The following is a 144,179-nucleotide window of genomic DNA, read 5'->3' as shown; positions in this document are numbered from 1 at the left end:
TACCCCAGTAAAGACATGTTCCCATTAGAAAGGTGAGGCTTTGTTAGGCGGATATAGGTTGCGTAGTGAGCGCCAACAGCTGTCCAAATGTAGGAATAACCCTACAAACTATTGCAAGACTTATAAAGCTGAACCCCAGTAAAGACATGTTCCCATTAGAAAGGCGAGGCTTTGCTAGGCGGATATAGGTTGCGTAGTGAGCGCCAACGGCTGTCCAAATGTAGCAATAACCCTACAAACTATTTCAAGACGCATAAAGCTGAACCCCAGTAAAGACATTTTCCCATTAGAAAGGCGAGGCTTTGATAGGCGGAAATAGGTTGAGTAGTGAGCGCCAACGGCTGTCCAAATGTAGGAATAACCCTACAAACTATTTCAAGACGCATAAAGCTGTACCCCAGTAAAGACATGTTCCCATTAGAAAGGTGAGGCTTTGCTAGGCGGATATAGGTTGCGTAGTGAGCGCCAACGGCTGTCCAAATGTAGGAATAACCCTACAAACTATTTCAAGACGCATAAAGCTGAACCCCAGTAAAGACATGTTCCCATTAGAAAGGCGAGGCTTTGCTAGGCGGATATAGGTTGCGTAGTGAGCGCCAACGGCTGCCCAAATGTAGCAATAACCCTACAAACTATTTCAAGACGCATAAAGCTGAACCCCAGTAAAGACATGTTCCCATTAGAAAGGCGAGGCTTTGCTAGGTGTATATAGGTTGGGTAGTGAGCGCCAAAGGCTGTCCAAATGTAGCAATAACCCTACAAACTATTTCAAGATGCATAAAGCTGAACCCCAGTAAAGACATGTTCCCATTAGAAAGGCGAGGCTTTGCTAGGCGGATATAGGTTGCGTAGTGAGCGCCAACGGCTGTCCAAATGTAGGAATAACCCTACAAACTATTTCCAGATGCATAAAGCTGAACCCCAGTAAAGACATGTTCCCATTAGAAAGTCGAGGCTTTGCTAGGCGGATATAGGTTGCGTAGTGAGCGCCATCGGCTGTCCAAATGTAGGAATAACCCTACAAACTATTTCAAGACGCATAAAGCTGTACCCCAGTAAAGACATGTTCCCATTAGAAAGGTGAGGCTTTGTTAGGCGGATATAGGTTGCGTAGTGAGCGCCAACAGCTGTCCAAATGTAGGAATAACCCTACAAACTATTGCAAGACTTATAAAGCTGAACCCCAGTAAAGACATGTTCCCATTAGAAAGGCGAGGCTTTGCTAGGCGGATATAGGTTGCGTAGTGAGCGCCAACGGCTGTCCAAATGTAGCAATAACCCTACAAACTATTTCAAGACGCATAAAGCTGAACCCCAGTAAAGACATTTTCCCATTAGAAAGGCGAGGCTTTGATAGGCGGAAATAGGTTGAGTAGTGAGCGCCAACGGCTGTCCAAATGTAGGAATAACCCTACAAACTATTTCAAGACGCATAAAGCTGTACCCCAGTAAAGACATGTTCCCATTAGAAAGGTGAGGCTTTGCTAGGCGGATATAGGTTGCGTAGTGAGCGCCAACGGCTGTCCAAATGTAGGAATAACCCTACAAACTATTTCAAGACGCATAAAGCTGAACCCCAGTAAAGACATGTTCCCATTAGAAAGGCGAGGCTTTGCTAGGCGGATATAGGTTGCGTAGTGAGCGCCAACGGCTGCCCAAATGTAGCAATAACCCTACAAACTATTTCAAGACGCATAAAGCTGAACCCCAGTAAAGACATGTTCCCATTAGAAAGGCGAGGCTTTGCTAGGTAGATATAGGTTGCGTAGTGAGCCCCAACGGCTGCCCAAATGTAGGAATAACCCTACAAACTATTTCAAGATGCATAAAGCTGAACCCCAGTAAAGACATGTTCCCATTAGAAAGGCGAGGCTTTGCTAGGCGGATATAGGTTGCGTAGTGAGCGCCAACGGCTGTCCAAATGTAGGAATAACCCTACAAACTATTTCCAGATGCATAAAGCTGAACCCCAGTAAAGACATGTTCCCATTAGAAAGGCGAGGCTTTGCTAGGCGGATATAGGTTGCGTAGTGAGCGCCATCGGCTGTCCAAATGTAGGAATAACCCTACAAACTATTTCAAGACGCATAAAGCTGTACCCCAGTAAAGACATGTTCCCATTAGAAAGGTGAGGCTTTGCTAGGCGGATATAGGTTGCGTAGTGAGCGCCAACGGCTGTCCAAATGTAGGAATAACCCTACAAACTATTTCAAGACGCATAAAGCTGAACCCCAGTAAAGACATGTTCCCATTAGAAAGGCGAGGCTTTGCTAAGCGGATATAGGTTGCGTAGTGAGCGCCAACGGCTGTCCAAATGTAGCAATAAACCTACAAACTATTTCAAGACGCATAAAGCTGAACCCCAGTAAAGACATGTTCCCATTAGAAAGGCGAGGCTTTGCTAGGTAGATATAGGTTGCGTAGTGAGCGCCAACGGCTGCCCAAATGTAGGAATAACCCTACAAACTATTTCAAGACGCATAAAGCTGTACCCCAGTAAAGACATGTTCCCATTAGAAAGGTGAGGCTTTGCTAGTCGGATATAGGTTGCGTAGTGAGCGCCAACGGCTGTCCAAATGTAGGAATAACCCTACAAACTATTTCAAGACGCATAAAGCTGAACCCTAGTAAAGACATGTTCCCATTAGAAAGGCGAGGCTTTGCTAGGCGGATATAGGTTGCGTAGTGAGCGCCAACGGCTGTCCAAATGTAGCAATAACCCTACAAACTATTTCAAGACGCATAAAGCTGAACCCCAGTAAAGACATGTTCCCATTAGAAAGTCGAGGCTTTGCTAGGTAGATATAGGTTGCGTAGTGAGCGCCAACGGCTGCCCAAATGTAGGAATTTCCCTACAAACTATTTCAAGACGCATAAAGCTGAACCCCAGTAAAGACATGTTCCCATTAGAAAGGAGAGGCTTTGCTAGGCGGATATAGGTTGCGTAGTGAGCGCCAACGGCTGTCCAAATGTAGGAATAACCCTACAAACTATTTCAAGACGCATAAAGCTGAACCCCAGTAAAGACATGTTCCCATTAGAAAGGCGAGGCTTTGCTAGGCGGATATAGGTTGCGTAGTGAGCGCCAACGGCTGTCCAAATGTAGGAATAACCCTACAAACTATTTCAAGACGCAAAAAGCTGAACCCCAGTAAAGACATGTTCCCATTAGAAAGGCGAGGCTTTGCTAGGAGGATATAGGTTGCGAATTGAGCGCCAACGGCTGTCCAAATGTAGGAATAACCCTACAAACTATTTCAAGATGCATAAAGCTGAACCCCAGTAAACACATGTTCCCATTAGGAAGGTGATGCTTTGCTAGGCGGATATAGGTTGCGTAGTGAGTGCCAACGGCTGTCCAAATGTAAGAATAACCCTACAAACTATTTCAAGACGCATAAAGCTGTACCCCAGTAAAGACATGTTCCCATTAGAAAGGCGAGGATTTGCTAGGCGGATATATGTTGCGTAGTGAGCGCCAACGGCTGTCCAAATGTAGGAATAACCCTACAAACTATTTAAAGACGCATAAAGCTGAAACACAGTAAAGACATGTTCCCGTTAGAAAGGCGAGGCATTGCTAGGCGGATATAGGTTGCGTTGTGTGCGCCTACGGCTGTCCAAATGTAGGAATAACCCTACAAACTATTTCAAGACGCATAAAGCTGAGCCCCAGTAAAGACATGTTCCCATTAGAAAGGCGAGGCATTGCTAGGCGGATATAGGTTGCGTAGTGAGCGCCAAAGGCTGTACAAATGTAGGAATAACCCTACAAACTATTTCAAGACGCATAAAGCTGAACCCCAGTAAAGACATGTTCCCATTAGAAAGGAGAGGCTTTGCTAGGCGGATATAGGTTCCGTAGTGAGCGCCAACGGCTGACCAAATGTAGGAATAACCCTACAAACTATTTCAAGACGCATAAAGCTGAACCCCAGTAAAGACATGTTCCCATTAGAAAGGAGAGGCTTTGCTAGGCGGATATAGGTTGCGTAGTGAGCGCCAACGGCTGTCCAAATGTAGGAATAACCCTACAAACTATTTCAAGATGCATAAAGCTGAACCCCAGTAAAGACATGTTCCCATTAGAAAGGCGAGGCTTTGCTAGGCGGATATAGGTTGCGTAGTGAGCGCCAACGGCTGTCCAAATGTAGGAATAACCCTACAAACTATTTCCAGATGAATAAAGCTGAACCCCAGTAAAGACATGTTCCGATTAGAAAGGCGAGGCTTTGCTAGGCGGAGATAGGTTGCGTAGTGAGCGCCATCGGAAGTCGAAATGTAGGAATAACCCTACAAACTATTTCAAGACGCATAAAGCTGAACCCCAGTAAAGACATGTTCCCATTAGAAAGGAGAGGCTTTAACAGGCGGATATAGGTTGCGTAGTGAGCGCCAACGGATGTCCAAATGTAGGAATAACCCTACAAACTATTTCAAGATGCATAAAGCTGAACCCCAGTAAAGACATGTTCCCATTAGAAAGGAGAGGCTTTGCTAGGCGGATATAGGTTGCGTAGTGAGCGCCAACGGCTGTCCAAATGTAGGAATAACCCTACAAACTATTTCAAGACGCATAAAGCTGAACTCCAGTAAAGACATGTTCCCATTAGAAAGGAGAGGCTTTGCTAGGCGGATATAGGTTGCGTAGTGAGCGCCAACGGCTGTCCAAATGTAGAAATAACCCTACAAACTATTTCAAGACGCAAAAAGCTGAACCCCAGTAAATACATGTTCCCATTAGAAAGGAGAGGCTTTGATAGGCGGATATAGGTTGCGTAGTGAGCGCCAATGGCTGTCCAAATGTAGGAATAACCCTACAAACTATTTCAAGACGCATAAAGCTGAACCCCAGTAAAGACATGTTCCCATTAGAAAGGGAAAGCTTCGCTAGGCGGATATAGGTTGCGTAGTGAGCGCCAACGGCTGTCCAAATGTAGGAATAACCCTACAAACTATTTCCAGATGCATAAAGCTGAACCCCAGTAAAGACATGTTCCGATTAGAAAGGCGAGGCTTTGCTAGGCGGATATAGGTTGCGTAGTGAGCGCCATCGGCAGTCCAAATGTAGGAATATCCCTACAAACTATTTCAAGACGCATAAAGCTGAACCCCAGTAAAGACATGTTCCCATTAGAAAGGTGAGGCTTTGCTAGGCGGATATAGGTTGCGTAGTGAGCGCCAACGGCTGTCCAAATGTAGGAATAACCCTACAAACTATTTCAAGACGCATAAAGCTGAACCCCAGTAAAGACATGTTCCCATTAGAAAGGCGAGGCTTTGCTAGGCGGATATAGGTTGCGTAGTGAGCGCCAACGGCTGTCCAAATGTAGGAATAACCCTACAAACTATTTCAAGACGCAAAAAGCTGAACCCCAGTAAAGACATGTTCCCATTAGAAAGGCGAGGCTTTGCTAGGCGGATATAGGTTGCGTAGTGAGCGCCAACGGATGTCCAAATGTAGGAATAACCCTACAAACTATTTCAAGATGCATAAAGCTGAACCCCAGTAAAGACATGTTCCCATTAGAAAGGAGAGGCTTTGCTAGGCGGATATAGGTTGCGTAGTGAGCGCCAACGGCTGTCCAAATGTAGGAATAACCCTACAAACTATTTCAAGACGCAAAAAGCTGAACTCCAGTAAAGACATGTTCCCATTAGAAAGGAGAGGCTTTGCTAGGCGGATATAGGTTGCGTAGTGAGCGCCAACGGCTGTCCAAATGTAGAAATAACCCTACAAACTATTTCAAGACGCAAAAAGCTGAACCCCAGTAAATACATGTTCCCATTAGAAAGGAGAGGCTTTGATAGGCGGATATAGGTTGCGTAGTGAGCGCCAATGGCTGTCCAAATGTAGGAATAACCATACAAACTATTTCAAGACGCATAAAGCTGAACCCCAGTAAAGACATGTTCCCATTAGAAAGGGAAAGCTTCGCTAGGCGGATATAGGTTGCGTAGTGAGCGCCAACGGCTGTCCAAATGTAGGAATAACCCTACAAACTATTTCCAGATGCATAAAGCCGAACCCCAGTAAAGACATGTTCCGATTAGAAAGGCGAGGCTTTGCTAGGCGGATATAGGTTGCGTAGTGAGCGCCATCGGCAGTCCAAATGTAGGAATATCCCTACAAACTATTTCAAGACGCATAAAGCTGAACCCCAGTAAAGACATGTTCCCATTAGAAAGGCGAGGCTTTGCTAGGCGGATATAGGTTGCGTAGTGAGCGCCAACGGCTGTCCAAATGTAGGAATAACCCTACAAACTATTTCCAGATGAATAAAGCTGAACCCCAGTAAAGACATGTTCCGATTAGAAAGGCGAGGCTTTGCTAGGCGGAGATAGGTTGCGTAGTGAGCGCCATCGGCAGTCCAAATGTAGGAATAACCCTACAAACTATTTCAAGAAGCATAAAGCTGAACCCCAGTAAAGACATGTTCCCATTAGAAAGGTGAGGCTTTGCTAGGCGGATATAGGTTGCGTAGTGAGCGCCAACGGCTGTCCAAATGTAGGAATAACCCTACAAACTATTTCAAGACGCATAAAGCTGAACCCCAGTAAAGACATGTTCCCATTAGAAAGGCGAGGCTTTGCTAGATGGATATAGGTTGGGTAGTGAGCACCAAAGGCTGTCCAAATGTAGCAATAACCCTACAAACTATTTCAAGATGCATAAAGCTGAACCCCAGTAAAGACATATTCCCATTAGAAAGGCGAGGCTTTGCTAGGCGGATATAGGTTGCGTAGTGAGCGCCAATGGCTGTCCAAATGTAGGAATAACCCTACAAACTATTTCCAGATGCATAAAGCTGAACCCCAGTAAAGACATGTTCCCATTAGAAAGGCGAGGCTTTGCTAGGCGGATATAGGTTGCGTAGTGAGCGCCATCGGCTGTCCAAATGTAGGAATAACCCTACAAACTATTTCAAGACGCATAAAGCTGTACCCCAGTAAAGACATGTTCCCAATAGAAAGGTGAAGCTTAGCTAGGCGGATATAGGTTGCGTAGTGAGCGCCAACGGCTGTCCAAATGTAGGAATAACCCTACAAACTATTTCAAGACGCATAAAGCTGAACCCCAGTAAAGACATGTTCCCATTAGAAAGGCGAGGCTTTGATAGGTAGATATAGGTTGCGTAGTGAGCGCCAACGGCTGCCCAAATGTAGGAATTTCCCTACAAACTATTTCAAGACGCATAAAGCTGAACCCCAGTAAAGACATGTTCCCATTAGAAAGGTGAGGCTTTGCTAGGCGGATATAGGTTGCGTAGTGAGCGCCAACGGCTGTCCAAATGTAGGAATAACCCTACAAACTATTTCAAGACGCATAAAGCTGAACCCCAGTAAAGACATGTTCCCATTAGAAAGGCGAGGCTTTGCTAGATGGATATAGGTTGGGTAGTGAGCACCAAAGGCTGTCCAAATGTAGGAATAACCCTACAAACTATTTCCAGATGCATAAAGCTGAACCCCAGTAAAGACATGTTCCCATTAGAAAGGCGAGGCTTTGCTAGGCGGATATAGGTTGCGTAGTGAGCGCCAATTGCTGTCCAAATGTAGGAATAACCCTACAAACTATTTCAAGACGCATAAAGCTGAACCCCAGTAAAGACATGTTCCCATTAGAAAGGCGAGGCTTTGCTAGGCGGATATAGGTTGCGTAGTGAGCGCCATCGGCTGTCCAAATGTAGGAATAACCCTACAAACTATTTCAAGAAGCATAAAGCTGAACCCCAGTAAAGACATGTTCCCATTAGAAAGGCGAGGCTTTGATAGGTAGATATAGGTTGCGTAGTGAGCGCCAACGGCTGCCCAAATGTAGGAATTTCCCTACAAACTATTTCAAGACGCATAAAGCTGAACCCCAGTAAAGACATGTTCCCATTAGAAAGGTGAGGCTTTGCTAGGCGGATATAGGTTGCGTAGTGAGCGCCAACGGCTGTCCAAATGTAGGAATAACCCTACAAACTATTTCAAGACGCATAAAGCTGAACCCCAGTAAAGACATGTTCCCATTAGAAAGGCGAGGCTTTGCTAGGTGGATATAGGTTGGGTAGTGAGCGCCAAAGGCTGTCCAAATGTAGCAATAACCCTACAAACTATTTCAAGATGCATAAAGCTGAACCCCAGTAAAGACATGTTCCCATTAGAAAGGCGAGGCTTTGCTAGGCGGATATAGGTTGCGAAGTGAGCGCCAACGGCTGTCCAAATGTAGGAATAACCCTACAAACTATTTCCAGATGCATAAAGCTGAACCCCAGTAAAGACATGTTCCCATTAGAAAGTCGAGGCTTTGCTAGGCGGATATAGGTTGCGTAGTGAGCGCCATCGGCTGTCCAAATGTAGGAATAACCCTACAAACTATTTCAAGACGCATAAAGCTGTACCCCAGTAAAGACATGTTCCCATTAGAAAGGTGAGGCTTTGCTAGGCGGATATAGGTTGCGTAGTGAGCGCCAACGGCTGTCCAAATGTAGCAATAAACCTACAAACTATTTCAAGACGCATAAAGCTGAACCCCAGTAAAGACATTTTCCCATTAGAAAGGCGAGGCTTTGATAGGCGGAAATAGGTTGAGTAGTGAGCGCCAACGGCTGTCCAAATGTAGGAATAACCATACAAACTATTTCAAGACGCATAAAGCTGTACCCCAGTAAAGACATGTTCCCATTAGAAAGGTGAGGCTTTGCTAGGCGGATATAGGTTGCGTAGTGAGCGCCAACGGCTGTCCAAATGTAGGAATAACCCTACAAACTATTTCAAGACGCATAAAGCTGAACCCCAGTAAAGACATGTTCCCATTAGAAAGGCGAGGCTTTGCTAGGCGGATATAGGTTGCGTAGTGAGCGCCAACGGCTGCCCAAATGTAGCAATAACCCTACAAACTATTTCAAGACGCATAAAGCTGAACCCCAGTAAAGACATGTTCCCATTAGAAAGGCGAGGCTTTGCTAGGTAGATATAGGTTGCGTAGTGAGCCCCAACGGCTGCCCAAATGTAGGAATAACCCTACAAACTATTTCAAGATGCATAAAGCTGAACCCCAGTAAAGACATGTTCCCATTAGAAAGGCGAGGCTTTGCTAGGCGGATATAGGTTGCGTAGTGAGCGCCAACGGCTGTCCAAATGTAGGAATAACCCTACAAACTATTTCCAGATGCATAAAGCTGAACCCCAGTAAAGACATGTTCCCATTAGAAAGGCGAGGCTTTGCTAGGCGGATATAGGTTGCGTAGTGAGCGCCATCGGCTGTCCAAATGTAGGAATAACCCTACAAACTATTTCAAGACGCATAAAGCTGTACCCCAGTAAAGACATGTTCCCATTAGAAAGGTGAGGCTTTGCTAGGCGGATATAGGTTGCGTAGTGAGCGCCAACGGCTGTCCAAATGTAGGAATAACCCTACAAACTATTTCAAGACGCATAAAGCTGAACCCCAGTAAAGACATGTTCCCATTAGAAAGGCGAGGCTTTGCTAGGCGGATATAGGTTGCGTAGTGAGCGCCAACGGCTGTCCAAATGTAGCAATAAACCTACAAACTATTTCAAGACGCATAAAGCTGAACCCCAGTAAAGACATGTTCCCATTAGAAAGGCGAGGCTTTGCTAGGTAGATATAGGTTGCGTAGTGAGCGCCAACAGCTGCCCAAATGTAGGAATAACCCTACAAACTATTTCAAGACGCATAAAGCTGTACCCCAGTAAAGACATGTTCCCTTTAGAAAGGTGAGGCTTTGCTAGGCGGATATAGGTTGCGTAGTGAGCGCCAACGGCTGTCCAAATGTAGGAATAACCCTACAAACTATTTCAAGACGCATAAAGCTGAACCCTAGTAAAGACATGTTCCCATTAGAAAGGCGAGGCTTTGCTAGGCGGATATAGGTTGCGTAGTGAGCGCCAACGGCTGTCCAAATGTAGCAATAACCCTACAAACTATTTCAAGACGCATAAAGCTGAACCCCAGTAAAGACATGTTCCCATTAGAAAGGCGAGGCTTTGCTAGGTAGATATAGGTTGCGTAGTGAGCGCCAACGGCTGCCCAAATGTAGGAATTTCCCTACAAACTATTTCAAGACGCATAAAGCTGAACCCCAGTAAAGACATGTTCCCATTAGAAAGGAGAGGCTTTGCTAGGCGGAAATAGGTTGAGTAGTGAGCGCCAACGGCTGTCCAAATGTAGGAATTTCCCTACAAACTATTTCAAGACGCATAAAGCTGAACCCCAGTAAAGACATGTTCCCATTAGAAAGGAGAGGCTTTGCTAGGTGGATATAGGTTGGGTAGTGAGCGCCAAAGGCTGTCCAAATGTAGCAATAACCCTACAAACTATTTCAAGATGCATAAAGCTGAACCCCAGTAAAGACATGTTCCCATTAGAAAGGCGAGGCTTTGCTAGGCGGATATAGGTTGCGTAGTGAGCGCCAACGGCTGTCCAAATGTAGGAATAACCCTACAAACTATTTCCAGATGCATAAAGCTGAACCCCAGTAAAGACATGTTCCCATTAGAAAGTCGAGGCTTTGCTAGGCGGATATAGGTTGCGTAGTGAGCGCCATCGGCTGTCCAAATGTAGGAATAAACCTACAAACTATTTCAAGACGCATAAAGCTGTACCCCAGTAAAGACATGTTCCCATTAGAAAGGTGAGGCTTTGCTAGGCGGATATAGGTTGCGTAGTGAGCGCCAACAGCTGTCCAAATGTAGGAATAACCCTACAAACTATTGCAAGACTTATAAAGCTGAACCCCAGTAAAGACATGTTCCCATTAGAAAGGCGAGGCTTTGCTAGGCGGATATAGGTTGCGTAGTGAGCGCCAACGGCTGTCCAAATGTAGCAATAACCCTACAAACTATTTCAAGACGCATAAAGCTGAACCCCAGTAAAGACATGTTCCCATTAGAAAGGCGAGGCTTTGCTAGGCGGATATAGGTTGCGTAGTGAGCGCCATCGGCTGTCCAAATGTAGGAATAACCCTACAAACTATTTCAAGAAGCATAAAGCTGAACCCCAGTAAAGACATGTTCCCATTAGAAAGGCGAGGCTTTGATAGGTAGATATAGGTTGCGTAGTGAGCGCCAACGGCTGCCCAAATGTAGGAATTTCCCTACAAACTATTTCAAGACGCATAAAGCTGAACCCCAGTAAAGACATGTTCCCATTAGAAAGGTGAGGCTTTGCTAGGCGGATATAGGTTGCGTAGTGAGCGCCAACGGCTGTCCAAATGTAGGAATAACCCTACAAACTATTTCAAGACGCATAAAGCTGAACCCCAGTAAAGACATGTTCCCATTAGAAAGGCGAGGCTTTGCTAGGTGGATATAGGTTGGGTAGTGAGCGCCAAAGGCTGTCCAAATGTAGCAATAACCCTACAAACTATTTCAAGATGCATAAAGCTGAACCCCAGTAAAGACATGTTCCCATTAGAAAGGCGAGGCTTTGCTAGGCGGATATAGGTTGCGTAGTGAGCGCCAACGGCTGTCCAAATGTAGGAATAACCCTACAAACTATTTCCAGATGCATAAAGCTGAACCCCAGTAAAGACATGTTCCCATTAGAAAGGCGAGGCTTTGCTAGATGGATATAGGTTGGGTAGTGAGCACCAAAGGCTGTCCAAATGTAGCAATAACCCTACAAACTATTTCAAGATGCATAAAGCTGAACCCCAGTAAAGACATATTCCCATTAGAAAGGCGAGGCTTTGCTAGGCGGATATAGGTTGCGTAGTGAGCGCCAATGGCTGTCCAAATGTAGGAATAACCCTACAAACTATTTCCAGATGCATAAAGCTGAACCCCAGTAAAGACATGTTCCCATTAGAAAGGCGAGGCTTTGCTAGGCGGATATAGGTTGCGTAGTGAGCGCCATCGGCTGTCCAAATGTAGGAATAACCCTACAAACTATTTCAAGACGCATAAAGCTGTACCCCAGTAAAGACATGTTCCCAATAGAAAGGTGAAGCTTTGCTAGGCGGATATAGGTTGCGTAGTGAGCGCCAACGGCTGTCCAAATGTAGGAATAACCCTACAAACTATTTCAAGACGCATAAAGCTGAACCCCAGTAAAGACATGTTCCCATTAGAAAGGCGAGGCTTTGATAGGTAGATATAGGTTGCGTAGTGAGCGCCAACGGCTGCCCAAATGTAGGAATTTCCCTACAAACTATTTCAAGACGCATAAAGCTGAACCCCAGTAAAGACATGTTCCCATTAGAAAGGTGAGGCTTTGCTAGGCGGATATAGGTTGCGTAGTGAGCGCCAACGGCTGTCCAAATGTAGGAATAACCCTACAAACTATTTCAAGACGCATAAAGCTGAACCCCAGTAAAGACATGTTCCCATTAGAAAGGCGAGGCTTTGCTAGATGGATATAGGTTGGGTAGTGAGCACCAAAGGCTGTCCAAATGTAGGAATAACCCTACAAACTATTTCCAGATGCATAAAGCTGAACCCCAGTAAAGACATGTTCCCATTAGAAAGGCGAGGCTTTGCTAGGCGGATATAGGTTGCGTAGTGAGCGCCAATTGCTGTCCAAATGTAGGAATAACCCTACAAACTATTTCAAGACGCATAAAGCTGAACCCCAGTAAAGACATGTTCCCATTAGAAAGGCGAGGCTTTGCTAGGCGGATATAGGTTGGGTAGTGAGCGCCAAAGGCTGTCCAAATGTAGCAATAACCCTACAAACTATTTCAAGATGCATAAAGCTGAACCCCAGTAAAGACATGTTCCCATTAGAAAGGCGAGGCTTTGCTAGGCGGATATAGGTTGCGTAGTGAGCGCCAACGGCTGTCCAAATGTAGGAATAACCCTACAAACTATTTCCAGATGCATAAAGCTGAACCCCAGTAAAGACATGTTCCCATTAGAAAGTCGAGGCTTTGCTAGGCGGATATAGGTTGCGTAGTGAGCGCCATCGGCTGTCCAAATGTAGGAATAAACCTACAAACTATTTCAAGACGCATAAAGCTGTACCCCAGTAAAGACATGTTCCCATTAGAAAGGTGAGGCTTTGCTAGGCGGATATAGGTTGCGTAGTGAGCGCCAACAGCTGTCCAAATGTAGGAATAACCCTACAAACTATTGCAAGACTTATAAAGCTGAACCCCAGTAAAGACATGTTCCCATTAGAAAGGCGAGGCTTTGCTAGGCGGATATAGGTTGCGTAGTGAGCGCCAACGGCTGTCCAAATGTAGCAATAACCCTACAAACTATTTCAAGACGCATAAAGCTGAACCCCAGTAAAGACATGTTCCCATTAGAAAGGCGAGGCTTTGCTAGGCGGATATAGGTTGCGTAGTGAGCGCCATCGGCTGTCCAAATGTAGGAATAACCCTACAAACTATTTCAAGAAGCATAAAGCTGAACCCCAGTAAAGACATGTTCCCATTAGAAAGGCGAGGCTTTGATAGGTAGATATAGGTTGCGTAGTGAGCGCCAACGGCTGCCCAAATGTAGGAATTTCCCTACAAACTATTTCAAGACGCATAAAGCTGAACCCCAGTAAAGACATGTTCCCATTAGAAAGGTGAGGCTTTGCTAGGCGGATATAGGTTGCGTAGTGAGCGCCAACGGCTGTCCAAATGTAGGAATAACCCTACAAACTATTTCAAGACGCATAAAGCTGAACCCCAGTAAAGACATGTTCCCATTAGAAAGGCGAGGCTTTGCTAGGTGGATATAGGTTGGGTAGTGAGCGCCAAAGGCTGTCCAAATGTAGCAATAACCCTACAAACTATTTCAAGATGCATAAAGCTGAACCCCAGTAAAGACATGTTCCCATTAGAAAGGCGAGGCTTTGCTAGGCGGATATAGGTTGCGTAGTGAGCGCCAACGGCTGTCCAAATGTAGGAATAACCCTACAAACTATTTCCAGATGCATAAAGCTGAACCCCAGTAAAGACATGTTCCCATTAGAAAGGCGAGGCTTTGCTAGATGGATATAGGTTGGGTAGTGAGCACCAAAGGCTGTCCAAATGTAGCAATAACCCTACAAACTATTTCAAGATGCATAAAGCTGAACCCCAGTAAAGACATATTCCCATTAGAAAGGCGAGGCTTTGCTAGGCGGATATAGGTTGCGTAGTGAGCGCCAATGGCTGTCCAAATGTAGGAATAACCCTACAAACTATTTCCAGATGCATAAAGCTGAACCCCAGTAAAGACATGTTCCCATTAGAAAGGCGAGGCTTTGCTAGGCGGATATAGGTTGCGTAGTGAGCGCCATCGGCTGTCCAAATGTAGGAATAACCCTACAAACTATTTCAAGACGCATAAAGCTGTACCCCAGTAAAGACATGTTCCCAATAGAAAGGTGAAGCTTTGCTAGGCGGATATAGGTTGCGTAGTGAGCGCCAACGGCTGTCCAAATGTAGGAATAACCCTACAAACTATTTCAAGACGCATAAAGCTGAACCCCAGTAAAGACATGTTCCCATTAGAAAGGCGAGGCTTTGATAGGTAGATATAGGTTGCGTAGTGAGCGCCAACGGCTGCCCAAATGTAGGAATTTCCCTACAAACTATTTCAAGACGCATAAAGCTGAACCCCAGTAAAGACATGTTCCCATTAGAAAGGTGAGGCTTTGCTAGGCGGATATAGGTTGCGTAGTGAGCGCCAACGGCTGTCCAAATGTAGGAATAACCCTACAAACTATTTCAAGACGCATAAAGCTGAACCCCAGTAAAGACATGTTCCCATTAGAAAGGCGAGGCTTTGCTAGATGGATATAGGTTGGGTAGTGAGCACCAAAGGCTGTCCAAATGTAGGAATAACCCTACAAACTATTTCCAGATGCATAAAGCTGAACCCCAGTAAAGACATGTTCCCATTAGAAAGGCGAGGCTTTGCTAGGCGGATATAGGTTGCGTAGTGAGCGCCAATTGCTGTCCAAATGTAGGAATAACCCTACAAACTATTTCAAGACGCATAAAGCTGAACCCCAGTAAAGACATGTTCCCATTAGAAAGGCGAGGCTTTGCTAGGCGGATATAGGTTGCGTAGTGAGCGCCATCGGCTGTCCAAATGTAGGAATAACCCTACAAACTATTTCAAGAAGCATAAAGCTGAACCCCAGTAAAGACATGTTCCCATTAGAAAGGCGAGGCTTTGATAGGTAGATATAGGTTGCGTAGTGAGCGCCAACGGCTGCCCAAATGTAGGAATTTCCCTACAAACTATTTCAAGACGCATAAAGCTGAACCCCAGTAAAGACATGTTCCCATTAGAAAGGTGAGGCTTTGCTAGGCGGATATAGGTTGCGTAGTGAGCGCCAACGGCTGTCCAAATGTAGGAATAACCCTACAAACTATTTCAAGACGCATAAAGCTGAACCCCAGTAAAGACATGTTCCCATTAGAAAGGCGAGGCTTTGCTAGGTGGATATAGGTTGGGTAGTGAGCGCCAAAGGATGTCCAAATGTAGCAATAACCCTACAAACTATTTCAAGATGCATAAAGCTGAACCCCAGTAAAGACATGTTCCCATTAGAAAGGCGAGGCTTTGCTAGGCGGATATAGGTTGCGTAGTGAGCGCCAACGGCTGTCCAAATGTAGGAATAACCCTACAAACTATTTCCAGATGCATAAAGCTGAACCCCAGTAAAGACATGTTCCCATTAGAAAGTCGAGGCTTTGCTAGGCGGATATAGGTTGCGTAGTGAGCGCCATCGGCTGTCCAAATGTAGGAATAACCCTACAAACTATTTCAAGACGCATAAAGCTGTACCCCAGTAAAGACATGTTCCCATTAGAAAGGTGAGGCTTTGCTAGGCGGATATAGGTTGCGTAGTGAGCGCCAACGGCTGTCCAAATGTAGCAATAACCCTACAAACTATTTCAAGACGCATAAAGCTGAACCCCAGTAAAGACATTTTCCCATTAGAAAGGCGAGGCTTTGATAGGCGGAAATAGGTTGAGTAGTGAGCGCCAACGGCTGTCCAAATGTAGGAATAACCCTACAAACTATTTCAAGACGCATAAAGCTGTACCCCAGTAAAGACATGTTCCCATTAGAAAGGTGAGGCTTTGCTAGGCGGATATAGGTTGCGTAGTGAGCGCCAACGGCTGTCCAAATGTAGGAATAACCCTACAAACTATTTCAAGACGCATAAAGCTGAACCCCAGTAAAGACATGTTCCCATTAGAAAGGCGAGGCTTTGCTAGGCGGATATAGGTTGCGTAGTGAGCGCCAACGGCTGCCCAAATGTAGCAATAACCCTACAAACTATTTCAAGACGCATAAAGCTGAACCCCAGTAAAGACATGTTCCCATTAGAAAGGCGAGGCTTTGCTAGGTAGATATAGGTTGCGTAGTGAGCCCCAACGGCTGCCCAAATGTAGGAATAACCCTACAAACTATTTCAAGATGCATAAAGCTGAACCCCAGTAAAGACATGTTCCCATTAGAAAGGCGAGGCTTTGCTAGGCGGATATAGGTTGCGTAGTGAGCGCCAACGGCTGTCCAAATGTAGGAATAACCCTACAAACTATTTCCAGATGCATAAAGCTGAACCCCAGTAAAGACATGTTCCCATTAGAAAGTCGAGGCTTTGCTAGGCGGATATAGGTTGCGTAGTGAGCGCCATCGGCTGTCCAAATGTAGGAATAACCCTACAAACTATTTCAAGACGCATAAAGCTGTACCCCAGTAAAGACATGTTCCCATTAGAAAGGTGAGGCTTTGCTAGGCGGATATAGGTTGCGTAGTGAGCGCCAACGGCTGTCCAAATGTAGCAATAACCCTACAAACTATTTCAAGACGCATAAAGCTGAACCCCAGTAAAGACATTTTCCCATTAGAAAGGCGAGGCTTTGATAGGCGGAAATAGGTTGAGTAGTGAGCGTCAACGGCTGTCCAAATGTAGGAATAACCCTACAAACTATTTCAAGACGCATAAAGCTGTACCCCAGTAAAGACATGTTCCCATTAGAAAGGTGAGGCTTTGCTAGGCGGATATAGGTTGCGTAGTGAGCGCCAACGGCTGTCCAAATGTAGGAATAACCCTACAAACTATTTCAAGACGCATAAAGCTGAACCCCAGTAAAGACATGTTCCCATTAGAAAGGCGAGGCTTTGCTAGGCGGATATAGGTTGCGTAGTGAGCGCCAACGGCTGCCCAAATGTAGCAATAACCCTACAAACTATTTCAAGACGCATAAAGCTGAACCCCAGTAAAGACATGTTCCCATTAGAAAGGCGAGGCTTTGCTAGGTAGATATAGGTTGCGTAGTGAGCCCCAACGGCTGCCCAAATGTAGGAATAACCCTACAAACTATTTCAAGATGCATAAAGCTGAACCCCAGTAAAGACATGTTCCCATTAGAAAGGCGAGGCTTTGCTAGGCGGATATAGGTTGCGTAGTGAGCGCCAACGGCTGTCCAAATGTAGGAATAACCCTACAAACTATTTCCAGATGCATAAAGCTGAACCCCAGTAAAGACATGTTCCCATTAGAAAGGCGAGGCTTTGCTAGGCGGATATAGGTTGCGTAGTGAGCGCCATCGGCTGTCCAAATGTAGGAATAACCCTACAAACTATTTCAAGACGCATAAAGCTGAACCCTAGTAAAGACATGTTCCCATTAGAAAGGCGAGGCTTTGCTAGGCGGATATAGGTTGCGTAGTGAGCGCCAACGGCTGTCCAAATGTAGCAATAACCCTACAAACTATTTCAAGATGCATAAAGCTGAACCCCAGTAAAGACATGTTCCCATTAGAAAGGCGAGGCTTTGCTAGGCGGATATAGGTTGCGTAGTGAGCGCCAACGGCTGTCCAAATGTAGGAATAACCCTAGAAACTATTTCCAGATGCATAAAGCTGAACCCCAGTAAAGACATGTTCCCATTAGAAAGTCGAGGCTTTGCTAGGCGGATATAGGTTGCGTAGTGAGCGCCATCGGCTGTCCAAATGTAGGAATAAACCTACAAACTATTTCAAGACGCATAAAGCTGTACCCCAGTAAAGACATGTTCCCATTAGAAAGGTGAGGCTTTGCTAGGCGGATATAGGTTGCGTAGTGAGCGCCAACAGCTGTCCAAATGTAGGAATAACCCTACAAACTATTGCAAGACTTATAAAGCTGAACCCCAGTAAAGACATGTTCCCATTAGAAAGACGAGGCTTTGCTAGGCGGATATAGGTTGCGTAGTGAGCGCCAACGGCTGTCCAAATGTAGCAATAACCCTACAAACTATTTCAAGACGCATAAAGCTGAACCCCAGTAAAGACATGTTCCCATTAGAAAGGCGAGGCTTTGCTAGGCGGATATAGGTTGCGTAGTGAGCGCCATCGGCTGTCCAAATGTAGGAATAACCCTACAAACTATTTCAAGAAGCATAAAGCTGAACCCCAGTAAAGACATGTTCCCATTAGAAAGGCGAGGCTTTGATAGGTAGATATAGGTTGCGTAGTGAGCGCCAACGGCTGCCCAAATGTAGGAATTTCCCTACAAACTATTTCAAGACGCATAAAGCTGAACCCCAGTAAAGACATGTTCCCATTAGAAAGGTGAGGCTTTGCTAGGCGGATATAGGTTGCGTAGTGAGCGCCAACGGCTGTCCAAATGTAGGAATAACCCTACAAACTATTTCAAGACGCATAAAGCTGAACCCCAGTAAAGACATGTTCCCATTAGAAAGGCGAGGCTTTGCTAGGTGGATATAGGTTGGGTAGTGAGCGCCAAAGGCTGTCCAAATGTAGCAATAACCCTACAAACTATTTCAAGATGCATAAAGCTGAACCCCAGTAAAGACATGTTCCCATTAGAAAGGCGAGGCTTTGCTAGGCGGATATAGGTTGCGTAGTGAGCGCCAACGGCTGTCCAAATGTAGGAATAACCCTACAAACTATTTCCAGATGCATAAAGCTGAACCCCAGTAAAGACATGTTCCCATTAGAAAGTCGAGGCTTTGCTAGGCGGATATAGGTTGCGTAGTGAGCGCCATCGGCTGTCCAAATGTAGGAATAACCCTACAAACTATTTCAAGACGCATAAAGCTGTACCCCAGTAAAGACATGTTCCCATTAGAAAGGTGAGGCTTTGCTAGGCGGATATAGGTTGCGTAGTGTGCGCCAACAGCTGTCCAAATGTAGGAATAACCCTACAAACTATTGCAAGACTTATAAAGCTGAACCCCAGTAAAGACATGTTCCCATTAGAAAGGCGAGGCTTTGCTAGGCGGATATAGGTTGCGTAGTGAGCGCCAACGGCTGTCCAAATGTAGCAATAACCCTACAAACTATTTCAAGACGCATAAAGCTGAACCCCAGTAAAGACATTTTCCCATTAGAAAGGCGAGGCTTTGATAGGCGGAAATAGGTTGAGTAGTGAGCGCCAACGGCTGTCCAAATGTAGGAATAACCCTACAAACTATTTCAAGACGCATAAAGCTGTACCCCAGTAAAGACATGTTCCCATTAGAAAGGTGAGGCTTTGCTAGGCGGATATAGGTTGCGTAGTGAGCGCCAACGGCTGTCCAAATGTAGGAATAACCCTACAAACTATTTCAAGACGCATAAAGCTGAACCCCAGTAAAGACATGTTCCCATTAGAAAGGCGAGGCTTTGCTAGGCGGATATAGGTTGCGTAGTGAGCGCCAACGGCTGCCCAAATGTAGCAATAACCCTACAAACTATTTCAAGACGCATAAAGCTGAACCCCAGTAAAGACATGTTCCCATTAGAAAGGCGAGGCTTTGCTAGGTAGATATAGGTTGCGTAGTGAGCCCCAACGGCTGCCCAAATGTAGGAATAACCCTACAAACTATTTCAAGATGCATAAAGCTGAACCCCAGTAAAGACATGTTCCCATTAGAAAGGCGAGGCTTTGCTAGGCGGATATAGGTTGCGTAGTGAGCGCCAACGGCTGTCCAAATGTAGGAATAACCCTACAAACTATTTCCAGATGCATAAAGCTGAACCCCAGTAAAGACATGTTCCCATTAGAAAGGCGAGGCTTTGCTAGGCGGATATAGGTTGCGTAGTGAGCGCCATCGGCTGTCCAAATGTAGGAATAACCCTACAAACTATTTCAAGACGCATAAAGCTGTACCCCAGTAAAGACATGTTCCCATTAGAAAGGTGAGGCTTTGCTAGGCGGATATAGGTTGCGTAGTGAGCGCCAACGGCTGTCCAAATGTAGCAATAACCCTACAAACTATTTCAAGACGCATAAAGCTGAACCCCAGTAAAGACATTTTCCCATTAGAAAGGCGAGGCTTTGATAGGCGGAAATAGGTTGAGTAGTGAGCGCCAACGGCTGTCCAAATGTAGGAATAACCCTACAAACTATTTCAAGACGCATAAAGCTGTACCCCAGTAAAGACATGTTCCCATTAGAAAGGTGAGGCTTTGCTAGGCGGATATAGGTTGCGTAGTGAGCGCCAACGGCTGTCCAAATGTAGGAATAACCCTACAAACTATTTCAAGACGCATAAAGCTGAACCCCAGTAAAGACATGTTCCCATTAGAAAGGCGAGGCTTTGCTAGGCGGATATAGGTTGCGTAGTGAGCGCCAACGGCTGCCCAAATGTAGCAATAACCCTACAAACTATTTCAAGACGCATAAAGCTGAACCCCAGTAAAGACATGTTCCCATTAGAAAGGCGAGGCTTTGCTAGGTAGATATAGGTTGCGTAGTGAGCCCCAACGGCTGCCCAAATGTAGGAATAACCCTACAAACTATTTCAAGATGCATAAAGCTGAACCCCAGTAAAGACATGTTCCCATTAGAAAGGCGAGGCTTTGCTAGGCGGATATAGGTTGCGTAGTGAGCGCCAACGGCTGTCCAAATGTAGGAATAACCCTACAAACTATTTCCAGATGCATAAAGCTGAACCCCAGTAAAGACATGTTCCCATTAGAAAGGCGAGGCTTTGCTAGGCGGATATAGGTTGCGTAGTGAGCGCCATCGGCTGTCCAAATGTAGGAATAACCCTACAAACTATTTCAAGACGCATAAAGCTGAACCCTAGTAAAGACATGTTCCCATTAGAAAGGCGAGGCTTTGCTAGGCGGATATAGGTTGCGTAGTGAGCGCCAACGGCTGTCCAAATGTAGCAATAACCCTACAAACTATTTCAAGATGCATAAAGCTGAACCCCAGTAAAGACATGTTCCCATTAGAAAGGCGAGGCTTTGCTAGGCGGATATAGGTTGCGTAGTGAGCGCCAACGGCTGTCCAAATGTAGGAATAACCCTACAAACTATTTCCAGATGCATAAAGCTGAACCCCAGTAAAGACATGTTCCCATTAGAAAGTCGAGGCTTTGCTAGGCGGATATAGGTTGCGTAGTGAGCGCCATCGGCTGTCCAAATGTAGGAATAAACCTACAAACTATTTCAAGACGCATAAAGCTGTACCCCAGTAAAGACATGTTCCCATTAGAAAGGTGAGGCTTTGCTAGGCGGATATAGGTTGCGTAGTGAGCGCCAACAGCTGTCCAAATGTAGGAATAACCCTACAAACTATTGCAAGACTTATAAAGCTGAACCCCAGTAAAGACATGTTCCCATTAGAAAGACGAGGCTTTGCTAGGCGGATATAGGTTGCGTAGTGAGCGCCAACGGCTGTCCAAATGTAGCAATAACCCTACAAACTATTTCAAGACGCATAAAGCTGAACCCCAGTAAAGACATGTTCCCATTAGAAAGGCGAGGCTTTGCTAGGCGGATATAGGTTGCGTAGTGAGCGCCATCGGCTGTCCAAATGTAGGAATAACCCTACAAACTATTTCAAGAAGCATAAAGCTGAACCCCAGTAAAGACATGTTCCCATTAGAAAGGCGAGGCTTTGATAGGTAGATATAGGTTGCGTAGTGAGCGCCAACGGCTGCCCAAATGTAGGAATTTCCCTACAAACTATTTCAAGACGCATAAAGCTGAACCCCAGTAAAGACATGTTCCCATTAGAAAGGTGAGGCTTTGCTAGGCGGATATAGGTTGCGTAGTGAGCGCCAACGGCTGTCCAAATGTAGGAATAACCCTACAAACTATTTCAAGACGCATAAAGCTGAACCCCAGTAAAGACATGTTCCCATTAGAAAGGCGAGGCTTTGCTAGGTGGATATAGGTTGGGTAGTGAGCGCCAAAGGCTGTCCAAATGTAGCAATAACCCTACAAACTATTTCAAGATGCATAAAGCTGAACCCCAGTAAAGACATGTTCCCATTAGAAAGGCGAGGCTTTGCTAGGCGGATATAGGTTGCGTAGTGAGCGCCAACGGCTGTCCAAATGTAGGAATAACCCTACAAACTATTTCCAGATGCATAAAGCTGAACCCCAGTAAAGACATGTTCCCATTAGAAAGTCGAGGCTTTGCTAGGCGGATATAGGTTGCGTAGTGAGCGCCATCGGCTGTCCAAATGTAGGAATAACCCTACAAACTATTTCAAGACGCATAAAGCTGTACCCCAGTAAAGACATGTTCCCATTAGAAAGGTGAGGCTTTGCTAGGCGGATATAGGTTGCGTAGTGTGCGCCAACAGCTGTCCAAATGTAGGAATAACCCTACAAACTATTGCAAGACTTATAAAGCTGAACCCCAGTAAAGACATGTTCCCATTAGAAAGGCGAGGCTTTGCTAGGCGGATATAGGTTGCGTAGTGAGCGCCAACGGCTGTCCAAATGTAGCAATAACCCTACAAACTATTTCAAGACGCATAAAGCTGAACCCCAGTAAAGACATTTTCCCATTAGAAAGGCGAGGCTTTGATAGGCGGAAATAGGTTGAGTAGTGAGCGCCAACGGCTGTCCAAATGTAGGAATAACCCTACAAACTATTTCAAGACGCATAAAGCTGTACCCCAGTAAAGACATGTTCCCATTAGAAAGGTGAGGCTTTGCTAGGCGGATATAGGTTGCGTAGTGAGCGCCAACGGCTGTCCAAATGTAGGAATAACCCTACAAACTATTTCAAGACGCATAAAGCTGAACCCCAGTAAAGACATGTTCCCATTAGAAAGGCGAGGCTTTGCTAGGCGGATATAGGTTGCGTAGTGAGCGCCAACGGCTGCCCAAATGTAGCAATAACCCTACAAACTATTTCAAGACGCATAAAGCTGAACCCCAGTAAAGACATGTTCCCATTAGAAAGGCGAGGCTTTGCTAGGTAGATATAGGTTGCGTAGTGAGCCCCAACGGCTGCCCAAATGTAGGAATAACCCTACAAACTATTTCAAGATGCATAAAGCTGAACCCCAGTAAAGACATGTTCCCATTAGAAAGGCGAGGCTTTGCTAGGCGGATATAGGTTGCGTAGTGAGCGCCAACGGCTGTCCAAATGTAGGAATAACCCTACAAACTATTTCCAGATGCATAAAGCTGAACCCCAGTAAAGACATGTTCCCATTAGAAAGGCGAGGCTTTGCTAGGCGGATATAGGTTGCGTAGTGAGCGCCATCGGCTGTCCAAATGTAGGAATAACCCTACAAACTATTTCAAGACGCATAAAGCTGTACCCCAGTAAAGACATGTTCCCATTAGAAAGGTGAGGCTTTGCTAGGCGGATATAGGTTGCGTAGTGAGCGCCAACGGCTGTCCAAATGTAGGAATAACCCTACAAACTATTTCAAGACGCATAAAGCTGAACCCCAGTAAAGACATGTTCCCATTAGAAAGGCGAGGCTTTGCTAGGCGGATATAGGTTGCGTAGTGAGCGCCAACGGCTGTCCAAATGTAGCAATAAACCTACAAACTATTTCAAGACGCATAAAGCTGAACCCCAGTAAAGACATGTTCCCATTAGAAAGGCGAGGCTTTGCTAGGTAGATATAGGTTGCGTAGTGAGCGCCAACGGCTGCCCAAATGTAGGAATAACCCTACAAACTATTTCAAGACGCATAAAGCTGTACCCCAGTAAAGACATGTTCCCATTAGAAAGGTGAGGCTTTGCTAGGCGGATATAGGTTGCGCAGTGAGCGCCAACGGCTGTCCAAATGTAGGAATAACCCTACAAACTATTTCAAGACGCATAAAGCTGAACCCTAGTAAAGACATGTTCCCATTAGAAAGGCGAGGCTTTGCTAGGCGGATATAGGTTGCGTAGTGAGCGCCAACGGCTGTCCAAATGTAGCAATAACCCTACAAACTATTTCAAGACGCATAAAGCTGAACCCCAGTAAAGACATGTTCCCATTAGAAATGCGAGGCTTTGCTAGGTAGATATAGGTTGCGTAGTGAGCGCCAACGGCTGCCCAAATGTAGGAATTTCCCTACAAACTATTTCAAGACGCATAAAGCTGAACCCCAGTAAAGACATGTTCCCATTAGAAAGGAGAGGCTTTGCTAGGCGGAAATAGGTTGAGTAGTGAGCGCCAACGGCTGTCCAAATGTAGGAATTTCCCTACAAACTATTTCAAGACGCATAAAGCTGAACCCCAGTAAAGACATGTTCCCATTAGAAAGGAGAGGCTTTGCTAGGTGGATATAGGTTGGGTAGTGAGCGCCAAAGGCTGTCCAAATGTAGCAATAACCCTACAAACTATTTCAAGATGCATAAAGCTGAACCCCAGTAAAGACATGTTCCCATTAGAAAGGCGAGGCTTTGCTAGGCGGATATAGGTTGCGTAGTGAGCGCCAACGGCTGTCCAAATGTAGGAATAACCCTACAAACTATTTCCAGATGCATAAAGCTGAACCCCAGTAAAGACATGTTCCCATTAGAAAGTCGAGGCTTTGCTAGGCGGATATAGGTTGCGTAGTGAGCGCCATCGGCTGTCCAAATGTAGGAATAACCCTACAAACTATTTGAAGACGCATAAAGCTGTACCCCAGTAAAGACATGTTCCCATTAGAAAGGTGAGGCTTTGCTAGGCGGATATAGGTTGCGTAGTGAGCGCCAACAGCTGTCCAAATGTAGGAATAACCCTACAAACTATTGCAAGACTTATAAAGCTGAACCCCAGTAAAGACATGTTCCCATTAGAAAGGCGAGGCTTTGCTAGGCGGATATAGGTTGCGTAGTGAGCGCCAACGGCTGTCCAAATGTAGCAATAACCCTACAAACTATTTCAAGACGCATAAAGCTGAACCCCAGTAAAGACATTTTCCCATTAGAAAGGCGAGGCTTTGATAGGCGGAAATAGGTTGAGTAGTGAGCGCCAACGGCTGTCCAAATGTAGGAATAACCCTACAAACTATTTCAAGACGCATAAAGCTGTACCCCAGTAAAGACATGTTCCCATTAGAAAGGTGAGGCTTTGCTAGGCGGATATAGGTTGCGTAGTGAGCGCCAACGGCTGTCCAAATGTAGGAATAACCCTACAAACTATTTCAAGACGCATAAAGTTGAACCCCAGTAAAGACATGTTCCCATTAGAAAGGCGAGGCTTTGCTAGGCGGATATAGGTTGCGTAGTGAGCGCCAACGGCTGCCCAAATGTAGCAATAACCCTACAAACTATTTCAAGACGCATAAAGCTGAACCCCAGTAAAGACATGTTCCCATTAGAAAGGCGAGGCTTTGCTAGGTAGATATAGGTTGCGTAGTGAGCCCCAACGGCTGCCCAAATGTAGGAATAACCCTACAAACTATTTCAAGATGCATAAAGCTGAACCCCAGTAAAGACATGTTCCCATTAGAAAGGCGAGGCTTTGCTAGGCGGATATAGGTTGCGTAGTGAGCGCCAACGGCTGTCCAAATGTAGGAATAACCCTACAAACTATTTCCAGATGCATAAAGCTGAACCCCAGTAAAGACATGTTCCCATTAGAAAGGCGAGGCTTTGCTAGGCGGATATAGGTTGCGTAGTGAGCGCCATCGGCTGTCCAAATGTAGGAATAACCCTACAAACTATTTCAAGACGCATAAAGCTGTACCCCAGTAAAGACATGTTCCCATTAGAAAGGTGAGGCTTTGCTAGGCGGATATAGGTTGCGTAGTGAGCGCCAACGGCTGTCCAAATGTAGGAATAACCCTACAAACTATTTCAAGACGCATAAAGCTGAACCCCAGTAAAGACATGTTCCCATTAGAAAGGCGAGGCTTTGCTAGGCGGATATAGGTTGCGTAGTGAGCGCCAACGGCTGTCCAAATGTAGCAATAAACCTACAAACTATTTCAAGACGCATAAAGCTGAACCCCAGTAAAGACATGTTCCCATTAGAAAGGCGAGGCTTTGCTAGGTAGATATAGGTTGCGTAGTGAGCGCCAACGGCTGCCCAAATGTAGGAATAACCCTACAAACTATTTCAAGACGCATAAAGCTGTACCCCAGTAAAGACATGTTCCCATTAGAAAGGTGAGGCTTTGCTAGGCGGATATAGGTTGCGTAGTGAGCGCCAACGGCTGTCCAAATGTAGGAATAACCCTACAAACTATTTCAAGACGCATAAAGCTGAACCCTAGTAAAGACATGTTCCCATTAGAAAGGCGAGGCTTTGCTAGGTGGATATAGGTTGCGTAGTGAGCGCCAACGGCTGTCCAAATGTAGCAATAACCCTACAAACTATTTCAAGACGCATAAAGCTGAACCCCAGTAAAGACATGTTCCCATTAGAAAGGTGAGGCTTTGCTAGGCGGATATAGGTTGCGTAGTGAGCGCCAACGGCTGTCCAAATGTAGGAATAACCCTACAAACTATTTCAAGACGCATAAAGCTGAACCCCAGTAAAGACATGTTCCCATTAGAAAGGCGAGGCTTTGCTAGGCGGATATAGGTGGCGTAGTGAGCGCCAGCGGCTGTCCAAATGTAGGAATAACCCTACAAACTATTTCAAGATGCATAAAGCTGAACCCCAGTAAACACATGTTCCCATTAGGAAGGTGAGGCTTTGCTAGGCGGATATAGGTTGTGTAGTGAGTGCCAACGGCTGTCCAAATGTAGGAATAACCCTACAAAAGATTTCAAGACGCATAAAGCTGAACCCCAGTAAAGACATGTTCCCATTAGAAAGGCGAGGCATTGCTAGGCGGATATAGGTTCCGTAGTGAGTGCCAACGGCTGTCCAATTGTAGGAATAACCCTACAAACTATTTCAAAACGCATAAAGCTGAACCCCAGTAAAGACATGCTCCCATTAGAAAGGAGAGGCTTTGCTAGGCGGATATAGGTTGCGTAGAGAGCGCCAACGGCTGTCCAAATGTAGGAATAACCCTACAATCTATTTCAAGACGCATAAAGCTGAACCCCAGTAAAGACAAGTTCCCATTAGAAAGGAGAGGCTTTGCTAGGCGGATATAGGTTGCGTAATGAGCGCCAAAGGCAGTCCAAATGTAGGAATAACCGTACAAACTATTTCAAGATGCAAAAAGTTGAACCCCAGTAAAGACATGTTCCCATTAGAAAGGCGAGGCTTTGCTAGGAGGATATAGGTTGCGTAGTGAGTGCCAATGGCTGTCCAAATGTAGGAATAAGCCTACAAACTATTTCAAGATGCATAAAGCTGGGCCCCAGTAAACACATGTTCCCATTAGGAAGGAGAGGCTTTGCTAGGCGGATATAGGTTGCGTAGTGAGCGCCAACGGCTGTCCAAATGTAGGAATAACCCTACAAACTATTTCAAGACGCATAAAGCTGAACCCCAGTAAAGACATGTTCCCATTAGAAAGGTGAGGCTTTGCTAGGCGGATATAGGTTGCGTAGTGAGCGCCAACGGCTGTCCAAATGTAGGAATAAGCCTACAAACTATTTCAAGATGCATAAAGCTGAGCCTCAGTAAACACATGTTCCCATTAGGAAGGCGAGGCTTTGCTAGGCGGATATAGGTTGCGTAGTGAGCGCCAACGGCTGTCTAAATGTAGGAATAACCCTACAAACTATTTCAAGACGCATAAAGCTGAACTCCAGTAAAGACATGTTCCCATTAGAAAGGAGAGGCTTTGCTAGGAGGATATAGGTTGCGTAGTGAGCGCCAACGGCTGCCCAAATGTAGGAATTTACCTACAAACTATTTCAAGACGCATAAAGCTGAACCCCAGTAAAGACATGTTCCCATTAGAAAGGCGAGGCTTTGCTAGGCGGAAATAGGTTGCGTATTGAGCGCCAACGGCTGTCCAAATGTAGGAATGACCCTACAGACTATTTCATGATGCATAAAGCTGAACCCCAGTAAAGACATGTTCCCATTAGAAAGGCGAGGCTTTGCTATGCGGATATAGGTTGCGTAGTGAGCGCCAACGGCTGTCCAAATGTAGGAATAACCCTACAAACTATTTCCAGATGCATAAAGCTGAACCCCAGTAAAGACATGTTCCGATTAGAAAGGCGAGGCTTTGCTAGGCGGATATAGGTTGCGTAGTGAGCGCCATCGGCAGTCCAAATGTAGGAATATCCCTACAAACTATTTCAAGACGCATAAAGCTGAACCCCAGTAAAGACATGTTCCCATTAGAAAGGTGAGGCTTTGCTAGGCGGATATAGGTTGCGTAGTGAGCGCCAACGGCTGTCCAAATGTAGGAATAACCCTACAAACTATTTCAAGACGCATAAAGCTGAACCCCAGTAAAGACATGTTCCCATTAGAAAGGCGAGGCTGCTAGGCGGATATAGGTTGGGTAGTGAGCGCCAAAGGCTGTCCAAATGTAGCAATAACCCTACAAACTATGTCAAGATGCACAAAGCTGAACCCCAGTAAAGACATGTTCCCATTAGAAAGGCGAGGCTTTGCTAGGCGGATATAGGTTGCATAGTGAGCGCCAACGGCTGTCCAAATGTAGGAATAACCCTACAAACTATTTCAAGACGCATAAAGCTGAACCCCAGTAAAGACATGTTCCCATTAGAAAGGCGAGGCTTTGCTAGGCGGAAATAGGTTGCGTAGTGAGCGCCAACGGCTGTCCAAATGTAGGAATAACCCTACAAACTATTTCAAGACGCATAAAGCTGAACCCCAGTAAAGACATGTTCCCATTAGAAAGGCGAGGATTTGCTAGGCAGATATAGGTTGCGTAGTGAGCGCCAACGGCTCTCCAAATGTAGGAATAACCCTACAAACTATTTCCAGACGCATAAAGCTGAATCCCAGTAAAGACATGTTCCCATTAGAAAGGCGAGGCTTTGCTAGGCGGATAAAGGTTGCGTAGTGAGCGCCAACGGTTGTCCAAATGTAGGAATAATCCTACAAACTATTTCAAGACGCATAAAGCTAAACCCCAGTAAAGACATGTTTCCATTAGAAAGGCGAGGCTTTGCTAGGCGGATATATGTTGCGTAGTGAGCACCAACGGCTGTCCAAATGTAGGAATAACCCTACAAACTATTTCAAGACGCATAAAGCTGAAGCCCAGTAAAGACATGTTCACATTAGAAAGGCGAAGCTTTGCTAGGCGGATATAGGTTGCGTAGTGAGCGCCAACGGCTGTCCAAATGGAGGAACAACCCTACAAACTATTTCAAGATGCATAAAGCTGAACCCCAGTAAAGACATGTTCCCATTAGAAAGGCTAGGCTTTGCTAGGCGGATATTGGTTGCGTAGTGAGCGCCAACGGCTGTCCAAATGCATGAATAACCCTACAAACTATTTCCAGACGCATAAAGCTGAACCCCAGTAAAGACATGTTCCCATTAGAAAGGCAAGGCTTTGCTAGGCGGATATAGGTTGCGTAGTGAGCGACAACGGCTGTCCATATGTAGGAATAACCCTACAAACTATTTCCAGATGCATAAAGCTGAACCCCAGTAAAGACATGTTCCCATTAGAAAGGCGAGGCTTTGCTAGGCGGATATTGGTTGCGTAGTGAGCGCCAACGGCTGTCCAAATGCATGAATAACCCTACAAACTATTTCCAGACGCATAAAGCTGAACCCCAGTAAAGACATGTTCCCAATAGAAAGGCGAGGCTTTGCTAGGCGGATATAGGTTGCGTAGTGAGCGACAACGGCTGTCCATATGTAGGAATAACCCTACAAACTATTTCAAGACGCATAAAGCTGTATCCCAGTAAAGACATGTTCCCATTAGAAAGGTGAGGCTTTGCTAGGCGGATATAGGTTGCGTAGTGAGCGCCAACGGCTGTCCAAATGTAGGAAAAACCCTACAAACTATTTCAAGACGCATAAAGCTGAACCCCAGTAAAGACATGTTCCCATTAGAAAGGCGAGGCTTTGCTAGGCGGATATAGGTTGCGTAGTGAGCGCCAACGGCTGTCCAAATGTAGGAATAACCCTACAAACTATTTCCAGATGCATAAAGCTGAACCCCAGTAAAGACATATTCCGATTAGAAAGGCGAGGCTTTGCTAGGCGGATATAGGTTGCGTAGCGAGCGCCATCGGCAGTCCAAATGTAGGAATAACCCTACAAACTATTTCAAGACGCATAAAGCTGAACCCCAGTAAAGACATGTTCCCATTAGAAAGGTGAGGCTTTGCTAGGCGGATATAGGTTGCGTAGTGAGCGCCAACGGCTGTCCAAATGTAGGAATAACCCTACAAACTATTTCAAGACGCATAAAGCTGAACCCCAGTAAAGACATGTTCCCATTAGAAAGGCGAGGCTTTGCTAGGCGGATATAGGTTGGGTAGTGAGCGCCAAAGGCTGTCCAAATGTAGCAATAACCCTACAAACTATTTCAAGATGCATAAAGCTGAACCCCAGTAAAGACATGTTCCCATTAGAAAGGCGAGGCTTTGTTAGGCGGATATAGGTTGCATAGTGAGCGCCAACGGCTGTCCAAATGAAGGACTAACCCTACAAACTATTTCAAGACGCATAAAGCTGAACCCCAGTAAAGACATGTTCCCATTAGAAAGGCGAGGCTTTGCTAGGCGGATATAGGTTGCGTAGTGAGCGCCAACGGCTGTCCAAATGTAGGAATAACCCTACAAACTATTTCAAGACGCATAAAGCTGAACCCCAGTAAAGACATGTTCCCATTAGAAAGGCGAGGCTTTGCTAGGCGGATATAGGTGGCGTAGTGAGCGCCAGCGGCTGTCCAAATGTAGGAATAACCCTACAAACTATTTCAAGACGCAAAAAGCTGAACCCCAGTAAAGACATGTTCCCATTAGAAAGGCGAGGCTTTGCTAGGAGGATATAGGTTGCGTAGTGAGCGCCAACGGCTGTCCAAATGTAGGAATAACCCTACAAATTATTTCAAGATGCATAAAGCTGAACCCCAGTAAACACATGTTCCCATTAGGAAGGTGAGGCTTTGCTAGGCGGATATAGGTTGTGTAGTGAGTGCCAACGGCTGTCCAAATGTAGGAATAACCCTACAAACTATTTCAAGACGCATAAAGCTGAACCCCAGTAAAGACATGTTCCCATTAGAAAGGCGAGGAGTTGCTATGCGGATATATGTTGCGTAGTGAGCGCCAACGGCTGTCCAAATGTAGGAATAACCCTACAAATTATTTCAAGATGCACAAAGCTGAACCCCAGTAAACACATGTTCCCATTAGAAAGGCGAGGCTTTGCTAGGCGGATATAGGTTGCGTAGTGAGCGCCAACGGCTGTCCAAATGTAGGAATAACCCTACAAACTATTTCAAGACGCATAAAGCTGAACCCCAGTAAAGACATGTTCCCATTAGAAAGGCGAGGCTTTGCTAGGCGGATATAGGTGACGTAGTGAGCGCCAGCGGCTGTCCAAATGTAGGAATAACCCTACAAACTATTTCAAGACGCAAAAAGCTGAACCCCAGTAAAGACATGTTCCCATTAGAAAGGCGAGGCTTTGCTAGGAGGATATAGGTTGCGTAGTGAGCGCCAACGGCTGTCCAAATGTAGGAATAACCCTACAAATTATTTCAAGATGCATAAAGCTGAACCCCAGTAAACACATGTTCCCATTACGAAGGTGAGGCTTTGCTAGGCGGATATAGGTTGTGTAGTGAGTGCCAACGGCTGTCCAAATGTAGGAATAACCCTACAAACTATTTCAAGACGCATAAAGCTGAACCCCAGTAAAGACATGTTCCCATTAGAAAGGCGAGGAGTTGCTATGCGGATATATGTTGCGTAGTGAGCGCCAACGGCTGTCCAAATGTAGGAATAACCCTACAAACTATTTCAAGACGCATAAAGATGAACCCCAGTAAAGACATGTTCCCATTAGAAAGGCGAGGCTTTGCTAGGCGGATATAGGTTGCGTAGAGAGCGCCAACGGCTGTCCAAATGTAGGAATAACCCTACAATCTATTTCAAGACGCATAAAGCTGAACCCCAGTAAAGACAAGTTCCCATTAGAAAGGAGAGGCTTTGCTAGGCGGATATAGGTTGCGTAGTGAGCGCCAACGGAAGTCCAAATGTAGGAATAACCGTACAAACTATTTCAAGATGCAAAAAGTTGAACCCCAGTAAAGACATGTTCCCATTAGAAAGGCGAGGCTTTGCTAGGAGGATATAGGTTGCATAGTGAGCGCCAACGGCTGTCCAAATGTAGGAATAAGCCTACAAACTATTTCAAGATGCATAAAGCTGAGCCCCAGTAAACACATGTTCCCATTAGGAAGGCGAGGCTTTGCTAGGCGGATATAGGTTGCGTAGTGAGCGCCAACGGCTGTCCAAATGTAGGAATAACCCTACAAACTATTTCAAGACGCATAAAGCTGAACCCCAGTAAAGACATGTTCCCATTAGAAAGGAGAGGCTTTGCTAGGCGGATATAGGTTGCGTAGTGAGCGCCAACGGCTGTCCAAATGTAGGAATAACCCTACAAACTATTTCAAGACGCATAAAGATGAACCCCAGTAAAGACATGTTCCCATTAGAAAGGAGAGGCTTTGCTAGGCGGATATAGGTTGCGTAGTGAGCGCCAACGGCTGTCTAAATGTAGGAATAACCCTACAAACTATTTCAAGACGCATAAAGCTGAACTCCAGTAAAGACATGTTCCCATTAGAAAGGAGAGGCTTTGCTAGGAGGATATAGGTTGCGTAGTGAGCGTCAACGGCTGCCCAAATGTAGGAATAACCCTACAAACTATTTCCAGATGCATAAAGCTGAACCCCAGTAAAGACATATTCCGATTAGAAAGGCGAGGCTTTGCTAGGCGGATATAGGTTGCGTAGCGAGCGCCATCGGCAGTCCAAATGTAGGAATAACCCTACAAACTATTTCAAGACGCATAAAGCTGAACCCCAGTAAAGACATGTTCCCATTAGAAAGGTGAGGCTTTGCTAGGCGGATATAGGTTGCGTAGTGAGCGCCAACGGCTGTCCAAATGTAGGAATAACCCTACAAACTATTTCAAGACGCATAAAGCTGAACCCCAGTAAAGACATGTTCCCATTAGAAAGGCGAGGCTTTGCTAGGCGGATATAGGTTGGGTAGTGAGCGCCAAAGGCTGTCCAAATGTAGCAATAACCCTACAAACTATTTCAAGATGCATAAAGCTGAACCCCAGTAAAGACATGTTCCCATTAGAAAGGCGAGGCTTTGTTAGGCGGATATAGGTTGCATAGTGAGCGCCAACGGCTGTCCAAATGAAGGACTAACCCTACAAACTATTTCAAGACGCATAAAGCTGAACCCCAGTAAAGACATGTTCCCATTAGAAAGGCGAGGCTTTGCTAGGCGGATATAGGTTGCGTAGTGAGCGCCAACGGCTGTCCAAATGTAGGAATAACCCTACAAACTATTTCAAGACGCATAAAGCTGAACCCCAGTAAAGACATGTTCCCATTAGAAAGGCGAGGCTTTGCTAGGCGGATATAGGTGGCGTAGTGAGCGCCAGCGGCTGTCCAAATGTAGGAATAACCCTACAAACTATTTCAAGACGCAAAAAGCTGAACCCCAGTAAAGACATGTTCCCATTAGAAAGGCGAGGCTTTGCTAGGAGGATATAGGTTGCGTAGTGAGCGCCAACGGCTGTCCAAATGTAGGAATAACCCTACAAATTATTTCAAGATGCATAAAGCTGAACCCCAGTAAACACATGTTCCCATTAGGAAGGTGAGGCTTTGCTAGGCGGATATAGGTTGTGTAGTGAGTGCCAACGGCTGTCCAAATGTAGGAATAACCCTACAAACTATTTCAAGACGCATAAAGCTGAACCCCAGTAAAGACATGTTCCCATTAGAAAGGCGAGGAGTTGCTATGCGGATATATGTTGCGTAGTGAGCGCCAACGGCTGTCCAAATGTAGGAATAACCCTACAAATTATTTCAAGATGCACAAAGCTGAACCCCAGTAAACACATGTTCCCATTAGAAAGGCGAGGCTTTGCTAGGCGGATATAGGTTGCGTAGTGAGCGCCAACGGCTGTCCAAATGTAGGAATAACCCTACAAACTATTTCAAGACGCATAAAGCTGAACCCCAGTAAAGACATGTTCCCATTAGAAAGGCGAGGCTTTGCTAGGCGGATATAGGTGACGTAGTGAGCGCCAGCGGCTGTCCAAATGTAGGAATAACCCTACAAACTATTTCAAGACGCAAAAAGCTGAACCCCAGTAAAGACATGTTCCCATTAGAAAGGCGAGGCTTTGCTAGGAGGATATAGGTTGCGTAGTGAGCGCCAACGGCTGTCCAAATGTAGGAATAACCCTACAAATTATTTCAAGATGCATAAAGCTGAACCCCAGTAAACACATGTTCCCATTACGAAGGTGAGGCTTTGCTAGGCGGATATAGGTTGTGTAGTGAGTGCCAACGGCTGTCCAAATGTAGGAATAACCCTACAAACTATTTCAAGACGCATAAAGCTGAACCCCAGTAAAGACATGTTCCCATTAGAAAGGCGAGGAGTTGCTATGCGGATATATGTTGCGTAGTGAGCGCCAACGGCTGTCCAAATGTAGGAATAACCCTACAAACTATTTCAAGACGCATAAAGATGAACCCCAGTAAAGACATGTTCCCATTAGAAAGGCGAGGCTTTGCTAGGCGGATATAGGTTGCGTAGAGAGCGCCAACGGCTGTCCAAATGTAGGAATAACCCTACAATCTATTTCAAGACGCATAAAGCTGAACCCCAGTAAAGACAAGTTCCCATTAGAAAGGAGAGGCTTTGCTAGGCGGATATAGGTTGCGTAGTGAGCGCCAACGGAAGTCCAAATGTAGGAATAACCGTACAAACTATTTCAAGATGCAAAAAGTTGAACCCCAGTAAAGACATGTTCCCATTAGAAAGGCGAGGCTTTGCTAGGAGGATATAGGTTGCATAGTGAGCGCCAACGGCTGTCCAAATGTAGGAATAAGCCTACAAACTATTTCAAGATGCATAAAGCTGAGCCCCAGTAAACACATGTTCCCATTAGGAAGGCGAGGCTTTGCTAGGCGGATATAGGTTGCGTAGTGAGCGCCAACGGCTGTCCAAATGTAGGAATAACCCTACAAACTATTTCAAGACGCATAAAGCTGAACCCCAGTAAAGACATGTTCCCATTAGAAAGGAGAGGCTTTGCTAGGCGGATATAGGTTGCGTAGTGAGCGCCAACGGCTGTCCAAATGTAGGAATAACCCTACAAACTATTTCAAGACGCATAAAGATGAACCCCAGTAAAGACATGTTCCCATTAGAAAGGAGAGGCTTTGCTAGGCGGATATAGGTTGCGTAGTGAGCGCCAACGGCTGTCTAAATGTAGGAATAACCCTACAAACTATTTCAAGACGCATAAAGCTGAACTCCAGTAAAGACATGTTCCCATTAGAAAGGAGAGGCTTTGCTAGGAGGATATAGGTTGCGTAGTGAGCGTCAACGGCTGCCCAAATGTAGGAATTTCCCTACAAACTATTTCAAGACGCATAAAGCTGAACCCCAGTAAAGACATGTTCCCATTAGAAAGGCGAGGCTTTGCTAGGCGGAAATAGGTTGCGTAGTGAGCGCCAACGGCTGTCCAAATGTAGGAATAACCCTACAAACTATTTCAAGACGCATAAAGCTGAACCCCAGTAAAGACATGTTCCCATTAGAAAGGCGAGGCTTTGCTAGGCGGATATAGGTTGCGTAGTGAGCGCCAACGGCTGTCCAAATGTAGGAATAACCCTACAAACTATTTCCAGATGCATAAAGCTGAACCCCAGTAAAGACATGTTCCCATTAGAAAGGCGAGGCTTTGCTAGGCGGATATAGGTTGCGTAGCGAGCGCCATCGGCAGTCCAAATGTAGGAATAACCCTACAAACTATTTCAAGACGCATAAAGCTGAACCCCAGTAAAGACATGTTCCCATTAGAAAGGTGAGGCTTTGCTAGGCGGATATAGGTTGCGTAGTGAGCGCCAACGGCTGTCCAAAGGTAGGAATAACCCTATAAACTATTTCAAGACGCATAAAACTGAACCCCAGTAAAGACATGTTCCCATTAGAAAGGCGAGGCTTTGCTAGGCGGATATAGGTTGCATAGTGAGCGCCATCGGCTGTCCAAATGTAGGAATAACCCTACAAACTATTTCAAGACGCAAAAAGCTGAACCTCAGTAAAGACATGTTCCCATTAGAAAGGCGAGGCTTTGCTAGGAGGATATAGGTTGCGTAGTGAGCGCCAACGGCTGTCCAAATGTAGGAATAACCCTACAAACTATTTCAAGATGCATAAAGCTGAACCCCAGTAAACACATGTTCCCATTAGGAAGGTGAGGCTTTGCTAGGCGGATATAGGTTGTGTAGTGAGTGCCAACGGCTGTCCAAATGTAGGAATAACCCTACAAACTATTTCAAGACGCATAAAGCTGAACCCCAGTAAAGACATGTTCCCATTAGAAAGGCGAGGAGTTGCTATGCGGATATATGTTGCGTAGTGAGCGCCAACGGCTGTCTAAATGTAGGAATAACCCTACAAACTATTTAAAGACGCATAAAGCTGAAACCCAGTAAAGACATGTTGCGGTTAGAAAGGCGAGGCATTGCTAGGCGGATATAGGTTGCGTTGTGAGCGCCTACGGCTGTCCAAATGTAGGAATAACCCTACAAACTATTTCAAGACGCATAAAGCTGAACCCCAGTAAAGACATGTTCCCATTAGAAAGGAGAGGCTTTGCTAGGCGGATATAGGTTGCGTAGTGAGCGCCAACGGCTGTCCAAATGTAGGAATAACCCTACAAACTATTTCAAGACGCATAAAGCTGAACCCCAGTAAAGACAAGTTCCCATTAGAAAGGAGAGGCTTTGCTAGGCGGATATAGGTTGCGTCGTGAGCGCCAACGGCAGTCCAAATGTAGGAATAACCCTACAAACTATTTCAAGATGCAAAAAGCTGAACCCCAGTAAAGACATGTTCCCATTAGAAAGGCGAGGCTTTGCTAGGAGTATATAGGTTGCGTAGTGAGCGCCAACGGCTGTCCAAATGTAGGAATAAGCCTACAAACTATTTCAAGATGCATAAAGCTGAGCCCCAGTAAGCACATGTTCCCATTAGGAAGGCGAGGCTTTGCTAGGCAGATATAGGTTGCGTAGTGAGAGCCAATGGCTGTCCAAATGTAGGAATAACCCTACAAACTATTTCAAGACGCATAAAGCTGAACCCCAGTAAAGACATGTTCCCATTAGAAAGGCGAGGCTTTGGTAGGCGGAAATAGGTTGCGTAGTGAGCGCCAACGGCTGTCCAAATGTAGGAATAACCCTACAAACTATTTCAAGACGCATAAAGCTGAACCCCAGTAAAGACATGTTCCCATTAGAAAGGTGAGGCTTTGCTAGGCGGATATAGGTTGCGTAGTGAGCGCCAACGGCTGTCCAAATGTAGGAATAACCCTACAAACTATTTCAAGACGCATAAAGCTGAACCCCAGTAAAGACATGTTCCCATTAGAAAGGCGAGGCTTTGCTAGGCGGATATAGGTTGGGTAGTGAGCGCCAAAGGCTGTCCAAATGTAGCAATAACCCTACAAACTATGTCAAGATGCATAAAGCTGAACCCCAGTAAAGACATGTTCCCATTAGAAAGGCGAGGCTTTGCTAGGCGGATATAGGTTGCATAGTGAGCGCCAACGGCTGTCCAAATGTAGGAATAACCCTACAAACTATTTCAAGACGCATAAAGCTGAACCCCAGTAAAGACATGTTCCCATTAGAAAGGCGAGGCTTTGCTAGGCGGATATAGGTTGGGTAGTGAGCGCCAAAGGCTGTCCAAATGTAGCAATAACCCTACAAACTATGTCAAGATGCATAAAGCTGAACCCCAGTAAAGACATGTTCCCATTAGAAAGGCGAGGCTTTGCTAGGCGGATATAGGTTGCATAGTGAGCGCCAACGGCTGTCCAAATGTAGGAATAACCCTACAAACTATTTCAAGACGCATAAAGCTGAACCCCAGTAAAGACATGTTTCCATTAGAAAGGCGAGGCTTTGCTAGGCGGAAATAGGTTGCGTAGTGAGCGCCAACGGCTGTCCAAATGTAGGAATAACCCTACAAACTATTTCAAGACGCATAAAGCTGAACCCCAGTAAACACATGTTCCCATTAGAAAGGCGAGGATTTGCTAGGCGGATATAGGTTGCGTAGTGAGCGCCAACGGCTCTCCAAATGTAGGAATAACCCTACAAACTATTTCCAGACGCATAAAGCTGAACCCCAGTAAAGACATGTTCCCATTAGAAAGGGGAGGCTTTGCTAGGCGGATAAAGGTTGCGTAGTGAGCGCCAACGGCTGTCCAAATGTAGGAATAATCCTACAAACTATTTCAAGACGCATAAAGCTGAACCCCGGTAAAGACATGTTTCCATTAGAAAGGCGAGGCTTTGCTAGGCGGATATAGGTTGCGTAGTGAGCGCCAACGGCTGTCCAAATGTAGGAATAACCCTACAAACTATTTCAAGACCCATAAAGCTGAACCCCAGTAAACAAATGTTCCCATTAGAAAGGCGAGGCTTTGCTAGGCGGATATAGGTTGCGTAGTGCGCGTCAACGGCTGTCCAAATGTAGGAATAACCCTACAAACTATTTCAAGAAGCATAAAGCTGAACCCCAGTAAAGACATGTTCCCATTAGAAAGGCAAGGCTTTGCTAGGCGGATATAGGTTGCGTAGTGAGCACCAACGGCTGTCCAAATGTAGGAATAACCCTACAAACTATTTCAAGACGCATAAAGCTGAAGCCCAGTAAAGACATGTTCCCATTAGAAAGGCGAGGCTATGCTAGGCGGATATTGGTTGCGTAGTGAGCGCCAACGGCTGTCCAAATGCATGAATAACCCTACAAACTATTTCCAGACGCATAAAGCTGAACTCCAGTAAAGACATGTTCCCATTAGAAAGGCGAGGCTTTGCTAGGCGGATATAGGTTGCGTAGTGAGCGACAACGGCTGTCCATATGTAGGAATAACCCTACAAACTATTTCCAGATGCATAAAGCTGAACCCCAGTGAAGACATGTTCCCATTAGAAAGGCGAGGCTTTGCTAGGCGGATATTGGTTGCGTAGTGAGCGCCAACGGCTGTCCAAATGCATGAATAACCCTACAAACTATTTCCAGATGCATAAAGCTGAACCCCAGTAAAGACATGTTCCCATTAGAAAGGCGAGGCTTTGCTAGGCGGATATAGGTTGCGTAGTGAGCGACAACGGCTGTCCATATGTAGGAATAACCCTACAAACTATTTCCAGATGCATAAAGCTGAACCCCAGTAAAGACATGTTCCCATTAGAATGGCGATGCTTTGCTAGGCGGATATAGGTTGCGTACTGAGCGCCATCGGCTGTCCAAATGTAGGAATAACCCTACAAACTATTTCAAGACGCATAAAGCTGTACCCCAGTAAAGACATGTTCCCATTAGAAAGGTGAGGCTTTGCTAGGCGGATATAGGTTGCGTAGTGAGCGCCAACGGCTGTCCAAATGTAGGAATAACCCTACAAACTATTTCAAGACGCATAAAACTGAACCCCAGTAAAGACATGTTCCCATTAGAAAGGCGAGGCTTTGCTAGGCGGATATAGGTTGCGTAGTGAGCGCCAACGGCTGTCCAAATGTAGGAATAACCCTACAAACTATTTTCAGATGCATAAAGCTGAACCCCAGTAAAGACATATTCCGATTAGAAAGGCGAGGCTTTGCTAGGCGGATATAGGTTGCGTAGCGAGCGCCATCGGCAGTCCAAATGTAGGAATAACCCTACAAACCATTTCAAGACGCATAAAGCTGAACCCCAGTAAAGACATGTTCCCATTAGAAAGGTGAGGCTTTGCTAGGCGGATATAGGTTGCGTAGTGAGCGCCAACGGCTGTCCAAATGTAGGAATAACCCTACAAACTATTTCAAGACGCATAAAGCTGAATTCCAGTAAAGACATGTTCCCATTAGAAAGGCGAGGCTTTGCTAGGCGGATATAGGTTGGGTAGTGAGCGCCAAAGGCTGTCCAAATGTAGCAATAACCCTACAAACTATTTCAAGATGCATAAAGCTGAACCCCAGTAAAGACATGTTCCCATTAGAAAGGCGAGGCTTTGCTAGGCGGATGTAGGTTGCATAGTGAGCGCCAACGGCTGTCCAAATGTAGGACTAACCCTACAAACTATTTCAAGACGCATAAAGCTGAACCCCAGTAAAGACATGTTCCCATTAGAAAGGCGAGGCTTTGCTAGGCGGAAATAGGTTGCGTAGTGAGTGCCAACGGCTGTCCAAATGTAGGAATAACCCTACAAACTATTTCAAGATGCATAAAGCTGAACCCCAGTAAAGACATGTTCCCATTAGAAAGGCGAGGCTTTGCTAGGCGGATATAGGTTGCGTAGTGAGCGCCAACGGCTGTCCAAATGTAGCAATAACCCTACAAACTATTTCAAGACGCATAAAGCTGAACCCCAGTAAAGACATGTTCCCATTAGAAAGGCGAGGCTTTGCTAGGCGGATATAGGTTGCATAGTGAGCGCCAACGGCTGTCCAAATGTAGGAATAACCCTACAAACTATTTCAAGACGCATAAAGCTGAACCCCAGTAAAGACATGTTCCCATTAGAAAGGCGAGGCTTTGCTAGGCGGATAAAGTTTGCGTAGTGAGCGCCAACGGCTGTCCAAATGTAGGAATAACCCTACAAACTATTTCAAGACGCATAAAGCTGAACCCCAGTAAAGACATGTTTCCATTAGAAAGGCGAGGCTTTGCTAGGCGGATATAGGTTGCGTAGTGAGCGCCAACGGCTGTCCAAATGTAGGAATAACCCTACAAACTATTTCAAGACCCATAAAGGTGAAGCCCAGTAAAGACATGTTCCCATTAGAAAGGCAAGGCTTTGCTAGGCGGATATAGGTTGCGTAGTGAGCGCCAACGGCTGTCCAAATGTAGGAATAACCCTACAAACTATTTCAAGACGCATAAAGCTGAACCCCAGTAAAGACATGTTCCCATTAGAAAGGCGAGGCTTTGCTAGGCGGATATAGGTTGCGTAGTGAGCGCCAACGGCTGTCCAAATGCATGAATAACCCTACAAACTATTTCCAGATGCATAAAGCTGAACCCCAGTAAAGACATGTTCCCATTAGAAAGGCGAGGCTTTGCTAGGCGGATATAGGTTGCGTAGTGAGCGACAACGGCTGTCCATATGTAGGAATAACCCTACAAACTATTTCCAGATGCATAAAGCTGAACCCCAGTAAAGACATGTTCCCATTAGAAAGGCGAGGCTTTGCTAGGCGGATATAGGTTGCGTACTGAGCGCCATCGGCTGTCCAAATGTAGGAATAACCCTACAAACTATTTCAAGACGCATAAAGCTGTACCCCAGTAAAGACATGTTCCCATTAGAAAGGTGAGGCTTTGCTAGGCGGATATAGGTTGCGTAGTGAGCGCCAACGGCTGTCCAAATGTAGGAATAACCCTACAAACTATTTCAAGACGCATAAAGCTGAACCCCAGTAAAGACATGTTCCCATTAGAAAGGCGAGGCTTTGCTAGGCGGATATAGGTTGCGTAGTGAGCGCCAACGGCTGTCCAAATGTAGGAATAACCCTACAAACTATTTTCAGATGCATAAAGCTGAACCCCAGTAAAGACATATTCCGATTAGAAAGGCGAGGCTTTGCTAGGCGGATATAGGTTGCGTAGCGAGCGCCATCGGCAGTCCAAATGTAGGAATAACCCTACAAACCATTTCAAGACGCATAAAGCTGAACCCCAGTAAAGACATGTTCCCATTAGAAAGGTGAGGCTTTGCTAGGCGGATATAGGTTGCGTAGTGAGCGCCAACGGCTGTCCAAATGTAGGAATAACCCTACAAACTATTTCAAGACGCATAAAGCTGAATTCCAGTAAAGACATGTTCCCATTAGAAAGGCGAGGCTTTGCTAGGCGGATATAGGTTGGGTAGTGAGCGCCAAAGGCTGTCCAAATGTAGCAATAACCCTACAAACTATTTCAAGATGCATAAAGCTGAACCCCAGTAAAGACATGTTCCCATTAGAAAGGCGAGGCTTTGCTAGGCGGATGTAGGTTGCATAGTGAGCGCCAACGGCTGTCCAAATGTAGGACTAACCCTACAAACTATTTCAAGACGCATAAAGCTGAACCCCAGTAAAGACATGTTCCCATTAGAAAGGCGAGGCTTTGCTAGGCGGAAATAGGTTGCGTAGTGAGTGCCAACGGCTGTCCAAATGTAGGAATAACCCTACAAACTATTTCAAGATGCATAAAGCTGAACCCCAGTAAAGACATGTTCCCATTAGAAAGGCGAGGCTTTGCTAGGCGGATATAGGTTGCGTAGTGAGCGCCAACGGCTGTCCAAATGTAGCAATAACCCTACAAACTATTTCAAGACGCATAAAGCTGAACCCCAGTAAAGACATGTTCCCATTAGAAAGGCGAGGCTTTGCTAGGCGGATATAGGTTGCATAGTGAGCGCCAACGGCTGTCCAAATGTAGGAATAACCCTACAAACTATTTCAAGACGCATAAAGCTGAACCCCAGTAAAGACATGTTCCCATTAGAAAGGCGAGGCTTTGCTAGGCGGATAAAGTTTGGGTAGTGAGCGCCAACGGCTGTCCAAATGTAGGAATAACCCTACAAACTATTTCAAGATGCATAAAGCTGAACCCCAGTAAAGACATGTTTCCATTAGAAAGGCGAGGCTTTGCTAGGCGGATATAGGTTGCGTAGTGAGCGCCAACGGCTGTCCAAATGTAGGAATAACCCTACAAACTATTTCAAGACCCATAAAGCTGAACCCCAGTAAAGACATGTTCCCATTAGAAAGGCAAGGCTTTGCTAGGCGGATATAGGTTGCGTAGTGAGCGCCAACGGCTGTCCAAATGTAGGAATAACCCTACAAACTATTTCAAGACGCATAAAGCTGAACCCCAGTAAAGACATGTTCCCATTAGAAAGGCGAGGCTTTGCTAGGCGGATATAGGTTGCGTAGTGAGCTCCAACGGCTGTCCAAATGGAGGAACAACCCTACTAACTATTTCAAGATGCATAAAGCTGAACCCCAGTAAAGACACGTTCCCATTAGAAAGGCGAGGCTTTGCTAGGCGGATATTGGTTGCGTAGTGAGCGCCAACGGCTGTCCAAATGCATGAATAACCCTACAAACTATTTCCAGACGCATAAAGCTGAACCCCAGTAAAGACATGTTCCCATTAGAAAGGCGAGGCTTTGCTAGGCGGATATAGGTTGCGTAGTGAGCGCCATCGGCTGTCCAAATGTAGGAATAACCCTACAAACTATTTCAAGACGCATAAAGCTGTACCCCAGTAAAGACATGTTCCCATTAGAAAGGTGAGGCTTTGCTAGGCGGATATAGGTTGCGTAGTGAGCGCCAACGGCTGTCCAAATGTAGGAATAACCCTACAAACTATTTCAAGACGCATAAAGCTGAACCCCAGTAAAGACATGTTCCCATTAGAAAGGCGAGGCTTTGCTAGGCGGATATAGGTTGCGTAGTGAGCGCCAACGGCTGTCCAAATGTAGCAATAACCCTACAAACTATTTCAAGACGATAAAGCTGAACCCCAGTAAAGACATGTTCCCATTAGAAAGGCGAGGCTTTGCTAGGTAGATATAGGTTGCGTAGTGAGCGCCAACGGCTGCCCAAATGTAGGAATTTCCCTAGAAACTATTTCAAGACGCATAAAGCTGAACCCCAGTAAAGACATGTTCCCATTAGAAAGGCGAGGCTTTGCTAGGTGGAAATAGGTTGCGTAGTGAGCGCCAACGGCTGTCCAAATGTAGGAATAACCCTACAAACTATTTCAAGACGCATAAAGCTGAACCCCAGTAAAGACATGTTCCCATTAGAAAGGCGAGGATTTGCTAGGCGGATATAGGTTGCGTAGTGAGCGCCAACGGCTGTCCAAATGTAGGAATAACCCTACAAACTATTTCAAGACGCATAAAGCTGAACCCCAGTAAAAACATGTTCCCATTAAAAAGGCGAGGCTTTGCTAGGCGGATGTTGGTTGCGTAGTGAGCGCCAACGGCTGTCCAAATGCATGAATAACCCTACAAACTATTTCCAGATGCATAAAGCTGAACCCCAGTAAAGACATGTTCCCATTAGAAAGGCGAGGCTTTGCTAGGCGGATATAGGTTGCGTAGTGAGCGACAACGGCTGTCCATATGTAGGAATAACCCTACAAACTATTTCCAGATGCATAAAGCTGAACCCCAGTAAAGACATGTTCCCATTAGAAAGGCAAGGCTTTGCTAGGCGGATATAGGTTGCGTACTGAGCGCCATCGGCTGTCCAAATGTAGGAATAACCCTACAAACTATTTCAAGACGCATAAAGCTGTACCCCAGTAAAGACATGTTCCCATTAGAAAGGTGAGGCTTTGCTAGGCGGATATAGGTTGCGTAGTGAGCGCCAACGGCTGTCCAAATGTAGGAATAACCCTACAAACTATTTCAAGACGCATAAAGCTGAACCCCAGTAAAGACATGTTCCCATTAGAAAGGCGAGGCTTTGCTAGGCGGATATAGGTTGCGTAGTGAGCGCCAACGGCTGTCCAAATGTAGGAATAACCCTACAAACTATTTTCAGATGCATAAAGCTGAACCCCAGTAAAGACATATTCCGATTAGAAAGGCGAGGCTTTGCTAGGCGGATATAGGTTGCGTAGCGAGCGCCATCGGCAGTCCAAATGTAGGAATAACCCTACAAACCATTTCAAGACGCATAAAGCTGAACCCCAGTAAAGACATGTTCCCATTAGAAAGGTGAGGCTTTGCTAGGCGGATATAGGTTGCGTAGTGAGCGCCAACGGCTGTCCAAATGTAGGAATAACCCTACAAACTATTTCAAGACGCATAAAGCTGAATCCCAGTAAAGACATGTTCCCATTAGAAAGGCGAGGCTTTGCTAGGCGGATATAGGTTGGGTAGTGAGCGCCAAAGGCTGTCCAAATGTAGCAATAACCCTACAAACTATTTCAAGATGAATAAAGCTGAACCCAGTAAAGACATGTTCCCATTAGAAAGGCGAGGCTTTGCTAGGCGGATGTAGGTTGCATAGTGAGCGCCAACGGCTGTCCAAATGTAGGACTAACCCTACAAACTATTTCAAGACGCATAAAGCTGAACCCCAGTAAAGACATGTTCCCATTAGAAAGGCGAGGCTTTGCTAGGCGGAAATAGGTTGCGTAGTGAGTGCCAACGGCTGTCCAAATGTAGGAATAACCCTACAAACTATTTCAAGATGCATAAAGCTGAACCCCAGTAAAGACATGTTCCCATTAGAAAGGCGAGGCTTTGCTAGGCAGATATAGGTTGCGTAGTGAGCGCCAACGGCTGTCCAAATGTAGCAATAACCCTACAAACTATTTCAAGACGCATAAAGCTGAACCCCAGTAAAGACATGTTCCCATTAGAAAGGTGAGGCTTTGCTAGGCGGATATAGGTTGCATAGTGAGCGCCAACGGCTGTCCAAATGTAGGAATAACCCTACAAACTATTTCAAGACGCATAAAGCTGAACCCCAGTAAAGACATGTTCCCATTAGAAAGGCGAGGCTTTGCTAGGCGGATATAGGTTGCGTAGTGAGCGCCAACGGCTGTCCAAATGTAGGAATAACCCTACAAACTATTTCAAGACCCATAAAGCTGAACCCCAGTAAAGACATGTTCCCATTAGAAAGGCAAGGCTTTGCTAGGCGGATATAGGTTGCGTAGTGAGCGCCAACGGCTGTCCAAATGTAGGAATAACCCTACAAACTATTTCAAGACGCATAAAGCTGAACCCCAGTAAAGACATGTTCCCATTAGAAGGGCGAGGCTTTGCTAGGCGGATATAGGTTGCGTAGTGAGCTCCAACGGCTGTCCAAATGGAGGAACAACCCTACTAACTATTTCAAGATGCATAAAGCTGAACCCCAGTAAAGACATGTTCCCATTAGAAAGGCGAGGCTTTGCTAGGCGGATATTGGTTGCGTAGTGAGCGCCAACGGCTGTCCAAATGCATGAATAACCCTACAAACTATTTCCAGACGCATAAAGCTGAACCCCAGTAAAGACATGTTCCCATTAGAAAGGCGAGGCTTTGCTAGGCGGATATAGGTTGCGTAGTGAGCGCCATCGGCTGTCCAAATGTAGGAATAACCCTACAAACTATTTCAAGACGCATAAAGCTGTACCCCAGTAAAGACATGTTCCCATTAGAAAGGTGAGGCTTTGCTAGGCGGATATAGGTTGCGTAGTGAGCGCCAACGGCTGTCCAAATGTAGGAATAACCCTACAAACTATTTCAAGACGCATAAAGCTGAACCCCAGTAAAGACATGTTCCCATTAGAAAGGCGAGGCTTTGCTAGGCGGATATAGGTTGCGTAGTGAGCGCCAACGGCTGTCCAAATGTAGCAATAACCCTACAAACTATTTCAAGACGATAAAGCTGAACCCCAGTAAAGACATGTTCCCATTAGAAAGGCGAGGCTTTGCTAGGTAGATATAGGTTGCGTAGTGAGCGCCATCGGCTGCCCAAATGTAGGAATTTCCCTACAAACTATTTCAAGACGCATAAAGCTGAACCCCAGTAAAGACATGTTCCCATTAGAAAGGCGAGGCTTTGCTAGGTGGAAATAGGTTGCGTAGTGAGCGCCAACGGCTGTCCAAATGTAGGAATAACCCTACAAACTATTTCAAGACGCATAAAGCTGAACCCCAGTAAAGACATGTTCCCATTAGAAAGGCGAGGATTTGCTAGGCGGATATAGGTTGCGTAGTGAGCGCCAACGGCTGTCCAAATGTAGGAATAACCCTACAAACTATTTCAAGACGCATAAAGCTGAACCCCAGTAAAAACATGTTCCCATTAGAAAGGCGAGGCTTTGCTAGGCGGATATAGGTTGCGTAGTGAGCGACAACGGCTGTCCAAATGTAGGAATAACCCTACAAACTATTTCCAGACGCATAAAGCTGAACCCCAGTAAAGACATGTTCCCATTAGAAAGGCGAGGCTTTGCTAGGCGGATAAAGGTTGCGTAGTGAGCGCCAACGGCTGTCCAAATGTAGGAATAACCCTACAAACTATTTCAAGACGCATAAAGCTGAACCCCAGTAAAGACATGTTCCCATTAGAAAGGCGAGGATTTGCTAGGCGGATATAGGTTGCGTAGTGAGCGCCAACGGCTGTCCAAATGTAGAAATAACCCTAAAAACTATTTCCAGACGCATAAAGCTGAACCCCAGTAAAGACATGTTCCCATTAGAAAGGCGAGGCTTTGCTAGGCGGAAATAGGTTGCGTATTGAGCGCCAACGGCTGTCCAAATGTAGGAATAACCCTACAAACTATTTCAAGACGCATAAAGCTGAATCCCAGTAAAGACATGTTACCATTAGAAAGGGGAGGCTTTGCTAGGCGGATATAGGTTGCGTAGTGAGCGTCAACGGCTGTCCAAATGGAGGAATAACCCTACAAACTATTTCAAGATGCATAAAGCTGAACCCCAGTAAAGACATGTTCCCATTAGAAAGGCGAGGCTTTGCTAGGCCGATATTGGTTGCGTAGTGAGCGCCAACGGCTGTCCAAATGCATGAATAACCCTACAAACTATTTCCAGACGCATAAAGCTGAACCCCAGTAAAGACATGTGCCCACTAGAAAGGCGAGGCTTTGCTAGGCGGATATAGGTTGCGTAGTGAGCGCCAACGGCTGTCCAAATGTAGGAATAACCCTACAAACTATTTCCAAATGCATAAAGCTGAACCCCAGTAAAGACATGTTCCCATTAGAAAGGCGAGGCTTTGGTAGGCGGATATAGGTTGCGTAGTGAGCGCCATCGGCTGTCCAAATGTAGAAATAACCCTACAAACTATTTCAAGACGCATAAAGCTGTACCCCAGTAAAGACATATTCCCATTAGAAAGGTGAGGCTTTGCTAGGCGGATATAGGTTGCGTAGTGAGCGCCAACGGCTGTCCAAATGTAGGAATAACCCTACAAACTATTTCAAGACGCATAAAGCTGAACCCCAGTAAAGACATGTTCCCATTAGAAAGGTGAGGCTTTGCTAGGCGGATATAGGTTGCGTAGTGAGCGCCAACGGCTGCCCAAATGTAGGAATTTCCCTACAAACTATTTCAAGACGCATAAAGCTGAACCCCAGTAAAGACATGTTCCCATTAGAAAGGCGAGGCTTTGCTAGGCGGAAATAGGTTGCATAGAGAGCGCCAACGGCTGTCCAAATGTAGGAATAACCCTACAAACTATTTCAAGAAGCATAAAGCAGAACCCCAGTAAAGACATGTTCCCGTTAGAAAGGCGAGGATTTGCAAGGCGGATGTAGGTTGCGTAGTGAGCGCCAACGGCTTTCCAAATGTAGGAATAACCCTACAAACAATTTCCAGACGCATAAAGCTGAACCCCAGTAAAGACATGTTCCCATTAGAAAGGCGAGGCTTTGCTAGGCGGATAAAGGTTGCGTAGTGAGCGCCAACGGCTGTCCAAATGTAGGAATAACCCTACAAACTATTTCAAGACGCATAAAGCTGAACCCCAGTAAAGACACGTTCCCATTAGAAAGGCGAGGCTTTGCTAGGCGGATATTGGTTGCGTAGTGAGCGCCAACGGCTGTCCAAATGCATGAATAACCCTACAAACTATTTCCAGACGCATAAAGCTGAACCCCAGTAAAGACATGTTCCCATTAGAAAGGCGAGGCTTTGCTAGGCGGATATAGGTTGCGTAGTGAGCGCCATCGGCTGTCCAAATGTAGGAATAACCCTACAAACTATTTCAAGACGCATAAAGCTGTACCCCAGTAAAGACATGTTCCCATTAGAAAGGTGAGGCTTTGCTAGGCGGATATAGGTTGCGTAGTGAGCGCCAACGGCTGTCCAAATGTAGGAATAACCCTACAAACTATTTCAAGACGCATAAAGCTGAACCCCAGTAAAGACATGTTCCCATTAGAAAGGCGAGGCTTTGCTAGGCGGATATAGGTTGCGTAGTGAGCGCCAACGGCTGTCCAAATGTAGCAATAACCCTACAAACTATTTCAAGACGATAAAGCTGAACCCCAGTAAAGACATGTTCCCATTAGAAAGGCGAGGCTTTGCTAGGTAGATATAGGTTGCGTAGTGAGCGCCAACGGCTGCCCAAATGTAGGAATTTCCCTAGAAACTATTTCAAGACGCATAAAGCTGAACCCCAGTAAAGACATGTTCCCATTAGAAAGGCGAGGCTTTGCTAGGTGGAAATAGGTTGCGTAGTGAGCGCCAACGGCTGTCCAAATGTAGGAATAACCCTACAAACTATTTCAAGACGCATAAAGCTGAACCCCAGTAAAGACATGTTCCCATTAGAAAGGTGAGGCTTTGCTAGGCGGATATAGGTTGCGTAGTGAGCGCCAACGGCTGTCCAAATGTAGGAATAACCCTACAAACTATTTCAAGACGCATAAAGCTGAACCCCAGTAAAGACATGTTCCCATTAGAAAGGCGAGGATTTGCTAGGCGGATATAGGTTGCGTAGTGAGCGCCAACGGCTGTCCAAATGTAGAAATAACCCTAAAAACTATTTCCAGACGCATAAAGCTGAACCCCAGTAAAGACATGTTCCCATTAGAAAGGCGAGGCTTTGCTAGGCGGAAATAGGTTGCGTATTGAGCGCCAACGGCTGTCCAAATGTAGGAATAACCCTACAAACTATTTCAAGACGCATAAAGCTGAATCCCAGTAAAGACATGTTACCATTAGAAAGGGGAGGCTTTGCTAGGCGGATATAGGTTGCGTAGTGAGCGTCAACGGCTGTCCAAATGGAGGAATAACCCTACAAACTATTTCAAGATGCATAAAGCTGAACCCCAGTAAAGACATGTTCCCATTAGAAAGGCGAGGCTTTGCTAGGCCGATATTGGTTGCGTAGTGAGCGCCAACGGCTGTCCAAATGCATGAATAACCCTACAAACTATTTCCAGACGCATAAAGCTGAACCCCAGTAAAGACATGTGCCCACTAGAAAGGCGAGGCTTTGCTAGGCGGATATAGGTTGCGTAGTGAGCGCCAACGGCTGTCCAAATGTAGGAATAACCCTACAAACTATTTCCAAATGCATAAAGCTGAACCCCAGTAAAGACATGTTCCCATTAGAAAGGCGAGGCTTTGGTAGGCGGATATAGGTTGCGTAGTGAGCGCCATCGGCTGTCCAAATGTAGAAATAACCCTACAAACTATTTCAAGACGCATAAAGCTGTACCCCAGTAAAGACATATTCCCATTAGAAAGGTGAGGCTTTGCTAGGCGGATATAGGTTGCGTAGTGAGCGCCAACGGCTGTCCAAATGTAGGAATAACCCTACAAACTATTTCAAGACGCATAAAGCTGAACCCCAGTAAAGACATGTTCCCATTAGAAAGGTGAGGCTTTGCTAGGCGGATATAGGTTGCGTAGTGAGCGCCAACGGCTGCCCAAATGTAGGAATTTCCCTACAAACTATTTCAAGACGCATAAAGCTGAACCCCAGTAAAGACATGTTCCCATTAGAAAGGCGAGGCTTTGCTAGGCGGAAATAGGTTGCATAGAGAGCGCCAACGGCTGTCCAAATGTAGGAATAACCCTACAAACTATTTCAAGAAGCATAAAGCAGAACCCCAGTAAAGACATGTTCCCGTTAGAAAGGCGAGGATTTGCAAGGCGGATGTAGGTTGCGTAGTGAGCGCCAACGGCTTTCCAAATGTAGGAATAACCCTACAAACAATTTCCAGACGCATAAAGCTGAACCCCAGTAAAGACATGTTCCCATTAGAAAGGCGAGGCTTTGCTAGGCGGATAAAGGTTGCGTAGTGAGCGCCAACGGCTGTCCAAATGTAGGAATAACCCTACAAACTATTTCAAGACGCATAAAGCTGAACCCCAGTAAAGACACGTTCCCATTAGAAAGGCGAGGCTTTGCTAGGCGGATATTGGTTGCGTAGTGAGCGCCAACGGCTGTCCAAATGCATGAATAACCCTACAAACTATTTCCAGACGCATAAAGCTGAACCCCAGTAAAGACATGTTCCCATTAGAAAGGCGAGGCTTTGCTAGGCGGATATAGGTTGCGTAGTGAGCGCCATCGGCTGTCCAAATGTAGGAATAACCCTACAAACTATTTCAAGACGCATAAAGCTGTACCCCAGTAAAGACATGTTCCCATTAGAAAGGTGAGGCTTTGCTAGGCGGATATAGGTTGCGTAGTGAGCGCCAACGGCTGTCCAAATGTAGGAATAACCCTACAAACTATTTCAAGACGCATAAAGCTGAACCCCAGTAAAGACATGTTCCCATTAGAAAGGCGAGGCTTTGCTAGGCGGATATAGGTTGCGTAGTGAGCGCCAACGGCTGTCCAAATGTAGCAATAACCCTACAAACTATTTCAAGACGATAAAGCTGAACCCCAGTAAAGACATGTTCCCATTAGAAAGGCGAGGCTTTGCTAGGTAGATATAGGTTGCGTAGTGAGCGCCAACGGCTGCCCAAATGTAGGAATTTCCCTAGAAACTATTTCAAGACGCATAAAGCTGAACCCCAGTAAAGACATGTTCCCATTAGAAAGGCGAGGCTTTGCTAGGTGGAAATAGGTTGCGTAGTGAGCGCCAACGGCTGTCCAAATGTAGGAATAACCCTACAAACTATTTCAAGACGCATAAAGCTGAACCCCAGTAAAGACATGTTCCCATTAGAAAGGTGAGGCTTTGCTAGGCGGATATAGGTTGCGTAGTGAGCGCCAACGGCTGTCCAAATGTAGGAATAACCCTACAAACTATTTCAAGACGCATAAAGCTGAATCCCAGTAAAGACATGTTCCCATTAGAAAGGCGAGGCTTTGCTAGGCGGATATAGGTTGGGTAGTGAGCGCCAAAGGCTGTCCAAATGTAGCAATAACCCTACAAACTATTTCAAGATGAATAAAGCTGAACCCCAGTAAAGACATGTTCCCATTAGAAAGGCGAGGCTTTGCTAGGCGGATGTAGGTTGCATAGTGAGCGCCAACGGCTGTCCAAATGTAGGACTAACCCTACAAACTATTTCAAGACGCACAAAGCTGAACCCCAGTAAAGACATGTTCCCATTAGAAAGGCGAGGCTTTGCTAGGCGGAAATAGGTTGCGTAGTGAGTGCCAACGGCTGTCCAAATGTAGGAATAACCCTACAAACTATTTCAAGATGCATAAAGCTGAACCCCAGTAAAGACATGTTCCCATTAGAAAGGCGAGGCTTTGCTAGGCAGATATAGGTTGCGTAGTGAGCGCCAACGGCTGTCCAAATGTAGCAATAACCCTACAAACTATTTCAAGACGCATAAAGCTGAACCCCAGTAAAGACATGTTCCCATTAGAAAGGCGAGGCTTTGCTAGGCGGATATAGGTTGCATAGTGAGCGCCAACGGCTGTCCAAATGTAGGAATAACCCTACAAACTATTTCAAGACGCATAAAGCTGAACCCCAGTAAAGACATGTTCCCATTAGAAAGGCGAGGCTTTGCTAGGCGGATAAAGTTTGCGTAGTGAGCGCCAAAGGCTGTCCAAATGTAGGAATAACCCTACAAACTATTTCAAGACGCATAAAGCTGAACCCCAGTAAAGACATGTTTCCATTAGAAAGGCGAGGCTTTGCTAGGCGGATATAGGTTGCGTAGTGAGCGCCAACGGCTGTCCAAATGTAGGAATAACCCTACAAACTATTTCAAGACCCATAAAGCTGAACCCCAGTAAAGACATGTTCCCATTAGAAAGGCAAGGCTTTGCTAGGCGGATATAGGTTGCGTAGTGAGCGCCAACGGCTGTCCAAATGTAGGAATAACCCTACAAACTATTTCAAGACGCATAAAGCTGAACCCCAGTAAAGACATGTTCCCATTAGAAAGGCGAGGCTTTGCTAGGCGGATATAGGTTGCGTAGTGAGCTCCAACGGCTGTCCAAATGGAGGAACAACCCTACTAACTATTTCAAGATGCATAAAGCTGAACCCCAGTAAAGACATGTTCCCATTAGAAAGGCGAGGCTTTGCTAGGCGGATATTGGTTGCGTAGTGAGCGCCAACGGCTGTCCAAATGCATGAATAACCCTACAAACTATTTCCAGACGCATAAAGCTGAACCCCAGTAAAGACATGTTCCCATTAGAAAGGCGAGGCTTTGCTAGGCGGATATAGGTTGCGTAGTGAGCGCCATCGGCTGTCCAAATGTAGGAATAACCCTACAAACTATTTCAAGACGCATAAAGCTGTACCCCAGTAAAGACATGTTCCCATTAGAAAGGTGAGGCTTTGCTAGGCGGATATAGGTTGCGTAGTGAGCGCCAACGGCTGTCCAAATGTAGGAATAACCCTACAAACTATTTCAAGACGCATAAAGCTGAACCCCAGTAAAGACATGTTCCCATTAGAAAGGCGAGGCTTTGCTAGGCGGATATAGGTTGCGTAGTGAGCGCCAACGGCTGTCCAAATGTAGCAATAACCCTACAAACTATTTCAAGACGATAAAGCTGAACCCCAGTAAAGACATGTTCCCATTAGAAAGGCGAGGCTTTGCTAGGTAGATATAGGTTGCGTAGTGAGCGCCATCGGCTGCCCAAATGTAGGAATTTCCCTACAAACTATTTCAAGACGCATAAAGCTGAACCCCAGTAAAGACATGTTCCCATTAGAAAGGCGAGGCTTTGCTAGGTGGAAATAGGTTGCGTAGTGAGCGCCAACGGCTGTCCAAATGTAGGAATAACCCTACAAACTATTTCAAGACGCATAAAGCTGAACCCCAGTAAAGACATGTTCCCATTAGAAAGGCGAGGATTTGCTAGGCGGATATAGGTTGCGTAGTGAGCGCCAACGGCTGTCCAAATGTAGGAATAACCCTACAAACTATTTCAAGACGCATAAAGCTGAACCCCAGTAAAAACATGTTCCCATTAGAAAGGCGAGGCTTTGCTAGGCGGATATAGGTTGCGTAGTGAGCGACAACGGCTGTCCAAATGTAGGAATAACCCTACAAACTATTTCCAGACGCATAAAGCTGAACCCCAGTAAAGACATGTTCCCATTAGAAAGGCGAGGCTTTGCTAGGCGGATAAAGGTTGCGTAGTGAGCGCCAACGGCTGTCCAAATGTAGGAATAACCCTACAAACTATTTCAAGACGCATAAAGCTGAACCCCAGTAAAGACATGTTCCCATTAGAAAGGCGAGGATTTGCTAGGCGGATATAGGTTGCGTAGTGAGCGCCAACGGCTGTCCAAATGTAGAAATAACCCTAAAAACTATTTCCAGACGCATAAAGCTGAACCCCAGTAAAGACATGTTCCCATTAGAAAGGCGAGGCTTTGCTAGGCGGAAATAGGTTGCGTATTGAGCGCCAACGGCTGTCCAAATGTAGGAATAACCCTACAAACTATTTCAAGACGCATAAAGCTGAATCCCAGTAAAGACATGTTACCATTAGAAAGGGGAGGCTTTGCTAGGCGGATATAGGTTGCGTAGTGAGCGTCAACGGCTGTCCAAATGGAGGAATAACCCTACAAACTATTTCAAGATGCATAAAGCTGAACCCCAGTAAAGACATGTTCCCATTAGAAAGGCGAGGCTTTGCTAGGCCGATATTGGTTGCGTAGTGAGCGCCAACGGCTGTCCAAATGCATGAATAACCCTACAAACTATTTCCAGACGCATAAAGCTGAACCCCAGTAAAGACATGTGCCCACTAGAAAGGCGAGGCTTTGCTAGGCGGATATAGGTTGCGTAGTGAGCGCCAACGGCTGTCCAAATGTAGGAATAACCCTACAAACTATTTCCAAATGCATAAAGCTGAACCCCAGTAAAGACATGTTCCCATTAGAAAGGCGAGGCTTTGGTAGGCGGATATAGGTTGCGTAGTGAGCGCCATCGGCTGTCCAAATGTAGAAATAACCCTACAAACTATTTCAAGACGCATAAAGCTGTACCCCAGTAAAGACATATTCCCATTAGAAAGGTGAGGCTTTGCTAGGCGGATATAGGTTGCGTAGTGAGCGCCAACGGCTGTCCAAATGTAGGAATAACCCTACAAACTATTTCAAGACGCATAAAGCTGAACCCCAGTAAAGACATGTTCCCATTAGAAAGGTGAGGCTTTGCTAGGCGGATATAGGTTGCGTAGTGAGCGCCAACGGCTGCCCAAATGTAGGAATTTCCCTACAAACTATTTCAAGACGCATAAAGCTGAACCCCAGTAAAGACATGTTCCCATTAGAAAGGCGAGGCTTTGCTAGGCGGAAATAGGTTGCATAGAGAGCGCCAACGGCTGTCCAAATGTAGGAATAACCCTACAAACTATTTCAAGAAGCATAAAGCAGAACCCCAGTAAAGACATGTTCCCGTTAGAAAGGCGAGGATTTGCAAGGCGGATGTAGGTTGCGTAGTGAGCGCCAACGGCTGTCCAAATGTAGGAATAACCCTACAAACAATTTCCAGACGCATAAAGCTGAACCCCAGTAAAGACATGTTCCCATTAGAAAGGCGAGGCTTTGCTAGGCGGATAAAGGTTGCGTAGTGAGCGCCAACGGCTGTCCAAATGTAGGAATAACCCTACAAACTATTTCAAGACGCATAAAGCTGAACCCCAGTAAAGACACGTTCCCATTAGAAAGGCGAGGCTTTGCTAGGCGGATATTGGTTGCGTAGTGAGCGCCAACGGCTGTCCAAATGCATGAATAACCCTACAAACTATTTCCAGACGCATAAAGCTGAACCCCAGTAAAGACATGTTCCCATTAGAAAGGCGAGGCTTTGCTAGGCGGATATAGGTTGCGTAGTGAGCGCCATCGGCTGTCCAAATGTAGGAATAACCCTACAAACTATTTCAAGACGCATAAAGCTGTACCCCAGTAAAGACATGTTCCCATTAGAAAGGTGAGGCTTTGCTAGGCGGATATAGGTTGCGTAGTGAGCGCCAACGGCTGTCCAAATGTAGGAATAACCCTACAAACTATTTCAAGACGCATAAAGCTGAACCCCAGTAAAGACATGTTCCCATTAGAAAGGCGAGGCTTTGCTAGGCGGATATAGGTTGCGTAGTGAGCGCCAACGGCTGTCCAAATGTAGCAATAACCCTACAAACTATTTCAAGACGATAAAGCTGAACCCCAGTAAAGACATGTTCCCATTAGAAAGGCGAGGCTTTGCTAGGTAGATATAGGTTGCGTAGTGAGCGCCAACGGCTGCCCAAATGTAGGAATTTCCCTAGAAACTATTTCAAGACGCATAAAGCTGAACCCCAGTAAAGACATGTTCCCATTAGAAAGGCGAGGCTTTGCTAGGTGGAAATAGGTTGCGTAGTGAGCGCCAACGGCTGTCCAAATGTAGGAATAACCCTACAAACTATTTCAAGACGCATAAAGCTGAACCCCAGTAAAGACATGTTCCCATTAGAAAGGCGAGGATTTGCTAGGCGGATATAGGTTGCGTAGTGAGCGCCAACGGCTGTCCAAATGTAGGAATAACCCTACAAACTATTTCAAGACGCATAAAGCTGAACCCCAGTAAAAACATGTTCCCATTAAAAAGGCGAGGCTTTGCTAGGCGGATGTTGGTTGCGTAGTGAGCGCCAACGGCTGTCCAAATGCATGAATAACCCTACAAACTATTTCCAGATGCATAAAGCTGAACCCCAGTAAAGACATGTTCCCATTAGAAAGGCGAGGCTTTGCTAGGCAGATATAGGTTGCGTAGTGAGCGACAACGGCTGTCCATATGTAGGAATAACCCTACAAACTATTTCCAGATGCATAAAGCTGAACCCCAGTAAAGACATGTTCCCATTAGAAAGGCGAGGCTTTGCTAGGCGGATATAGGTTGCGTACTGAGCGCCATCGGCTGTCCAAATGTAGGAATAACCCTACAAACTATTTCAAGACGCATAAAGCTGTACCCCAGTAAAGACATGTTCCCATTAGAAAGGTGAGGCTTTGCTAGGCGGATATAGGTTGCGTAGTGAGCGCCAACGGCTGTCCAAATGTAGGAATAACCCTACAAACTATTTCAAGACGCATAAAGCTGAACCCCAGTAAAGACATGTTCCCATTAGAAAGGCGAGGCTTTGCTAGGCGGATATAGGTTGCGTAGTGAGCGCCAACGGCTGTCCAAATGTAGGAATAACCCTACAAACTATTTTCAGATGCATAAAGCTGAACCCCAGTAAAGACATATTCCGATTAGAAAGGCGAGGCTTTGCTAGGCGGATATAGGTTGCGTAGCGAGCGCCATCGGCAGTCCAAATGTAGGAATAACCCTACAAACCATTTCAAGACGCATAAAGCTGAACCCCAGTAAAGACATGTTCCCATTAGAAAGGTGAGGCTTTGCTAGGCGGATATAGGTTGCGTAGTGAGCGCCAACGGCTGTCCAAATGTAGGAATAACCCTACAAACTATTTCAAGACGCATAAAGCTGAATCCCAGTAAAGACATGTTCCCATTAGAAAGGCGAGGCTTTGCTAGGCGGATATAGGTTGGGTAGTGAGCGCCAAAGGCTGTCCAAATGTAGCAATAACCCTACAAACTATTTCAAGATGAATAAAGCTGAACCCCAGTAAAGACATGTTCCCATTAGAAAGGCGAGGCTTTGCTAGGCGGATGTAGGTTGCATAGTGAGCGCCAACGGCTGTCCAAATGTAGGACTAACCCTACAAACTATTTCAAGACGCATAAAGCTGAACCCCAGTAAAGACATGTTCCCATTAGAAAGGCGAGGCTTTGCTAGGCGGAAATAGGTTGCGTAGTGAGTGCCAACGGCTGTCCAAATGTAGGAATAACCCTACAAACTATTTCAAGATGCATAAAGCTGAACCCCAGTAAAGACATGTTCCCATTAGAAAGGCGAGGCTTTGCTAGGCGGATATAGGTTGCGTAGTGAGCGCCAACGGCTGTCCAAATGTAGCAATAACCCTACAAACTATTTCAAGACGCATAAAGCTGAACCCCAGTAAAGACATGTTCCCATTAGAAAGGCGAGGCTTTGCTAGGCGGATATAGGTTGCATAGTGAGCCCAACGGCTGTGCAAATGTAGGAATAACCCTACAAACTATTTCAAGACGCATAAAGCTGAACCCCAGTAAAGACATGTTCCCATTAGAAAGGCGAGGCTTTGCTAGGCGGATAAAGTTTGCGTAGTGAGCGCCAACGGCTGTCCAAATGTAGGAATAACCCTACAAACTATTTCAAGACGCATAAAGCTGAACCCCAGTAAAGACATGTTTCCATTAGAAAGGCGAGGCTTTGCTAGGCGGATATAGGTTGCGTAGTGAGCGCCAACGGCTGTCCAAATGTAGGAATAACCCTACAAACTATTTCAAGACCCATAAAGCTGAACCCCAGTAAAGACATGTTCCCATCAGAAAGGCAAGGCTTTGCTAGGCGGATATAGGTTGCGTAGTGAGCGCCAACGGCTGTCCAAATGTAGGAATAACCCTACAAACTATTTCAAGACGCATAAAGCTGAACCCCAGTAAAGACATGTTCCCATTAGAAAGGCGAGGCTTTGCTAGGCGGATATAGGTTGCGTAGTGAGCTCCAACGGCTGTCCAAATGGAGCAACAACCCTACTAACTATTTCAAGATGCATAAAGCTGAACCCCAGTAAAGACATGTTCCCATTAGAAAGGCGAGGCTTTGCTAGGCGGATATTGGTTGCGTAGTGAGCGCCAACGGCTGTCCAAATGCATGAATAACCCTACAAACTATTTCCAGACGCATAAAGCTGAACCCCAGTAAAGACATGTTCCCATTAGAAAGGCGAGGCTTTGCTAGGCGGATATAGGTTGCGTAGTGAGCGCCATCGGCTGTCCAAATGTAGGAATAACCCTACAAACTATTTCAAGACGCATAAAGCTGTACCCCAGTAAAGACATGTTCCCATTAGAAAGGTGAGGCTTTGCTAGGCGGATATAGGTTGCGTAGTGAGCGCCAACGGCTGTCCAAATGTAGGAATAACCCTACAAACTATTTCAAGACGCATAAAGCTGAACCCCAGTAAAGACATGTTCCCATTAGAAAGGCGAGGCTTTGCTAGGCGGATATAGGTTGCGTAGTGAGCGCCAACGGCTGTCCAAATGTAGCAATAACCCTACAAACTATTTCAAGACGATAAAGCTGAACCCCAGTAAAGACATGTTCCCATTAGAAAGGCGAGGCTTTGCTAGGTAGATATAGGTTGCGTAGTGAGCGCCATCGGCTGCCCAAATGTAGGAATTTCCCTACAAACTATTTCAAGACGCATAAAGCTGAACCCCAGTAAAGACATGTTCCCATTAGAAAGGCGAGGCTTTGCTAGGTGGAAATAGGTTGCGTAGTGAGCGCCAACGGCTGTCCAAATGTAGGAATAACCCTACAAACTATTTCAAGACGCATAAAGCTGAACCCCAGTAAAGACATGTTCCCATTAGAAAGGCGAGGATTTGCTAGGCGGATATAGGTTGCGTAGTGAGCGCCAACGGCTGTCCAAATGTAGGAATAACCCTACAAACTATTTCAAGACGCATAAAGCTGAACCCCAGTAAAAACATGTTCCCATTAGAAAGGCGAGGCTTTGCTAGGCGGATATAGGTTGCGTAGTGAGCGACAACGGCTGTCCAAATGTAGGAATAACCCTACAAACTATTTCCAGACGCATAAAGCTGAACCCCAGTAAAGACATGTTCCCATTAGAAAGGCGAGGCTTTGCTAGGCGGATAAAGGTTGCGTAGTGAGCGCCAACGGCTGTCCAAATGTAGGAATAACCCTACAAACTATTTCAAGACGCATAAAGCTGAACCCCAGTAAAGACATGTTCCCATTAGAAAGGCGAGGATTTGCTAGGCGGATATAGGTTGCGTAGTGAGCGCCAACGGCTGTCCAAATGTAGGAATAACCCTACAAACTATTTCAAGACGCATAAAGCTGAACCCCAGTAAAAACATGTTCCCATTAGAAAGGCGAGGCTTTGCTAGGCGGATATAGGTTGCGTAGTGAGCGACAACGGCTGTCCAAATGTAGGAATAACCCTACAAACTATTTCCAGACGCATAAAGCTGAACCCCAGTAAAGACATGTTCCCATTAGAAAGGCGAGGCTTTGCTAGGCGGATAAAGGTTGCGTAGTGAGCGCCAACGGCTGTCCAAATGTAGGAATAACCCTACAAACTATTTCAAGACGCATAAAGCTGAACCCCAGTAAAGACATGTTCCCATTAGAAAGGCGAGGATTTGCTAGGCGGATATAGGTTGCGTAGTGAGCGCCAACGGCTGTCCAAATGTAGAAATAACCCTAAAAACTATTTCCAGACGCATAAAGCTGAACCCCAGTAAAGACATGTTCCCATTAGAAAGGCGAGGCTTTGCTAGGCGGAAATAGGTTGCGTATTGAGCGCCAACGGCTGTCCAAATGTAGGAATAACCCTACAAACTATTTCAAGACGCATAAAGCTGAATCCCAGTAAAGACATGTTACCATTAGAAAGGGGAGGCTTTGCTAGGCGGATATAGGTTGCGTAGTGAGCGTCAACGGCTGTCCAAATGGAGGAATAACCCTACAAACTATTTCAAGATGCATAAAGCTGAACCCCAGTAAAAACATGTTCCCATTAGAAAGGCGAGGCTTTGCTAGGCCGATATTGGTTGCGTAGTGAGCGCCAACGGCTGTCCAAATGCATGAATAACCCTACAAACTATTTCCAGACGCATAAAGCTGAACCCCAGTAAAGACATGTGCCCACTAGAAAGGCGAGGCTTTGCTAGGCGGATATAGGTTGCGTAGTGAGCGCCAACGGCTGTCCAAATGTAGGAATAACCCTACAAACTATTTCCAAATGCATAAAGCTGAACCCCAGTAAAGACATGTTCCCATTAGAAAGGCGAGGTTTTGGTAGGCGGATATAGGTTGCGTAGTGAGCGCCATCGGCTGTCCAAATGTAGAAATAACCCTACAAACTATTTCAAGACGCATAAAGCTGTACCCCAGTAAAGACATATTCCCATTAGAAAGGTGAGGCTTTGCTAGGCGGATATAGGTTGCGTAGTGAGCGCCAACGGCTGTCCAAATGTAGGAATAACCCTACAAACTATTTCAAGACGCATAAAGCTGAACCCCAGTAAAGACATGTTCCCATTAGAAAGGTGAGGCTTTGCTAGGCGGATATAGGTTGCGTAGTGAGCGCCAACGGCTGCCCAAATGTAGGAATTTCCCTACAAACTATTTCAAGACGCATAAAGCTGAACCCCAGTAAAGACATGTTCCCATTAGAAAGGCGAGGCTTTGCTAGGCGGAAATAGGTTGCATAGAGAGCGCCAACGGCTGTCCAAATGTAGGAATAACCCTACAAACTATTTCAAGAAGCATAAAGCAGAACCCCAGTAAAGACATGTTCCCGTTAGAAAGGCGAGGATTTGCAAGGCGGATGTAGGTTGCGTAGTGAGCGCCAACGGCTGTCCAAATGTAGGAATAACCCTACAAACAATTTCCAGACGCATAAAGCTGAACCCCAGTAAAGACATGTTCCCATTAGAAAGGCGAGGCTTTGCTAGGCGGATATAGGTTGCGTAGTGAGCGCCAACGGCTGTCCAAATGTAGGAATAACCCTACAAACTATTTCAAGACGCATAAAGCTGAACCCCAGTAAAGACACGTTCCCATTAGAAAGGCGAGGCTTTGCTAGGCGGATATTGGTTGCGTAGTGAGCGCCAACGGCTGTCCAAATGCATGAATAACCCTACAAACTATTTCCAGACGCATAAAGCTGAACCCCAGTAAAGACATGTTCCCATTAGAAAGGCGAGGCTTTGCTAGGCGGATATAGGTTGCGTAGTGAGCGCCATCGGCTGTCCAAATGTAGGAATAACCCTACAAACTATTTCAAGACGCATAAAGCTGTACCCCAGTAAAGACATGTTCCCATTAGAAAGGTGAGGCTTTGCTAGGCGGATATAGGTTGCGTAGTGAGCGCCAACGGCTGTCCAAATGTAGGAATAACCCTACAAACTATTTCAAGACGCATAAAGCTGAACCCCAGTAAAGACATGTTCCCATTAGAAAGGCGAGGCTTTGCTAGGCGGATATAGGTTGCGTAGTGAGCGCCAACGGCTGTCCAAATGTAGCAATAACCCTACAAACTATTTCAAGACGATAAAGCTGAACCCCAGTAAAGACATGTTCCCATTAGAAAGGCGAGGCTTTGCTAGGTAGATATAGGTTGCGTAGTGAGCGCCAACGGCTGCCCAAATGTAGGAATTTCCCTAGAAACTATTTCAAGACGCATAAAGCTGAACCCCAGTAAAGACATGTTCCCATTAGAAAGGCGAGGCTTTGCTAGGTGGAAATAGGTTGCGTAGTGAGCGCCAACGGCTGTCCAAATGTAGGAATAACCCTACAAACTATTTCAAGACGCATAAAGCTGAACCCCAGTAAAGACATGTTCCCATTAGAAAGGCGAGGATTTGCTAGGCGGATATAGGTTGCGTAGTGAGCGCCAACGGCTGTCCAAATGTAGGAATAACCCTACAAACTATTTCAAGACGCATAAAGCTGAACCCCAGTAAAAACATGTTCCCATTAAAAAGGCGAGGCTTTGCTAGGCGGATGTTGGTTGCGTAGTGAGCGCCAACGGCTGTCCAAATGCATGAATAACCCTACAAACTATTTCCAGATGCATAAAGCTGAACCCCAGTAAAGACATGTTCCCATTAGAAAGGCGAGGCTTTGCTAGGCGGATATAGGTTGCGTAGTGAGCGACAACGGCTGTCCATATGTAGGAATAACCCTACAAACTATTTCCAGATGCATAAAGCTGAACCCCAGTAAAGACATGTTCCCATTAGAAAGGCGAGGCTTTGCTAGGCGGATATAGGTTGCGTACTGAGCGCCATCGGCTGTCCAAATGTAGGAATAACCCTACAAACTATTTCAAGACGCATAAAGCTGTACCCCAGTAAAGACATGTTCCCATTAGAAAGGTGAGGCTTTGCTAGGCGGATATAGGTTGCGTAGTGAGCGCCAACGGCTGTCCAAATGTAGGAATAACCCTACAAACTATTTCAAGACGCATAAAGCTGAACCCCAGTAAAGACATGTTCCCATTAGAAAGGCGAGGCTTTGCTAGGCGGATATAGGTTGCGTAGTGAGCGCCAACGGCTGTCCAAATGTAGGAATAACCCTACAAACTATTTTCAGATGCATAAAGCTGAACCCCAGTAAAGACATATTCCGATTAGAAAGGCGAGGCTTTGCTAGGCGGATATAGGTTGCGTAGCGAGCGCCATCGGCAGTCCAAATGTAGGAATAACCCTACAAACCATTTCAAGACGCATAAAGCTGAACCCCAGTAAAGACATGTTCCCATTAGAAAGGTGAGGCTTTGCTAGGCGGATATAGGTTGCGTAGTGAGCGCCAACGGCTGTCCAAATGTAGGAATAACCCTACAAACTATTTCAAGACGCATAAAGCTGAATCCCAGTAAAGACATGTTCCCATTAGAAAGGCGAGGCTTTGCTAGGCGGATATAGGTTGGGTAGTGAGCGCCAAAGGCTGTCCAAATGTAGCAATAACCCTACAAACTATTTCAAGATGAATAAAGCTGAACCCCAGTAAAGACATGTTCCCATTAGAAAGGCGAGGCTTTGCTAGGCGGATGTAGGTTGCATAGTGAGCGCCAACGGCTGTCCAAATGTAGGACTAACCCTACAAACTATTTCAAGACGCATAAAGCTGAACCCCAGTAAAGACATGTTCCCATTAGAAAGGCGAGGCTTTGCTAGGCGGAAATAGGTTGCGTAGTGAGTGCCAACGGCTGTCCAAATGTAGGAATAACCCTACAAACTATTTCAAGATGCATAAAGCTGAACCCCAGTAAAGACATGTTCCCATTAGAAAGGCGAGGCTTTGCTAGGCGGATATAGGTTGCGTAGTGAGCGCCAACGGCTGTCCAAATGTAGCAATAACCCTACAAACTATTTCAAGACGCATAAAGCTGAACCCCAGTAAAGACATGTTCCCATTAGAAAGGCGAGGCTTTGCTAGGCGGATATAGGTTGCATAGTGAGCCCAACGGCTGTGCAAATGTAGGAATAACCCTACAAACTATTTCAAGACGCATAAAGCTGAACCCCAGTAAAGACATGTTCCCATTAGAAAGGCGAGGCTTTGCTAGGCGGATAAAGTTTGCGTAGTGAGCGCCAACGGCTGTCCAAATGTAGGAATAACCCTACAAACTATTTCAAGACGCATAAAGCTGAACCCCAGTAAAGACATGTTTCCATTAGAAAGGCGAGGCTTTGCTAGGCGGATATAGGTTGCGTAGTGAGCGCCAACGGCTGTCCAAATGTAGGAATAACCCTACAAACTATTTCAAGACCCATAAAGCTGAACCCCAGTAAAGACATGTTCCCATTAGAAAGGCAAGGCTTTGCTAGGCGGATATAGGTTGCGTAGTGAGCGCCAACGGCTGTCCAAATGTAGGAATAACCCTACAAACTATTTCAAGACGCATAAAGCTGAACCCCAGTAAAGACATGTTCCCATTAGAAAGGCGAGGCTTTGCTAGGCGGATATAGGTTGCGTAGTGAGCTCCAACGGCTGTCCAAATGGAGGAACAAACCTACTAACTATTTCAAGATGCATAAAGCTGAACCCCAGTAAAGACATGTTCCCATTAGAAAGGCGAGGCTTTGCTAGGCGGATATTGGTTGCGTAGTGAGCGCCAACGGCTGTCCAAATGCATGAATAACCCTACAAACTATTTCCAGACGCATAAAGCTGAACCCCAGTAAAGACATGTTCCCATTAGAAAGGCGAGGCTTTGCTAGGCGGATATAGGTTGCGTAGTGAGCGCCATCGGCTGTCCAAATGTAGGAATAACCCTACAAACTATTTCAAGACGCATAAAGCTGTACCCCAGTAAAGACATGTTCCCATTAGAAAGGTGAGGCTTTGCTAGGCGGATATAGGTTGCGTAGTGAGCGCCAACGGCTGTCCAAATGTAGGAATAACCCTACAAACTATTTCAAGACGCATAAAGCTGAACCCCAGTAAAGACATGTTCCCATTAGAAAGGCGAGGCTTTGCTAGGCGGATATAGGTTGCGTAGTGAGCGCCAACGGCTGTCCAAATGTAGCAATAACCCTACAAACTATTTCAAGACGATAAAGCTGAACCCCAGTAAAGACATGTTCCCATTAGAAAGGCGAGGCTTTGCTAGGAAGATATAGGTTGCGTAGTGAGCGCCATCGGCTGCCCAAATGTAGGAATTTCCCTACAAACTATTTCAAGACGCATAAAGCTGAACCCCAGTAAAGACATGTTCCCATTAGAAAGGCGAGGCTTTGCTAGGTGGAAATAGGTTGCGTAGTGAGCGCCAACGGCTGTCCAAATGTAGGAATAACCCTACAAACTATTTCAAGACGCATAAAGCTGAACCCCAGTAAAGACATGTTCCCATTAGAAAGGCGAGGATTTGCTAGGCGGATATAGGTTGCGTAGTGAGCGCCAACGGCTGTCCAAATGTAGGAATAACCCTACAAACTATTTCAAGACGCATAAAGCTGAACCCCAGTAAAAACATGTTCCCATTAGAAAGGCGAGGCTTTGCTAGGCGGATATAGGTTGCGTAGTGAGCGACAACGGCTGTCCAAATGTAGGAATAACCCTACAAACTATTTCCAGACGCATAAAGCTGAACCCCAGTAAAGACATGTTCCCATTAGAAAGGCGAGGCTTTGCTAGGCGGATAAAGGTTGCGTAGTGAGCGCCAACGGCTGTCCAAATGTAGGAATAACCCTACAAACTATTTCAAGACGCATAAAGCTGAACCCCAGTAAAGACATGTTCCCATTAGAAAGGCGAGGATTTGCTAGGCGGATATAGGTTGCGTAGTGAGCGCCAACGGCTGTCCAAATGTAGAAATAACCCTAAAAACTATTTCCAGACGCATAAAGCTGAACCCCAGTAAAGACATGTTCCCATTAGAAAGGCGAGGCTTTGCTAGGCGGAAATAGGTTGCGTATTGAGCGCCAACGGCTGTCCAAATGTAGGAATAACCCTACAAACTATTTCAAGACGCATAAAGCTGAATCCCAGTAAAGACATGTTACCATTAGAAAGGGGAGGCTTTGCTAGGCGGATATAGGTTGCGTAGTGAGCGTCAACGGCTGTCCAAATGGAGGAATAACCCTACAAACTATTTCAAGATGCATAAAGCTGAACCCCAGTAAAGACATGTTCCCATTAGAAAGGCGAGGCTTTGCTAGGCCGATATTGGTTGCGTAGTGAGCGCCAACGGCTGTCCAAATGCATGAATAACCCTACAAACTATTTCCAGACGCAGAAAGCTGAACCCCAGTAAAGACATGTGCCCACTAGAAAGGCGAGGCTTTGCTAGGCGGATATAGGTTGCGTAGTGAGCGCCAACGGCTGTCCAAATGTAGGAATAACCCTACAAACTATTTCCAAATGCATAAAGCTGAACCCCAGTAAAGACATGTTCCCATTAGAAAGGCGAGGCTTTGGTAGGCGGATATAGGTTGCGTAGTGAGCGCCATCGGCTGTCCAAATGTAGAAATAACCCTACAAACTATTTCAAGACGCATAAAGCTGTACCCCAGTAAAGACATATTCCCATTAGAAAGGTGAGGCTTTGCTAGGCGGATATAGGTTGCGTAGTGAGCGCCAACGGCTGTCCAAATGTAGGAATAACCCTACAAACTATTTCAAGACGCATAAAGCTGAACCCCAGTAAAGACATGTTCCCATTAGAAAGGTGAGGCTTTGCTAGGCGGATATAGGTTGCGTAGTGAGCGCCAACGGCTGCCCAAATGTAGGAAGTTCCCTACAAACTATTTCAAGACGCATAAAGCTGAACCCCAGTAAAGACATGTTCCCATTAGAAAGGCGAGGCTTTGCTAGGCGGAAATAGGTTGCATAGAGAGCGCCAACGGCTGTCCAAATGTAGGAATAACCCTACAAACTATTTCAAGAAGCATAAAGCAGAACCCCAGAAAAGACATGTTCCCGTTAGAAAGGCGAGGATTTGCAAGGCGGATGTAGGTTGCGTAGTGAGCGCCAACGGCTGTCCAAATGTAGGAATAACCCTACAAACAATTTCCAGACGCATAAAGCTGAACCCCAGTAAAGACATGTTCCCATTAGAAAGGCGAGGCTTTGCTAGGCGGATAAAGGTTGCGTAGTGAGCGCCAACGGCTGTCCAAATGTAGGAATAACCCTACAAACTATTTCAAGACGCATAAAGCTGAACCCCAGTAAAGACACGTTCCCATTAGAAAGGCGAGGCTTTGCTAGGCGGATATTGGTTGCGTAGTGAGCGCCAACGGCTGTCCAAATGCATGAATAACCCTACAAACTATTTCCAGACGCATAAAGCTGAACCCCAGTAAAGACATGTTCCCATTAGAAAGGCGAGGCTTTGCTAGGCGGATATAGGTTGCGTAGTGAGCGCCATCGGCTGTCCAAATGTAGGAATAACCCTACAAACTATTTCAAGACGCATAAAGCTGTACCCCAGTAAAGACATGTTCCCATTAGAAAGGTGAGGCTTTGCTAGGCGGATATAGGTTGCGTAGTGAGCGCCAACGGCTGTCCAAATGTAGGAATAACCCTACAAACTATTTCAAGACGCATAAAGCTGAACCCCAGTAAAGACATGTTCCCATTAGAAAGGCGAGGCTTTGCTAGGCGGATATAGGTTGCGTAGTGAGCGCCAACGGCTGTCCAAATGTAGCAATAACCCTACAAACTATTTCAAGACGATAAAGCTGAACCCCAGTAAAGACATGTTCCCATTAGAAAGGCGAGGCTTTGCTAGGTAGATATAGGTTGCGTAGTGAGCGCCAACGGCTGCCCAAATGTAGGAATTTCCCTAGAAACTATTTCAAGACGCATAAAGCTGAACCCCAGTAAAGACATGTTCCCATTAGAAAGGCGAGGCTTTGCTAGGTGGAAATAGGTTGCGTAGTGAGCGCCAACGGCTGTCCAAATGTAGGAATAACCCTACAAACTATTTCAAGACGCATAAAGCTGAACCCCAGTAAAGACATGTTCCCATTAGAAAGGCGAGGATTTGCTAGGCGGATATAGGTTGCGTAGTGAGCGCCAACGGCTGTCCAAATGTAGGAATAACCCTACAAACTATTTCAAGACGCATAAAGCTGAACCCCAGTAAAAACATGTTCCCATTAAAAAGGCGAGGCTTTGCTAGGCGGATGTTGGTTGCGTAGTGAGCGCCAACGGCTGTCCAAATGCATGAATAACCCTACAAACTATTTCCAGATGCATAAAGCTGAACCCCAGTAAAGACATGTTCCCATTAGAAAGGCGAGGCTTTGCTAGGCGGATATAGGTTGCGTAGTGAGCGACAACGGCTGTCCATATGTAGGAATAACCCTACAAACTATTTCCAGATGCATAAAGCTGAACCCCAGTAAAGACATGTTCCTATTAGAAAGGCGAGGCTTTGCTAGGCGGATATAGGTTGCGTACTGAGCGCCATCGGCTGTCCAAATGTAGGAATAACCCTACAAACTATTTCAAGACGCATAAAGCTGTACCCCAGTAAAGACATGTTCCCATTAGAAAGGTGAGGCTTTGCTAGGCGGATATAGGTTGCGTAGTGAGCGCCAACGGCTGTCCAAATGTAGGAATAACCCTACAAACTATTTCAAGACGCATAAAGCTGAACCCCAGTAAAGACATGTTCCCATTAGAAAGGCGAGGCTTTGCTAGGCGGATATAGGTTGCGTAGTGAGCGCCAACGGCTGTCCAAATGTAGGAATAACCCTACAAACTATTTTCAGATGCATAAAGCTGAACCCCAGTAAAGACATATTCCGATTAGAAAGGCGAGGCTTTGCTAGGCGGATATAGGTTGCGTAGCGAGCGCCATCGGCAGTCCAAATGTAGGAATAACCCTACAAACCATTTCAAGACGCATAAAGCTGAACCCCAGTAAAGACATGTTCCCATTAGAAAGGTGAGGCTTTGCTAGGCGGATATAGGTTGCGTAGTGAGCGCCAACGGCTGTCCAAATGTAGGAATAACCCTACAAACTATTTCAAGACGCATAAAGCTGAATCCCAGTAAAGACATGTTCCCATTAGAAAGGCGAGGCTTTGCTAGGCGGATATAGGTTGGGTAGTGAGCGCCAAAGGCTGTCCAAATGTAGCAATAACCCTACAAACTATTTCAAGATGAATAAAGCTGAACCCCAGTAAAGACATGTTCCCATTAGAAAGGCGAGGCTTTGCTAGGCGGATGTAGGTTGCATAGTGAGCGCCAACGGCTGTCCAAATGTAGGACTAACCCTACAAACTATTTCAAGACGCATAAAGCTGAACCCCAGTAAAGACATGTTCCCATTAGAAAGGCGAGGCTTTGCTAGGCGGAAATAGGTTGCGTAGTGAGTGCCAACGGCTGTCCAAATGTAGGAATAACCCTACAAACTATTTCAAGATGCATAAAGCTGAACCCCAGTAAAGACATGTTCCCATTAGAAAGGCGAGGCTTTGCTAGGCGGATATAGGTTGCGTAGTGAGCGCCAACGGCTGTCCAAATGTAGCAATAACCCTACAAACTATTTCAAGACGCATAAAGCTGAACCCCAGTAAAGACATGTTCCCATTAGAAAGGCGAGGCTTTGCTAGGCGGATATAGGTTGCATAGTGAGCGCCAACGGCTGTCCAAATGTAGGAATAACCCTACAAACTATTTCAAGACGCATAAAGCTGAACCCCAGTAAAGACATGTTCCCATTAGAAAGGCGAGGCTTTGCTAGGCGGATAAAGTTTGCGTAGTGAGCGCCAACGGCTGTCCAAATGTAGGAATAACCCTACAAACTATTTCAAGACGCATAAAGCTGAACCCCAGTAAAGACATGTTTCCATTAGAAAGGCGAGGCTTTGCTAGGCGGATATAGGTTGCGTAGTGAGCGCCAACGGCTGTCCAAAAGTAGGAATAACCCTACAAACTATTTCAAGACCCATAAAGCTGAACCCCAGTAAAGACATGTTCCCATTAGAAAGGCAAGGCTTTGCTAGGCGGATATAGGTTGCGTAGTGAGCGCCAACGGCTGTCCAAATGTAGGAATAACCCTACAAACTATTTCAAGACGCATAAAGCTGAACCCCAGTAAAGACATGTTCCCATTAGAAAGGCGAGGCTTTGCTAGGCGGATATAGGTTGCGTAGTGAGCTCCAACGGCTGTCCAAATGGAGGAACAACCCTACTAACTATTTCAAGATGCATAAAGCTGAACCCCAGTAAAGACATGTTCCCATTAGAAAGGCGAGGCTTTGCTAGGCGGATATTGGTTGCGTAGTGAGCGCCAACGGCTGTCCAAATGCATGAATAACCCTACAAACTATTTCCAGACGCATAAAGCTGAACCCCAGTAAAGACATGTTCCCATTAGAAAGGCGAGGCTTTGCTAGGCGGATATAGGTTGCGTAGTGAGCGCCATCGGCTGTCCAAATGTAGGAATAACCCTACAAACTATTTCAAGACGCATAAAGCTGTACCCCAGTAAAGACATGTTCCCATTAGAAAGGCGAGGCTTTGCTAGGCGGATATAGGTTGGGTAGTGAGCGCCAAAGGCTGTCCAAATGTAGCAATAACCCTACAAACTATTTCAAGATGAATAAAGCTGAACCCCAGTAAAGACATGTTCCCATTAGAAAGGCGAGGCTTTGCTAGGCGGATGTAGGTTGCATAGTGAGCGCCAACGGCTGTCCAAATGTAGGACTAACCCTACAAACTATTTCAAGACGCATAAAGCTGAACCCCAGTAAAGACATGTTCCCATTAGAAAGGCGAGGCTTTGCTAGGCGGAAATAGGTTGCGTAGTGAGTGCCAACGGCTGTCCAAATGTAGGAATAACCCTACAAACTATTTCAAGATGCATAAAGCTGAACCCCAGTAAAGACATGTTCCCATTAGAAAGGCGAGGCTTTGCTAGGCGGATATAGGTTGCGTAGTGAGCGCCAACGGCTGTCCAAATGTAGCAATAACCCTACAAACTATTTCAAGACGCATAAAGCTGAACCCCAGTAAAGACATGTTCCCATTAGAAAGGCGAGGCTTTGCTAGGCGGATATAGGTTGCATAGTGAGCGCCAACGGCTGTCCAAATGTAGGAATAACCCTACAAACTATTTCAAGACGCATAAAGCTGAACCCCAGTAAAGACATGTTCCCATTAGAAAGGCGAGGCTTTGCTAGGCGGATAAAGTTTGCGTAGTGAGCGCCAACGGCTGTCCAAATGTAGGAATAACCCTACAAACTATTTCAAGACGCATAAAGCTGAACCCCAGTAAAGACATGTTTCCATTAGAAAGGCGAGGCTTTGCTAGGCGGATATAGGTTGCGTAGTGAGCGCCAACGGCTGTCCAAAAGTAGGAATAACCCTACAAACTATTTCAAGACCCATAAAGCTGAACCCCAGTAAAGACATGTTCCCATTAGAAAGGCAAGGCTTTGCTAGGCGGATATAGGTTGCGTAGTGAGCGCCAACGGCTGTCCAAATGTAGGAATAACCCTACAAACTATTTCAAGACGCATAAAGCTGAACCCCAGTAAAGACATGTTCCCATTAGAAAGGCGAGGCTTTGCTAGGCGGATATAGGTTGCGTAGTGAGCTCCAACGGCTGTCCAAATGGAGGAACAACCCTACTAACTATTTCAAGATGCATAAAGCTGAACCCCAGTAAAGACATGTTCCCATTAGAAAGGCGAGGCTTTGCTAGGCGGATATTGGTTGCGTAGTGAGCGCCAACGGCTGTCCAAATGCATGAATAACCCTACAAACTATTTCCAGACGCATAAAGCTGAACCCCAGTAAAGACATGTTCCCATTAGAAAGGCGAGGCTTTGCTAGGCGGATATAGGTTGCGTAGTGAGCGCCATCGGCTGTCCAAATGTAGGAATAACCCTACAAACTATTTCAAGACGCATAAAGCTGTACCCCAGTAAAGACATGTTCCCATTAGAAAGGTGAGGCTTTGCTAGGCGGATATAGGTTGCGTAGTGAGCGCCAACGGCTGTCCAAATGTAGGAATAACCCTACAAACTATTTCAAGACGCATAAAGCTGAACCCCAGTAAAGACATGTTCCCATTAGAAAGGCGAGGCTTTGCTAGGCGGATATAGGTTGCGTAGTGAGCGCCAACGGCTGTCCAAATGTAGCAATAACCCTACAAACTATTTCAAGACGATAAAGCTGAACCCCAGTAAAGACATGTTCCCATTAGAAAGGCGAGGCTTTGCTAGGTAGATATAGGTTGCGTAGTGAGCGCCATCGGCTGCCCAAATGTAGGAATTTCCCTACAAACTATTTCAAGACGCATAAAGCTGAACCCCAGTAAAGACATGTTCCCATTAGAAAGGCGAGGCTTTGCTAGGTGGAAATAGGTTGCGTAGTGAGCGCCAACGGCTGTCCAAATGTAGGAATAACCCTACAAACTATTTCAAGACGCATAAAGCTGAATCCCAGTAAAGACATGTTACCATTAGAAAGGGGAGGCTTTGCTAGGCGGATATAGGTTGCGTAGTGAGCGTCAACGGCTGTCCAAATGGAGGAATAACCCTACAAACTATTTCAAGATGCATAAAGCTGAACCCCAGTAAAGACATGTTCCCATTAGAAAGGCGAGGCTTTGCTAGGCCGATATTGGTTGCGTAGTGAGCGCCAACGGCTGTCCAAATGCATGAATAACCCTACAAACTATTTCCAGACGCATAAAGCTGAACCCCAGTAAAGACATGTGCCCACTAGAAAGGCGAGGCGTTGCTAGGCGGATATAGGTTGCGTAGTGAGCGCCAACGGCTGTCCAAATGTAGGAATAACCCTACAAACTATTTCCAAATGCATAAAGCTGAACCCCAGTAAAGACATGTTCCCATTAGAAAGGCGAGGCTTTGGTAGGCGGATATAGGTTGCGTAGTGAGCGCCATCGGCTGTCCAAATGTAGAAATAACCCTACAAACTATTTCAAGACGCATAAAGCTGTACCCCAGTAAAGACATATTCCCATTAGAAAGGTGAGGCTTTGCTAGGCGGATATAGGTTGCGTAGTGAGCGCCAACGGCTGTCCAAATGTAGGAATAACCCTACAAACTATTTCAAGACGCATAAAGCTGAACCCCAGTAAAGACATGTTCCCATTAGAAAGGTGAGGCTTTGCTAGGCGGATATAGGTTGCGTAGTGAGCGCCAACGGCTGCCCAAATGTAGGAATTTCCCTACAAACTATTTCAAGACGCATAAAGCTGAACCCCAGTAAAGACATGTTCCCATTAGAAAGGCGAGGCTTTGCTAGGCGGAAATAGGTTGCATAGAGTGCGCCAACGGCTGTCCAAATGTAGGAATAACCCTACAAACTATTTCAAGAAGCATAAAGCAGAACCCCAGTAAAGACATGTTCCCGTTAGAAAGGCGAGGATTTGCAAGGCGGATGTAGGTTGCGTAGTGAGCGCCAACGGCTGTCCAAATGTAGGAATAACCCTACAAACAATTTCCAGACGCATAAAGCTGAACCCCAGTAAAGACATGTTCCCATTAGAAAGGCGTGGCTTTGCTAGGCGGATAAAGGTTGCGTAGTGAGCGCCAACGGCTGTCCAAATGTAGGAATAACCCTACAAACTATTTCAAGACGCATAAAGCTGAACCCCAGTAAAGACATGTTTCCATTAGAAAGGCGAGGCTTTGCTAGGCGGATATAGGTTGCGTAGTGAGCGCCAACGGCTGTCCAAATGTAGGAATAACCCTACAAACTATTTCAAGACGCATAAAGCTGAACCCCAGTAAAGACATGTTCCCATTAGAACGGCGAGGCTTTGCTAGGCGGATATAGGTTGCGTAGTGAGCGCCAACGGCTGTCCAAATGTAGGAATAACCCTACAAACTATTTCCAGACGCAAAAAGCGGAACCCCAGTAAAGACATGTTCCCATTAGAAAGGCGAGGCTTTGCTAGGTGGATAAAGGTTGTGCAGTGAGCGCCAACGGCTGTCCAAATGTAGGAATAACCCTACAAACTATTTCAAGACGCATAAAGCTGAACCCCAGTAAAGACATGTTCCCATTAGAAAGGCGAGGCTTTGCTAGGCGGATATAGGTTGCGTAGTGAGCGCCAACGGCTGTCCAAATGTAGGAATAACCCTACAAACTATTTCAAGACGCATAAAGCTGAACCCCAGTAAACACATGTTCCCATTAGAAAGGCGAGGCTTTGCTAGGCGGATATAGGTTGCGTAGTGCGCGCCAACGGCTGTCCAAATGTAGGAATAACCCTACAAACTATTTCAAGAAGCATAAAGCTGAACCCCAGTAAAGACATGTTCCCATTAGAAAGGCAAGGCTTTGCTAGGCGGATATAGGTTGCGTAGTGAGCGCCAACGGCTGTCCAAATGTAGGATTAACCCTACAAACTATTTCACGACGCATAAAGCTGAACCCCAGTAAAGACTTGTTCCCATTAGAAAGGCGAGGCTTTGCTAGGCGGATATTGGTTGCGTAGTGAGCGCCAATGGCTGTCCAAATGCATGAATAACCCTACAAACTATTTCCAGACGCATAAAGCTAAACCCCAGTAAAGACATGTTCCCATTAGAAAGGCGAGGCTTTGCTAGGCGGATATAGGTTGCGTAGTGAGCGCCAACGGCTGTCCAAATGTAGGAATAACCCTACAAACTATTTCAAGATGCATAAAGCTGAACCCCAGTAAAGACTTGTTCCCATTAGAAAGGCGAGGCTTTGCTAGGCGGATATAGGTTGAGTCGTGAGCGGCAACGGCTGTCCAAATGTAGGAATAACCCTACAAACTATTTCAAGATGCATAAAGCTGAACCCCAGTAAAGACTTGTTCCCATTAGAAAGGCGAGGCTTTGCTATGCGGATATTGGTTGCGTAGTGAGCGCCAATGGCTGTCCAAATGCATGAATAACCCTACAAACTATTTCCAGACGCATAAAGCTAAACCCCAGTAAAGACATGTTCCCATTAGAAAGGCGAGGCTTTGCTAGGCGGATATAGGTTGCGTAGTGAGCGCCAACGGCTGTCCAAATGTAGGAATAACCCTACAAACTATTTCAAGACGCATAAAGCTGAACCCCAGTAAAGACATGTTCCCATTAGAAAGGCGAGGCTTTGCTAGGTGGATATAGGTTGCGCCGTGAGCGCCAACGGTTGTCCAAATGTAGGAATAACCCTACAAACTATTTCAAGACGCATAAAGCTGAACCCCAGTAAAGATATGTTCCCGTTAGTAAGGCGAGGCTTTGCTAGGCGGATATAGGTTGCGATGTGAGCGCCAACAGCTGTCCAAATGTAGGAATAACCCTACAAACTATTTCAAGACGCATAAAGCTGAACCCCAGTAAAGACATGTTCCCATTAGAAAGGCGAGGCTTTGCTAGGCGGATATAGGTTGCGTAGTGAGCGCCAACGGCTCTCTAAATGTAGGAATAACCCTAAAAACTATTTCAAGACGCATAAAGCTGAACCCCAGTAAAGACATGTTCCCATTAGAAAGGAGAGGCTTTGCTACGCGGATATAGGTTGCGTAGTGAGAGGCAACGGCTGTCCAAATGTAGGAATAACCCTACAAACTATTTCAAGACGCATAAAGCTGAACCCCAGTAAAAACATGTTCCCATTAGAAAGGAGAGGCTTTAACAGGCGGATATAGATTGCGTAGTGAGCGCCAACGGCTGTCCAAATGTAGGAATAACCCTACAAACTATTTCAAGACGCACAAAGATGAACCCCAGTAAAGACATGTTCCCATTAGAAAGGAGATGCTTTGCTAGGCGGATATAGGTTGCGTAGTGAGCCCCAACGGCTGTCCAAATGTAGGAATAACCCTACAAACTATTTCCAGACGCATAAAGCTCAACCCCAGTAAAGACATGTTCCCATTAGAAAGGCGAGGCTTTGCTAGGAGGATAAAGGTTGCGTAGTGAGCGCCAACGGCTGTCCAAATGTAGGAATAACCCTACAAACTATTTCAAGACGCAAAAAGCTGAACCCCAGTAAAGACATGTTCCCATTAGAAAGGCGAGGCTTTGCTAGGAGGATATAGGTTGCGTAGTGAGCGCCAACGGCTGTCCAAATGTAGGAATAACCCTACAAACTATTTCAAGACGCATAAAGCTGAACCCCAGTAAAGACATGTTCCCATTAGAAAGGAGAGGCTTTGCTAGGCAGATATAGGTTGCGTAGTGAGCGCCAACGGCTGTCCAAATGTAGAAATAATACTACAAACTATTTCAAGATGCAAAAAGCTGAACCCCAGTAAAGACATGCTCCCATTAGAAAGGAGAGGCTTTGCTAGGCGGATATAAGTTGCGTAGTGAGCGCCAACGGCTGTCCAAATGTAGGAATAACCCTACAAACTATTTCAAGACGCATAAAGCTGAACCCCAGTAAAGACATGTTCCCATTAGAAAGGAGATGCTTTGCTAGGCGGATATAGGTTGCGTAGTGAGCCCCAACGGCTGTCCAAATGTAGGAATAACCCTACAAACTATTTCCAGACGCATAAAGCTCAACCCCAGTAAAGACATGTTCCCATTAGAAAGGCGAGGCTTTGCTAGGAGGATAAAGGTTGCGTAGTGAGCGCCAACGGCTGTCCAAATGTAGGAATAACCCTACAAACTATTTCACGACGCATAAAGCTGAACCCCAGTAAAGACATGTTTCCATTAGAAAGGCGAGGCTTTGCTAGGCGGATATAGGTTGCGTAGTGAGCGCCAACGGCTTTCTAAATGTAGGAATAACCCTACAAACTATTTCAAGACGCATAAAGCTGAACCCCAGTAAAGACATGTTCCCATTAGAAAGGAGAGGCTTTGCTAGGCGGATATAGGTTGCGTAGTGAGTGCCAACGGCTGTCCAAATGTAGGAATAACCCTACAAACTATTTCAAGACGCATAAAGCTGAACCCCAGTAAAGACATGTTCCCATTAGAAAGGCGAGGCTTTGCTAGGCGGATATAGGTTGCGTAGTGAGCGCCAACGGCTGTCCAAATGTAGGAATAACCCTACAAACTATTTCAAGATGCAAAAAGCTGAACCCCAGTAAAGACATGTTCCCATTAGAAAGGCGAGGCTTTGCTAGGAGGATATAGGTTGCGTAGTGAGCGCCAACGGCTGTCCAAATGTAGGAATAACCCTACAAACTATTTCAAGATGCATAAAGCTGAACCCCAGTAAAGACATGTTCCCATTAGAAAGGCGAGGCGTTGCTAGGCGGATATATGTTGCGTAGTGAGCGCCAAAGGCTGTCCAAATGTAGGAATAACCCTACAAACTATTTCAAGACGCATAAAGCTGAACCCCAGTAAAGACATGTTCCCATTAGAAAGGAGAGGCTTTGCTAGGCGGATATAGGTTGCGTAGTGAGCGCCAACGGCTGTCCAAATGTAGAAATAATACTACAAACTATTTCAAGATGCAAAAAGCTGAACCCCAGTAAAGACATGCTCCCATTAGAAAGGAGAGGCTTTGCTAGGCGGATATAAGTTGCGTAGTGAGCGCCAACGGCTGTCCAAATGTAGGAATAACCCTACAAACTATTTCAAGACGCATAAAGCTGAACCCCAGTAAAGACATGTTCCCATTAGAAAGGAGATGCATTGCTAGGCGGATATAGGTTGCGTAGTGAGCCCCAACGGCTGTCCAAATGTAGGAATAACCCTACAAACTATTTCCAGACGCATAAAGCTCAACCCCAGTAAAGACATGTTCCCATTAGAAAGGCGAGGCTTTGCTAGGAGGATAAAGGTTGCGTAGTGAGCGCCAACGGCTGTCCAAATGTAGGAATAACCCTACAAACTATTTCAAGACGCATAAAGCTGAACCCCAGTAAAGACATGTTTCCATTAGAAAGGCGAGGCTTTGCTAGGCGGATATAGGTTGCGTAGTGAGCGCCAACGGCTTTCTAAATGTAGGAATAACCCTACAAACTATTTCAAGACGCATAAAGCTGAACCCCAGTAAAGACATGTTTCCATTAGAAAGGCGAGGCTTTGCTAGGCGGATATAGGTTGCGTAGTGAGCGCCAACGGCTTTCTAAATGTAGGAATAACCCTACAAACTATTTCAAGACGCATAAAGCTGAACCCCAGTAAAGACATGTTCCCATTAGAAAGGAGAGGCTTTGCTAGGCGGATATAGGTTGCGTAGTGAGTGCCAACGGCTGTCCAAATGTAGGAATAACCCTACAAACTATTTCAAGACGCATAAAGCTGAACCCCAGTAAAGACATATTCCCATTAGAAAGGCGAGGCTTTGCTAGGCGGATATAGGTTGCGTAGTGAGCACCAACGGCTGTCCAAATGTAGGAATAACCCTACAAACTATTTCAAGACGCAAAAAGCTGAACCCCAGTAAAGACATGTTCCCATTAGAAAGGCGAGGCTTTGCTAGGAGGATATAGGTTGCGTAGTGAGCGCCAACGGCTGTCCAAATGTAGGAATAACCCTACAAACTATTTCAAGATGCATAAAGCTGAACCCCAGTAAAGACATGTTCCCATTAGAAAGGCGAGGCGTTGCTAGGCGGATATATGTTGCGTAGTGAGCGACAAAGGCTGTCCAAATGTAGGAATAACCCTACAAACTATTTCAAGATGCATAAAGCTGAACCCCAGTAAAGACATGTTCCCATTAGAAAGGAAAGGCTTTGCTAGGCGGATATAGGTTGCGTAGTGAGCGCCAACGGCTGTCCAAATGTAGAAATAATACTACAAACTATTTCAAGATGCAAAAAGCTGAACCCCAGTAAAGACATGCTCCCATTAGAAAGGAGAGGCTTTGCTAGGCGGATATAAGTTGCGTAGTGAGCGCCAACGGCTGTCCAAATGTAGGAATAACCCTACAAACTATTTCAAGACGCATAAAGCTGAACCCCAGTAAAGACATGTTCCCATTAGAAAGGAGATGCGTTGCTAGGCGGATATAGGTTGCGTAGTGAGCCCCAACGGCTGTCCAAATGTAGGAATAACCCTACAAACTATTTCCAGACGCATAAAGCTCAACCCCAGTAAAGACATGTTCCCATTAGAAAGGCGAGGCTTTGCTAGGAGGATAAAGGTTGCGTAGTGAGCGCCAACGGCTGTCCAAATGTAGGAATAACCCTACAAACTATTTCAAGACGCATAAAGCTGAACCCCAGTAAAGACATGTTTCCATTAGAAAGGCGAGGCTTTGCTAGGCGGATATAGGTTGCGTAGTGAGCGCCAACGGCTTTCTAAATGTAGGAATAACCCTACAAACTATTTCAAGACGCATAAAGCTGAACCCCAGTAAAGACATGTTCCCATTAGAAAGGAGAGGCTTTGCTAGGCGGATATAGGTTGCGTAGTGAGTGCCAACGGCTGTCCAAATGTAGGAATAACCCTACAAACTATTTCAAGACGCATAAAGCTGAACCCCAGTAAAGACATGTTCCCATTAGAAAGGCGAGGCTTTGCTAGGCGGATATAGGTTGCGTAGTGAGCACCAACGGCTGTCCAAATGTAGGAATAACCCTACAAACTATTTCAAGACGCAAAAAGCTGAACCCCAGTAAAGACATGTTCCCATTAGAAAGGCGAGGCTTTGCTAGGAGGATATAGGTTGCGTAGTGAGCGCCAACGGCTGTCCAAATGTAGGAATAACCCTACAAACTATTTCAAGATGCATAAAGCTGAACCCCAGTAAAGACATGTTCCCATTAGAAAGGCGAGGCGTTGCTAGGCGGATATATGTTGCGTAGTGAGCGCCAAAGGCTGTCCAAATGTAGGAATAACCCTACAAACTATTTCAAGACGCATAAAGCTGAACCCCAGTAAAGACATGTTCCCATTAGAAAGGAGAGGCTTTGCTAGGCGGATATAGGTTGCATAGTGAGCGCCAACGGCTGTCCAAATGTAGAAATAATACTACAAACTATTTCAAGATGCAAAAAGCTGAACCCCAGTAAAGACATGCTCCCATTAGAAAGGAGAGGCTTTGCTAGGCGGATATAAGTTGCGAAGTGAGCGCCAACGGCTGTCCAAATGTAGGAATAACCCTACAAACTATTTCAAGATGCATAAAGCTGAACCCCAGTAAAGACATGTTCCTATTAGAAAGGCGAGGCTTTGCTAGGCGGATATAGGTTGCGTAGTGAGCGCCAACGGCTGTCCAAATGTAGGAATAACCCTACAAACTATTTCAAGACGCATAAAGATGAACCCTAGTAAAGACATGTTCCCATTAGAAAGGAGATGCTTTGCTAGGCGGATATAGGTTGCGTAGTGAGCACCAACGGCTGTCCAAATGTAGGAATAACCCTACAAACTATTTCCAGACGCATAAAGCTCAACCCCAGTAAAGACATGTTCCCATTAGAAAGGCGAGGCTTTGCTAGGCGGATAAAACTTGCGTAGTGAGCGCCCACGGCTGTCCAAATGTAGGAATAACCCTACAAACTATTTCAAGACGCATAAAGCTGAACCCCAGTAAAGACATGTTTCCATTAGAAAGGCGAGGCTTTGCTAGGCGGATATAGGTTGCGTAGTGAGCGCCAACGGCTGTCTAAATGTAGGAATAACCCTACAAACTATTTCAAGACGCATAAAGCTGAACCCCAGTAAAGACATGTTCCCATTAGAAAGGAGAGGCTTTGCTAGGCGGATATAGGTTGAGTAGTGAGTGGCAACGGCTGTCCAAATGTAGGAATAACCCTACAAACTATTTCAAGACGCATAAAGCTGAACCCCAGTAAAGACATGTTCCCATTAGAAAGGCGAGGCTTTGCTAGGCGGATATAGGTTGCGTAGTGAGCGCCAACGGCTGTCCAAATGTAGGAATAACCCTACAAACTATTTCAAGACGCAAAAAGCTGAACCCCAGTAAAGACATGTTCCCATTAGAAAGGCGAGGCTTTGCTAGGAGGATATAGGTTGCGTAGTGAGCGCCAACAGCTGTCCAAATGTAGGAATAACCCTACAAACTATTTCAAGATGCATAAAGCTGAACCCCAGTAAAGACATGTTCCCATTAGAAAGGCGAGGCGTTGCTAGGCGGATATATGTTGCGTAGTGAGCGCCAAAGGCTGTCCAAATGTAGGAATAACCCTACAAACTATTTCAAGACGCATAAAGCTGAACCCCAGTAAAGACATGTTCCCATTAGAAAGACGAGGCTTTTCTAGGCGGATATAGGTTGCGTTGTGAGCGCCAACGGCTGTCCAAATGTAGGAATAACCCTACAAACTATTTCAAGACGCATAAAGCTGAACCCCAGTAAAGACATGTTCCCATTAGAAAGGAGAGGCTTTGCTAGACGGATATAGGTTGCGTAGTGAACGCCAACGGCTGTCCAAATGTAGGAATAACCCTACAAACTATTTCAAGACGCATAAAGCTGAACCCCAGTAAAGACATGTTCCCATTAGAAAGGAGAGGCTTTGCTAGGCGGATATAGGTTGCGTAGTGAGCGCCAACGGCTGTCCAAATGTAGAAATAATACTACAAACTATTTCAAGATGCAAAAAGCTGAACCCCAGTAAAGACATGCTCCCATTAGAAAGGAGAGGCTTTGCTAGGCAGATATAAGTTGCGTAGTGAGCGCCAACGGCTGTCCAAATGTAGGAATAACCCTACAAACTATTTCAAGACGCATAAAGCTGAACCACAGTAAAGACATGTTCCCATTAGAAAGGCGAGGCTTTGCTAGGCGGATATAGGTTGCGTAGTGAGCGCAGACGGCTGTCCAAATGTAGGAATAACCCTACAAACTATTTCCAGATGCATAAAGCTAAACCCCAGTAAAGACATGTTCCCATTAGAAAGGCGAGGCTTTGCTAGGCGGATATAGGTTGCGTAGTGAGCGCCATCGGCTGTCCAAATGTAGGAATAACCCTACAAACGATTTCAAGACGCATAAAGCTGAACCCCAGTAAAGACATGTTCCCATTAGAAAGGTGAGGCTTTGCAAGGCGGATATAGGCTGCGTAATGAGCGCCAACGGCTGTCCAAATGTAGGAATAACAATACAAACTATTTCAAGACGCATAAAGCTGAACCCCAGTAAAGACATGTTCCCATTAGAAAGGCGAGGCTTTGCTAGGCAGATATAGGTTGCGTAGTGAGCGCCAACAGCTGTCCAAATGTAGGAATAACAATACAAACTATTTCAAGACGCATAAAGCTGAACCCCAGTAAGGACATGTTCCCATTAGAAAGGCGAGGCTTTGCTAGGCGGATATAGGTTGCGTAGTGAGCGCCAACGGCTGTCCAAATGTAGGAATAACCCTACAAACTATTTCAAGACGCATAAAGCTAAACCCCAGTAAAGACATGTTCCCATTAGAAAGGAGAGGCTTTGCTAGGCAGATATAGGTTGCGTAGTGAGCGCCAACAGCTGTCCAAATGTAGGAATAACAATACAAACTATTTCAAGACGCATAAAGCTGAACCCCAGTAAGGACATGTTCCCATTAGAAAGGCGAGGCTTTGCTAGGCGGATATAGGTTGCGTAGTGAGCGCCAACGGCTGTCCAAATGTAGGAATAACCCTACAAACTATTTCAAGACGCATAAAGCTGAACCCCAGTAAAGACATGTTCCCATTAGAAAGGCGAGGCTTTGCTAGGCAGATATAGGTTGCGTAGTGAGCGCCAACAGCTGTCCAAATGTAGGAATAACAATACAAACTATTTCAAGACGCATAAAGCTGAACCCCAGTAAGGACATGTTCCCATTAGAAAGGCGAGGCTTTGCTAGGCGGATATAGGTTGCGTAGTGAGCGCCAACGGCTGTCCAAATGTAGGAATAACCCTACAAACTATTTCAAGACGCATAAAGCTGAACCCCAGTAAAGACATGTTCCCATTAGAAAGGAGAGGCTTTGCTAGGCAGATATAGGTTGCGTAGTGAGCGCCAACAGCTGTCCAAATGTAGGAATAACAATACAAACTATTTCAAGACGCATAAAGCTGAACCCCAGTAAGGACATGTTCCCATTAGAAAGGCGAGGCTTTGCTAGGTGGATATAGGTTGCGTAGTGAGCGCCAACGGCTGTCCAAATGTAGGAATAACCCTACAAACTATTTCAAGACGCATAAAGCTGAACCCCAGTAAAGACATGTTCCCATTAGAAAGGCGAGGCTTTGCTAGGCAGATATAGGTTGCGTAGTGAGCGCCAACAGCTGTCCAAATGTAGGAATAACAATACAAACTATTTCAAGACGCATAAAGCTGAACCCCAGTAAGGACATGTTCCCATTAGAAAGGCGAGGCTTTGCTAGGCGGATATAGGTTGCGTAGTGAGCGCCAACGGCTGTCCAAATGTAGGAATAACCCTACAAACTATTTCAAGACGCATAAAGCTGAACCCCAGTAAAGACATGTTCCCATTAGAAAGGCGAGGCTTTGCTAGGCGGATATAGGTTGCGTAGTGAGCGCCAACGGCTGTCCAAATGTAGGAATAACCCTACAAACTATTTCAAGACGCACAAAGCTGAACCCCAGTAAAGACATGTTCCCATTAGAAAGGCGAGGCTTTGCTAGGCGGATATAGGTTGCGTAGTGAGCGCCAACGGCTGTCCAAATGTAGGAATAACCCTAAAAACTATTTCAAGACGCATAAAGCTGAACCCCAGTAAAGACATGTTCCCATTAGAAAGGAGAGGCTTTGCTAGGCGGATATAGGTTGCGTACTGAGCGATAACGGCTGTCCAAATGTAGGAATAACCCTACAAACTATTTCAAGACGCATAAAGCTGAACCCCAGTAAAGACATGTTCCCATTAGAAAGGCGAGGCTTTGCTAGGCGGATATTGGTTGCGTAGTGAGCGCCAACGGCTGTCCAAATGCAGGAATAACCCTACAAACTATTTCAAGACGCATAAAGCTGAACTCCAGTAAAGACATGTTCCCATTAGAAAGGCGAGGCTTTGCTAGGCGGATATAGGTTGCGTAGTGAGCGCCAACGGCTGTCCAAATGTAGGAATAACCCTACAAACTATTTCAAGACGCAAAAAGCTGAACCCCAGTAAAGACATGTTCCCATTAGAAAGGCGAGGCTTTGCTAGGTGGATATAGGTTGCGTAGTGAGCGTCAACGGCTGTCCAAATGTAGGAATAACAATACGAACTATTTCAAGACGCATAAAGCTGAACCCCAGTAAAGACATGTTCCCATTAGAAAGACGAGACTTTGCTAGGCGGATATAGGTCGCGTAGTGAGCGCCACCAGCTCTCCAAATGTAAGAATAACCCTACAAACTATTTCAAGACGCATAAAGCTGAACCCCAGTAAAGACATGTTCCCATTAGAAAGGCGAGGCTTTGCTAGGTGGATATAGGTTGCGTAGTGAGCGCCAACGGCTGTCCATATGTAGGAATAACCCTACAAACTATTTCAAGACGCATAAAGCTGAACCCCAGTAATGACATGTTCCCATTAGAAAGGCGAGGGTTTGCTAGGCGGATATAGGTTGCGTAGTGAGTGCCAACGGTTGTCCAAATGTAGGAATAACCCTACAAACTATTTCCAGACACATAAAGCTGAACCCCAGTAAAGACATGTTCCCATTAGAAAGGCGAGGCTTTGCTAGGCAGATATAGGTTGCGTACTGAGCGCCAACGGCTGTCCAAATGTAGGAATAACCCTACAAACTATTTCAAGACGCATAAAGCTGAACCCCAGTAAAGACATGTTCCCATTAGAAAGGCGAGGCTTTGCTAGGCGGATATTGGTTGCGTAGTGAGCGCCAACGGCCGTCCAAATGCAGGAATAACCCTACAAACTATTTCAAGACGCATAAAGCTGAACTCCCGTAAAGACATGTTCCCATTAGAAAGGCGAGGCTTTGCTAGGCGGATATAGGTTGCGTAGTGAGCGCCAACGGCTGTCCAAATGTAGGAATAACCCTACAAACTATTTAAAGACGCATAAAGCTGAACCCCAGTAAAGACATGTTCCCATTAGAAAGGCGAGGCTTTGGTAGGTGGATATAGGTTGCGTAGTGAGCGCCAACGGCTGTCCAAATGTAGGAATAACAATACAAACTATTTCAAGACGCATATAGCTGAACCCCAGTAAAGACATGTTCCCATTAGAAAGACGAGGCTTTGCTAGGCGGATATAGGTTGCGTAGTGAGCGCCACCGGCTGTCCAAATGTAAGAATAACCCTACAAACTATTTCAAGACGCATAAAGCTGAACCCCAGTAAAGACATGTTCCCATTAGAAAGGCGAGGCTTTGCTAGGCGGATATTGGTTGCGTAGTGAGCGCCAACGGCTGTCCAAATGCAGGAATAACCCTACAAACTATTTCAAGACGCATAAAGCTGAACTCCAGTAAAGACATGTTCCCATTAGAAAGGCGAGGCCTTGCTAGGCGGATATAGGTTGCGTAGTGAGCGCCAACGGCTGTCCAAATGTAGGAATAACCCTACAAACTATTTCAAGACGCATAAAGCTGAACCCCAGTAAAGACATGTTCCCATTAGAAAGGCGAGGCTTTGCTAGGTGGATATAGGTTGCGTAGTGAGCGTCAACGGCTGTCCAAATGTAGGAATAACAATACAAACTATTTCAAGACGCATAAAGCTGAACCCCAGTAAAGACATGTTCCCATTAGAAAGACGAGGCTTTGCTAGGCGGATATAGGTCGCGTAGTGAGCGCCACCGGCTCTCCAAATGTAAGAATAACCCTACAAACTATTTCAAGACGCATAAAGCTGAACCCCAGTAAAGACATGTTCCCATTAGAAAGGCGAGGCTTTGCTAGGTGGATATAGGTTGCGTAGTGAGCGCCAACGGCTGTCCATATGTAGGAATAACCCTACAAACTATTTCAAGACGCATAAAGCTGAACCCCAGTAATGACATGTTCCCATTAGAAAGGCGAGGCTTTGCTAGGCGGATATAGGTTGCGTAGTGAGTGCCAACGGTTGTCCAAATGTAGGAATAACCCTACAAACTATTTCCAGACAAATAAAGCTGAACCCCAGTAAAGACATGTTCCCATTAGAAAGGCGAGGCTTTGCTAGGCGGATATAGGTTGCGTACTGAGCGCCAACGGCTGTCCAAATGTAGGAATAACCCTACAAACTATTTCAAGACGCATAAAGCTGAACCCCAGTAAAGACATGTTCCCATTAGAAAGGCGAGGCTTTGCTAGGCGGATATTGGTTGCGTAGTGAGCGCCAACGGCCGTCCAAATGCAGGAATAACCCTACAAACTATTTCAAGACGCATAAAGCTGAACTCCCGTAAAGACATGTTCCCATTAGAAAGGCGAGGCTTTGCTAGGCGGATATAGGTTGCGTAGTGAGCGCCAACGGCTGTCCAAATGTAGGAATAACCCTACAAACTATTTCAAGACGCATAAAGCTGAACCCCAGTAAAGACATGTTCCCATTAGAAAGGAGAGGCTTTGCTAGGCAGATATAGGTTGCGTAGTGAGCGCCAACAGCTGTCCAAATGTAGGAATAACAATACAAACTATTTCAAGACGCATAAAGCTGAACCCCAGTAAGGACATGTTCCCATTAGAAAGGCGAGGCTTTGCTAGGTGGATATAGGTTGCGTAGTGAGCGCCAACGGCTGTCCAAATGTAGGAATAACCCTACAAACTATTTCAAGACGCATAAAGCTGAACCCCAGTAAAGACATGTTCCCATTAGAAAGGCGAGGCTTTGCTAGGCAGATATAGGTTGCGTAGTGAGCGCCAACAGCTGTCCAAATGTAGGAATAACAATACAAACTATTTCAAGATGCATAAAGCTGAACCCCAGTAAGGACATGTTCCCATTAGAAAGGCGAGGCTTTGCTAGGCGGATATAGGTTGCGTAGTGAGCGCCAACGGCTGTCCAAATGTAGGAATAACCCTACAAACTATTTCAAGACGCATAAAGCTGAACCCCAGTAAAGACATGTTCCCATTAGAAAGGCGAGGCTTTGCTAGGCGGATATAGGTTGCGTAGTGAGCGCCAACGGCTGTCCAAATGTAGGAATAACCCTACAAACTATTTCAAGACGCACAAAGCTGAACCCCAGTAAAGACATGTTCCCATTAGAAAGGCGAGGCTTTGCTAGGCGGATATAGGTTGCGTAGTGAGCGCCAACGGCTGTCCAAATGTAGGAATAACCCTAAAAACTATTTCAAGACGCACAAAGCTGAACCCCAGTAAAGACATGTTCCCATTAGAAAGGCGAGGCTTTGCTAGGCGGATATAGGTTGCGTAGTGAGCGCCAACGGCTGTCCAAATGTAGGAATAACCCTACAAACTATTTCAAGACGCATAAAGCTGAACCCCAGTAAAGACATGTTCCCATTAGAAAGGAGAGGCTTTGCTAGGCAGATATAGGTTGCGTAGTGAGCGCCAACAGCTGTCCAAATGTAGGAATAACAATACAAACTATTTCAAGACGCATAAAGCTGAACCCCAGTAAGGACATGTTCCCATTAGAAAGGCGAGGCTTTGCTAGGTGGATATAGGTTGCGTAGTGAGCGCCAACGGCTGTCCAAATGTAGGAATAACCCTACAAACTATTTCAAGATGCATAAAGCTGAACCCCAGTAAAGACATGTTCCCATTAGAAAGGCGAGGCTTTGCTAGGCAGATATAGGTTGCGTAGTGAGCGCCAACAGCTGTCCAAATGTAGGAATAACAATACAAACTATTTCAAGATGCATAAAGCTGAACCCCAGTAAGGACATGTTCCCATTAGAAAGGCGAGGCTTTGCTAGGCGGATATAGGTTGCGTAGTGAGCGCCAACGGCTGTCCAAATGTAGGAATAACCCTACAAACTATTTCAAGACGCATAAAGCTGAACCCCAGTAAAGACATGTTCCCATTAGAAAGGCGAGGCTTTGCTAGGCGGATATAGGTTGCGTAGTGAGCGCCAACGGCTGTCCAAATGTAGGAATAACCCTACAAACTATTTCAAGACGCACAAAGCTGAACCCCAGTAAAGACATGTTCCCATTAGAAAGGCGAGGCTTTGCTAGGCGGATATAGGTTGCGTAGTGAGCGCCAACGGCTGTCCAAATGTAGGAATAACCCTAAAAACTATTTCAAGACGCATAAAGCTGAACCCCAGTAAAGACATGTTCCCATTAGAAAGGAGAGGCTTTGCTAGGCGGATATAGGTTGCGTACTGAGCGATAACGGCTGTCCAAATGTAGGAATAACCCTACAAACTATTTCAAGACGCATAAAGCTGAACCCCAGTAAAGACATGTTCCCATTAGAAAGGCGAGGCTTTGCTAGGCGGATATTGGTTGCGTAGTGAGCGCCAACGGCTGTCCAAATGCAGGAATAACCCTACAAACTATTTCAAGACGCATAAAGCTGAACTCCAGTAAAGACATGTTCCCATTAGAAAGGCGAGGCTTTGCTAGGCGGATATAGGTTGCGTAGTGAGCGCCAACGGCTGTCCAAATGTAGGAATAACCCTACAAACTATTTCAAGACGCATAAAGCTGAACCCCAGTAAAGACATGTTCCCATTAGAAAGGCGAGGCTTTGCTAGGTGGATATAGGTTGCGTAGTGAGCGTCAACGGCTGTCCAAATGTAGGAATAACAATACAAACTATTTCAAGACGCATAAAGCTGAACCCCAGTAAAGACATGTTCCCATTAGAAAGACGAGGCTTTGCTAGGCGGATATAGGTCGCGTAGTGAGCGCCACCGGCTCTCCAAATGTAAGAATAACCCTACAAACTATTTCAAGACGCATAAAGCTGAACCCCAGTAAAGACATGTTCCCATTAGAAAGGCGAGGCTTTGCTAGGTGGATATAGGTTGCGTAGTGAGCGCCAACTGCTGTCCATATGTAGGAATAACCCTACAAACTATTTCAAGACGCATAAAGCTGAACCCCAGTAATGACATGTTCCCATTAGAAAGGCGAGGCTTTGCTAGGCGGATATAGGTTGCGTAGTGAGTGCCAACGGTTGTCCAAATGTAGGAATAACCCTACAAACTATTTCCAGACACATAAAGCTGAACCCCAGTAAAGACATGTTCCCATTAGAAAGGCGAGGCTTTGCTAGGCAGATATAGGTTGCGTACTGAGCGCCAACGGCTGTCCAAATGTAGGAATAACCCTACAAACTATTTCAAGACGCATAAAGCTGAACCCCAGTAAAGACATGTTCCCATTAGAAAGGCGAGGCTTTGCTAGGCGGATATTGGTTGCGTAGTGAGCGCCAACGGCCGTCCAAATGCAGGAATAACCCTACAAACTATTTCAAGACGCATAAAGCTGAACTCCCGTAAAGACATGTTCCCATTAGAAAGGCGAGTCTTTGCTAGGCGGATATAGGTTGCGTAGTGAGCGCCAACGGCTGTCCAAATGTAGGAATAACCCTACAAACTATTTAAAGACGCATAAAGCTGAACCCCAGTAAAGACATGTTCCCATTAGAAAGGCGAGGCTTTGCTAGGTGGATATAGGTTGCGTAGTGAGCGCCAACGGCTGTCCAAATGTAGGAATAACAATACAAACTATTTCAAGACGCATATAGCTGAACCCCAGTAAAGACATGTTCCCATTAGAAAGACGAGGCTTTGCTAGGCGGATATAGGTTGCGTAGTGAGCGCCACCGGCTGTACAAATGTAAGAATAACCCTACAAACTATTTCAAGACGCATAAAGCTGAACCCCAGTAAAGACATGTTCCCATTAGAAAGGCGAGGCTTTGCTAGGCGGATATTGGTTGCGTAGTGAGCGCCAACGGCTGTCCAAATGCAGGAATAACCCTACAAACTATTTCAAGACGCATAAAGCTGAACTCCAGTAAAGACATGTTCCCATTAGAAAGGCGAGGCCTTGCTAGGCGGATATAGGTTGCGTAATGAGCGCCAACGGCTGTCCAAATGTAGGAATAACCCTACAAACTATTTCAAGACGCATAAAGCTGAACCCCAGTAAAGACATGTTCCCATTAGAAAGGCGAGGCTTTGCTAGGTGGATATAGGTTGCGTAGTGAGCGTCAACGGCTGTCCAAATGTAGGAATAACAATACAAACTATTTCAAGACGCATAAAGCTGAACCCCAGTAAAGACATGTTCCCATTAGAAAGACGAGGCTTTGCTAGGCGGATATAGGTCGCGTAGTGAGCGCCACCGGCTCTCCAAATGTAAGAATAACCCTACAAACTATTTCAAGACGCATAAAGCTGAACCCCAGTAAAGACATGTTCCCATTAGAAAGGCGAGGCTTTGCTAGGTGGATATAGGTTGCGTAGTAAGCGCCAACGGCTGTCCATATGTAGGAATAACCCTACAAACTATTTCAAGACGCATAAAGCTGAACCCCAGTAATGACATGTTCCCATTAGAAAGGCGAGGCTTTGCTAGGCGGATATAGGTTGCGTAGTGAGTGCCAACGGTTGTCCAAATGTAGGAATAACCCTACAAACTATTTCCAGACAAATAAAGCTGAACCCCAGTAAAGACATGTTCCCATTAGAAAGGCGAGGCTTTGCTAGGCGGATATAGGTTGCGTACTGAGCGCCAACGGCTGTCCAAATGTAGGAATAACCCTACAAACTATTTCAAGACGCATAAAGCTGAACCCCAGTAAAGACATGTTCCCATTAGAAAGGCGAGGCTTTGCTAGGCGGATATTGGTTGCGTAGTGAGCGCCAACGGCCGTCCAAATGCAGGAATAACCCTACAAACTATTTCAAGACGCATAAAGCTGAACTCCCGTAAAGACATGTTCCCATTAGAAAGGCGAGGCTTTGCTAGGCGGATATAGGTTGCGTAGTGAGCGCCAACGGCTGTCCAAATGTAGGAATAACCCTACAAACTATTTAAAGACGCATAAAGCTGAACCCCAGTAAAGACATGTTCCCATTAGAAAGGCGAGGCTTTGCTAGGTGGATATAGGTTGCGTAGTGAGCGCCAACGGCTGTCCAAATGTAGGAATAACAATACAAACTATTTCAAGACGCATATAGCTGAACCCCAGTAAAGACATGTTCCCATTAGAAAGACGAGGCTTTGCTAGGCGGATATAGGTTGCGTAGTGAGCGCCACCGGCTGTCCAAATGTAAGAATAACCCTACAAACTATTTCAAGACGCATAAAGCTGAACCCCAGTAAAGACATGTTCCCATTAGAAAGGCGAGGCTTTGCTAGGCGGAAATAGGTTGCGTAGTGAGCGCCAAGGGCTGTCCAAATGTAGGAATAACTCTACAAACTATTTCAAGACGCATAAAGCTGAACCCCAGTAAAGACATGTTCCCATTAGAAAGGCGAGGCTTTGCTAAGCGGATATTGGTTGCGTAGTGAGCGCCAACGGCTGTCCAAATGCAGGAATAACCCTACAAACTATTTCAAGACGCATAAAGCTGAACTCCAGTAAAGACATGTCCCCATTAGAAAGGCGAGGCTTTGCTAGGCGGATATAGGTTGCGCAGTGAGCGCCAACGGCTGTCCAAATGTAGGAATAACCCTACAAACTATTTCAAGACGCATAAAGCTGAACCCCAGTAAAGACATGTTCCCATTAGAAAGGCGAGGCTTTGCTAGGTGGATATAGGTTGCGTAGTGAGCGTCAACGGCTGTCCAAATGTAGGAATAACAATACAAACTATTTCAAGACGCATAAAGCTGAACCCCAGTAAAGACATGTTCCCATTAGAAAGACGAGGCTTTGCTAGGCGGATATAGGTCGCGTAGTGAGCGCCACCGGCTCTCCAAATGTAAGAATAACCCTACAAACTATTTCAAGACGCATAAAGCTGAACCCCAGTAAAGACATGTTCACATTAGAAAGGCGAGGCTTTGCTAGGTGGATATAGGTTGCGTAGTGAGCGCCAACGGCTGTCCAAATGTAGGAATAACCCTACAAACTATTTCAAGACGCATAAAGCTGAACCCCAGTAATGACATGTTCCCATTAGAAAGGCGAGGCTTTGCTAGGCGGATATAGGTTGCGTAGTGAGCGCCAACGGTTGTCCAAATGTAGGAATAACCCTACAAACTATTTCCAGACACATAAAGCTGAACCCCAGTAAAGACATGTTCCCATTAGAAAGGCGAGGCTTTGCTAGGCGGATATAGGTTGCGTACTGAGCGCCAACGGCTGTCCAAATGTAGGAATAACCCTACAAACTATTTCAAGACGCATAAAGCTGAACCCCAGTAAAGACATGTTCCCATTAGAAAGGCGAGGCTTTGCTAGGCGGATATTGGTTGCGTAGTGAGCGCCAACGGCTGTCCAAATGCAGGAATAACCCTACAAACTATTTCAAGACGCATAAAGCTGAACTCCAGTAAAGACATGTTCCCATTAGAAAGGCGAGGCTTTGCTAGGCGGGTATAGGTTGCGTAGTGAGCGCCAACGGCTGTCCAAATGTAGGAATAACCCTACAAACTATTTCAAGACGCATAAAGGTGAACCCCAGTAAAGACATGTTCCCATTAGAAAGGCGAGGCTTTGCTAGGTGGATATAGGTTGCGTAGTGAGCGCCAACGGCTGTCCAAATGTAGGAAAAACAATACAAACTATTTCAAGACGCATAAAGCTGAACCCCAGTAAAGACATGTTCCCATTAGAAAGACGAGGCTTTGCTAGGCGGATATAGGTTGCGTCGTGAGCGCCACCGGCTGTCCAAATGTAAGAATAACCCTACAAACTATTTCAAAACGCATAAAGCTGAACCCCAGTAAAGACATGTTCCCATTAGAAAGGCGAGGCTTTGCTAGGCGGAAATAGGTTCCGTACTGAGCGCCAAGGGCTGTCCAAATGTAGAAATAACCCTACAAACTATTTCAAGACGCATAAAGCTGAACCCCAGTAAAGACATGTTCCCATTAGAAAGGCGAGGCTTTGCTAGGCGGATATTGGTTGCGTAGTGAGCGCCAACGGCTGTCCAAATGCAGGAATAACCCTACAAACTATTTCAAGACGCATAAAGCTGAACTCCAGTAAAGACATGTTCCCATTAGAAAGACGAGGCTTTGCTAGGCGGATATAGGTTGCGTACTGAGCGCCAACGGCTGTCCAAATGTAGGAATAACCCTACAAACTATTTCAAGACGCATAAAGCTGAACCCCAGTAAAGACATGTTCCCATTAGAAAGGCGAGGCTTTGCTAGGCGGATATTGGTTGCGTAGTGAGCGCCAACGGCTGTCCAAATGCAGGAATAACCCTACAAACTATTTCAAGACGCATAAAGCTGAACTCCAGTAAAGACATGTTCCCATTAGAAAGGCGAGGCTTTGCTAGGCGGATATAGGTTGCGTAGTGAGCGCCAACGGCTGTCCAAATGTAGGAATAACCCTACAAACTATTTCAAGACGCATAAAGGTGAACCCCAGTAAAGACATGTTCCCATTAGAAAGGCGAGGCTTTGCTAGGTGGATATAGGTTGCGTAGTGAGCGCCAACGGCTGTCCAAATGTAGGAAAAACAATACAAACTATTTCAAGACGCATAAAGCTGAACCCCAGTAAAGACATGTTCCCATTAGAAAGACGAGGCTTTGCTAGGCGGATATAGGTTGCGTAGTGAGCGCCACCGGCTGTCCAAATGTAAGAATAACCCTACAAACTATTTCAAGACGCATAAAGCTGAACCCCAGTAAAGACATGTTCCCATTAGAAAGGCGAGGCTTTGCTAGGCGGAAATAGGTTGCGTAGTGAGCGCCAAGGGCTGTCCAAATGTAGGAATAACCCTACAAACTATTTCAAGACGCATAAAGCTGAACCCCAGTAAAGACATGTTCCCATTAGAAAGGCGAGGCTTTGCTAGGCGGATATTGGTTGCGTAGTGAGCGCCAACGGCTGTCCAAATGCAGGAATAACCCTACAAACTATTTCAAGACGCATAAAGCTGAACTCCAGTAAAGACATGTTCCCATTAGAAAGGCGAGGCTTTGCTAGGCGGATATAGGTTGCGTAGTGAGCGCCAACGGCTGTCCAAATGTAGGAAAAACAATACAAACTATTTCAAGACGCATAAAGCTGAACCCCAGTAAAGACATGTTCCCATTAGAAAGATGAGGCTTTGCTAGGCGGATATAGGTTGCGTAGTGAGCGCCACCGGCTGTCCAAATGTAAGAATAACCCTACAAACTATTTCAAGACGCATAAAGCTGAACCCCAGTAAAGACATGTTCCCATTAGAAAGGCGAGGCTTTGCTAGGCGGAAATAGGTTGCGTAGTGAGCGCCAAGGGCTGTCCAAATGTAGGAATAACCCTACAAACTATTTCAAGACGCATAAAGCTGAACCCCAGTAAAGACATGTTCCCATTAGAAAGGCGAGGCTTTGCTAGGCGGATATTGGTTGCGTAGTGAGCGCCAACGGCTGTCCAAATGCAGGAATAACCCTACAAACTATTTCAAGACGCATAAAGCTGAACTCCAGTAAAGACATGTTCCCATTAGAAAGGCGAGGCTTTGCTAGGCGGATATAGGTTGCGTAGTGAGCGCCAACGGCTGTCCAAATGTAGGAATAACAATACAAACTATTTCAAGACGCATAAAGCTGAACCCCAGTAAAGACATGTTCCCATTAGAAAGGCGAGGCTTTGCTAGGCGGATATAGGTTGCGTAGTGAGCGCCAACGGCTGTCCAAATGTAGGAATAACCCTACAAACTATTTCAAGACGCATAAAGCTGAACCCCAGCAATGACATGTTCCCATTAGAAAGGCGAGGCTTTGCTAGGCAGATATAGGTTGCGTAGTGAGCGCCAACAGTTGTCCAAATGTAGGAATAACCCTACAAACTATTTCCAGACAAATAAAGCTGAACCCCAGTAAAGACATGTTCCCATTAGAAAGGCGAGGCTTTGCTAGGCGGATATAGGTTGCGTAGTGAGCGACAAAGGCTGTCCAAATGTAGGAATAACCCTACAAACTATTTCAAGACACATAAAGCTGAACCCCAGTAAAGACATGTTCCCATTAGAAAGGCGAGGCTTTGCTAGGGGGATATAGGTTGCGTAGTGAGCGCCAACGGCTGTCCAAATGTAGGAATAACCCTACAAACTATTTCAAGACGCATAAAGCTGAACCCCAGTAAAGACATGTTCCCATTAGAAAGGCGAGGCTTTGCTAGGCGGATATAGGTTGCGTAGTGAGCGCCAACGGCTGTCCAAATGTAGGAATAACCCTACAAACTATTTCAAGACGCATAAAGCTGAACCCCAGCAAAGACATGTTTCCATTAGAAAGGAGAGGCTTTGCTAGGCGGATATAGGTTGCGTACTGAGCGCCAACGGCTGTCCAAATGTAGGAATAACCCTACAAACTATTTCAAGACGCATAAAGCTGAACCCCAGTAAAGACATGTTCCCATTAGAAAGGCGAGGCTTTGCTAGGCGGCTATTGGTTGCGTAGTGAGCGCCAACGGCTGTCCAAAAGCAGGACTAACCCTACAAACTATTTCAAGACACATAAAACTGAACTCCAGTAAAGACATGTTCCCATTAGAAAGGCGAGGCTTTGCTAGGTGGATATAGGTTGCGTAGTGAGCGCCAACGGCTGTCCAAATGCAGGAATAACCCTACAAACTATTTCAAGACGCATAAAGCTGAACTCCAGTAAAGACATGTTCCCATTAGAAAGGCGAGGCTTTGCTAGGCGGATATAGGTTGCGTAGTGAGCGCCAACGGCTGTCCAAATGTAGGAATAACCCTACAAGCTATTTCAAGACGCATAAAGCTGAACCCCAGTAAAGACATGTTCCCATTAGAAAGGCGAGGCTTTGCTAGGTGGATATAGGTTGCGTAGTGAGCGCCAACGGCTGTCCAAATGTAGGAATAACAATACAAACTATTTCAAGACGCATAAAGCTGAACCCCAGTAAAGACATGTTCCCATTAGAAAGGCGAGGCTTTGCTAGGCAGATATAGGTTGCGTAGTGAGCGCCAACAGCTGTCCAAATGTAGGAATAACAATACAAACTATGTCAAGACGCATAAAGCTGAACCCCAGTAAGGACATGTTCCCATTAGAAAGACGAGGCTTTGCTAGGCGGATATAGGTTGCGTAGTGAGCGCCAACGGCTGTCCAAATGTAGGAATAACCCTACAAACTATTTCAAGACGCATAAAGCTGAACCCCAGTAAAGACATGTTCCCATTAGAAAGGCGAGGCTTTGCTAGGCGGATATAGGTTGCGTAGTGAGCGCCAACGGTTGTCCAAATGTAGGAATAACCCTACAAACTATTTCCAGACACATAAAGCTGAACCCCAGTAAAGACATGTTCCCATTAGAAAGGCGAGGCTTTGCTAGGCGGATATAGGTTGCGTAGTGAGCGACAACGGCTGTCCAAATGTAGGAATAACCCTACAAGCTATTTCAAGACGCATAAAGCTGAACCCCAGTAAAGACATGTTCCCATTAGAAAGGCGAGGCTTTGCTAGGCGGATATAGGTTGCGTAGTGAGCGCCAACGGCTGTCCAAATGTAGGAATAACCCTACAAACTATTTCAAGACGCATAAAGCTGAACCCCAATAAAGACATGTTCCCATTAGAAAGGAAAGGCTTTGCTAGGCGGATATAGGTTGCGTAGTGAGCACCAACGGCTGTCCAAATGTAGGAATAACAATACAAACTATTTCAAGACGCATATAGCTGAACCCCAGTAAAGACATGTTCCCATTAGAAAGACGAGGCTTTGCTAGGCGGATATAGGTTGCGTAGTGAGCGCCACCGGCTGTCCAAATGTAAGAATAACCCTACAAACTATTTCAAGACGCATAAAGCTGAACCCCAGTAAAGACATGTTCCCATTAGAAAGGCAAGGCTTTGCTAGGCGGAAATAGGTTGCGTAGTGAGCGCAAAGGGCTGTCCAAATGTAGGAATAACCCTACAAACTATTTCAAGACGCATAAAGCTGAACCCCAGTAAAGACATGTTCCTATTAGAAAGGCGAGGCTTTGCTAGGTGGATATAGGTTGCGTAGTGAGCGCCAACGGCTGTCCAAATGTAGGAATAACCCTACAAACTATTTCAAGACGCATAAAGCTGAACCCCAGTAATGACATGTTCCCATTAGAAAGGCGAGGCTTTGCTAGGCGGATATAGGTTGCGTAGTGAGCGCCAACGGTTGTCCAAATGTAGGAATAACCCTACAAACTATTTCCAGACACATAAAGCTGAACCCCAGTAAAGACATGTTCCCATTAGAAAGGGGAGGCTTTGCTAGGCGGATATAGGTTGCGTACTGAGCGCCAACGGCTGTCCAAATGTAGGAATAACCCTACAAACTATTTCAAGACGCATAAAGCTGAACCCCAGTAAAGACATGTTCCCATTAGAAAGGCGAGGCTTTGCTAGGCGGCTATTGGTTGCGTAGTGAGCGCCAACGGCTGTCCAAATGCAGGAATAACCCTACAAACTATTTCAAGACGCATAAAGCTGAACTCCAGTAAAGACATGTTCCCATTAGAAAGGCGAGGCTTTGCTAGGCGGATATAGGTTGCGTAGTGAGCGCCAACGGCTGTCCAAATGTAGGAATAACCCTACAAACTATTTCAAGACGCATAAAGCTGAACCCCAGTAAAGACATGTTCCCATTAGAAAGGCGAGGCATTGCTAGGTGGATATAGGTTGCGTAGTGAGCGCCAACGGCTGTCCAAATGTAGGAATAACAATACAAACTATTTCAAGACGCATAAAGCTGAACCCCAGTAAAGACATGTTCCCATTAGAAAGACGAGGCTTTGCTAGGCGGATATAGGTTGCGTAGTGAGCGCCACCGGCTGTCCAAATGTAAGAATAACCCTACAAACTATTTCAAGACGCATAAAGCTGAACCCCAGTAAAGACATGTTCCCATTAGAAAGGCGAGGCTTTGCTAGGCGGAAATAGGTTGCGTAGTGAGCGCCAAGGGCTGTCCAAATGTAGGAATAACCCTACAAACTATTTCAAGACGCATAAAGCTGAACCCCAGTAAAGACATGTTCCCATTAGAAAGGCGAGGCTTTGCTAGGCGGATATTGGTTGTGTAGTGAGCGCCAACGGCTGTCCAAATGCAGGAATAACCCTACAAACTATTTCAAGACGCATAATGCTGAACTCCAGTAAAGACATGTTCCCATTAGAAAGGCAAGGCTTTGCTAGGCGGATATAGGTTGCGTAGTGAGCGCCAACGGCTGTCCAAATGTAGGAATAACCCTACAAACTATTTCAAGACGCATAAAGCTGAACCCCAGTAAAGACATGTTCCCATTAGAAAGGCGAGGCATTGCTAGGTGGATATAGGTTGCGTAGTGAGCGCCAACGGCTGTACAAATGTAGGAATAACAATACAAACTATTTCAAGACGCATAAAGCTGAACCCCAGTAAAGACATGTTCCCATTAGAAAGACGAGGCTTTGCTAGGCGGATATAGGTCGCGTAGTGAGCGCCACCGGCTCTCCAAATCTAAGAATAACCCTACAAACTATTTCAAGACGCATAAAGCTGAACCCCAGTAAAGACATGTTCCCATTAGAAAGGCGAGGCTTTGCTAGGCGGATATAGGTTGCGTAGTGAGCACCAACGGCTGTCCAAATGTAGGAATAACCCTACAAACTATTTCAAGACGCATAAAGCTGAACTCCAGTAATGACATGTTCCCATTAGAAAGGCGAGGCTTTGCTAGGCGGATATAGGTTGCGAAGTGAGCGCCAACGGTTGTCCAAATGTAGGAATAACCCTACAAACTATTTCCAGACACATAAAGCTGAACCCCAGTAAAGACATGTTCCCATTAGAAAGGCGAGGCTTTGCTAGGCGGATATTGGTTGCGTAGTGAGCGCCAACGGCTGTCCAAATGCAGGAATAACCCTACAAACTATTTCAAGACGCATAAAGCTGAACTCCAGTAAAGACATGTTCCCATTAGAAAGGCGAGGCTTTGCTAGGCGGATATAGGTTGCGTAGTGAGCGCCAACGGCTGTCCAAATGTAGGAATAACCCTACAAACTATTTCAAGACGCATAAAGCTGAACCTCAGTAAAGACATGTTCCCATTAGAAAGGCGAGGCTTTGCTAGGTGGATATAGGTTGCGTAGTGAGCGCCAACGGCTGTCCAAATGTAGGAATAACAATACAAACTATTTCAAGACGCATAAAGCTGAACCCCAATAAAGACATGTTCCCATTAGAAAGACGAGACTTTGCTAGGCGGATATAGGTTGCGTAGTGAGCGCCACCGGCTGTCCAAATGTAAGAATAACCCTACAATCTATTTCAAGACGCATAAAGCTGAACCCCAGTAAAGACATGTTCCCATTAGAAAGGCGAGGCTTTGCTAGGCGGATATAGGTTGCGTAGTGAGCGCCAACGGCTGTCCAAATGTAGGAATAACCCTACAAACTATTTCAAGACGCATAAAACTGAACCCCAGTAATGACATGTTCCCATTAGAAAGGCTTTGCTTTGCTAGGCAGATATAGGTTGCGTAGTGAGCGCCAACATTTGTCCAAATGTAGGAATAACCCTACAAACTATTTCCAGACAAATAAAGCTGAACCCCAGTAAAGACATGTTCCCATTAGAAAGGCGAGGCTTTGCTAGGCGGATATAGGTTGCGTAGTGAGCGACAAAGGCTGTCCAAATGTAGGAATAACCCTACAAACTATTTCCAGATGCATAAAGCTAAACCCCAGTAAAGACATGTTCCCATTAGAAAGGCGAGGCTTTGCTAGGCGGATATAGGTTGCGTAGTGAGCGCCATCGGCTGTCCAAATGTAGGAATAACCCTACAAACGATTTCAAGACGCATAAAGCTGAACCCCAGTAAAGACATGTTCCCATTAGAAAGGTGAGGCTTTGCAAGGCGGATATAGGCTGCGTAATGAGCGCCAACGGCTGTCCAAATGTAGGAATAACCCTACAAACTATTTCCAGACGCATAAAGCTGAACCCCAGCAAAGACATGTTCCCATTAGAAAGGCGAGGCTTTGCTAGGCGGATATAGGTTGCGTAGTGAGCGCCAACGGCTGTCCAAATGTAGCAATAACCCTACAACCTATTTCAAGACGCATAAATCTGAACCCCAGTAAAGACATGGTCCCATTAGAAAGGCTGTAACGGGTCTGGGAGGCGGAACCTCTGAGCTACTATACAAGGGGGCGGTCCTTGTAAGGGAGCGGGTGGCGACCAGGGAAGACGGGCTGGAAGTCTCAGCAGGTGAACGGGACAGTCTCTGAGTGAACGGGACAGTCTCTGAGTGAACGGGCTGGAGGTCACGGCAAGTGACCGGGGCAGTCTCTAGGTATAGGGTTGGTACGACCTGTGGCGGCTGAAGATAGACGTGAGCTCCCAGGTGAGCAGGCGAGAGTCTCTGGATGAACGGGTGGTCACAGCATGTGACGGCGGAGCCTCCAGGAAGACCAGCGGACAGGCGACAGATGAGCGCTCCCAGGTGAGCGGGCAAAAGTCTCTGGACAGGCGGGTGGTCACAGCACGTGACGGCAGAGCCTCCGGGTAGGCAAGCAGACAGGTAGCAGATGAGCGCTCCCAGGTGAGCGGGCAGAAGTCTCTGGACAGGCGGGTGGTCACAGCACGTGACGGCAGAGCCTCCGGGTAGGCAAGCAGACAGGTAGCAGATGAGCGCTCCCAAGTGAGCGGGCAGGAGTCACTGGACAGGCAGGTGGTCACAGCACGTGACGGCGGAGCCTCCAGGTAGGCTAGCAGGCAGGTAGCAGATGTGCGCTCCCAGGTGAGCGGGCAAGCTGGTCCATAGACAGACTGACAGGAGTTGGAAGGCAGACCGTCGGACCTCAGGCAAGCAGGCAGGTAGCTAATGTGCGCTCCCAGGTGAGCGGGCAGGCTGGTCCTTAGACAGACTGACAGGATTAGTAAGGCAGACCGTCGGACCTCAGACTAGCAGGCAGGTAGCAAGTAATCAGGCAGGAATCTGGCAGGTAACTGGCAGGTAACTGGCAACGGGACCTGAGGGCTGAAGCACAGGTGAGACACAGGTGCAAACAACATTGCTCGGGCATCTCCATTTTGGAGGAGGTGCCTTATATACGGTAAAGTCCTCCGGCCATTGGCCGGGGACTCCTTAGGACGGCGCGCGCGGCCCCTTTAAGAGGGAGGGAGGGCGCGCGCGCGCGCCCTAAGCACAGTGGCCGGGAAGGAGCGCGCGCTGCCAGCAGAGCGGGAGAGGGACGCCGGGCACACAGCAGAGCGGTGAGGGGAACAGCGTCCCTGCCTAGCAGAGGGCAGGGACGCCGGCACTACAGTACCCCCCCCTTTAGGCCCCCCCTTTTTTAGGCCAGATAGAAATTTAGCTAGGATGAGAGGGGCATGGATGTTCTCCCGGGGCTCCCACGTTCTCTCCTCAGGACCAAACCCCTTCCAATCTACCAGAAAAAAGGTCTTTCCTCTTACCCTTTTGGTGGCAAGAATGTTCTCTACCTCAAACTCGTCCTCAGCAGAAACCGGAGCAGGAGGCGTACCTGTAGACTTGGAAAAAGAGTTAAGCACCACGGGTTTGAGGAGAGATACATGGAAGGAGTTAGGGATCCGTAAGTTGGCCGGGAGTTTCAATTTATAGGCCACCGGGTTGATCTGACTGATGACCTCCAGAGGGCCGATGAACCGAGGCCCTAACTTGTAAGAAGGTATCTTGAGTCGAACATATTTAGATGAGAGCCAGACTTTATCTCCTGGACGAAATTGCGGAGGATCCAGGCGTTTTTTGTCAGCGTGTCTTTTCATACGCTCGGATGACAGAAGGAGTGCGGACCGGGTACTCTCCCATATGGAGGAAAATTTGCTAACGAGAGATTCCGCAGCCGGGTTGTCCACAGAGGTGGAGACAGGAAAAGGAATCCGAGGATGCTGACCAAAGACTACAAAAAACGGGGATTTGGAGGAGGATTCGCTCTCGTGATTATTATAAGAGAACTCGGCCCATGGTAGGAGATCCACCCAGTCAGAATGGTGGGCATTAACGAAGTGCCGGAGGTAACTGGTCAGGTTCTGATTGATCCGCTCCACTTGACCATTGGACTGTGGGTGGAAAGCGGAAGAGAAGTCCAGGGTGACATCTAGCAGTTTACAAGTGGCTCTCCAGAAACGTGAGGTGAACTGCACCCCACGATCCGACACGATGTGGAGGGGCAGTCCATGAACACGGAAGATGTGGCGGATAAAGTCTTTAGCCAGCTCGGGTGCAGACGGAAGGCCTGGCAGGGGAATAAAGTGAGCCATCTTGGAAAAGCGGTCAGCGACCACCCAAATGACCGTACAACCGGCAGAGACGGGGAGATCAGTTATAAAGTCCATTGCTATATGCTGCCAGGGGGCAGCAGGTACAGGAAGCGGAAGGAGGCGTCCGGCTGGCAGATGTCTCGGGACTTTGTTGCGGGCGCAGGACACACAGGCAGAAACAAAGTCTATTATGTCCTTGTGCAGGGTAGGCCACTAATAATGCCGGGCAATAAGCTGGAGGGTCTTTTTCTGACCGGCGTGGCCAGCTAGTTTAGACGAATGGCCCCAGTGTAGGATCTTCTCCCGATCAGGTACTGAAACAAATGTCTTACCGGGAGGGAGACGATTTAGACTCACGGGAGCCACCTGCATTACTCTGGCGGGATCGATGATATGTTTAGGTTCTTCCTCGAGATCGGACACCAGAAAGGATCGGGACAAGGCGTCTGCTTTGACGTTTTTGTCAGCCGGGCGAAAATGAAGAACAAAATCAAAGCGAGCAAAAAACAAGGACTACCGGGCTTGGTGCGGGTTAAGTCTCTGGGCATGCTGGAGGTAAGCCAAGTTCTTGTGGTCAGTGTAAATTATTACAGGATGAAGAGCCCCCTCGAGTAGGTAACGCCACTCCTCCAACGCCAGCTTGATGGCCAATAACTCTCGGTCTCCTATGGAATAGTTGCGCTCAGAAGAGGAGAAGAGTTTGGAGAAGAAGCCACAAGTTACCATTCTCCCGGAAGATGATTTTTGAGTAAGTACCGCTCCGGCTCCAGAGGAGGAGGCGTCAACTTCCAGGAAGAACTGCTTGTTGCCATCCGGGCGATGCAGCACCGGGGCGGAAGAGAAGGCCTGTTTTAGGGAAAGAAAGGCCTCCTCTGCTTCGGGCGGCCACTCTTTGGGATTAGTACCCTTACGGGTGAGCGCGGAAATTGGGGCAGTCCGGGAAGAGAAGTGCGGGATGAAGAGGCGGTAATAGTTGGCGAAGCCCAGGAACAGTTGAATAGCCTTCAACCCCTCTGGTCGGGGCCATTTCTCAATGGCAGACAGTTTCTCAGGATCCATTTGTAGGCCGGTCTGAGAGATAATGTAGCCCAGAAACGGAAGCGAGGTCTGCTCAAAGAGGCACTTCTCATATTTAGCGTAGAGATGGTTCTGCCTGAGCCTGAGCAGGACCTGACGAACATCCCTCCGGTGAGTCTGGAGATCCGGAGAGAAGACCAAGATGTCGTCCAGGTACACCACTACGCAGGAGTAGAGAAGGTCCCGGAAGATGTCATTGACCAACTCTTGAAAGACGGCAGGAGCGTTACAGAGACCAAAGGGCATTACCAGATATTCATAGTGGCCGTCCCGGGTGTTGAATGCCGTCTTCCATTCATCCCCCTGACGGATATGAACCAGGTTGTACGCCCCACAGAGGTCCAGTTTGGTGAAGATTCTAGCCCCCCTCAGACGATCAAATAACTCCGGAATGAGCGGAAGGGGGTACTTATTCTTCACCGTGATCTGGTTAAGGCCTCTATAGCCTATACAGGGACGGAGAGAACCGTCCTTCTTTTTGACGAAAAAGAAGCCTGCTCCCGCCGGGGAGGTAGATTTCCGAATGAATCCCCTGGCCAGATTTTCCTCAATATATTCGGACATCGACCGGGTCTCAGCAGCAGATAATGGATAAATACGCCCACGGGGAGGAGAAGTACCAGGTAACAGGTCGATAGGACAGTCGTATGGTCTATGAGGGGGTAGTGTCTCTGCCTCCTTTTTATTAAAGACATCAGCATAAGACCAATAAGGAATCGGAAGTCCAGGTAGATTAGCTGGGGTAGGAGAAGGACGGACGGGATGAACGGAAACCAGACAGGTCTTATGGCAGCCCTGTCCCCAGCGAAGGACTTCTCCGGTCTGCCAGTCAAGAACGGGTGCATGTTTCTGGAGCCAAGGTAGGCCTAGCAAGAGGGCGTGAGAGAGTCCAGGCAGAACATGGAAGGAGATACTTTCAGAATGCAGCATTCCCACCTGCAGAGTAATGGATTCGGTGATGAGTTGGATGGGGCGTGGTAAGAGCCCCCCATCCACGGCAGCAACAGACAAGGGTACAGCCAGAGGTTTGGTGGGGATGCGGTATTTCTCTACCAGGGACTGTGAAATAAGATTCCCGGCTGCTCCAGAGTCCAGTTGGGCTAGTTCGAAATAACGGTTCTCCCCGTAGACGATTGAAACTGACAACAGCAGGGATGGAGAGGATTTATTCTTGTCTAGGTGGACCTCTCTGAGCGAACCTAGACACAGGCGTTTCCCGACCTCTCCGGGCAGGCACGGATCCGGTGCTCCTTACTGCCACAGTAGAAGCAGGTCCCCTCGGCGCGGCGTAAGTCCTGACGGGTCTTGACCATCTTGGTCTGGTCGACCTGCATAGGCTCAGGAGGGTGTACCTGGTTAGAGACAGAAGGAGTGACGGGTTTCTGAAAAGTAGGAGCTAGACGTGGTAACCTCCTCTCACGGGTGACCTCTCTGGCACGCTCCTGGAACCGTAGGTCAATCCGGGTGGCAAGAGTTATTAAGTCATCGAGAGTGGTAGGAATGTCCCGACCGGCAAGTTCATCTTTAATACGGCCGGACAGACCCTCCCAGAAGACGGAAACCAGAGCGTCATTATCCCAGGCCAGCTCCGAGGCAAGGGTACGGAACCGTATGGCATATTGGCCCACGGTGAGACTCTCCTGACGGAGGCGTAGCAACGATGATGCGGATGAGGTCTTCCGTCCGGGTTCATCGAAGACTTTCCGGAAAGCCGTGAGAAAAGCAGGCAAGTTGGACACCAGGGGGTCTCCTCTCTCCCATAGAGGATTTAGCCAGGCCAGGGCCTCCCCGGTGAGATGGGACATGATGAATGCAATTTTGGCTCGGTCGGAGTTAAACTGGTGGGACAAAAGTTCAAAGTGCAGGGTGCACTGATTTATGAAGCCCTGAGCCTGGGCGGAGTCGCCTCCGAAGCGAGGAGGTGCAGAAAGCCGGGGTCCAGGGTAGGATACCATGGTATTAGTGGGCAGCGGAGCTGCCGGATTGCGAGACATGGCACTGGCGGAGGTTGCTGGTGGAGCAGTCAGAGTGTCCAGGCGAGTATTGACATTCCGCAGGTGACCCAGGATGGACTCCTGTTGGGACCTTTGACGGGACAGTTCATGACACAGGTCCGAGAGCGAGGGAGCTTGGGTGCCACCGGGTTCCATGGCCCGAGCAAACTGTAACGGGTCTGGGAGGCGGAACCTCTGAGCTACTATACAAGGGGGCGGTCCTTGTAAGGGAGCGGGTGGCGACCAGGGAAGACGGGCTGGAAGTCTCAGCAGGTGAACGGGACAGTCTCTGAGTGAACGGGACAGTCTCTGAGTGAACGGGCTGGAGGTCACGGCAAGTGACCGGGGCAGTCTCTAGGTATAGGGTTGGTACGACCTGTGGCGGCTGAAGATAGACGTGAGCTCCCAGGTGAGCAGGCGAGAGTCTCTGGATGAACGGGTGGTCACAGCATGTGATGGCGGAGCCTCCAGGAAGACCAGCAGACAGGCGACAGATGAGCGCTCCCAGGTGAGCGGGCAGAAGTCTCTGGACAGGCGGGTGGTCACAGCACGTGACGGCAGAGCCTCCGGGTAGGCAAGCAGACAGGTAGCAGATGAGCGCTCCCAGGTGAGCGGGCAGAAGTCTCTGGACAGGCGGGTGGTCACAGCACGTGACGGCAGAGCCTCCGGGTAGGCAAGCAGACAGGTAGCAGATGAGCGCTCCCAGGTGAGCGGGCAGGAGTCACTGGACAGGCAGGTGGTCACAGCACGTGACGGCGGAGCCTCCAGGTAGGCTAGCAGGCAGGTAGCAGATGTGCGCTCCCAGGTGAGCGGGCAAGCTGGTCCATAGACAGACTGACAGGAGTTGGAAGGCAGACCGTCGGACCTCAGGCAAGCAGGCAGGTAGCTGATGTGCGCTCCCAGGTGAGCGGGCAGGCTGGTCCTTAGACAGACTGACAGGATTAGTAAGGCAGACCGTCGGACCTCAGACTAGCAGGCAGGTAGCAAGTAATCAGGCAGGAATCTGGCAGGTAACTGGCAGGTAACTGGCAACGGGACCTGAGGGCTGAAGCACAGGTGAGACACAGGTGCAAACAACATTGCTCGGGCACCTCCATTTTGGAGGAGGTGCCTTATATACGGTAAAGTCCTCCGGCCATTGGCCGGGGACTCCTTAGGACGGCGCGCGCGGCCCCTTTAAGAGGGAGGGAGGGCGCGCGCGCGCGCCCTAAGCACAGTGGCCGGGAAGGAGCGCGCGCTGCCAGCAGAGCGGGAGAGGGACGCCGGGCACACAGCAGAGCGGTGAGGGGAACAGCGTCCCTGCCTAGCAGAGGGCAGGGACGCCGGCACTACAGTACCCCCCCCTTTAGGCCCCCCCTTTTTTAGGCCAGATAGAAATTTAGCTAGGATGAGAGGGGCATGGATGTTCTCCCGGGGCTCCCACGTTCTCTCCTCAGGACCAAACCCCTTCCAATCTACCAGAAAAAAGGTCTTTCCTCTTACCCTTTTGGTGGCAAGAATGTTCTCTACCTCAAACTCGTCCTCAGCAGAAACCGGAGCAGGAGGCGTACCTGTAGACTTGGAAAAAGAGTTAAGCACCACGGGTTTGAGGAGAGATACATGGAAGGAGTTAGGGATCCGTAAGTTGGCCGGGAGTTTCAATTTATAGGCCACCGGGTTGATCTGACTGATGACCTCCAGAGGGCCGATGAACCGAGGCCCTAACTTGTAAGAAGGTATCTTGAGTCGAACATATTTAGATGAGAGCCAGACTTTATCTCCTGGACGAAATTGCGGAGGATCCAGGCGTTTTTTGTCAGCGTGTCTTTTCATACGCTCGGATGACAGAAGGAGTGCGGACCGGGTACTCTCCCATATGGAGGAAAATTTGCTAACGAGAGATTCCGCAGCCGGGTTGTCCACAGAGGTGGAGACAGGAAAAGGAATCCGAGGATGCTGACCAAAGACTACAAAAAACGGGGATTTGGAGGAGGATTCGCTCTCGTGATTATTATAAGAGAACTCGGCCCATGGTAGGAGATCCACCCAGTCAGAATGGTGGGCATTAACGAAGTGCCGGAGGTAACTGGTCAGGTTCTGATTGATCCGCTCCACTTGACCATTGGACTGTGGGTGGAAAGCGGAAGAGAAGTCCAGGGTGACATCTAGCAGTTTACAAGTGGCTCTCCAGAAACGTGAGGTGAACTGCACCCCACGATCCGACACGATGTGGAGGGGCAGTCCATGAACACGGAAGATGTGGCGGATAAAGTCTTTAGCCAGCTCGGGTGCAGACGGAAGGCCTGGCAGGGGAATAAAGTGAGCCATCTTGGAAAAGCGGTCAGCGACCACCCAAATGACCGTACAACCGGCAGAGACGGGGAGATCAGTTATAAAGTCCATTGCTATATGCTGCCAGGGGGCAGCAGGTACAGGAAGCGGAAGGAGGCGTCCGGCTGGCAGATGTCTCGGGACTTTGTTGCGGGCGCAGGACACACAGGCAGAAACAAAGTCTATTATGTCCTTGTGCAGGGTAGGCCACTAATAATGCCGGGCAATAAGCTGGAGGGTCTTTTTCTGACCGGCGTGGCCAGCTAGTTTAGACGAATGGCCCCAGTGTAGGATCTTCTCCCGATCAGGTACTGAAACAAATGTCTTACCGGGAGGGAGACGATTTAGACTCACGGGAGCCACCTGCATTACTCTGGCGGGATCGATGATATGTTTAGGTTCTTCCTCGAGATCGGACACCAGAAAGGATCGGGACAAGGCGTCTGCTTTGACGTTTTTGTCAGCCGGGCGAAAATGAAGAACAAAATCAAAGCGAGCAAAAAACAAGGACTACCGGGCTTGGTGCGGGTTAAGTCTCTGGGCATGCTGGAGGTAAGCCAAGTTCTTGTGGTCAGTGTAAATTATTACAGGATGAAGAGCCCCCTCGAGTAGGTAACGCCACTCCTCCAACGCCAGCTTGATGGCCAATAACTCTCGGTCTCCTATGGAATAGTTGCGCTCAGAAGAGGAGAAGAGTTTGGAGAAGAAGCCACAAGTTACCATTCTCCCGGAAGATGATTTTTGAGTAAGTACCGCTCCGGCTCCAGAGGAGGAGGCGTCAACTTCCAGGAAGAACTGCTTGTTGCCATCCGGGCGATGCAGCACCGGGGCGGAAGAGAAGGCCTGTTTTAGGGAAAGAAAGGCCTCCTCTGCTTCGGGCGGCCACTCTTTGGGATTAGTACCCTTACGGGTGAGCGCGGAAATTGGGGCAGTCCGGGAAGAGAAGTGCGGGATGAAGAGGCGGTAATAGTTGGCGAAGCCCAGGAACAGTTGAATAGCCTTCAACCCCTCTGGTCGGGGCCATTTCTCAATGGCAGACAGTTTCTCAGGATCCATTTGTAGGACGGTCTGAGAGATAATGTAGCCCAGAAACGGAAGCGAGGTCTGCTCAAAGAGGCACTTCTCATATTTAGCGTAGAGATGGTTCTGCCTGAGCCTGAGCAGGACCTGACGAACATCCCTCCGGTGAGTCTGGAGATCCGGAGAGAAGACCAAGATGTCGTCCAGGTACACCACTACGCAGGAGTAGAGAAGGTCCCGGAAGATGTCATTGACCAACTCTTGAAAGACGGCAGGAGCGTTACAGAGACCAAAGGGCATTACCAGATATTCATAGTGGCCGTCCCGGGTGTTGAATGCCGTCTTCCATTCATCCCCCTGACGGATATGAACCAGGTTGTACGCCCCACAGAGGTCCAGTTTGGTGAAGATTCTAGCCCCCCTCAGACGATCAAATAACTCCGGAATGAGCGGAAGGGGGTACTTATTCTTCACCGTGATCTGGTTAAGGCCTCTATAGTCTATACAGGGACGGAGAGAACCGTCCTTCTTTTTGACGAAAAAGAAGCCTGCTCCCGCCGGGGAGGTAGATTTCCGAATGAATCCCCTGGCCAGATTTTCCTCAATATATTCGGACATCGACCGGGTCTCAGCAGCAGATAATGGATAAATACGCCCACGGGGAGGAGAAGTACCAGGTAACAGGTCGATAGGACAGTCGTATGGTCTATGAGGGGGTAGTGTCTCTGCCTCCTTTTTATTAAAGACATCAGCATAAGACCAATAAGGAATCGGAAGTCCAGGTAGATTAGCTGGGGTAGGAGAAGGACGGACGGGATGAACGGAAACCAGACAGGTCTTATGGCAGCCCTGTCCCCAGCGAAGGACTTCTCCGGTCTGCCAGTCAAGAACGGGTGCATGTTTCTGGAGCCAAGGTAGGCCTAGCAAGAGGGCGTGAGAGAGTCCAGGCAGAACATGGAAGGAGATACTTTCAGAATGCAGCATTCCCACCTGCAGAGTAATGGATTCGGTGATGAGTTGGATGGGGCGTGGTAAGAGCCCCCCATCCACGGCAGCAACAGACAAGGGTACAGCCAGAGGTTTGGTGGGGATGCGGTATTTCTCTACCAGGGACTGTGAAATAAGATTCCCGGCTGCTCCAGAGTCCAGTTGGGCTAGTTCGAAATAACGGTTCTCCCCGTAGACGATTGAAACTGACAACAGCAGGGATGGAGAGGATTTATTCTTGTCTAGGTGGACCTCTCTGAGCGAACCTAGACACAGGCGTTTCCCGACCTCTCCGGGCAGGCACGGATCCGGTGCTCCTTACTGCCACAGTAGAAGCAGGTCCCCTCGGCGCGGCGTAAGTCCTGACGGGTCTTGACCATCTTGGTCTGGTCGACCTGCATAGGCTCAGGAGGGTGTACCTGGTTAGAGACAGAAGGAGTGACGGGTTTCTGAAAAGTAGGAGCTAGACGTGGTAACCTCCTCTCACGGGTGACCTCTCTGGCACGCTCCTGGAACCGTAGGTCAATCCGGGTGGCAAGAGTTATTAAGTCATCGAGAGTGGTAGGAATGTCCCGACCGGCAAGTTCATCTTTAATACGGCCGGACAGACCCTCCCAGAAGACGGAAACCAGAGCGTCGTTATCCCAGGCGAGCTCCGAGGCAAGGGTACAGAACCGTATGGCATATTGGCCCACGGTGAGACTCTCCTGACGGAGGCGTAGCAACGATGATGCGGATGAGGTCTTCCGTCCGGGTTCGTCGAAGACTTTCCGGAAAGCCGTGAGAAAAGCAGGCAAGTTGGACACCAGGGGGTCTCCTCTCTCCCATAGAGGATTTAGCCAGGCCAGGGCCTCCCCGGTGAGATGGGACATGATGAATGCAATTTTGGCTCGGTCGGAGTTAAACTGGTGGGACAAAAGTTCAAAGTGCAGGGTGCACTGATTTATGAAGCCCTGAACCTGGGCGGAGTCGCCTCCGAAGCGAGGAGGTGCAGAAAGCCGGGGTCCAGGGTAGGATATCATGGTATTAGTGGGCAGCGGAGCTGCCGGATTGCGAGACATGGCACTGGTGGAGGTTGCTGGTGGAGCAGTCAGAGTGTCCAGGCGAGTATTGACATTCCGCAGGTGACCCAGGATGGACTCCTGTTGGGACCTTTGACGGGACAGTTCATGACACAGGTCCGAGAGCGAGGGAGCTTGGGTGCCACCGGGTTCCATGGCCCGAGCAAACTGTAACGGGTCTGGGAGGCGGAACCTCTGAGCTACTATACAAGGGGGCGGTCCTTGTAAGGGAGCGGGTGGCGACCAGGGAAGACGGGCTGGAAGTCTCAGCAGGTGAACGGGACAGTCTCTGAGTGAACGGGACAGTCTCTGAGTGAACGGGCTGGAGGTCACGGCAAGTGACCGGGGCAGTCTCTAGGTATAGGGTTGGTACGACCTGTGGCGGCTGAAGATAGACATGAGCTCCCAGGTGAGCAGGCGAGAGTCTCTGGATGAACGGGTGGTCACAGCATGTGACGGCGGAGCCTCCAGGAAGACCAGCGGACAGGCGACAGATGAGCGCTCCCAGGTGAGCGGGCAGAAGTCTCTGGACAGGCGGGTGGTCACAGCACGTGACGGCAGAGCCTCCGGGTAGGCAAGCAGACAGGTAGCAGATGAGCGCTCCCAGGTGAGCGGGCAGAAGTCTCTGGACAGGCGGGTGGTCACAGCACGTGACGGCAGAGCCTCCGGGTAGGCAAGCAGACAGGTAGCAGATGAGCGCTCCCAGGTGAGCGGGCAGGAGTCACTGGACAGGCAGGTGGTCACAGCACGTGACGGCGGAGCCTCCAGGTAGGCTAGCAGGCAGGTAGCAGATGTGCGCTCCAAGGTGAGCGGGCAAGCTGGTCCATAGACAGACTGACAGGAGTTGGAAGGCAGACCGTCGGACCTTAGGCAAGCAGGAAGGTAGCTGATGTGCGCTCCCAGGTGAGCGGGCAGGCTGGTCCTTAGACAGACTGACAGGATTAGTAAGGCAGACCGTCGGACCTCAGACTAGCAGGCAGGTAGCAAGTAATCAGGCAGGAATCTGGCAGGTTACTGGCAGGTAACTGGCAACGGGACCTCAGGGCTGAAGCACAGGTGAGACACAGGTGCAAACAACATTGCTCGGGCACCTCCATTTTGGAGGAGGTGCCTTATATACGGTAAAGTCCTCCGGCCATTGGCCTGGGACTCCTTAGGACGGCGCGCGCGGCCCCTTTAAGAGGGAGGGAGGGCGCGCGCGCGCGCCCTAAGCACAGAGGCCGGGAAGGAGCGCGCGCTGCCAGCAGAGCGGGAGAGAGACACCGGGCACGCAGCAGAGCGGTGAGGGGAACAGCGTCCCTGCCTAGCAGAGGGCAGGGACGCCGGCACTACAAAGGCGAGGCTTTGCTAGGCGGATATAGGTTGCGTAGTGAACGCCAACGGCTGTCCAAATGTAGGAATAACCCTACAAACTATTTCAAGACGCATAAAGCTGAACCCCAGTAAAGACATGTTCCCATTAGAAAGGCGAGGCTTTGCTAGGCGGATATAGGTTGCGTAGTGAGCGCCAACGGCTGTCCAAATGTAGGAATAACCCTCCAAACTATTTCAAGACGCATTAAGCTGAACCCCAGTAAAGACATATTCCCATTAGAAAGGCGAGGATTTGCTAGGCGGATAAAGGTTGGGTAGTGAGCGCCAACGGCTGTGAAAATGTAGGAATAACCCTACAAACTATTTCAAGAAGCATAAAGCTGAACCCCAGTAAAGACATGTTTCCATTAGAAAGGCGAGGCTTTGCTAGGCGGATATAGGTTGCGTAGTGAGCGCCAACGGCTGTCCAAATGTAGGAATAACCCTACAAACTATTTCAAGACGCATAAAGCTGAACCCCAGTAAAGACATGTTCCCATTAGAATGGCGAGGCTTTGCTAGGCGGATATAGGTTGCGTAGTGAGCGCCAACGGCTGTCCAAATGTAGATATAACCCTACAAACTATTCCCAGACGCATAAAGCTGAACCCCAGTAAAGACATGTTCCCATTAGAAACGCGAGGCTTTGCTAGGCGGATAAAGGTTGCGTAGTGAGCGCCAACGGCTGTCCAAATGTAGGAATAACCCTACAAACTATTTCAAGACGCATAAAGCTGAACCCCAGTAAAGACATGTTCCCATTAGAAAGGCGAGGCTTTGCTAGGCGGATATAGGTTGCGTAGTGAGCGCCAACGGCTGTCCAAATGTAGGAATAACCCTACAAACTATTTCAAGACGCAAAAAGCTGAACCCCAGTAAAGACATGTTCCCATTAGAAAGGCGAGGCTTTGCTAGGCGGATATAGGTTGCGTAGTGAGCGCCAACGGCTGTCCAAATGTAGCAATAACCCTACAAACTATTTCAAGACGCATAAAGCTGATCCCCAGTAAAGACATGTTCCCATTAGAAAGGCGAGGCTTTGCTAGGCGGATATAGGTTGCGTAGTGAGCGCCAACGGCTGTCCAAATGTAGGAATAACCCTACAAACTATTTCAAGACGCATAAAGCTGAACCCCAGTAAAGACATGTTCCCATTAGAAAGGCGAGGATTTGCTAGGCGGATATAGGTTGCGTAGTGGGCGCCAACGGCTGTCCAAATGTAGGAATAACCCTACAAACTATTTCCAGACGCATAAAGCTGAACCCCAGTAAAGACATGTTCCCATTAGAAAGGCGAGGCTTTGCTAGGCGGATAAAGGTTGCGTAGTGAGCGCCAACGGCTGTCCAAATGTAGGAATAACCCTACAAACTATTTCAAGACGCATAGAGCTGAACCCCAGTAAAGACATGTTTCCATTAGAAAGGCGAGGCTTTGCTAGGCGGATATAGGTTGCGTAGTGAACGCCAACGGCTGTCCAAATGTAGGAATAACCCTACAAACTATTTCAAGACGCATAAAGCTGAACACCAGTAAAGACATGTTCCCAATAGAAAGGCGAGGCTTTGCTAGGCGGATATAGGTTGCGTAGTGAGCGCCAACTGCTGTCCAAATGTAGGAATAACCCTACAAACTATTTCCAGACGCATAAAGCTGAACCCCAGAAAAGACATGTTCCCATTAGAAAGGCGAGGCTTTGCTAGGCTGATAAAGGTTCCGTAGTGAGCGCCAACGGCTGTCCAAATGTAGGAATAACAGTACAAACTATTTCAAGACGCATAAAGCTGAACCTCAGTAAAGACATGTTCCCATTAGAAAGGCGAGGCTTTGCTAGGCGGATATAGGTTGCGTAGTGAGCGCCAACGGCTGTCCAAATGTAGGAATAACCCTACAAACTATTTCAAGACGCATAAAGCTGAACCCCAGTAAAGACATGTTCCCATTAGAAAGGCGAGGCTTTGCTAGGCGGATAAAGGTTGAGTAGTGAGCGCCAACGGCTGTCCAAATGTAGGAATAACCCTACAAACTATTTCAAGACGCATAAAGCTGAACCCCAGTAAAGACATGTTCCCATTAGAAAGGCGAGGCTTTGCTAGGCGGATATAGGTTGCGTAGTGAGCGCCAAAGGCTGTCCATATGTAGGAATAACCCTACAAACTATTTCAAGACGCATAAAGCTGAACCCCAGTAAAGACATGTTCCCATTAGGATGGCGAGGCTTTGCTAGGCGGATATAGGTTGCGTAGTGAGCGCCAATAGCTGTCCAAATGTAGGAATAACCCTACAAACTATTTCAAGACTTATAAAGCTGAACCCCAGTAAAGACATGTTCCCATTAGAAAGGAGAGGCTTTGCTAGGCGGATATAGGTTGCGTAGTGAGCGCCAACGGCTGTCCAAATGTAGGAATAACCCTACATGCTATTTCAAGACGCATAAAGCTGAACCCCAGTAAAGACATGTTCCCATTAGAAAGGAGAGGCTTTAACAGGCGGATATAGGTTGCGTAGTGAGCGCCAACGGCTGTCCAAATGTAGGAATAACTCTACAAACTGTAACGGGTCTGGGAGGCGGAACCTCTGAGCTACTATACAAGGGGGCGGTCCTTGTAAGGGAGCGGGTGGCGACCAGGGAAGACGGGCAGGAAGTCACAGCAGGTGACCGGGACAGTCTCTGAGTGAACGGGCTGGAGGTCACGGCAAGTGACCGGGGCAGTCTCTGGATGAACGGGCTGATGGTCACGGCAAGTGACCGGGGCAGTCTCTGAATGAACGGGCAGATGGTCACGGCAAGTGACTGGGGCAGTCTCTGGATGAACGGGCAGGTGGTCACGGAAAGTGTCCGGGGCAGTCTCTAGGTAAAGGGTTGGTACGACCTGTGGCGGCTGATGATAAACGTGAGCTCCCAGGTGAGCAGGCGAGAGTCTCTGGATGAACGGGTGGTCACAGCATGTGACGGCGGAGCCTCCAGGAAGACCAACAGACAGGCGGCAGATGAGCGCTCCCAGGTGAGCGGGTAGAAGTCTCTGGACAGGCGGGTGGTCACAGCACGTGACGGCAGAGCCTCCAGGTAGGCTAGCAGACAGGCAGCAGATGAGCGCTCCCAGGTGAGCGGGCAGGAGTCACTGGACAGGCAGGTGGTCACAGCACGTGACGGCGGAGCCTCCAGGTAGGCTAGCAGGCAGGTAGCAGATGTGTGCTCCCAGGTGAGCAGGCAAGCTGGTCCATAGACAGACTGACAGGAGTTGGAAGGCAGACCGTCGGACCTCAGGCAAGCAGGCAGGTGGCTGATGTGCGCTCCCAGGTGAGCGGGCAGGCTGGTCCTTAGACAGACTGACAGGAGTAGTAAGGCAGACCGTCGGACCTCAGACTAGCAGGCAGGTAGCAGATAATCGGGCAGGATTCTGGCAGGTAACTGGCAGGTAACTGGCAACGGGACCTGATGGCTGAAGCAGAGTAGTGAACAGTGCAACAACATTGCTCGGGCACCTCCATTTTGGAGGAGGTGCCTTATATATGGTGAAGTTCTCCGGCCATTGGCCGGGGACTCCTTAGGACGGCGCGCGCGGCCCCTTTAAGAGGGAGGGAGAGCGCGCGCGCGCGCCCTAAGCACAGTGGCCGGGAAGGAGCGCGCGCTGCCAGCAGAGCGGGAGGAGGACGCCGGGCACGGAGCAGAGAGGTGAGGGGAACAGCGTCCCTGCCTAGCAGAGGGCAGGGACGCCGGTGCTACAGTACCCCCCACTTTAGGCCCCCCCTTTTTTAGGCCAGACAGAAATTTAGCTAGGATAAGAGGGGCATGGATGTTCTCCCGGGGCTCCCACGTTCTCTCCTCAGGACCAAACCCCTTCCAATCTACTAGAAAAAAGGTCTTTCCTCTTACCCTTTTGGTGGCAAGAATGTTCTCTACCTCAAACTCGTCCTCAGCAGAAACCGGAGCAGGAGGCGTACCTGTAGACTTGGAAAAAGAGTTAAGTACCACAGGTTTGAGGAGAGATACATGGAAGGAGTTAGGGATCCGTAAGTTGGCCGGGAGTTTCAATTTATAGGCCACCGGGTTGATCTGACTGATGACCTCCAGAGGACCGATGAACCGAGGCCCTAACTTGTAAGAAGGTATCTTGAGTCGGACATATTTAGATGAGAGCCAGACTTTATCTCCAGGACGAAATTGTGGAGGATCCAGGCGTTTTTTGTCAGCGTGTCTTTTCATCCGTTCGGACGACTGAAGGAGTGCGGATCGGGTACTCTCCCAAATGGAGGAAAATTTTTTAACGAGAGATTCCGCAGCCGGGTTGTCCACAGAGGTGGAGACAGGAAAAGGAATCCGAGGATGCTGACCGAAGACTACAAAAAACGGGGATTTGGAGGAGGATTCGCTCTCGTGATTGTTATGAGAGAACTCGGCCCATGGTAGGAGATCCACCCAGTCTGAATGATGAGCATTAACGAAGTGCCGGAGGTAACTGGTCAGGTTCTGATTGATCCGCTCCACTTGACCATTGGACTGAGGGTGGTAAGCGGAAGAGAAGTCCAGGGTGACGTCTCGCAGTTTACAAGTAGCTCTCCAGAAACGTGAGGTGAACTGAACCCCACGATCCGACACGATGTGGAGGGGCAGGCCATGAAGACGGAAGATGTGGCGGATAAAGTCTTCAGCCAGCTCGGGTGCAGACGGGAGGCCTGGCAGGGGAATAAAGTGAGCCATCTTGGAGATGCGGTCAGCGACCACCCAAATGACCGTACAACCGGCAGAGACGGGGAGATCAGTTATGAAGTCCATAGCAATATGCTGCCAGGGGGCAGCAGGCACAGGAAGCGGAAGAAGGCGACCGGCTGGCAGGTGTCTCGGGACTTTGTTGCGGGCGCAGGACACACAGGCAGAAACAAAGTCTATTACGTCCTTGTGCAGGGTAGGCCACCAGTAGTGCCGGGCAATAAGCTGGAGGGTCTTTTTCTGACCGGCGTGGCCAGCTAGTTTAGACGAGTGACCCCAGTGTAGGATCTTCTCCCGATCAGGTACTGATACGAACGTCTTACCGGGAGGGAGACGATTTAGACTCACGGGAGCCACCTGCATTACTCTGGCGGGATCGATGATATGTTTAGGTTCTTCCTCGAGATCGGACACCAGAAAGGATCGGGATAAGGCATCTGCTTTGACGTTTTTGTCAGCCGGGCGAAAATGAAGAACAAAATCAAAGCGAGCAAAAAACAAGGACCACCGGGCTTGGCGCGGATTAAGTCTCTGGGCATGCTGGAGGTAAGCCAAGTTCTTGTGGTCAGTGTAAATTATTACCGGGTGAAGAGCCCCCTCGAGTAGGTAACGCCACTCTTCCAATGCCAGCTTGATGGCCAATAACTCTCGGTCTCCTATGGAATAATTGCGCTCAGAGGAGGAGAAGAGTTTAGAGAAGAAGCCGCAAGTTACCATCCTCCCGGAAGATGATTTTTGAGTAAGTACCGCTCCGGCTCCAGAGGAGGAGGCGTCAACTTCCAGGAAGAACTGCTTGTTGCCGTCCGGGCGATGCAGCACTGGGGCGGAAGAGAAGGCCTGTTTTAGGGAAAGAAAGGCCTCCTCTGCTTCGGGCGGCCACTCTTTGGGATTAGTACCCTTACGGGTGAGCGCGGAAATTGGGGCAGTCCGGGAAGAGAAGTGTGGTATGAAGAGGCGGTAGTAGTTGGCGAAGCCCAGGAATCGCTGAATGGCCTTCAACCCCTCCGGTCGAGGCCATTTCTCGATGGCAGACAGTTTCTCTGGATCCATTCGTAGGCCGGTCTGAGAAATAATGTAGCCCAAAAACGGAAGCGAGGTCTGCTCAAAGAGGCACTTCTCATATTTAGCGAAGAGGTGATTCTGCCTGGGCCTGAGCAGGACCTGACGAACGTCCCTCCGGTGAGTCTGGAGATCCGGAGAGAAGACCAAGATGTCGTCCAGGTACACCACTACGCAGGAGTAGAGAAGGTCCCGGAAGATGTCATTGACCAACTCTTGAAAGACGGCAGGAGCGTTACAGAGACCAAAGGGCATTACCAGATATTCATAGTGGCCATCCCGGGTGTTGAATGCCGTCTTCCATTCATCCCCCTGACGGATACGAACCAGGTTGTACGCCCCACGGAGGTCCAGTTTGGTGAAGATCCTAGCCCCCCTCAGACGATCAAATAACTCCGGAATGAGCGGAAGGGGGTACTTATTCTTCACCGTGATCTGGTTAAGGCCTCTATAGTCTATACAGGGACGGAGAGAGCCGTCCTTCTTTTTGACGAAAAAGAAGCCTGCTCCCGCCGGGGAGGTGGGTTTCCGGATGAATCCCCTGGCCAGATTCTCCTCAATATATTCGGACTTCGACCGGGTCTCAGCAGCGGATAATGGATAAATACGCCCACGGGGAGGAGTAGTACCAGGTAACAGGTCGATAGGGCAGTCGTATGGTCTATGAGCGGGTAGTGTCTCTGCTTCCTTTTTATTAAAGACATCAGCATAAGACCAATAAGGAATCGGAAGTCCAGGTAGATTAACTGGGGTAGGAGAAGGACGGACGGGATGGACGGGAACCAGACAGGTTTTATGGCAGTCCTGTCCCCAGCGAAGGACTTCTCCGGTCTGCCAGTCAAGCACGGGTGCATGTCTCTGGAGCCAACGTAGGCCTAGCAAGAGGGCGTGAGAGAGTCCAGGCAGAACATGAAGAGAGATACTCTCAGAATGCAGCATTCCTACCTGCAGAGTAATGGATTCGGTGATGAGTTGGATGGGGCGTGGCAAGAGACCCCCATCCACGGCAGCAACAGACAAGGGTACAGCCAGAGGTTTGGTGGGGATGCGGTATTTCTCTACCAGGGACTGTGAAATAAGATTCCCGGCTGCTCCAGAGTCAAGTTGGGCTAGTTCGAAAAAACGGTTCTCCCCGCAGACGATTGAGACTGACAACAGCAGAGATGGAGAGGATTTATTCTTGTCTAGGTCGACCTCTCTGAGCGAACCTAGACACAGGCGTTTCCCGACCTCTCCGGGCAGGCACGGATCCGGTGCTCCTTACTGCCACAGTAGAAGCAGCTCCCCTCGGCACGGCGTAAGTCCTGACGGGTTTTGACCATCTTGGTCTGGTCGACCTGCATAGGCTCAGGAGAGTGTACCTGGGTAGAGACGGAGGGAGTGACGGGTTTCTGAAAAGTAGGAGCTAGACGTGGTAACCTCCTCTCACGGGTGACCTCTTTGGCACGCTCCTGGAACCGTAGGTCAATCCGGGTGGCAAGAGTTATTAGGTCATCGAGAGTGGTAGGAATGTCCCGACCGGCAAGTTCATCTTTAATACGGCCGGACAGACCCTCCCAGAAGACGGATACCAGAGCGTCGTTATCCCAGGCCAGCTCCGAGGCAAGGGTACGGAACCGTATGGCATATTGGCCCACGGTGAGACTTCCCTGACGGAGGCGTAGCAGTGATGATGCGGATGAGGTCTTCCGTCCGGGTTCGTCGAAGACTTTCCGGAAAGCCGTGAGAAAAGCAGGCAAGTTGGACACCAGGGGGTCTCCTCTCTCCCATAGAGGATTTAGCCAGGCCAGGGCCTCCCCGGTGAGATGGGACATGATGAATGCAATTTTGGCCCGGTCGGAGTTAAACTGGTGGGACAATAGTTCAAAGTGCAGGGTGCACTGATTTATGAAGCCCCGAGCCTGGGCGGAGTCGCCTCCGAAGCGAGGAGGTGCAGAAAGCCGGGGTCCAGGGTAGGATACCATGGTATTAGTGGGCAGCGGAGCTGCCGGATTGCGAGACATGGCACTGGCGGAGGTTGCTGGTGGAGCAGTCAGAGTGTCCAGGCGAGTATTGACATTCCGCAGGTGACACAGGATGGACTCCTGTTGGGACCTTTGACGGGACAGTTCATGACACAGGTCCGAGAGCGAGGGAGCTTGGGTGCCACCGGGTTCCATGGCCCGAGCAAACTGTAACGGGTCTGGGAGGCGGAACCTCTGAGCTACTATACAAGGGGGCGGTCCTTGTAAGGGAGCGGGTGGCGACCAGGGAAGACGGGCAGGAAGTCACAGCAGGTGACCGGGACAGTCTCTGAGTGAACGGGCTGGAGGTCACGGCAAGTGACCGGGGCAGTCTCTGGAAGAACGGGCTGATGGTCACGGCAAGTGACCGGGGCAGTCTCTGAATGAACGGGCAGATGGTCACGGCAAGTGACCGGGGCAGTCTCTGGATGAACAGGCAGGTGGTCACGGAAAGTGTCCGGGGCAGTCTCTAGGTAAAGGGTTGGTACGACCTGTGGCGGCTGATGATAGACGTGAGCTCCCAGGTGAGCAGGCGAGAGTCTCTGGATGAACGGGTGGTCACAGCATGTGACGGCGGAGCCTCCAGGAAGACCAACAGACAGGCGGCAGATAAGCGCTCCCAGGTGAGCGGGTAGAAGTCTCTGGACAGGCGGGTGGTCACAGCACGTGACGGCAGAGCCTCCAGGTAGGCTAGCAGACAGGCAGCAGATGAGAGCTCCCAGGTGAGCGGGCAGGAGTCACTGGACAGGCAGGTGGTCACAGCACGTGACGGCAGAGCCTCCAGGTAGGCTAGCAGGCAGGTAGCAGATGTGTGCTCCCAGGTGAGCAGGCAAGCTGGTCCATAGACAGACTGACAGGAGTTGGAAGGCAGACCGTCGGACCTCTGGCAAGCAGGCAGGTGGCTGATGTGCGCTCCCAGGTGAGCGGGCAGGCTGGTCCTTAGACAGACTGACAGGAGTAGTAAGGCAGACCGTCGGACCTCAGACTAGCAGGCAGGTAGCAGATAATCGGGCAGGATTCTGGCAGGTAACTGGCAGGTAACTGGCAACGGGACCTGAGGGCTGAAGCAGAGTAGTGAACAGTGCAACAACATTGCTCGGGCACCTCCATTTTGGAGGAGGTGCCTTATATATGGTGAAGTCCTCCGGCCATTGGCTGGGGACTCCTTAGGACGGCGCGCGCGGCCCCTTTAAGAGGGAGCGAGAGCGCGCACGCGCGCCCTAAGCACAGTGTCCGGGAAGGAGCGCGCGCTGCCAGCAGAGCGGGAGGAGGACGCCGGGCACGGAGCAGAGAGGTGAGGGGAACAGCGTCCCTGCCTAGCAGAGGGCAGGGACGCCGGTGCTACACAAACTATTTCAAGACGCATAAAGCTGAACCCCAGTAAAGACATGTTCCCATTAGAAAGGAGAGGCTTTGCTAGGCGGATATAGGTTGCGTAGTGAGCGCCAACGGCTGTCCAAATGTAGGAATAACCCTACAAACTATTTCAAAACACATAAAGATGAACCCCAGTAAAGACATGTTCCCATTAGAAAGGAGAGGCTTTGCTAGGCGGATATAGGTTGCGTAGTGAGCGCCAACGGCTGTCCAAATGTAGGAATAACCCTACAAACTATTTCAAGACGCATAAAGCTGAACCCCAGTAAAGACATGTTCCCATTAGAAAGGAGAGGCTTTCCTAGGCGGATATAGGTTGCGTAGTGAGGGCCAACGGCTGTCCAAATGTAGAAATAACCCTAAAAACTATTTCAAGACGCAAAAAGCTGAACCCCAGTAAAGACATGCTCCCATTAGAAAGGAGAGGCTTTGCTAGGCGGATACAGGTTGCGTAGTGAGCGCCAACGGCTGTCCAAATGTAGGAATAACCCTACAAACTATTTCAAGATGCATAAAGCTGAACCCCAGTATAGACATGTTCCCATTAGAAAGGCGACGCTTTGCTAGGCGGATATAGGTTGCGCAGTGAGCGCCAACGGCTGTCCAAATGTAGCAATAACCCTACAAACTATTTCAAGACGCATAAAGCTGAACCCCAGTAAAGACATGTTCCCATTAGAAAGGCGAGGCTTTGCTAGGCGGATATAGGTTGCGTAGTGAGCGCCAACGGCTGTCCAAATGTAGAAATAACCCTACAAACTATTTCAAGACGCATAAAGCTGAACCCCAGTAAAGACATATTCCCATTAGAAAGGCGAGGCTTTGCTAGGCGGATATAGGTTGCGTAGTGAGCGCCAACGGCTGTCCAAATGTAGGAATAACCCTACAAACTATTTCAAGACGCATAAAGCTGAACCCCAGTAAAGACATGTTCCCATTAGAAAGGCGAGGCTTTGCTAGGCGGATACAGGTTGAGTAGTGAGCGCCAACGGCTGTCCAAATGTAGGAATAACCCTACAAACTATTTCAAGACGCATAAAGCTGAACCCCAGTAAACACATGTTCCCATTAGAAAGGCGAGGCTTTGCTAGGCAGATATAGGTTGCGTAGTGCAAGCCAACGGCTGTCCAAATGTAGGAATAACCCTACAAACTATTTCAAGAAGCATAAAGCTGAACCCCAGTAAAGACATGTTCCCATTAGAAAGGCAAGGCTTTGCTAGACGGATATAGGCTGCGTAGTGAGCGCCAACGGCTGTCCAAATGTAGGAATAACCCTACAAACTATTTTAAGACGCATAAAGCTGAACCCCAGTAAAGACATGTTCCCATTAGAAAGGCGAGGCTTTGCTAGGCGGACATTGGTTGCGTAGTAAGAGCCAACGGCTGTCCAAATGCATCAATAACCCTACAAACTATTTCCAGACGCATAAAGCTGAAAGCCAGTAAAGACATGTTCCCATTAGAAAGGCGAGGCTTTGCTAGGCGGATATAGGCTGCGTAGTGAGCGCCAACGGCTGTCCAAATGTAGGAATAACCCTACAAACTATTTCAAGACGCATAAAGCTGAGCCCCAGTAAAGACAATTTCCCATTAGAAAGGAGATGCTTTGCTAGGCGGACATAGGTTGCGTAGTGAGCGTCAACGGCTGTCCAAATGTAGGAATAACCCTACAAACTATTTCAAGATGCATAAAGCTGAACCCCAGTAAAGACATGTTCCCATTGGAAAGGCGAGGCTTTGCTAGGCAGATATTGGTTGCGTAGTGAGCGCCAACGGCTGTCCAAATGAAGGAATAACCCTACAAACTATTTCCAGACGCATGAAGCTGAACCCCAGTAAAGACATGTTCCCATTAGAAAGGCGAGGCTTTGCTGGGCGGATATAGGTTACGTAGTGAGCGCCAACGGCTGTCCAAATGTAGGAATAACCCTACAAACTATTTCAAGACGCATAAAGCTGTACCCCAGTAAAGACATGTTCCCATTAGAAAGGCGAGGCGTTGCTAGTCGGATATATGTTGCGTAGTGAGCGCCAACGGCTGTCCAAATGTAGGAATAACCCTACAAACTATTTCAAGATGCATAAAGCTGAACCCCAGTAAAGACATGCTCACGTTAGAAAGGCGAGGCTTTGCTAGGCGGATATAGGTTGCGTTGTGAGTGACAACGGCTGTCCAAATGTAGGAATAACCCTACAAACTATTTCAAGACGCATAAAGCTGAGCCCCAGTAAAGACGTGTTCCCATTAGAAAGGCGAGGCTTTGCTAGGCGGATATAGGTTGCGTAGTGAGCGCCAACGGCTGTCCAAATGTAGGAATAACCCTACAAACTATTTCAAGATGCATAAAGCAGAACCCCAGTAAAGACATGTTCCCATTAGAAAGGAGAGGGTTTGCTAGGCGGATATAGGTTGCGTAGTGAGCGCCAAAGGCTGTCCAAATGTAGGAATAACCCTACAAACTATTTTAAGACGCATAAAGATGAACCCCAGTAAAGACATGTTCCCATTAGAAAGGCGAGGCTTTGCTAGGCGGATATAGGTTGCGTAGTGAGCGCCAACGGCTGTCCAAATGTAGGAATAACCCTACAAACTGTTTCAAGACGCATAAAGCTGAACCCCAGTAAAGACATGTTCCCATTAGAAAGGAGAGGCTTTAACAGGCGGATAATGGTTGCGTAGTGAGCGCCAACGGCTGTCCAAATGCAGGAATAACCCTACAAACTATTTCCAGATGCATAAAGCTGAACCCCAGTAAAGACATGTTCCCATTAGAAAGGCGAGGATTTGCTAGGCAGACATAGGTTGCGTAGTGAGCGCCAACGGCTGTCCAAATTTAGGAATAACCCTACAAACTATTTTAAGACGCATAAAGCTGAACCCCAGTAAAGACATGTTCCCATTAGAAAGGCGAGGCTTTGCTAGGCGGATATAGGTTGCGTAGAGAGCCCCAACGGCTGTCCAAATGTAGGAATAACCCTACAAACTATTTCAAGACGCAAAAAGCTGAACCCCAGTAAAGACATGTTCCCATTAGAAAGGCGAGGCTTTGCTAGGAGGATATAGGTTGTGTAGTGAGCGCCAACGGCTGTCCAAATGTAGGAATAACCCTACAAACTATTTCAAGATGCATAAAGCTGAACCCCAGTAAAGACATGTTCCCATTAGAAAGGAGAGGCTTTGCTAGGCGGATATAGGTTGCGTAGTGAGCGCCAACGGCTGTTCAAATGTAGGAATAACCCTACAAACTCTTTCAAGACGCATAAAGCTGAACCCCAGTAAAGACATGTTCCCATTAGAAAGGAGAGGCTTTGCTAGGCGGATATAGGTTGCGTAGTGAGCGCCAACGGCTGTTCAAATGTAGGAATAACCCTACAAACTCTTTCAAGACGCATAAAGCTGAACCCCAGTAAAGACATGTTCCCATTAGAAAGGAGAGGCTTTGCTAGGCGGATATAGGTTGCGTAGTGAGCGCCAACGGCTGTCCAAATGTTGGAATAACCCTACAAACTATTTCAAGACGCATAAAGCTGAACCCCAGTAAAGACATGTACCCATTAGAAAGGAGAGGCTTTGCTAGGCGGATATAGGTTGCGTAGTGAGCGACAAAGGCTGTCCAAATGTAGGAATAACCCTACAAACTATTTCAAGACGCATAAAGCTGAACCCCAGTAAAGACATGTTCCCATTAGAAAGGAGAGGCTTTGCTAGGCGGACATGGGTTGCGTAGTGAGCGCCAACGGCTGTCCAAATGTAGGAATAACCCTACAAACTATTTCAAGTCGCATAAAGCAGAACCCCAGTAAAGACATGTTCCCATTAGAAAGGAAAGGCTTTGCTAGGCGGATATAGGTTGCGTAGTGAGCGCCAACGGCTGTCCAAATGTAGAAATAACCCTACAAACTATTTCAAGACGCAAAAAGCTGTACCCCAGTAAAGACATGTTCCCATTAGAAAGGAGAGGCTTTGCTAGGCGGATATAGGTTGCGTAGTGAGCACCAACGGCTGTCCAAATGTAGGCATAAACCTACAAACTATTTCAAGACGCATAAAGCTGAACCCCAGTAAAGACATGTTCCCATTAGAAAGGCGAGGCTTTGCTAGGCGGATATAGGTTGCCTAATGAGCGCCAACAGCTGTCCAAATGTAGGAATAACCCTACAAACTATTTCAAAAAGCATAAAGCTGAACCCCAGTAAAGACATGTTCCCATTAGAAAGGCGAGGCTTTGCTAGGCGGATATAGGTTGCGTAGTGAGCGCCAACGGCTGTCCAAATGTAGGAATAACCGTACAAACTATTTCCAGATGCATAAAGCTGAACCCCAGTAAAGACATGTTCCCATTAGAAAGGCGAGGCTTTGCTAGGCGGATAAAGGTTGCTTAGTGAGCGCCAACGGCTGTCCAAATGTAGGAATAACCCTACAATCTATTTCAAGACGCATGAAGCTGAACCCCAGTAAAGACATGTTCCCATTAGAAAGGCGAGGCTTTGCTAGGCGGATATAGGTTGCGTAGTGAGCGCCAACGGCTGTCCAAATGTAGTAATAACCCTACAAACTATTTCAAGACGCAAAAAGCTGAACCCCAGTAAAGACATGTTCCCATTAGAAAGGCGAGGCTTTGCTAGGCGGATAAAGGTTGCTTAGTGAGTGCCAACGGCTGTCCAAATGTAGGAATAACCCTACAAACTATTTCAAGAAGCATGAAGCTGAACCCCAGTAAAGACATGTTCCCATTAGAAAGGCGAGGCTTTGCTAGGCGGATATAGGTTGCGTAGTGAGCGCCAACGGCTGTCCAAATGTAGGAATAACCCTACAACCTATTTCAAGACGCAAAAAGCTGAACCCCAGTAAAGACATGTTCCCATTAGAAAGACGAGGCTTTGCTAGGAGGATATAGGTTGCGTAGTGAGCGCCAACGGCTGTCCAAATGTAGGAATAACCCTACAAACTATTTAAAGATGCATAAAGCTGAACCTCAGTAAACATATGTTCCCATTAGGAAGGCGAGGCTTTGCTAGGTGGATATAGGTTGCGTAGTGAGCACCAACGGCTGTCCAAATGTAGGAATAACCCTACAAACTATTTCAAGACGCATAAAGCTGAACCCCAGTAAAGACATGTTCCCATTAGAAAGGCAAGGCTTTGCTAGGCGGATATAGGTTGCGTAGTGAGCGCCAACGGCTGTCCAAATGTAGGAATAACCCTACAAACTATTTCAAGACTCATAAAGCTGAACCCCAGTAAAGACATGTTCCCATTAGAAAGGCGAGGCTTTGCTAGGCGGATATAGGTTGCGTAGTGAGCGCCAACGGCTGTCCAAATGTAGGAACAACAATACAAACTATTTCAAGATGCATAAAGCTGAACCCCAGTAAAGACATGTTCCCATTAGAAAGGCGAGGCTTTGCTAGGCTTATATAGGTTGCGTAGTGAGCGCCAACAGCTGTCCAAATGTAGGAATAACCCTACAAACTATTTCAAGACGCATAAAGCTGTAACCCAGTAAAGACTTGTTCTCATTAGAAAGGCGAGGCTTTGCTAGGCGGATATAGGTTGCGTAGTGCGCGCCAACGGCTGTCCAAATGTAGGAATAACGCTACAAACTATTTCAAGACGCATAAAGCTGAACCTCAGTAAAGACATGTTCCCATTAGAAAGGAAAAGGCTTTGCTAGGTGGATATAGGTTGCGTAGTGAGCGCCAACGGCTGTCCAAATGTAGGAATAACCGTACAAACTATTTCCAGATGCATAAAGCTGAACCCCAGTAAAGACATGTTCCCATTAGAAAGGCGAGGCTTTGCTAGGCGGATAAAGGTTGCTTAGTGAGCGCCAACGGCTGTCCAAATGTAGGAATAACCCTACAATCTATTTCAAGACGCATGAAGCTGAACCCCAGTAAAGACATGTTCCCATTAGAAAGGCGAGGCTTTGCTAGGCGGATATAGGTTGCGTAGTGAGCGCCAACGGCTGTCCAAATGTAGTAATAACCCTACAAACTATTTCAAGACGCAAAAAGCTGAACCCCAGTAAAGACATGTTCCCATTAGAAAGGCGAGGCTTTGCTAGGCGGATAAAGGTTGCTTAGTGAGTGCCAACGGCTGTCCAAATGTAGGAATAACCCTACAAACTATTTCAAGAAGCATGAAGCTGAACCCCAGTAAAGACATGTTCCCATTAGAAAGGCGAGGCTTTGCTAGGCGGATATAGGTTGCGTAGTGAGCGCCAACGGCTGTCCAAATGTAGGAATAACCCTACAACCTATTTCAAGACGCAAAAAGCTGAACCCCAGTAAAGACATGTACCCATTAGAAAGACGAGGCTTTGCTAGGAGGATATAGGTTGCGTAGTGAGCGCCAACGGCTGTCCAAATGTAGGAATGACCCTACAAACTATTTAAAGATGCATAAAGCTGAACCCCAGTAAACATATGTTCCCATTAGGAAGGCGAGGCTTTGCTAGGTGGATATAGGTTGCGTAGTGAGCACCAACGGCTGTCCAAATGTAGGAATAACCCTACAAACTATTTCAAGACGCATAAAGCTGAACCCCAGTAAAGACATGTTCCCATTAGAAAGGCAAGGCTTTGCTGGGCGGATATAGGTTGCGTAGTGAGCGCCAACGGCTGTCCAAATGTAGGAATAACCCTACAAACTATTTCAAGACTCATAAAGCTGAACCCCAGTAAAGACATGTTCCCATTAGAAAGGCGAGGCTTTGCTAGGCGGATATAGGTTGCGTAGTGAGCGCCAACGGCTGTCCAAATGTAGGAACAACAATACAAACTATTTCAAGATGCATAAAGCTGAACCCCAGTAAAGACATGTTCCCATTAGAAAGGCGAGGCTTTGCTAGGCTTATATAGGTTGCGTAGTGAGCGCCAACGGCTGTCCAAATGTAGGAATAACCCTACAAACTATTTCAAGACGCATAAAGCTGTAACCCAGTAAAGACTTGTTCTCATTAGAAAGGCGAGGCTTTGCTAGGCGGATATAGGTTGCGTAGTGCGCGCCAACGGCTGTCCAAATGTAGGAATAACGCTACAAACTATTTCAAGACGCATAAAGCTGAACCTCAGTAAAGACATGTTCCCATTAGAAAGGAAAAGGCTTTGCTAGGTGGATATAGGTTGCGTAGTGAGCGCCAACGGCTGTCCAAATGTAGGAATAACCCTACAAACTATTTCAAGACGCATAAAGCTGAACTCCAGTAAAGACATGTTCCCATTAGAAAGGCGAGGCTTTGCTAGGCGGATATAGGTTGCGTAGTGAGCGCCAACGGCTGTCCAAATGTAGGAATAACAATACAAACTATTTCAAGACGCATAAAGCTGAACCCCAGTAAGGACATGTTCCCATTAGAAAGGCGAGGCTTTGCTAGGCGGATATAGGTTGCGCAGTGAGCGCCAACGGCTGTCCAAATGTAGGAATAACCCTACAAACTATTTCAAGACGCATAAAGCTGAACCCCAATAAAGACATGTTCCCATTAGAAAGGCGAGGCTTTGCTAGGTGGATATAGGTTGCGTAGTGAGCGCCAACGGCTGTCCAAATGTAGGAATAACCCTACAAACTATTTCAAGACGCATAAAGCTGAACCCCAGTACTGACATGTTCCCATTAGAAAGGCGAGGCTTTGCTAGGCGGAGATAGGTTGCGTAGTGAGCGCCAACGGTTGTCCAAATGTAGGAATAACGATACAAACTATTTCAAGATGCATAAAGCTGAACCACAGTAAAGACATGTTCCCATTAGAAAGGAGAGGCTTTGCTAGGCGGACATAGGTTGCGTACTGAGCGCCAACAACTGTCCAAATGTAGGAATAACCCTACAAACTATTTCAAGACGCATAAAGCTAAACCCCAGTAAAGACATGTTCCCATTAGAAAGGCGAGGCTTTGCTAGGCGGATATGGGTTGCGTAGTGAGCGCCAACGGCTGTCCAAATGTAGGAATAACCCTACAAACTTTTTCAAGACGCATAAAGCTGAACCCCAGTAAAGACATGTTCCCATTAGAAAGGCGAGGCTATGCTAGGCGGATATAGGTTGCGTAGTGAGCGCCAACGGCTGTCCAAATGTAGGAACAACAATACAAACTATTTCAAGATGCATAAAGCTGAACCCCAGTAAAGACATGTTCCCATTAGAAAGGCGAGGCTTTGCTAGGCTTATATAGGTTGCGTAGTGAGAACCAACGGCTGTCCAAATGTAGGAATAACCCTACAAACTATTTCAAGACGCATAAAGCTGTAACCCAGTAAAGACTTGTTCTCATTAGAAAGGCGAGGCTTTGCTAGGCGGATATAGGTTGCGTAGTGCGCGCCAACGGCTGTCCAAATGTAGGAATAACGCTACAAACTATTTCAAGAAGCATAAAGCTGAACCCCAGTAAAGACATGTTCCCATTAGAAAGGCGAGGCTTTGATAGGTGGATATAGGTTGCGTAGTGAGCGCCAACGGCTGTCCAAATGTAGGAATAACAATACAAACTATTTCAAGACGCATAAAGCTGAACCCCAGTAAGGACATGTTCCCATTAGAAAGGCTAGGCTTTGCTAGGCGGATATAGGTTGCGCAGTGAGCGCCAACGGCTGTCCAAATGTAGGAATAACCCTACAAACTATTTCAAGACGCATAAAGCTGAACCCCAGTAAAGACATGTTCCCATTAGAAAGGCGAGGCTTTGCTAGGCGGATATAGGTTGCGTAGTGAGCGCCAACGGCTGTCCAAATGTAGGAATAACCCTACAAACTATTTCAAGACGCATAAAGCTGAACCCCAGTACTGACATGTTCCCATTAGAAAGGCGAGGCTTTGCTAGGCGGAGATAGGTTGCGTAGTGAGCGCCAACGGTTGTCCAAATGTAGGAATAACCCTACAAACTATTTCCAGACACATAAAGTTGAACCCCAGTAAAGACATGTTCCCATTAGAAAGGCGAGGCTTTGTTAGGCGGATATAGGTTGCGTAGTGAGCGCCAACGGCTGTCCAAATGTAGGAATAACCCTACAAACTATTTCAAGATGCATAAAGCTGAACCCCAGTAAAGACATGTTCCCATTAGAAAGGAGAGGCTTTGCTAGGCGGATATAGGTTGCGTACTGAGCGCCAACAGCTGTCCAAATGTAGGAATAACCCTACAAACTATTTCAAGACGCATAAAGCTGAACCCCAGTAAAGACCTGTTCCCATTAGAAAGGAGAGGCTTTGATAGGCGGATTTAGGTTGCGCAGTGAGCGCCAAAGGCTGTCCAAATGTAGGAATAACCCTACAAACTATTTCAAGACGCATAAAGCTGAACCCCAGTAAAGACATGTTCCCATTAGAAAGGAGAGGCTTTGCTAGGCGGACATAGGTTGCGTAGTGAGCGCCAACGGCTGTCCAAATGTAGGAATAACCCTACAAACTATTTCAAGTCGCATAAAGCAGAACCCCAGTAAAGACATGTTCCCATTACAAAGGAAAGGCTTTGCTAGGCGGATATAGGTTGCGAAGTGAGCGCCAACGGCTGTCTAAATGTAGAAATAACCCTACAAACTATTTCAAGATGCAAAAAGCTGAACCCCAGTAATGACATATTCCCATTAGAAAGGAGAGGCTTTGCTAGGCGGATATAGGTTGCGTAGTGAGCACCAACGGCTGTCCAAATGTAGGAATAACCCTACAAACTATTTCAAGACGCATAAAGCTGAACCCCAGTAAAGACATGTTCCCATTAGAAAGGCGAGGCTTTGCTAGGCGGATATAGGTTGCGTAGTGAGCGCCAACGGCTGTCCAAATGTAGGAATAACCCTACAAACTATTTCCAGATGCAAAAAGCTGAACCCCAGTAAAGACATGTTCCCATTAGAAAGGCGAGGCTTTGCTAGGCGGATATAGGTTGCGTAGTGAGCGCCAACGGCTGTCCAAATGTAGGAATAACCCTACAAACTATTTCAAGAGGCGTAAAGCTGAACCCCAGTAAAGACATGTTCCCATTAGAAAGGCGAGGCTTTGCTAGGCGGATATAGGATGCGTAGTGAGCGCCAACGGCTGTCCAAATGTAGCAATAACCCTACAAACTATTTCAAGACGCATAAAGCTGAAACCCGGTAAAGACATGTTCCCATTAGAAAGGCGAGGCTTTGCTAGGCGGATATAGGTTGCGTAGTGAGCGCCAACGGCTGTCCAAATGTAGGAATAACCCTACAAACCATTTCAAGACGCATAAAGCTGAACCCCAATAAAGACATGTTCCCATTAGAAAGGCGAGGCTTTGCTAGGCGGATATAGGTTGCCTAATGAGCGCCAACGGCTGTCCAAATGTAGGAATAACCCTACAAACTATTTCAAGACGCATAAAGCTGAACCCCAGTAAAGACATGTTCCCATTAGAAAGGCGAGGATTTGCTAGGCGAATATAGGTTGCGCAGTGAGCGCCAACGGCTGTCCAAATGTAGGAATAACCCTACAAACTATTTCCAGATGCATAAAGCTGAACCCCAGTAAAGACATGTTCCCATTAGAAAGGCGAGGCTTTGCTAGGCGGATAAAGGTTGCGTAGTGAGCGCCAACGGCTGTCCAAATGTAGGAATAACCCTACAAACTATTTCAAGACGCATAAAGCTGAACTCCAGTAAAGACATGTTCCCATTAGAAAGGCGAGGCTTTGCTAGGCGGATATAGGTTGCGTAGTGAGCGCCAACGGCTGTCCAAATGTAGCAATAACCCTACAAACTATTTCAAGATGCATAAAGCTGAACCCCGGTAAAGACATGTTCCCATTAGAAAGGCGAGGCTTTGCTAGGCGGATATAGGTTGCGTAGTGAGAGCCAACGGCTGTCCAAATGTAGGAATAACCCTACAAACTATTTCAAGACGCATAAACCTGAAACCCAATAAAGACATGTTCCCATTAGAAAGGCGAGGCTTTGCTAGGCGGATATAGGTTGCCTAATGAGCGCCAACGGCTGTCCAAATGTAGGAATAACCCTACAAACTATTTCCAGATGCATAAAGCTGAACCCCAGTAAAGACATGTTCCCATTAGAAAGGCGAGGCTTTGCTAGGCGGATAAAGGTTGCGTAGTGAGCGCCAACGGCTGTCCAAATGTAGGAATAACCCTACAAACTATGTCAAGACGCATAAAGCTGAACCCCAGTAAAGACATGTTCCCATTAGAAAGGCGAGGCTTTGATAGGTGGATATAGGTTGCGTAGTGAGCGCCAACGGCTGTCCAAATGTAGGAATAACAATACAAACTATTTCAAGACGCATAAAGCTGAACCCCAGTAAGGACATGTTCCCATTAGAAAGGCGAGGCTTTGCTAGGCGGATATAGGTTGCGCAGTGAGCGCCAACGGCTGTCCAAATGTAGGAATAACCCTACAAACTATTTCAAGACGCATAAAGCTGAACCCCAGTAAAGACATGTTCCCATTAGAAAGGCGAGGCTTTGCTAGGCGGATATAGGTTGCGTAGTGAGCGCCAACGGCTGTCCAAATGTAGGAATAACCCTACAAACTATTTCAAGACGCATAAAGCTGAACCCCAGTACTGAGATGTTCCCATTAGAAAGGCGAGGCTTTGCTAGGCGGAGATAGGTTGCGTAGTGAGCGCCAACGGTTGTCCAAATGTAGGAATAACCCTACAAACTATTTCCAGACACATAAAGTTGAACCCCAGTAAAGACATGTTCCCATTAGAAAGGCGAGGCTTTGTTAGGCGGATATAGGTTGCGTAGTGAGCGCCAACGGCTGTCCAAATGTAGGAATAACCCTACAAACTATTTCAAGATGCATAAAGCTGAACCCCAGTAAAGACATGTTCCCATTAGAAAGGAGAGGCTTTGCTAGGCGGATATAGGTTGCGTACTAAGCGCCAACAGCTGTCCAAATGTAGGAATAACCCTACAAACTATTTCAAGACGCATAAAGCTGAACCCCAGTAAAGACATGTTCCCATTAGAAAGGAGAGGCTTTGCTAGGCGGACATAGGTTGCGTAGTGAGCGCCAACGGCTGTCCAAATGTAGGAATAACCCTACAAACTATTTCAAGTCGCATAAAGCAGAACCCCAGTAAAGACATGTTCCCATTACAAAGGAAAGGCTTTGCTAGGCGGATATAGGTTGCGAAGTGAGCGCCAACGGCTGTCTAAATGTAGAAATAACCCTACAAACTATTTCAAGATGCAAAAAGCTGAACCCCAGTAAAGACATATTCCCATTAGAAAGGAGAGGCTTTGCTAGGCGGATATAGGTTGCGTAGTGAGCACCAACGGCTGTCCAAATGTAGGAATAACCCTACAAACTATTTCAAGACGCATAAAGCTGAACCCCAGTAAAGACATGTTCCCATTAGAAAGGCGAGGCTTTGCTAGGCGGATATAGGTTGCGTAGTGAGCGCCAACGGCTGTCCAAATGTAGGAGTAACCCTACAAACTATTTCCAGATGCAAAAAGCTGAACCCCAGTAAAGACATGTTCCCATTAGAAAGGCGAGGCTTTGCTAGGCGGATATAGGTTGCGTAGTGAGCGCCAACGGCTGTCCAAATGTAGGAATAACCCTACAAACTATTTCAAGAGGCGTAAAGCTGAACCCCAGTAAAGACATGTTCCCATTAGAAAGGCGAGGCTTTGCTAGGCGGATATAGGATGCGTAGTGAGCGCCAACGGCTGTCCAAATGTAGCAATAACCCTACAAACTATTTCAAGACGCATAAAGCTGAACCCCGGTAAAGACATGTTCCCATTAGAAAGGCGAGGCTTTGCTAGGCGGATATAGGTTGCGTAGTGAGCGCCAACGGCTGTCCAAATGTAGGAATAACCCTACAAACCATTTCAAGACGCATAAAGCTGAACCCCAATAAAGACATGTTCCCATTAGAAAGGCGAGGCTTTGCTAGGCGGATATAGGTTGCCTAATGAGCGCCAACGGCTGTCCAAATGTAGGAATAACCCTACAAACTATTTCAAGACGCATAAAGCTGAACCCCAGTAAAGACATGTTCCCATTAGAAAGGCGAGGATTTGCTAGGCGAATATAGGTTGCGCAGTGAGCGCCAACGGCTGTCCAAATGTAGGAATAACCCTACAAACTATTTCCAGATGCATAAAGCTGAACCCCAGTAAAGACATGTTCCCATTAGAAAGGCGAGGCTTTGCTAGGCGGATAAAGGTTGCGTAGTGAGCGCCAACGGCTGTCCAAATGTAGGAATAACCCTACAAACTATTTCAAGACGCATAAAGCTGAACCCCAGTAAAGACATGTTCCCATTAGAAAGGCGAGGCTTTGCTAGGCGGATATAGGTTGCGTAGTGAGCGCCAACGGCTGTCCAAATGTAGCAATAACCCTACAAACTATTTCAAGACGCATAAAGCTGAACCCCGGTAAAGACATGTTCCCATTAGAAAGGCGAGGCTTTGCTAGGCGGATATAGGTTGCGTAGTGAGAGCCAACGGCTGTCCAAATGTAGGAATAACCCTACAAACTATTTCAAGACGCATAAACCTGAACCCCAATAAAGACATGTTCCCATTAGAAAGGCGAGGCTTTGCTAGGCGGATATAGGTTGCCTAATGAGCGCCAACAGCTGTCCAAATGTAGGAATAACCCTACAAACTATTTCCAGATGCATAAAGCTGAACCCCAGTAAAGACATGTTCCCATTAGAAAGGCGAGGCTTTGCTAGGCGGATAAAGGTTGCGTAGTGAGCGCCAACGGCTGTCCAAATGTAGGAATAACCCTACAAACTATTTCAAGACGCATAAAGCTGAACCCCAGTAAAGACATGTTCCCATTAGAAAGGCGAGGCTTTGCTAGGCGGATATAGGTTGCGTAGTGAGCGCCAACGGCTGTCCAAATGTAGCAATAACCCTACAAACTATTTCAAGACGCATAAAGCTGAACCCCGGTAAAGACATGTTCCCATTAGAAAGGCGAGGCTTTGCTAGGCGGATATAGGTTGCGTAGTGAGAGCCAACGGCTGTCAAAATGTAGGAATAACCCTACAAACTATTTCAAGACGCATAAACCTGAAACCCAATAAAGACATGTTCCCATTAGAAAGGCGAGGCTTTGCTAGGCGGATATAGGTTGCCTAATGAGCGCCAACGGCTGTCCAAATGTAGGAATAACCCTACAAACTATTTCAAGACGCATAAAGCTGAACCCCAGTAAAGACATGTTCCCATTAGAAAGGCGAGGATTTGCTAGGCGAATATAGGTTGCGCAGTGAGCGCCAACGGCTGTCCAAATGTAGGAATAACCCTACAAACTATTTCCAGATGCATAAAGCTGAACCCCAGTAAAGACATGTTCCCATTAGAAAGGCGAGGCTTTGCTAGGCGGATAAAGGTTGCGTAGTGAGCGCCAACGGCTGTCCAAATGTAGGAATAACCCTACAAACTATTTCAAGACGCATGAAGCTGAACCCCAGTAAAGACATGTTCCCATTAGAAAGGCGAGGCTTTGCTAGGTGGATATAGGTTGCGTAGTGAGCGCCAACGGCTGTCCAAATGTAGCAATAACCCTACAAACTATTTCAAGACGCATAAAGCTGAACCCCGGTAAAGACATGTTCCCATTAGAAAGGCGAGGCTTTGCTAGGCGGATATAGGTTGCGTAGTGAGAGCCAACGGCTGTCCAAATGTAGGAATAACCCTACAAACTATTTCAAGATGCATAAACCTGAACCCCAATAAAGACATATTCCCATTAGAAAGGCGAGGCTTTGCTAGGCGGATATAGGTTGCCTAATGAGCGCCAACGGCTGGCCAAATGTAGGAATAACCCTACAAACTATTTCAAGACGCATAAAGCTGAACCCCAGTAAAGACATGTTCCCATTAGAAAGGCGAGGATTTGCTAGGCGGATATAGGTTGCGCAGTGAGCGCCAACGGCTGTCCAAATGTAGGAATAACCCTACAAACTATTTCCAGATGCATAAAGCTGAACCCCAGTAAAGACATGTTCCCATTAGAAAGGCGAGGCTTTGCTAGGCGGATAAAGGTTGCGTAGTGAGCGCCAACGGCTGTCCAAATGTAGGAATAACCCTACAAACTATGTCAAGACGCATAAAGCTGAACCCCAGTAAAGACATGTTCCCATTAGAAAGGCGAGGCTTTGATAGGTGGATATAGGTTGCGTAGTGAGCGCCAACGGCTGTCCAAATGTAGGAATAACAATACAAACTATTTCAAGACGCATAAAGCTGAACCCCAGTAAGGACATGTTCCCATTAGAAAGGCGAGGCTTTGCTAGGCGGATATAGGTTGCGCAGTGAGCGCCAACGGCTGTCCAAATGTAGGAATAACCCTACAAACTATTTCAAGACGCATAAAGCTGAACCCCAGTAAAGACATGTTCCCATTAGAAAGGCGAGGCTTTGCTAGGCGGATATAGGTTGCGTAGTGAGCGCCAACGGCTGTCCAAATGTAGGAATAACCCTACAAACTATTTCAAGACGCATAAAGCTGAACCCCAGTACTGAGATGTTCCCATTAGAAAGGCGAGGCTTTGCTAGGCGGAGATAGGTTGCGTAGTGAGCGCCAACGGTTGTCCAAATGTAGGAATAACCCTACAAACTATTTCCAGACACATAAAGTTGAACCCCAGTAAAGACATGTTCCCATTAGAAAGGCGAGGCTTTGTTAGGCGGATATAGGTTGCGTAGTGAGCGCCAACGGCTGTCCAAATGTAGGAATAACCCTACAAACTATTTCAAGATGCATAAAGCTGAACCCCAGTAAAGACATGTTCCCATTAGAAAGGAGAGGCTTTGCTAGGCGGATATAGGTTGCGTACTAAGCGCCAACAGCTGTCCAAATGTAGGAATAACCCTACAAACTATTTCAAGACGCATAAAGCTGAACCCCAGTAAAGACATGTTCCCATTAGAAAGGAGAGGCTTTGCTAGGCGGACATAGGTTGCGTAGTGAGCGCCAACGGCTGTCCAAATGTAGGAATAACCCTACAAACTATTTCAAGTCGCATAAAGCAGAACCCCAGTAAAGACATGTTCCCATTACAAAGGAAAGGCTTTGCTAGGCGGATATAGGTTGCGAAGTGAGCGCCAACGGCTGTCTAAATGTAGAAATAACCCTACAAACTATTTCAAGATGCAAAAAGCTGAACCCCAGTAAAGACATATTCCCATTAGAAAGGAGAGGCTTTGCTAGGCGGATATAGGTTGCGTAGTGAGCACCAACGGCTGTCCAAATGTAGGAATAACCCTACAAACTATTTCAAGACGCATAAAGCTGAACCCCAGTAAAGACATGTTCCCATTAGAAAGGCGAGGCTTTGCTAGGCGGATATAGGTTGAGTAGTGAGCGCCAACGGCTGTCCAAATGTAGGAATAACCCTACAAACTATTTCCAGATGCAAAAAGCTGAACCCCAGTAAAGACATGTTCCCATTAGAAAGGCGAGGCTTTGCTAGGCGGATATAGGTTGCGTAGTGAGCGCCAACGGCTGTCCAAATGTAGGAATAACCCTACAAACTATTTCAAGAGGCGTAAAGCTGAACCCCAGTAAAGACATGTTCCCATTAGAAAGGCGAGGCTTTGCTAGGCGGATATAGGATGCGTAGTGAGCGCCAACGGCTGTCCAAATGTAGCAATAACCCTACAAACTATTTCAAGACGCATAAAGCTGAACCCCGGTAAAGACATGTTCCCATTAGAAAGGCGAGGCTTTGCTAGGCGGATATAGGTTGCGTAGTGAGCGCCAACGGCTGTCCAAATGTAGGAATAACCCTACAAACCATTTCAAGACGCATAAAGCTGAACCCCAATAAAGACATGTTCCCATTAGAAAGGCGAGGCTTTGCTAGGCGGATATAGGTTGCCTAATGAGCGCCAACGGCTGTCCAAATGTAGGAATAACCCTACAAACTATTTCAAGACGCATAAAGCTGAACCCCAGTAAAGACATGTTCCCATTAGAAAGGCGAGGATTTGCTAGGCGAATATAGGTTGCGCAGTGAGCGCCAACGGCTGTCCAAATGTAGGAATAACCCTACAAACTATTTCCAGATGCATAAAGCTGAACCCCAGTAAAGACATGTTCCCATTAGAAAGGCGAGGCTTTGCTAGGCGGATAAAGGTTGCGTAGTGAGCGCCAACGGCTGTCCAAATGTAGGAATAACCCTACAAACTATTTCAAGACGCATAAAGCTGAACCCCAGTAAAGACATGTTCCCATTAGAAAGGCGAGGCTTTGCTAGGCGGATATAGGTTGCGTAGTGAGCGCCAACGGCTGTCCAAATGTAGCAATAACCCTACAAACTATTTCAAGACGCATAAAGCTGAACCCCGGTAAAGACATGTTCCCATTAGAAAGGCGAGGCTTTGCTAGGCGGATATAGGTTGCGTAGTGAGAGCCAACGGCTGTCCAAATGTAGGAATAACCCTACAAACTATTTCAAGACGCATAAACCTGAACCCCAATAAAGACATGTTCCCATTAGAAAGGCGAGGCTTTGCTAGGCGGATATAGGTTGCCTAATGAGCGCCAACAGCTGTCCAAATGTAGGAATAACCCTACAAACTATTTCCAGATGCATAAAGCTGAACCCCAGTAAAGACATGTTCCCATTAGAAAGGCGAGGCTTTACTAGGCGGATAAAGGTTGCGTAGTGAGCGCCAACGGCTGTCCAAATGTAGGAATAACCCTACAAACTATTTCAAGACGCATAAAGCTGAACCCCAGTAAAGACATGTTCCCATTAGAAAGGCGAGGCTTTGCTAGGCGGATATAGGTTGCGTAGTGAGCGCCAACGGCTGTCCAAATGTAGCAATAACCCTACAAACTATTTCAAGACGCATAAAGCTGAACCCCGGTAAAGACATGTTCCCATTAGAAAGGCGAGGCTTTGCTAGGCGGATATAGGTTGCGTAGTGAGAGCCAACGGCTGTCAAAATGTAGGAATAACCCTACAAACTATTTCAAGACGCATAAACCTGAAACCCAATAAAGACATGTTCCCATTAGAAAGGCGAGGCTTTGCTAGGCGGATATAGGTTGCCTAATGAGCGCCAACGGCTGTCCAAATGTAGGAATAACCCTACAAACTATTTCAAGACGCATAAAGCTGAACCCCAGTAAAGACATGTTCCCATTAGAAAGGCGAGGATTTGCTAGGCGAATATAGGTTGCGCAGTGAGCGCCAACGGCTGTCCAAATGTAGGAATAACCCTACAAACTATTTCCAGATGCATAAAGCTGAACCCCAGTAAAGACATGTTCCCATTAGAAAGGCGAGGCTTTGCTAGGCGGATAAAGGTTGCGTAGTGAGCGCCAACGGCTGTCCAAATGTAGGAATAACCCTACAAACTATTTCAAGACGCATGAAGCTGAACCCCAGTAAAGACATGTTCCCATTAGAAAGGCGAGGCTTTGCTAGGTGGATATAGGTTGCGTAGTGAGCGCCAACGGCTGTCCAAATGTAGCAATAACCCTACAAACTATTTCAAGACGCATAAAGCTGAACCCCGGTAAAGACATGTTCCCATTAGAAAGGCGAGGCTTTGCTAGGCGGATATAGGTTGCGTAGTGAGAGCCAACGGCTGTCCAAATGTAGGAATAACCCTACAAACTATTTCAAGATGCATAAACCTGAACCCCAATAAAGACATATTCCCATTAGAAAGGCGAGGCTTTGCTAGGCGGATATAGGTTGCCTAATGAGCGCCAACGGCTGGCCAAATGTAGGAATAACCCTACAAACTATTTCAAGACGCATAAAGCTGAACCCCAGTAAAGACATGTTCCCATTAGAAAGGCGAGGATTTGCTAGGCGGATATAGGTTGCGCAGTGAGCGCCAACGGCTGTCCAAATGTAGGAATAACCCTACAAACTATTTCCAGATGCATAAAGCTGAACCCCAGTAAAGACATGTTCCCATTAGAAAGGCGAGGCTTTGCTAGGCGGATAAAGGTTGCGTAGTGAGCGCCAACGGCTTTCCAAATGTACGAATAACCCTACAAACTATTTCAAGACGCATAAAGCTGTAACCCAGTAAAGACTTGTTCTCATTAGAAAGGAGAGGCTTTTCTAGGCGGATATAGGTTGCGTAGTGCGCGCCAACGGCTGTCCAAATGTAGGAGTAACGCTACAAATTATTTCAAGATGCATAAAGCTGAACCCCAGTAAAGACATGTTCCCATTAGAAAGGCGAGGCTTTGCTAGGTGGATATAGGTTGCGTAGTGAACGCCAACGGCTGTCCAAATGTAGGAATAACCCTACAAACTATTTCAAGACGCATAAAGCTGAACCCCAGTAAAGACATGTTCCCATTAGAAAGGCGAGGCTTTGCTAGGCGGATATAGGTTGCGTAGTGAGCGCCAACGGCTGTCCAAATGTAGGAATAACAATACAAACTATTTCAAGACGCATAAAGCTGAACCCCAGTAAGGACATGTTCCCATTAGAAAGACGAGGCTTTGCTAGGCGGATATAGGTTGCGTAGTGAGTGCCAACGGCTGTCCAAATGTAGGAATAACCCTACAAACTATTTCAAGACGCATAAAGCTGAACCCCAGTAAAGACATGTTCCCACTAGAAAGGCGAGGCTTTGCTAGGCGGATATAGGTTGCGTAGTGAGAGCCAACGGCTGTCCAAATGTAGGAATAACCCTACAAACTATTTCAAGACGCATAAGGCTGAACCCCAGTACTGACATGTTCCCATTAGAAAGGCGAGGCTTTGCTAGGCGGATATAGGTTGCGTAGTGAGCGCCAACGGTTGTCCAAATGTAGGAATAACACTACAAACTATTCCAGACACATAAAGCTGAACCCCAGTAAAGACATGTTCCCATTAGAAAGGCGAGGCTTTGCTAGGCGGATAAAGGTTGCGTAGTGAGAGCCAACGGCTGTCCAAATGTAGGAATAACCCTACAAACTATTTCAAGACGCATAAAGCTGAACCCCAGTAAAGTCATGTTCCCATTAGAAAGGCGAGGCTTTGCTAGGCGGATATAGGTTGCGTAGTGAGCGACAACGGCTATCCAAATGTAGGAATAACCCTACAAACTATTTCCAGACGCATAAAGCTGAACCCCTTAAAGACATGTTCCCATTAGAAAGGCGAGGCTTTGATAGGCGGATATAGGTTGCGTAGTGAGAACCAACTGCTGTCCAAATGTAGGAATCACCCTACAACCTATTTCAAGACGCATAAAGCTGAACCCTAGTAAAGACATGTTCCCATTAGAAAGGCGAGGCTTTGCTAGGCGGATATAGGTTGCGTAGTGAGCGAGAACGGCTGTCCAAATGTAGGAATAACCCTACAAACTATTTCAAGACGCATAAAGCTGAACCCCAGTAAAGACATGTTCCCAGTAGAAAGGCGAGGCTTTGCTAGGCGGATATAGGATGCGTAGTGAGCGCCAACGGCTGTCCAAATGTAGGAATAACCCTACAAACTATTTCCAGACGCATAAAGCTGAACCCCATTAAAGACATGTTCCCATTAGAAAGGCGAGGCTTTGCTAGGCGGATATAGGTTGCGTAGTGAGAGCCAACGGCTGTCCAAATGTAGGAATAACCCTACAAACTATTTCAAGACGCACAAAGCTGAACCCCAGTAAAGACATGTTCCCATTAGAAAGGCGAGGCTTTGCTAGGCGGATATAGGTTGCGTAGTGAGCGCCAACGGCTGTCCAAATGTAGGAATAACCCTACAAACTATTTCAAGATGCATAAAGCTGAACCCCAGTAAAGACATGTTCCCATTAGAAAGGAGAGGCTTTGCTAGGCGGATATAGGTTGCGTACTGAGCGCCAACAGCTGTCCAAATGTAGGAATAACCCTACAAACTATTTCAAGACGCATAAAGCTGAACCCGAGTAAAGACATGTTCCCATTAGAAAGGCGAGGCTTTGCTAGGCGGATATAGGTTGCGTAGTGAGCGCCAACGGCTGTCCAAATGTAGGAATAACCCTACAAACTATTTCAAGACGCATAAACCTGAACCCCAGTAAAGACATGTTCCCATTAGAAAGGCGAGGCTTTGCTAGACGGATATAGGTTGCGTAGTGAGCGCCAACGGCTGTCCAAATGTAGGAATAACCCTACAAACTATTTCAAGACGCATAAAGCTGAACCCCAGTAAAGACATGTTCCCATTAGAAAGGCGAGGCTTTGCTAGGCGGATATAGGTTGAGTAGTGAGCGCCAACGGCTGTCCAAATGTAGGAATAACCCTACAAACTATTTCAAGACGCATAAAGCTGAACCCCAGTAAAGACATGTTCCCAGTAGAAAGGCGAGGCTTTGCTAGGCGGATATAGGTTGCGTAGTGAGCGCCAACGGCTGTCCAAATGTAGGAATAACCCTACAACTATTTCCAGACGCATAAAGCTGAACCCCAGTAAAGACATGTTCCCATTAGAAAAGCGAGGCTTTGCGAGGCGGATATAGGTTGCGTAGTGAGCGCCAACGGCTGTCCAAATGTAGGAATAACCCTACAAACTATTTTAAGACGCAGAAAGCTGAACCCCAGTAAAGACATGTTCCCATTAGAAAGGTGAGGCTTTGCTAGGCGGATATAGGTTGCATAGTGAGCGCCAACGGCTGTCCAAATGTAGGAATAACCCTACAAACTATTTCAAGATGCATAAAGCTGAACCCCAGTAAAGACATGTTCCCATTAGAAAGGAGAGGCTTTGCTATGCGGATATAGGTTGCGTACTGAGCGCCAACGGCTGTCCAAATGTAGGAATAACCCTACAAACTATTTCAAGACGCATAAAGCTGAACCCCAGTAAAGACTTGTTCTCATTAGAAAGGCGAGGCTTTGCTAGGCGGATATAGGTTGCGCAGTGCGCGCCAACGGCTGTCCAAATGTAGGAATAACCCTACAAACTATTTCAAGACGCATAAAGCTGAACCCCAGTAAAGACATGTTCCCATTAGAAAGGCGAGGCTTTGCTAGGCGGATATAGGTTGCGTAGTGAGCGCCAACGGCTGTCCAAATGTAGGAATAACCCTACAAACTATTTCAAGACGCATAAAGCTGAACCCCAGTAAAGACATGTTCCCATTAGAAAGGCGAGGGTTTGCTAGGCGGATATAGGTTGCGTAGTGAGCGCCAACGGCTGTCCAAATGTAGAAATAACCCTACAAACTATTTCAAGACGCATAAAGCTGAACCCCAGTAAAGACATGTTCCCATTAGAAAGGCGAGGCTTTGCTAGGCGGATATAGGTTGCGTAGTGAGCGCCAACGGCTGTCCAAATGTAGCAACAACAATACAAACTATTTCAAGATGCATAAAGCTGAACCCCAGTAAAGACATGTTCCCATTAGAAGGGCGAGGCTTTGCTAGGCGGATAAAGGTTGCGTAGTGAGCGCCAACGGCTTTCCAAATGTACGAATAACCCTACAAACTATTTCAAGACGCATAAAGCTGTAACCCAGTAAAGACTTGTTCTCATTAGAAAGGAGAGGCTTTTCTAGGCGGATATAGGTTGCGTAGTGCGCGCCAACGGCTGTCCAAATGTAGGAGTAACGCTACAAACTATTTCAAGATGCATAAAGCTGAACCCCAGTAAAGACATGTTCCCATTAGAAAGGCGAGGCTTTGCTAGGTGGATATAGGTTGCGTAGTGAACGCCAACGGCTGTCCAAATGTAGGAATAAACCTACAAACTATTTCAAGACGCATAAAGCTGAACCCCAGTAAAGACATGTTCCCATTAGAAAGGCGAGGCTTTGCTAGGCGGATATAGGTTGCGTAGTGAGCGCCAACGGCTGTCCAAATGTAGGAATAACAATACAAACTATTTCAAGACGCATAAAGCTGAACCCCAGTAAGGACATGTTCCCATTAGAAAGGAAAGGCTTTGCTAGGCGGATATAGGTTGCGTAGTGA

The sequence above is a fragment of the Phyllobates terribilis genome, unplaced genomic scaffold (genome assembly GCF_046119375.1).
Source record: "Phyllobates terribilis strain yellow unplaced genomic scaffold, ASM4611937v1 Scaffold_2__4_contigs__length_985480577, whole genome shotgun sequence".
In the NCBI taxonomy this organism is placed as follows: domain Eukaryota; kingdom Metazoa; phylum Chordata; class Amphibia; order Anura; family Dendrobatidae; genus Phyllobates; species Phyllobates terribilis.
Note: the sequence above shows the minus strand (reverse complement) of the source record.